Genomic DNA, 125,731 nt, shown 5'->3' on the forward strand with positions numbered 1-125,731 from the left:
TCAGGTACAATCTCAAAAATAGGGGTTCCAAAATCCAAACTTCCACTTCTCTTATATGCAACTCAGAAGAATAAACCCACTTTAATTAGGAAATGTCAAACGCCGTCGTTTTCAAGGCAAAAGATGAGATTGTACCTGTTTTGAAATTGCAAGAGATAGAAGAAAGAAGAGAACCTTGAGATGAGAAGCAGTGATGGTTCCGGTTTTCTCCGAGTCAGACTCACTCGAACCCAGTCCTTCAGAATTTCCGTGTTCTCCATTTTTACTTCAACAAGCTCTGCTTTGACTCGGTGAAGTGAAAAACGTGACACTTGCCAATTATAGACGGCGTCATTTTTTATTGTTAATATTTCTTTAGAAGTTTCAAGTTTTATCATTTATGGAGCTTACAAGCACCAGCTTGGTAGACAGTTGGTTTTCTTGGTTTAAAGTAAGTAAGGATATTTCAGGTGGAAAGGTGTTTGATCATTTTGAAATGAAGCAAGCTAAACTTTGTCAGAATGACCATAAACATGCTGAAGAAGATTCTGTTACTAATGTGGTGTAATGTTGTGTGGGATTTAGCGGTTCAAGTTTTTGGTAAGTAAGAAAGAATGGCATTGTTTCATTGTTTGGCTGTTGTAATCTCGAGTTTATTGGTCGTGTGGATTATGGAAAAAGTGGGCATGTCAATAATAGTTGTTTTGGAGAAATGTGGTGTCTCGTGTCTAAAGAAGGAATGTGATTTCAGAGAAGATATAGAAGAGACACTATACCGTGTGCAGAAAATGGTTCCGAGACATGAGATGGATTTGAGGATGATTAAATGAGCTGATTAAAATTAAATTTACATTTTTTATTTTACTCTAAGATTCCTAATCTTGATAAAGCATTATAGGATGATTTAATGAACTGATTAAGATTAGATTTTTCATTTGAGAATTTGTTGGTTATACTCTGAGATGTTTGATCTTGATAAAGCATTATGGTTATTCTAAACAAAAAATACTGAATCTCATGATGATGTGAATCAGTGACGGAGCCAGAAATTTTATCTAGGGGGGCAAGCTAAATAGTAAAATTTCAAGATCTCATTCTAAGAAAACAATGTCTATTTACTTAGGTTCATATCTTTGAGCCTCTATAAGGATTCACTATTTAAAACTATAGCATTTTTTTGGAATAGTGGGTTGAAGTGTAACTTGAATCTTGAACATTTTTTCCTTTAAAATATGCATGAAGTGAACTGTGAATGTTTTTTTTTCCATAAATTAATCACATTTTAAAACATTAATATTGAATTTTGTAAACTAGTTATTTAGTATGAGCAGTCAAGTATGAACAACTACATTCTCAAAAAAAAAAAAAAAAAAAGAAGAATAGTATGAACAACTAACAATTAACCAAATTTCAAAACCAAATATAATATATATTAACATACCATACGCAACACTATTATATTTTTTTATTATATAACATTCACTTTGCATAATATATACATTCACCCATTACTCAACACAATAATAATAAGTCATTGACACGGTAATCTATATGAAATGGGTTCAAGTTACACCTGGTGTAACTCTTTAAAGTTACACCTTTTCTAAACCATTAGATTTAAGTAGATCCAACGGTTAAAAAAGAAACTTATTAATGCTAATATTCTGATTAGGATCTCATTAATTATCCCTTATTTATTGTATTCCATACCTATCTCTAAACCTAAAAAAACACACCAAAAAAAAAAAAAAAATTACTTGGTACTGTTGTAGAATGTAGATCAGGAAACACAACATTTTGGAGTCCGTGAAGCTTCAAATTGCGAGTAACTACTGGTTACATTCCAAGTCTCTACCATAAACCAGAAAAATATATGTCATAAAGAAAGCAAAGCATATATCATCAAACCATATAATCTAATCTAAGTTCTTGATAACTTCATAATATTAGTTCCCAAAGAAAACAATATTCATATTAATTCTTCAAAACTTAAAAATATTAGTTCCCGAAAACAATATTCATATTAATTCTTCAACCAACATACTTGAAATCTATGTATTTCTAGTGAGAAAATTAAAAAAAAAAAAAAGATTGTATAATTATAAAAAATGATATATGCAAAATGAGTGACATATATAGGACACGTTTTTTGCGTTTGTGGCAAGTTTAGGGTTAGGATAATTTGTGAATTTTATTTTTTGGTTTAACTCTTTATAAACAAGTATAAAAATATAAAAATAAAAGAAGAAGAAGAAGACGGTTTTATTTTTAATTGATTAAGCTACTTGATATAGTTTGTTTTACCGAATTTGTTAAAAACTTCCCAAATTGAAGACTACTCCTTATAATTTTTTTTTTTTTGGGAGAAAAGTCAGCACTCAGCAGTAATTTCAATCACCAAGTAATCTTAGATTCATGGTAGAACTGTTGTAGTCGAACCATGCGTGTGGTTCCCAACTTTTAAAGGATTATATAATGAATTATTGCAGCACCAAGGTGGCCTTTTTTCTGCATCTTGCATGTGCCAATGGATTGTTAGCATACTTATTATTTTGGTATTTCATATATATATTATTTTGGACTTTTTTTTTTTTTTTTTTTGGGAGAAACGGTGGAAAAAAAATTTATAGAAAGACGTATACTTTTTTGTGTTTTTTTAAGTTTAGAGATATGTATGGAATGCAATAAATAAGAGATAATTAATGAGATCTTAATCAGAATATTTGCATTAATGAGTGTCTTTTTTGACCGTTAGATCTACATAAATCCAATGGTTTAAAAAAGGTGTAACTTGAACCCATCTCTCTATATATATATATAGATTGAGATGGGTTCAAGTTACACCTTTTTTAAACCATTGGATTTAAGTAGATCTAACGGTCAAAAAAAGACTCTCATTAATGCTAATATTTTGATTAGGATCTCATTAATTATCCCTCATTTATTATATTTTATATCTATCTCTAAACCCAAAAATATTTGACTCTCTCTCTACATTTCTCTCTCTACCTCTTTCTCCTCCACCATTGTTTCACTTCCATGGATAGATTGCACATATTTTGCACAGGATCTCAAGGGTGGCAGATACTTCAACGTTCAAATTTCCTACTTACATTCTAGAAAAAAATTCTACTATTACAAACTACTATTCAACATTTTTTTTACAACTTCAATGTTCAAATAATGCTCCCTTTTATTACATACCTTCACCATTCCTAGCACTTTAATATGGAATATCAATTTCATTTTTTTTTTTTTTTTTTACAATGCTATCACTTTTTCTTTTTTTTTTTTTTAAACTATCCCAATCATTCTTTCTCAAATTTTGGATGAGTACTTTTTTAGTTGCTCCTTGTTTTTTAAGAAACTTCAGTTGAACCTAAATGTATAACATTTGAGATGTCCTCAATCTCTACAGCAGAGCTTGATCAGTAATACCCTTGATTTCCTTCATTAAATATCAACTAAATATAAACTCAAATCACGTATAACCCCAATATTATTAGTATTTTACAATTCTCTGAATCTTAATCTGTATTCTATAAGTTCATTTTTGTCATTTTTGTTAGGTCACAACGACTGACAAGATATACTCTGATAAGTTCGAGTAAAATCACAGAGGAATCTTTTTTCATCAAATAAATAAAGGAATCTGATCAGAATTCTATAGAATGTAGACAGTTAAAAAAAAAAAGTTGTATAGTAGTTTGTAATAGTAGAATTTTTTTCTAGAATGTAAGCAGGAAATTTGAACGCTGAAGTATCAGCCACCCTTGAGATCCTGTGCAAAATTAGTGCAATCTATTTGTGGAGGTGGAACAACAGTAGAGGAGAAAGAGATAGAAAGAGAAACGTAGAGAGAGTCAAATATAACACTTTTTTTGGGTTTAGAGATAGATATAAAATATAATAAATGAAGGATAATTAATGAGATTCTAATCACACTATTAGCATTAATGAGGATTTTTTTTTTACCATTGGATCTACTTAAATCCAATGATTTAAAAAAGGTGTAATTCTAAAGAGTTACATTAGGTGTAACTTGAACCCAACTCATATATATAAAACCAAAACTTTTGAAACTCCCACAATTTTCCACGTAAGCACAATATTTAAATTAAATTTTCCACCTCATCACTGTTTTCTTTTTCCAATGCAAATTAGACTTATAGCCAAATAAGGACACTCTCCCACCGCCTCTACTCTCTCCTATTTAAGAATTGCGTAGAAAACCTAAGCCCCTGAATAACCTAACAAGTGAAGCCGTAGCAGGTGGTTCTCTTCGCAAGTAGGCAGCTGGAAGTGCAATCACAACAGACTTTAAAAAAATTATATGCACTTGTGCAGTGCACACCTGATTTGTCTGAGCAAGACTGCACTAATTGCTTACTTATCGCTATTGCGGTTTATATACCTAGGTAGGAGTGTACTTCTAACCAGTTGTAAAATCAGGTATGAGGACTACTCTTTTTATTATTTTTATTTTAAATTATTTTTATTTTAGATTTTATGATTAGATCTGCTATTATCTTCTTTTGCCGCAACACAATTTTCTCCTTAAAACTTATTTTTCTTCAAGATTTTTTTTGAGGGCGGCTCATGCTTCATAATTCACATATTCCACTTATGTATTGGACTCCTCTCCTTCTTCGGTCAATGCATCAAGGTTAGGGTTATTTGATGATGATGATAATAATAATAATATAGTTTAATAAATGTCTGAAACGTATAGCTGTTAACAAATGTTTTAGCTATATGATTTTATTTTACAAATTCAATTTTGCTATTGTAGTAAAATAAACAAAGATTAAATTATATATTGTACTCAATACATTTCCCGTGCATCGCACGGGTTAGCGACTAGTATATAAACAAATTGCAAAGAAATTACAGCCACAAGATTTACTTTTTTTTTTTTTTTTAAATTGAAAATCGCCAGAACCACAAATGCAACTTAGACAAGAGTACATCAAATCAGCAATACAGCTGTACAACACACAGTATAACAATACAACAAAAGCAGTAAACAAGCTACATAGTTTAGTATCTCTTTTAGAGCATCCACAGTCGGAAATGTCATTTCATCCTATTTTACCATCTCAAAAAACTACTTTATCAATTATACCATACCATTTTTCAATACACCCAACATCCCAAAACTCTATTTCTTTTCCCAGTTTATTTAAATATTCTTTTTTATTGTTTTTTTACTATTTCTCTCTCTCTCTCTCTCTTTTCCTTTTCGTCTCTGTCCCTCAACCAGCACAAGAACAGATAAGAAAAAGAAAAAAAACAACCAACAAGGTCTCTCATGGGCTTAACACCACCACCGTTCAACCACCGTCAAACCAAAACTAAATTAAACCACCATCAAACAGCGTCACCACCCTAAAGCAACGCCACCACCATCAAACCAAAACCAAAACTACATTAAAAAATAATAAAAAAACCCATCAAACCCAACGATCAACCCATTAAAAAAAATCAATATCGGAGCCATCGGAGCTCCGATTCAAACCCATCGGAGCCATCACTAGCAAACCCATTCAAAAAAAATCACCAGCAAACCCAGCCCTCACGCCGATCCAAACTCAGCCCTCACATCGATCCACGCCAATCCAACCCACCATCAACTGCTTCCAGCCCACCACCATGCCCAGATCAATCCATAACCCTCACGCCCAGATCAACACAGAAACCCACAAATCCATAGCAACCCCATCGGAATCCATAACAAACCCATCGAAATCCTAGCAAACTGATCTGAGATAGAGAGGACGGAAGTGCTGAGATTGTATGGGTTTCGCGTTTGAAGAGGAGAGAGCAGAACGAAGTAGAGAGAAATTGGAGAGAGAAAGTGAAATGAAATGAGAGAGAGAGAGAGGAGAGAGAAGAAGCATCAGACAAATAAAAAACTAATTTTTATTATACAATATTGCTACAGTACCATCTTATATGAAATGAAATGAGAGAGAGAGAGAGAGAGGAGAGAGAAGAAGCATCAGACAAATAAAAAACTAATTTTTATTATACAATATTGCTACAGTACCATCTTACATATAAGATGGTACTGTAGCAGTATTGTAATTTTTTTTGCAATAGGATGCTTTTGCAAGTCCGGCTGTTGGGGGCTTTTAAGGCTTAGATGCTAAATACTAGTGGCATATGACATTCACAAGTCCCACTGTTGATGCTCTTAGTGTTCACAGGTTAAACAAATAGAGATACTTGTCAGGTTAAACGGAGAGAAAGAGATGCAACGAAGCCTGGATTCGACGAACAACCACGGATTCGCGACAAAGCAACTAGCAGCGTGATGGGCTAAGTGCAAAGCACACGCACAGTAACTGAGATTTGTTTTGGGTTTTTTTTTTTTTTTTACAAAACTTAGAATCAATACCTTAGCAACTGTTCGTTATTCGCTAGGTTTTTTTTTTTTTTTTTTTGATGTGAAATACTACTAAACTTTATTAATCAAAAAAATTGACAAATACATCTTGGTTAAGAGCTTGTTCAAGGAAACAAGGGGTCTCTTCAACCCAAACAGACAAATATGCAATGCCTAAAGCATGCCTTGCAAGTAAGTGGGCTGGCCTATTGCCATTTCGACCAACATGGGCGAAGTCTACACACCAAAATCTATGGGCAGTAGCTACAGATCTATAGATTAGAGCAGTAACAGATAAAGGAGGAGAAGATAAGTCCCTTAAGGCATTGACCAACGACAAAGAATCACTCTCAAGCGTAAAGTCTTGGACAGACAAATCCTTGGCAAATTGGAGACCCAGCTCAACGGCCTTAGCTTCAGCTTCAATGGCGCCTAGAGGAGCATTAATCTTTTTACTACAAGCACCAATCACCTGGCCTGTGGCATCTCTGATTAAAATCCCCACCCCTGCCATTTTTTGCTCCTTGAACACGGCAACATCCACATTGATCTTGTAACGGGTTGGAGAGGTGGGCGTCCACACCACTGCCTCAGCTGACTGCCGCGGAGACACCATGACCTCCATACAGGCCTGATACTCACTCAAGTACTCCAACGCTCCTTGCAATAGAGAATGACGCAACTTCTTTGCATCGCCATTTCTGCACTCGTTCCGATTCGACCACAATGCCCAAGCTATCACAATCAGCTTTTCCACCCCATTGCGATCCCACTGAGCTATCATCACCACGTACCAAAGTATGTCCATGAATGATCCAAAATGATGAACCATAGAGCCCTAAAACAAATTAGAAGTGCGCCATATCTCACTAGCTCGTTGACGGTGCCAAAACAGGTGGGCTGAAGACTCTTCCTCCATATTACATTCATCATAAGCTCCATCCAACAGCACCTTACGTTTGACCAGGTTCTCCTTCATGGGCAAGACATCTTTGCAGGCCCTCCAAGCAAAATGGCGAATCTTGTGCAGAATATTGCAGCTCCATAGGTACTTCCAAAACCTCCTTAACTGACTATTATAAGACACTCCTCCCACCGGTACAGCTGAGCTCATCTCCATGGCCAACTTATATGCACTTCGAACATTAAAGATTCCATTATGCGTTAAAGCCCAGCCTTGATTATCCGCTAGCAAGTTAGCACTTAGAGCAATGCTACATATTAAGTCAGCTTCATGAGGTAGGAAGACTTGTCGCACCAGCTCATTTTTCCAGACACCATTCTTTTCATCAATAAGGGCTGCAACCTAAGAGTCCTCAGGTAGGTTTAAGATAGGAGATACAACCTTATAAGTTGAGGGAGAGGGCACCCATTTATCCTTCCAAATTGTGATGCTATGGCCATTACCCACTTGCCACCTTCTGCTGTTCCTAACAATTGCTTGAGTTGCTAAAATACTTTTCCAGGCAAATGAAGGATTTTTTCCAAGACTTGCATCAAAAAACTCACACCTTGGAAAATATTTAGCCTTAAAAACCTTATACAATAAGGAATCATTCCCAGACTGGAGCCACCATCCTTGTTTCGCCAACATTGCAAAATTAAATTGCTTCAATTGCTTAAAACCTTATACAATAAGGAATCATTCCAATCCATGCCATTTTCCGTTCCTCCTTACATTGCCCCCACCAAAAATTCGTAATAATACTTGTCATCTCATTACAAAGAGAATCAAGAATTTTAAAGTAGCTCATAGTATACTTTAGGATGGCTTGGGCCATGGCCTTTATCAGAACTTCTTTCCCAGCTTTAGACAATAGTTTTTCCTTCCACCCTGCCAACTTCTTAACCAATTTTGTCTTAACTTCCTTAAAATTATTCTTCTTATTTCTTCCCACTAGCGATGGAAGACCCAGGTACTTCGCATGCTGCTGAATCACTTGAGCACCAAACCTCACTTTTATCTCATCCTGGATCTCTTTAACTGTGTTAGGGTTGAAAAACAGAGAAGTTTTGGTACGGTTCAGCTATTGGCCAGAAGCTTGCTCATACGTACATAGTACTTTCTGAAGGGCTTCGCACTCTTCAACAGTGGCTTTACAGAAAATTAAACTATCATCTGCAAAAAATAAATGAGAAAGACAAGAGCCACCCTTACACATCGATACACCTTCCAACAAACCATCAGCTGTAGCCTTTTTAATTAAAGTAGAAAGACCTTCCGCACAAATCAAAAATAAATATGGGGAAAGTGGATCACCTTGGCGGAGCCCCTTGGAAGGAATAATATGGCCACTAGGTTTACCATTGACACGGACAACATAAGTGACTGAAGTAATGCACTGCATCATTAAGCTTCTCCATCTTGAGTGAAACCCCAACTTCTCCATTATCTTATCTAGGCATGCCCATTCCACCCTGTCATAGGTCTTGCTCATGTCAAGCTTGAGAGCCATCTCCCCTTTAGCCCTTGATTTCTTCAAATTAATCTGGTGCATTGCCTCAAAGGCTACTAAAACATTATCAGTAATCAACCTACCATTCACAAAAGCACTCTAAGTATCACTGATAACAGATGGGGGGATTTTTTTGAGTCTGTTGGCCAAAGTTTTAGATACCAGTTTGTAAAGACATTATAGAGACTTATTGGTCTATACTCAGTTACTCTTTTAGGTGAGTTAATTTTAGGAACCAAAACAATATGGGTTTCATTAAATTTTGGCGGGTGATGCCTAAATTTAAGAAATCCAATTCTGTCTTAGTCACTACACCACTTACAGTAGACCAAAATTTTTGGAAAAAAAGAGTGGGCATACCATCCGAACCTGGAGCTTTTAAAGGATACATCTGTTTCAGGGCTTTGTGCACTTCACCTACCTGAAATTCCTTCACCAGCTTGGAATTCATTGATTGTGTCACTTTAGGTTGAATGGCCTCCATAATTTCTGTGAAGTTTGACGGTTCTGAGGAAGTGAACAAATTAGAGTAGTACTCAATAAACACCTTCTCAATCTCACCTTGATCAACTTGCCACACATCTTCAACATCAAAAACCCCCTCAATTAAATTCTTCTAAAACCTTACTGAAGCCCGTGCATGAAAGAAACGGGTGTTTCGGTCTCCCTCCTGAAATCAATTCAGACGTGCCCTCTGTTTCCACATGGCATCTTCTTTATCAAGCCAACAATTCAACTCCACTCTAGTTTCTCTTAAGTCTCTGATAACCCCAGGAGATGAAGCTTGCATCTCCAGCCCTTCTAAACGTTTTTGTAAACAAGCAATCTTTTTTCTCACATGCCCATACTCATTCGCATTCCATACCTCCAATTTGTTTCTGCAATACTCCATACAAGCTAAAATAGGAAAATCCGAAGCCATACACATCCCTTCCTCCCATGCCTCTGTCACCACTTTCTCACATCTCTCATCCTTCAACCACATAGACTCAAACCTAAATATTTTCTTGTATTTCTGGTGTTTTTTCTTTGAGAATAGATGCAATAGAAGAGGATTATGATCAGAAGCGGAAGAGGACTTATGATGAAGCTTTGCAGTAGGGAATAGAGAATGCCAATCTGTAGAAGCTAGGGCCCTATCTAGCCGTTCCCTGATTTGAGTGCCATCCCGTCTTTGATACAGCCATGTGAACTTCAGACCTACAAAGCCAACCTCCTTCAGCCCAAAATAATTAATAGAAGCATTAAACCAAGCCATTTGCTAAACAGGCCTAGGTGCACCTCCCTCCTTCTCTGCTTGACATCTAATTTCATTGAAGTCCCCAATCACTAGCCACGGCAACTGGGAGTTGTCCCTTAAAGAATTAAGCAATCTCCACGACTCCACCCTTAATGCAGTCTCAGGATGACCATAGAAGCTTGACAAATGCCAGAACCCAATCCGATCACCCCCCTCAATCAAAGCATCAATAAAAGAGAGTGAAGAATTTAGCACATCCAAATCTTTTCCTCCATGAGAATCAAAGCAACATTGAAATTCTTGAAGATTCATCATGAATTGCAAAATATTTTCAAAAACAGTGATATTTGGCCATTTTGGCCATGTTAATATAGATAAAATAAATTTTGGAGAGTTAAAATGGCATTTGATTTAACACAACTAATGCTAATTCTATTAGGTGTTCCCAGACACAGTGACGTGATGCTTCCTCTTCTCACATTTATGGTGGATCCCGCAGGTTTTCTCCGTTCAATTCCTTTTACTTTCGAAATTCTTTGTACTTATTTCACAGAATACGCTAGAATCATAACCCTGATGGGGAGCTGCTTATCATTTCAAAACACAGCCAAAAACAAAAATTAATTCAACTAAGAGCACAAATGTCACACAGTATCAGGCGAAGGAAAATGTACCATATGCTATTCACAAAATGGAGAGAATAAAATGCCAAGTTCAGTTCAAATAAATACAATTCCAATCATTCATAAAGACTCATGGTTACTATAAAGTTTATTGTTGCCAGAACTCAATCCGACACCAGCTGAATGCAGCAAGAATAATTGCACCCCCCATCTTTATAATATCAATGTTACAGACATCGAACAAGATATATATGTCAAACCCCTAGTACAAAATCTGTGGAAATCAGACACAAACCCTATCCACTGAAAGTTAAAACTATGGAGAACTCTTAAAGCCCAAATAAATTGAAAAAGATAGGTAAAAAAATTATCAATCCAGAGCCTGATTGAGAAATATTTAGCATTTTTGTAAATACAAGACACCAAAAATGAACACACTATCTTGAAGCCTAGAAAGCTGCACCCACGCATTGTACACCATATCCATATCCAAACCCACAAATTGCATCATTTTCTAAAATTAAATGCTGTCCAGACACAATCAATCCATTTGAAGTTCGAAGAGGTGCAAATTAGCTCCAAGCTTCAAAGAATTAGGTCAACATACTGCTTTGCCCAAGAAAATAGGGCCGCACTTCATCTGTGGTTAACCCTGACTTCAATTAAATGTCAGACAGTGCACAGATGACTAACAGTACTGAGGCAGACACACCCTAACAAAATGGGGTAATTGAAAGAAAACTTCATACATTGACTAAGGTCCTAAATAATTCAAAGATTCAAGCATTATTTATTATCAAATAATACATGTTCTTAACATTATTATTACTCAACAAAGAGGTTTATAATATCTCATTGCATAACAAAAACCCAATTAATTTAGGATGAATAAGAGTTTAGCCTAAAAGGACCAAATTTTAATTATCAAATCAAGAAAAACAATTTATGATGAATCAAGTCAATAACTTAAATTGCACAACCAGCTTAGTATGACATCATTTTGGCCACTTCCTAATCATTGGGTTCAAATTTCTCATGATATCAAATCAAACAACCAAATTCTAATTTCATATTTTATGAGTAAAACTTTTTAAATAAAAAAAGACAAACAAAAAAGTTAATGTTTTGTTCACATATTAGCCGAAAATACTATATCAACCAGACCAGAAGTTAGTGAAACATACTGAAATTTAGGTCGAGGTGGATGGAGGGATGATTCATCCCAATAAATAACTTGAACAAAATGGAATTGATAATTTTGCTTCTGCATGGTCTTTTTGCTCTATTCAAACACAAAAAAGAAGGAAAATAGTGTAGGGAGTATCAGAAATACAACCTAGTTCGACTAATCCAACTAATTCAAAACTAATAAGTCCTTAAAAATTTTTAAATGAATTATTGGGAATGGCAATAGATTCTTACAGCAGGCAATTTTCTCCCTTTAAGGCGCATTAAAGATCAATTGCCCCAAGGTCTGGTTGATGCCTCTAATAAGTTCAAAGCAAATGATGGCAAAATTTGAGTCTGTTTATAGCTAGAAAGACATTAGAGAAAGAAGAAAGGAGAGTAGAAGAGGAAGGAGAACAGGAATATGCTAAGAGCACAGTTGAGTATTGATGAGGCTGTGTGAAATGCAGCAATAGAATTTGTTAGGAAGGTGGTTTAGATGGCTGCTTAGGATGATCAAGTTACTCATTGCTCTTGAAGATAATGATACTATCAAGTGGCTTGATTTCTTCTGCCGCTGTCACAACTTCAAGATGATAAAAAATGTAGCACTTGTCACTAAGGTTTCTTGAGTATTTTGTTTCACAAGCAGAACCAACAGCCCAAACGAAATATATTAATACAACAAACCTCAGGAGAATTTTTTTAATGAATAATTAATTTTTATTTATCAAAACACTAGAAGAAAAAATTTCAAACAAAGCTGGGCACAAGTAACAGCCCAGCAAAAACAACACTCAAACAACCCCTCCTCTCTGCTACCAAAGTACAAACAGCTACATTTGCAACCACGCTTTCCAAGCCCAAAAGGGCACTCAATCGTTACAACAATGCAACTTCATTTCATAAAGCAGACATTGCTCTAATCACAAACTGTTGAGTTAGTGGAAGCCGTTATGGCTATTTGTTGTGTCTAACAAACTAATACTACGTTATTTTATGCATATTTGTTGTAAGTAACAAAATAATAGTAATTTCACTAAGAAAATAGGAGATTACAAAATAGCACAAAAGCATGGGACAAGAGATTCTTTAATTTCTCTACACTGATGCCACGGCTTAACTCTATAAAACCAATTGAACAAAGCCACACATATATATATACACACACTGACACGCATACAGCAAAAAGGAACCCTCGGTTAATTCTTGACCAATTTAGCGAGTGCCCAGGTGGGTTTGAGAGGAGGGATCATCCGTGGCTAATTCTTCATCATCGCTCTTGTAACCTTCCTTCTTATCGCTCTTGTAACCTTCCCTCTTACCACTGCGATAGGTTTCAAGTTTCTTGGATTCCCTCCTTCCAATGTATAAAAGTGCCCCAACAAGTCAAGAAGAAAATTTTGTATTATTCAAAACTGATGAAAAACTTAAGAAAAAGCGATATGGAATGAATTTAATTTTTGAGTTTGTGGTGATTGGGATGTGAGTGCCAAAAGGTAATGTTAATTAGCACAATACTTTGAACTTTCTTTTTTCCCTCTCTCAATGCTAGTATATGTACAAAAACAGGGGTAAAAATCTAAACAGAAAAACTCTAATTTATACATATGACAAATTTAAATTTTTTATCATGCCAATTTAAACCTGACAATCAAAACCTACACTTTCATTTCATTGGATTCCCCTCCCCAAAAAATAAAGGAGAACATCAAAACTTGTAAACTGTAATAGAAAGAAGAAAGAGGATGACTTACAGGCAAAAAAGTCGAAACATTCCTTGTACAAAATTCTTTAGAATCAGCCATACATCCTCCAACTCTTTGGATGGGGTTCGTTACTAGAGTAGCCTTCTCCACTTGGTCCAGCCCCGCCATCCTCATCACAGCTTCGCTTATTTCTGCTACCTTCTAAGGTTGAATCATAAAGATCATGATGGCAATCACCCAGATTCTCATAGAGCACCCTGCTGTTGATGCTTAATTGTGTTATAGTTTGATTGGGATCTTCAATGTCTTCGTAACTATCCCTCTTCCCTCCGTGAATGGCTTCAAGCTTCTTGGACGTTTGATCCTCTCCTTCCACTAAATAAAAGCTCGCTAGCAAGACAACAAGAAAAATTTGTATCACTCCAACCTGATTATAAAAAGAATTAAAAAAAAAAAACCTAAAAACAGAAAATTGATATGGTATGATTTTAATTTTTGAGTTTGGGCTGATTTATTGCTGCGAGTGTTAACAGGTAATGCTAAGGTGCAACTAGCACAATACTTTGAAGTTAACATTTTTCTAAAAAAAAGATAGTATATGTCCCCAAAAAATAAAAAGATGATGACTTGTAAAGTATTAAGAAGAAAGATGTTCACTTACTGGCAAAGAAGTCGAAAATTTCCCTTTGACTAGAACCCTCATAATCAGCCATAAATTCTCCAACTCTATGAATCCACTTTAGCTCTGGTTCCTTATTAGAGTAGCCTTCTCCACTAGGTCCAGCCCCATCTTCCTCAGCACAGCTTCGCTTATTTCTGTTACCTTCTGCGGCTGAATCGTAAAGATCATGGTGGAGATCACCCAGATCCTCATAGAGCATCCCGCTGTTAATGCTTAACTGTGTCATAGTTTGATTGGGATCTTCAATGTCTTGGTAAATATACCTCTTCCCTCCTTGAATGGATTCAAGCTTCTTGGATATTTGATCCCCTCCTTCCACTAAATAAAAGTTCACCAACAAGACAACAAGAAAAATTTGTATTATACTAACCTGATTAAAAAAAAAAAAAAGATGATGACTTGTAAAGTTGTAAGAAAGATGTTCACTTACTGGCAAAGAAGTTGAAAATTTCCCTTTGAATCCACTTTGACTGTGGTTCCTCATTAGAGTAGCCTTCTCCACTAGGTCCAGCCCCGTCATCCACATCACAGCTTTGCTTATTTCTGCTACATTCTATAGCTGAATCATCAATATCGTGACGTACTACACCTAAATCCTCATACTGTGTGCTGTTGTTGTTGATGCACTGTGCCATGGTTTGATAGGGATCTTCCATGTCTTGCTTGTATACCAACTGAACCCCAATTTTCTCCACCACCTCAGCATATATTTTAATCTCGAGTTGACTGAATCTGTTGGCATCAATGTGACTACATATTTTGCTCCAATTGGAGACGGAGTGGTGGGTGGACAAGTATAGCAGCCAAATATGAGGTGATTCAACTCTACCATATTTTGTCGTAAAATAATAAGATTGTGCGAAATCTGCAATCTGAAATCCATTGAGCTGGAAAAAACATGTAAAATTCCAATTTCTATGATATTGATGTGACCCATTGGGTACAAAAACAACACACAATGCAATTCCTATGGTGAAGCATCCAGGAGAATAGGTCAGTCCAGTTCTGATAAGGCTGGTGTGGGATAAAGTTTATGCATTCAACTAATTGCCATACCTTCTTGGTGTCTGGGCAAGACCACAAAGCATGTAAACTGGTTTCAGGAACTTCATTACACTGCTCACAAGTAACTGAAGAGATGATGCATTTGGAAAATAGATAAGGCTTTGTTGGCAGGACAAACTGAAGAGTACGCCAATGAAATTTTTACTCTTGTTAGGAACCTGAGCCTTCCACGGTGCCTGCCACATAATTGTTGAGCTGTGATTGTTTGAAGCCTCTCCTAAACCAGCCATTGCCTCATGGTCCAACAAATCATATGCACCCCGAACTGAAAAATCTCCAATTTCTGCACCCACCCAAAAGATACTGTAATCAAAATGTTGAGTATTTCACGGAATGCTTTGAATGACAGCAGCTTCTTGTGACATGAACAACCTGTCGAGAACAATCTTTCTGCGAGTCTTTGTATTATCATCCAGCAAGTCACACACATAGTTTGCTGCAGATTTAGGATTTCTTAGTAAAACCACCCTAGATGTATTCAGTGTCGGCAGCTGCCTATCTTCCCAGATGTTAACCTCTCTTCCATCCCTATCTTCCAAGAGTAGCTCAACTGTGCAACCTTTCAAGCTTCCATTATACTTCTCCAACCAAATGAGGCTTTGGATGGTAACTTTGCGTTAACAAAAAGAGGTAGATGGGAAGGATTTATGTCTGTATGTCATTAGAAGTTTAACAGAACATCACATTTGCAGGACACCCAAAAAAAGAAGATTTAATCAATAATAAGAAGCCAATTGACAGTTAATTTTAAAGCTTGACCATTTAGAGTCCTTGACCACTTTCGCAAGAGCCCAAGGTGAGTGTGAGAGGAGAATAGCTACTTGGCTAATACTTCAACGTTGATGCTCTTGTAACTATCCACAGTGGCAAAGGCTTCAAGCTTCTCAGATGTCTGGTCCCATCTTACCATTAATTAAATAAAAGTTCACCAACAAGACATGAAGAAAATTTGTGTTATTCCCACCTAATAAAAAAAAAAAACTTAGGGGAAAAAAGAAGTGATACGGTGCGCATGATATTAATTTTTGAGTTTGGGTCAATTTGGATGTGATTGCCGAAAGCTGCCACTAAGGTACAAGTACCACAATATTTTGAAGTTTGTAGAAAGAAAAATGATGACTTACAAGTCATTTTCACTAAATTCTTGAAAATCAGCAATAAATACTTCAAGTTTGAATCCTCTTTGGCTGTGGATCCTCATTATAGTAGCACTCTCCACTAGCTCCAGCCCTGTCATCGTCATCATGGCTTTGCTTATTTCTGATTCTGCAGCTGAATCGTCAAGAAAATGATGTAGAACACCCAGGACCTCATAAATTGTACTGCTGTTGCTGCTGCACTGTGCCATAGTTTGATTGGGATCTTCCATGTCTTGCTGGTATACTAAGCAGATCCCAATTTTCTCCACCTCCAAGTTCCAGCTATCTATTTTAATATTAAGTTCACAAAATCCATTAGCATCAATTTGGTTTTAACTAAAAATTCTTCCCCCAGTGGAGCTGAAATGGCGAGACACATAGTAATTGGAAAAATAGGGCAGCCAAAGGTGATGTGATTCAATTAAACCATATTTTATCGTAAAAATAGAGAAAGCAAAAAGGAGAGTAGAGGAAGAGGAATGGAAATATGCTAAGAGAACAGTTGAGGATTTGATGAGGCTGTGTGAAATGTACCAATAGAACTTTTTGGGAAGGTGGTTTAGATGGCTGCTTCTACAAAATCATGGGTCGCCCTAAGCTGATCAAGTTACTTATTGCTCTTGAAGATACAGATACTATCAAGTGGCTTGATTTCTTCTGCTGCTGTCACAACTTCAAGATGTTAAAAAATGTAGTAACTTATCACTAAAGGTTCTCTTGCATTTTGTCACTAGAAGAGAAGCATGAATTGACCAACAGCCCAACAGAATCTATTATCTATTACTATATATAATAGCAGAAGCATAATCCTCAATTTCCTCCCATTAAGCCATCTGGCATATCTTGAGTAGCCGTACAATCTCAAACTAATGTAATTATTCAGTCCCAAATGCAACATCTATAACAACTGCTCCAAGACACCACCATTGCGCACCCTTGGTGCATGGTGTAACAATATAATAGCAGGTCATGTGATATAGAAATAGAAATGACAATTACGCATGGAACACAAATTTATGTGGTTTGGCCTTAGGCCTACATCCACAGACAATGTCTAATAAAAAATTTCACTAAGAAAATAGGAAATTACGAAATAGCAGAAAAGCATTGGGCAAGTGAATAAACTCTATAAAACCAATTGAACAAAGCCCCACACACAGCAAAAAGGAACACCCCCCCCCCCCCGGGTAATTCTTCTACATCGCTCTCATAACTATCCCTCTTACCACTTCGATAGGCTTCAAGTTTCTTGGATCCCCTCCTTCCATTATATGGAATTGCCCCAACAAGTTAAGAAGAAAAAAAAAATTATTATTCAAACCTGATGAAAAAACTTCAAAATAAATAAATAAAAGTGATATGGAATGATGTTAATTTTTGAGTTTAGGTGATTGGGATGTGAGTGCCAAACAATACTTTGAACTTTCTTTTTTCCCTCTCTCAATGCTAGCTTAAAAATCAAAAAAGAAAAACTCCAATTTATACCTATGACAAATTAAATTTTTTTATCATGCCAATTTAAACCTGAGAAACTAAACCCACAATTTCATTTCATTGGATTCCCCTCTCCATAAAATAAAAGAGAACATCAAGACTTGTATATTGTAATAGCAAGAAGAAAGATGATGACTTACAGGCAAAGAAGTCGAATCTTCCTCATACTAAATTCTTTTAGAATCAGCCATACATCCTCCAAGTCTTTGGATTTGGTTCATCACTAGAGTAGCCTTCTCCACTAGGTCCAGCCCCATCTTGCTCATCATGGCTTCGTTTATTTCTGCTACCTTCTGCAGCTGAATGGTAAAGATCATGGCAGAGATCACCCAGATTCTCATAGAGTGTCCTGCTGTTGATGCTCAACTCTGTTATAGTTTGATTGGGATCTTCAATGTGGTGGTAACAATTGCTCTTCCCTCCGTGAATGGAGTCAAGCTTCTTGGACGTTTGATCCTCTCCTTCCACTAAATAAAAGTTCACCAACAAGACAAAAAGAAAATTTTGTATTATTCCAACCTGATTAAAAAAATAAACCTAAAAATAGAAACGTGATATGGTATTATTTTAATTTTTGAGTTTGGGCTTATTTTTCGGCAAGTGTTACTAGATAATGCCGAGGTACTTTGAAGTTAACATTTGAAAATAAAAATGATAGTACTCGTCCCAAAATTTTTTTTAAAAAAAAATGATGTCTTATAAAGTAGTAAGATGACATTGCAATTAATAGCAAAAAACTAACCGTAGGGTGATTTGCTAACGGAACCAAACGTTAGGGTGTAAAATCAAAGTTCCGAAACATTGGGGTGTAGAATCCAATCACCCCTAAACATTAGGGTTGTACTTTGCAATTTACCCATTCTTTTATGATGTAATCCATTTTTGATCTTGACAACTCCATCATGCTTATCTTTTATTTTCAAATCCTTTTCCATCAAAATTTGATCAATAATTTTTTGCTGTATTGGAACAAAACCATATTTTTCAAAAATTTCCCGAACATCCTCAATAAAACTACAAGCTTCAAAATATTTAGAAACCATATGATAAACAACCCAAGCAAGAGTTGTCTTACCCATTTCCCCCATCGCCCAAATCCCTATAAAGCAAACATCATCTGACCCTACAGCTAAACGCGACTCCAATTCCACCACATGAGAGTCTATTCCTACTAGGCCCTTGGTAACTTCTGAGAATGCATCATTATTCAAGTTACGCCATATTAGCCTCACAATGCTTTTAATAACTTGTGAGAAAGGTCTGCAATAAGGAGAGATCATAGAAGATATTTGGTGTTCAATTCCGCTTACTGAAACAAAACCATGTAATGATGTAAAATGATAGGCTCAAGATAAAATTCATAGAAATGCAAACATGTATGTAGATCTGCTAAAGGTTCAAAATGAAGTCATAGATATGAAATGGGTCATCAGAATATTTAAAACAAATAAATATATCAATTAAAATTAAATTACCTATTCATTAAAGGCCATCCAGCGAGATTACCAACGTGAGTCAAAGCAACTCTCCACATCTTCACTTTCTCTATATTCTCCTTGAAACGATTTTCATGTTCAATAAAAGCCTGGGCAAAAGTTCCCAGTTGCTTCCGTACATCAGAGGGCTCCACGTCATAAAAAACTAGCAGAATTTTCATTCCCATGTGTTTCTCACAGTGGAAGATGCATAGTTTTTTAAGAAAATGACAACAGCAAATCGCGATTCTTCTATTGCTCTTGAAAGCTCACTCTGGCGAAATAGTTTTTCCTTTATCAAGTTTTTCATCGTCCTTAAAGGCGTTAATGCCCTTCTGATTGAAAGCATCATATAGAAGGTCCGCCAATGTGTTGCGGGTGTCCTCACCTTTGAAACTGAGGAACACATCATACTTCCATAGGGCGGCAGAAGAAGAAGAAGAGGAACTTGGGAAAGATGAGGAGTCCGCTTCCATGCCCATTAAATTAAAGCCATTAGAAAATATAGATCTGACATGCAAAATTTAAAAAAACAAAAAAAGATCAATTAGAATTAGTTTAGAACCAAAGAAAGAATAAAAAGAAACCATTTGATCCCCAACCTGAATTGCGTAGCTTTGAAAGAGATGGAATTGAATCTGAAATAGGAACTGATGAGACAGAGAAAGAGGAGATTGAAATTTGGAAGAGATGAAAGAGGACTGAAATTATTCTTTATTTTTCTAAGTACTTCCACTTCCTAGTTCGTAGTGAGGAGCGAAAGTTGCTCTCTTTTTCTGAGTACTTTCACTTCAAAAGTAGCGATGAAATTTCCTAGTGCGTTAATGTAATGGTAGTTAATGTAAGGGTAGTTAATGGTATCGGAGCCATGGTTGGTAGGTGTATGAGTTTTATTTCTTTGCAATTAAGAAGTTACTAGGAATTATATTACTACATAGCCACTACTTGCTCCTTGTTAGCGTTGGTCAGCCTAAAGACTTGTTGGCAAAACATAGTTTCGCGTTGGTCAGCCCCTTTGTTGTAGCCGACGGACAGGCGTGTGTTTGGGTGGTCCCGCAATGGAGTTTCCCGAGGAGGTGGTCCCGATAGCAAGGATACCAATGGTTAGTAATAATTCCACCAATAATTATTAATTGCTTAGAAAGAGAATAAATACATTTATCTGTTCATCATCTGTTTGCTTGTTCACACTTAGGTTAGGCACACACTAATTTGAAACATGGACTATGATGATATAGATTATGATGAAGGTTATAGCATGAAAGATATAGATTATAATTGGTCAAATAGTGATATGGAATATGAAATAGATTCTGATTCTGACAGTGAAATTGATGATTATAATTATAATGGTAACACAAATAGTTGGAGTAATTTCACAGATGATAAAATCAACCGATAGACTAATAAACACAATAATAGTTTTTTGAACAGAATTAATAGAAAATTAGAATCTTTAGAAAATATGGACAGATCCACTATATATACTAAAGTTGAAAAGAAAAATGATAGTTTTTTGGATCTCTATGAAAGAAAGAAAAATGATAGTTTTTTGGACCTCTATGAAAGAATGAAAGCTTTAAATTCACCTTTGAAAAAAGAAATAAAATTTGAACCCCATCAAAGATCATCTTTTACGGAAACTATGACAAATAATTGGTATATAAATAGTAATTCAAAAGAAGTTGTAGATAACAATTTATAGACATTAAAGGCAACTAACAGATTAGTTGGCGAAGAAACTAGCCTAATTAAGGAAAGAATAACACGTATAGAAGATAAAATAAAAGATTTCATAAAAGAAAGACGTACTATAGAAATGACAGACTAAAAGAAATGGTGGAAAGAATAGAAAGTCAACAAACCAATTCAAAAGATGGAACTCTACGTAAAGGATTAGATATAGGAAAAGACATAGTAAAACAAAGAAACATGACAAAGAAAGAGGAAAAAGATGATAGTCCTAGAAATAATGATGATAGTTTGAAAGAATTGTATGAAAGACAAAAGAATGAAATAATACGTAGGAAGTTAGATACAAAAGAGATAAATAGTGATAGTGTAGTAAAAGCAAAAAAGGAAATAGTGAAAGAAGTAGTCAATAGAAAAGACAAGAAGTGTAATAGTTTAAGGGAAAAAATTGATGAAAGACTAGAATTAATTGAAAGATCTATAATAGATACCCAAAATGATAGTTTGACAGAATTAACTAAAAAAATGAAAATTTTAAATACACCTTTACAAACAAATAGAAAAAGAGACATAACAGTTTTAAATACTACTGAGTTATCAAATAATGAGAAAACTGATAGACCTGTTAACAATACTATTTGTCATAAATGCAAAGGATAAGGACATACTAAGAAACAATGTGACAGACATAATAAAATTGTTAAACAAATTAGTAAATTAGAATCTGAGAAAGATATAATAAGTGAATTAATGGAAATATTTAATGTCAGTCAAAATGAAATGGATCAAGTAAAGAAAGAGTTAAAATCAACGAACCCACTTAAGATTAATAAAAGGAAAAAAAAAACAAAAAGACATAATAATAAAACTGATAGAAAATCTACCGAATCACCATAAAGACAAGAAAGAATATTTATTAAAATTGAAAGGTTCTATAGAAATACCTATTGCTTGTATTAGGTGTAGGAAATATGGACACCATGTTACAAAATGTCGAAAGAAAGAGAAAGCTAAAGATAAGAAAGAAAAAGACAAGAAAGATAAGGAAGAAATGAAAATAAAACAAGATGGTATAGAGATAAAACCTGTAGCTTTACAAGACTTAATGACAGAAGCAAAAATGGTAAAAAAGGAAATTGAAGAAATTAAAGAAGAAAATTGCACAGATATAAACGAGCAAAATATTGCAGAGAAAATAAATTTAAAAGAATTCTCTAACCCCATAGACAGAAGATCTGATGATGATGATGGTGATGATGGCAATAGACAGAATTTCTTAAGTTTAATTGACAAAGTAATTTTCAAAAAATGGCATACAAAAATTATTTTAGTATTTAACAAAGATTTTTCTTTGACAGATATTGCTTTAATAGATTCAGGTGCTTACATGAATAATATACAAAAAGGATTAATACCCTTAAAGTATTATAAAAAATCTTCTGAAAGTTTAATTCAGGCCAATGGAGAAAGACTAATAATTAATTATAAAATACCTAATGTTCATATATGCCATGATGGAATATATTTTGAAACAGCCTTTGTTTTAATTAAAGACCTTCCTTCTAAAATTATTTTAGGAACTCCTTTTATGGCTTTACTTTATCCCTTTTTAGTGATAGATGAAAGAATTAAAACTAATGTATTAGGAAAAGATATATTCTTTAGATTCATTGTACCACTTGCTTTGAAAGAAAAACACTTTTCCAAAAAAGTTACTATTTTAACAGATATCAACAAAAGAGGAATTAATAAAACTGAAACAAGTTTGTCATATTTAAAGACAGAAATATTACTTGTTAATCAATTGATAGAAAATGACAAAAAGAAAGATAAACAAGACAAAGCGATAGAGATATGTTCTCTCTTATTGCTTTTTTGCTTAAGTACCAACATAAAGTCCAATCTATAGGACTACTTGGTAGAAAAGGCATAACAGACAGAAATATGGATACAATCTTTTGTAATTAATATGCATGGACTGACAGTATGATAGAAGTACCAAACAAAATTATAATCAATGACATATTTACACCCTTTATAGTATCTTTAAATAGTCATATAACAGATATTTTAATAAAAGAAGCTTTGACAAACTCTCCTTTATTGATCATTAAAGAAAACATTAATTGTGCTAATTTCTTGAATAATGACAGATTTAATTTCCTAACAGACAGAATTAAATATAATCCCTTGATAGATTGTCCTATTAATGACAGACTTTACGAAGAAATTTTATTTCACATATTCTCACAAGATGAGATATATAGTAGTACATGTCTGGATAGAATCATAGTAGATTTAAGTAATATTTTGAATCTAACTTACCTTGACAGATCACATAAGTACTATTCTAATACTGTTACTACTCAGCAAGAGCACAAAAGTGAACAAAGAAAAGTTTGTTTTATAAATGTTGTTTGTTTTATAAATACTTTTCTTGTTTTTCTTACAAAAATTTCAAAAGAAGTTTTGACAAAAAATATTTTTTCCAAACATAATCCTTTTCTCAAAACCCAATTGCAGACTACTATGAATAAAAGATTCTCTCAGAAAGACAAGGGCAAGGCACCAGTGGTGCAACCCAGAGGTATCCGAAAGCCCTCAGTAAAAATTTCGGATATGCATGAAGGTGTGTCATTAGAGACAATATCCCTTCAAGATACATTGCTAGCAGAGGCAATGTATTCATGTGGTGATAAAAGTATAATTCTACAAAAAGTGCTCGACACTAATCTTATGTTTCAAGGTGGAGAATTTACAGACCTTCTTTTTCATATTAAACTACTTCTTGATAATTTACAGGCAGCCTTCACCCTCAGACAGAAACCCTTATTCCAAATGACCCTTCAGGCTTTGGAATTACTTCTTGTTAGCACCAGGGCATTTATTGAAGCACTCAATTGTCAACTCCCTGGCAAGGAGGATGGAGATTCAAGCTCCACAAAGACAGAACTACAGTCTCTAAAAAGCTATCTTATGGGAACAAGCTTTTCAAAGCTCCACCCTAAGATTCAGCAAAAAACGAGACTTGCTATTAGAACCTTACCCCCCGAAATCCAACAAAATATATTAACTCATAAAGCTATAACAAGTTCTTATGATAGATGGATGTATCTTTTTAAACTAATAGTCTCTACAGCATTTATCAAAACAGAAGACATGACAGGTGATATATGGTTATCTCATAAAGCTAAATGGTATGAGAGCTTTGGAAATTCATACAGAGTTTATGAAAGAACAGGAGATATATTTTATCCCTACCCAGGATTACTTATCAACACAGAGACTGAGGATCCAGTAATCTGTGATCATTTATGGTTATCTAAAATGCTAGAAGCAGGGTTTATTAGTAAATTAATTCTAACTTCTGCAATTCAGATTACTTTATTCCCCAAAGTCATCCAAGAAGCAATAGCACAGATTGGAGGACTTAATTATATGAAGATGGAAATCTGGAGTACTCTTCCAGTTTGGGACACTAGCTATTATATGGAAGCTCAACCAGCACACATTTTAATCCTTATCCATGATTGGGGTGGTATCCTTGAATATAACTAGTATACAGGAGATACTTATTTATCACTTGATGATCCAGGTGCTCTGGCTCAAGAATGGTCTAATTTCATGAGTAATAAGATTTATGAAGTACAGAAAGAATTAGACAAAGGTTTCCATTTATATGGCTACATCGACAGAATAGCTGTGTATGGCCTAAGACCTTCAGCAGGAAGGCTCATTGGGAAAGAAGGATTGTTAGAGATCCCAGATTGATGACAGCCAAGGATCATGTTCCTGTTTTCCTTCCTATTTCATACTGTGCCCTATGTAATGATTATGGAGTGCTCCACGAGCATGAGCAGTATGAGGATAACTCTGATCCGCTAGATTATGATAATTACGCGGATACAGATTGATAGTCAGATAGATAGAATGCACAGACAGACAGAATGCTCTCCTAAGCAGACAACGGTAATAGATCACTATTCACCGACGACAGATCACTATTCACCAACATACATGAATAGCTTCAAGACAGATCCATTACAGTCCAGACAAATACAAACAGATCCAGAAAGATATTTTGAAAGATATTTTGACAGAATATTAATTCGCACGCAGATTCTCGCAGATAGAAAGCTACTGTTCACTAGCATGCATATCCATACAGATTGCCAAATAGGCTACTTTCACTATTCAAGATTTTACCGACAGATTAACTTGAGTTCATTTTACTCAACTCAGGTTACTTTTGAAGACTTTTACTGTTCAAGATTCTACCGACAGAACTTTTACTATTCAAGATTCTACCGACAGATTAACTTGAGTTCACTTTAATTAACTCAGGTTACTTTTGAAGACTTACCATGGTTCACTTTATCTATAAAAGGACAAACTTCGAAGACAGAAGACACGTCCAAAATTAAGGTTCAAATTTTAGGTCCAATTCTAAGGTCCAAGCTTTAGAAAGACTTGATAGCTTTTCCTTTCCCTCTCTGAAAGACTTTTGTAGACTTTTGTACTTTACTTTCTTTTTGTAATCTTGTAACCTTACCCCTTCAAACAGATAAATCCTATAAATAATAGCTAAAGGTTCTGAGCCTTCTTTCATGTAATAACCATTTGTTTTTACATTTAAAGTTAAAGCATCCATAATATTTCTGTCAGATAGGCTTAAAGCAAAGTTAGGATAACAATTAAAATATATTGGTCCTTTATGTAAACTTGTTTCCATTAGAACCTTTAGCTATTATTTATAGGATTTATTATAAACTGATGAAAACCAATTTAGACCCTCAATCCATAGTTAATCCTTCTCCTAAAGGTCAAACTCTCCTTATGCAAGCCTCAACCCGGAATACTAGATTACGGGTACCTCAACAAATACAGTGGAAAGATATAACCCTTCCTAAAAGATGGCAATGAAGCTATTGCCCCCACACCAAATATAGAAAACACTGAACTAGACTTCATAGCCCAAAATATAGATGGTACAGTTATTATTTCTTTTAATAATAATGACAGACATACTGATAGTGTCATAAGACCTAGTAGTTCTACAGGCAGAAAGACCCCTATGATGTTTACCCCTAGAAGCTCCTTTTCCTCTAGGACACCTTTCTCTGATTCTAGACCTTTACCTCCTCAAAATCTTCCTCCAGTTATACACCTTCCCCCTATAAACACTAAGAAAACCCCTATCCAAACAGAATTAGCTTATTATCCGACAGATACCACACAACCTACCCCTAATGTTCACCAACCTCTTTATCAGCCCCAACCTCAACCTGATTCTCCTACCCACACAGATATATTAGGATTTACAGATTATAGACAAATTAATGTTTTATCTAAAGAATTTGTTTTAGATAAAGAACTACTAAAATATGATTACTTAAAACATGAAAATAATGACAGAAAGAACCAATTTTTTGAAGAATATAATGAACATGAAAGAAACAATTTAAGAACTAAGTATTTTGAAATGATGACAGACTTACAGACACACTTTAGTTTCTTTGACTTTTTGGACTATCATAACAAAAAGATAAGTGTAATAGAGAAAATATTATCATGGACAAAGACAGAAAATCATGAGAAAGTGTATCAGACTTATCCACCATTTGAATCAATTATATTGAGTCAAAATAGTGGAGTCCAAGTATTGGCTACACCTATCAAAAGACCCAGTCTAAGTGATGATAATAAGAATCTAGATAGTATAATTCAACAGAACAGTTACACCAATACTTATCTAAAAACTACTGGTCAAAAGCAACAAGATATAGAAGACAAAATAATACCCCCTTCCACTTCCATAAGAAAAAAAAACACGTCTAATACTCCTTTATTTATCCCTCATGAGACACCTCCTCACCTTAGAGCACCTTTAAAGAAACCCATGACAGAGAAAACTGATAATTTACTTAATGAAATTAGAATCATTAAAGGATATGGAGCCATTAAAAAATAAGAATATTATAACATTAAATACAACAGGAAGAACTGACTCTTCAGAGGATGAAGAATCAGAAGACAATCAATTGACAGATTTGACAGACATAAATAATTTGGAATCACAATTCATAGATAAATTACAAATTAGTAAATTAACTTTAGCATCTTCATCGCAAGATCGTAAAAAAGGAAGAATTGAAGATTTATACCCTAGAAAGAATTGGTATCCTAAACCTACTCCCCCTGATTTACAATTTGAAGAAAGACATACTTATGTTAATTCATCTTGTTCGCCAGATTTAATTTATGAATGGAATATTGATGGAATGTCAGAATATGAAATAATAAACCTTTTACATGAAATGAATTTGCTCACTAATGTTTATAAAAATCATGAAAAACAGAATCATCAGATAGCTCATTTAATCGTCACTGGTTTTACTGGCTAGTTGAAAGGCTGGTGGGATCATTATTTAAATAATGATGACAGAAATGGAACATTGACAGCTGTTAAAAGAGAAACAGATGGAAGTGTTATAATGACAGATAGACAGCCTTCACAAGATGCAGTTAATACTTTAATTTTTACTATAACTGAACATTTTGTTGGTGATCCCAATCAATATAAAGAAAGAGCTTCAGATGTTTTAATTAATTTAAGATGTCCACAACTTTCAGATTTTAGATGGTATAAAGATGTTTTTATTTCAAAAGTTTTAAGTAGGAATGATTGTCAACAGTCCTACTGGAAAGAAAAATTCATTCCTGGTTAACCCTATTTCTTTGCTTAGAAAGTTAGACTTGATATAGTTAATAATGACGGAACTATAGACTAACCTAGCTTAACATATGGAGACATAATATCTTCAATTAATAAAACAGGTTTATGGCTATGTAATGACTTAAGGCTAAAAAACCAGATAGAAAAAGAAAAAAGATTTTCTAAAAAAGAGCTAGGAACTTTTTGCGAGCAATATGGTTTTGATCCATTAATTGCTCCCTCTAGGAAAAGAAGAAAAGAAAAGAAAGATGACAAAAGTGATAAATATAAGAACAATAATAGAAGATATTATAAAAGTAAGTCTAAAGACAAGAAAGAAGAATCCAAAAGAAAGAAACATGATAGACGTAGGAAAAGTGACATTACTTGCTTCAAATGTGGGAAAAAGGGACACACTAGCAGATACTGTAACTTTCAAAGACAGATAAATAAACTTGATATATCAGGAAAATTAAAGGATAAATTAATGAGTATAATAGAACTGACAGATAGTGATGAAACAGATAATGAAATTCACCAAATAGACAATAGTAACAGCATTTCATCATCCTCTACAGAGGTTTCTTCACATGATGAAAATGTTAAATTATGTAACTGTAATAATCCTGATAATTGTTATTGCAAAAGAAAATTAAAAATATGTGTCTCAAGAAAACAAGAAGACATAATAATGGATTTAATAGATAAACTTCCAGATCTACAGTCCAAAAAAGATTATTTATCTAAATTAAAAGAATCTTTAACTGAAACTGATAGATTTGAAATAGATCTAAAAGATTATAAGTCAACTTATAATTTTACAAAAATTACTGATAGATTTAAACCCAATAAACCTATAACTGTGACAGACCTACAAATAGATACTAATAACCTAAAAAATGAATTGAAAAAATTAAAATCAGAAAATTTCATATTAAAAGGCATGGTTGAACAGATAATTGCACAGGTAATTAGCATAAAAGATAGCATTAAATATTGTAATGAACCTCTGACAGACTCCTCTCTTCTTGACAGACATAATTATATTGGTGAAAGTTCTCATAAAGAAAATGATAAAGATGAATTTTTAAATATATTTGATAGAATCATATTTCAAAAGTGGTACACAGAGATAACTTTGGTAGTTCATAAAGAATTTTCATTAACTGTTATTGCCCTTGTTGATTCAGGTGCTGATATGAATTGCATACAAGAAGGATTAATGCGCTCTAAGTATTATGAATCAACAACAGATAGATTAACTCAGGCTAATCGTGATAGACTTAAAATAAGTAATAAACTAACTAAGGCATACATATATAATAATGGAATCAAGTTCAGAACACCTTTCTTCTTAACAGATAAGTTGTCCTCTAAAGTTATATTAGGAAATCCTTTTTTGGCTTTAATCTACCCTTTCTTCACGACAAATAATGGAATATGTACTAATATTTTAAAGACTGAAGTTTTCTTTAAGTTCCGCCTACCCCCATTCCCCAAGGATATACACCTATTGAAAGAAATTTCCATCTCAAAGGATAAAAGTGATGATGAAATTCCTACAATGGCAGATTTAGTGATAGATGATGATGAGATTCCTACAATGGTAGATAATACTATTCTACCCAGTAGCAGTAGTACTTAAGTATATATATATACTTAAGTATGTATATATATATATATATATGTATATATATATTAAAAAAAAAAAAGATTTCCTACTTTTGTTGACTATTCTAGTCTTTCTTTTATTCCTACGTATCTTTCCATCATTTCTCCTATCCCTTTGCCAGGATCTTTGTCTTTACTATAGGTTCATGACTTTTAGTTTATTCTTGTCCTTTCTCATCATATATTTTACCATTTCATAATAACCTTTAATTAGTTAATTTTATAATTAACGGTCAATTGCCTGGCAAGAAAGATAGCCATTCTAAGGCTAAAATATCACACCAAATTCTGCCAAAAATAGAAATTTTTAATACAGATTTCAATTAAAGTATGAAGGCGTCTCAATAGAGACAATATCCCTTCAGAATACAAGGTAAAAAATGATAGTGTATTCAAGTGGTTAGACAAAATAACAGACAAGATAGACACTACGCCAGGTCACTGTCCCCTTGCGCCAGATTAGTTTCCAACAGATACAGACAGATGGAATCCTCCTCTATCCTCCTCCCCAAACTACAGGACTCACCCAGAAGACCCCTATGACATGTGACAGAAGGAGACAAAAAGAAGACAAGAGACAGATAGATACAAAAAGAAGACAAAAGATAAATTGACAGAATACAGATGGATCCAGAAAGATATTTTGACAGAATATTATTCGTACGCAGATTCTCACAGATAGAAAATTTACTGTTCACCAGCATGCGTACCTGGACAGACTGCCAGATAGACTACTTCTACTGTTCAAGATTCTACCGACAGATTAACTTGAGTTCACTTTATTTAACTGAGGTTACTTTTTGAAGACTTTTACTATTTAATATTCTACCAACAGATTAACTTGAGTTCACTTTACTTAATTTAGGTTACTTTTGAAGACTTACCATGGTTCACTTTATCTATAAAAGGACAGACTCCGAAGACAGAAGATAGGTCCAGTTTTTAGGTCCAGAATTAAAGTTCAAATTTTAGGTCCAATTCCAAGGTCCAAGCTTTAGAAAGACTTGATAGCTTTTCCTTTCCCTCTCCGAAAGACTTTTGTACTTTACTTTCTTTTTGTAATCTTGTAACCTTACCCTTTCAGACAGATAATCTTGTAACCCCTTTACAGATTTTACTTTGTAATCTTGTAACTCTTCAGACAGTGTTTATTTTCAAAGCTTGTAAGAAAGATAGAAGTTTTCAGTTTTAATCAAAGGCAGAAGTATTTTCAAGTAAGATTTTATTTGTTTCAGTTTTCATATTCCATACTCTATTTTAATTTATTTTGACTATATCTATTTTGCTATTTTCTTCCTTATCAACTATTTTATCATTGTTTATGCTTCTATATTACTGCTATGCTCTCTCCTGAGTAGTTGATACCATTAACTACCCAAGAGAGAGCACAGCAGTAATATTGAAGCATAAACAATGATAAAATAGTTGATAAGGAAGAAAATAGCAAAATAGATATAGTCAAAATAGATTAAAACAGGGTATGGAATATGAAAACTGAAACAAATAAAATCTTACTTGAAAATACTTCTGTCTTTAATTAAAACTGAAAACTTCTGTCTTTCTTACAAGCTTTGAAAATAAATACTGTCTGAAGAGTAACAAGATTACAAAGTAAAATTTGTAAAGGGTTACAAGATTATATCTGTCTAAAAGGGAAGGGTTACAAGATTATCTGTCTGAAGGGGTAAGGTTACAAGATTACAAAAGGAAAGTAAAGTACAAAAGTCTTTCGGAGAGGAAAGGGAAGTCTATTACAAAGTCTATCTAAAGCTTGGACCTTGGAATTGAACTGGAAATTTGGACCTTAAATTTGAACCTTAATTCTGGACCTCAAAACTGGACCTGTCTTCTGTCTTCGAAGTCTGTCCTTTTATAGATAAAGTGAACCATGGTAAGTCTTCAAAAGTAACCTGAGTTAATTAAAGTGAACTCAAGTTAATCTGTCGGTAGAATCTTGAATAGTAAAAGTTCTGTCGGTAGAACCTTGAACAGTAAAAGTCTTCAAAAGTAACCTAAGTTGAGTAAAGTGAACTCAAGTTAATCTGTCGATAAAATCTTGAACAGTGAAAGTAGTCTATCTGGCAATCTGTACGAATACGCATGCTAGTGAACAGTAGCTTTCTATTGCGAGAATCTGCGTGCGAATTAATATTCTGTCAAAATATCTTTCAAAATATCTTTCTGGATCTGTCTGTATTTGTCTGGATTGTAGTGGATCTGTCTTGAAGCTATTCATGTATGTTGGTGAATAGTGATTGTCGTCAGTGAATAGTGAGCAGTCGTTGGTGAATAGTGATCCGTTGCCGTTGTCTGTTTAGGAGAGCATTCTGTCTATCTGTGCATTCTGTCTATCTGTCTATCAATCTGTATCCGCGTAATTATCATAATCTAGCAGATCAGAGTTATCCTCATACTGCTCATGCTCGTGGAGCACTCCATAATCATTACATAAGGCACAGTATGAAACAGGAAGGAAAATAGGAACATGATCCTTAACAATCCTTCTTTTCCCAATGAGCCTTCCTGCTGAAGGTCTTGGGCCATACACAGCTATCCTGTCGGTGTAGCCATATAAATAGAAACCTCTGTCTAATTCTTTCTGTACTTCATAAATCTTATTACTCATGAAATTAGACCATTCTTGAGCCAGAGCACCTGGATCATCAAGTGATAAATAAGTATCTCCTGTATATCAGTTATATTCAGAGATACCACCCCAATCATGGATAAGGACTAAAATGTGTGCTGGCTCAGCTTCTATATAATAGCTAGTGTCCCAAAGTAGAAGAGTACTCTAGATTTCCATCTTCATATAATTAAGTCCTCCAATCTGTGCTGCTGCTTCTTGGATGACTCTAGGGAATAAACTAATCTGAAGTGCAGAAGTTAGAATTAATTTACTAATAAACCCTGCTTCTAGCATTTTAGATAACCATAAAGGATCACAGATTACTGGATCCTCTGTCTCTATGTTGATAAGTAATCCCGGGTAGGGATTAAATATATCTCTTGTTCTTTCATAAACTCTGTCTGAATTTCCAAAGCTTTCATACCATTTAGCTTTATGAGATAACCATATATCACCTGTCATGTCTTCTGTTCTGATAAATGTTGTAGAGACTATTAGTTTAAAAAGATACATCCATCTATCATAAGAACTTGTTATAGCTTTATGAGTTAATATATTCTGTTGGATTTCGGGGGGTAAGGTTCTAATAGCAAGTCTCGTTTTTTGCTGAATCTTAGGGTGGAGCTTTGAAAAGCTTGTTCCCATAAGATAGCTTTTTAGAGACTGTAGTTCTGTCTTTGTGGAGCTTGAATCTCCATCCTCCTTGCCAGGGAGTTGAAAACTGAGTGCTTCAATAAATGCCCGGTGCTAACAAGATGTAATTCCAAAGCCTGAAAGGTCATTTGGAATAAGGGTTTCTGTCTGAGGGTGAAGGCTGCCTGTAAATTATCAAGAAGTAGTTTAATATGAAGAGGAAGGTCTGTAAATTCTCCGTCTTGAAACATAAGATTAGTGTCGAGCACTTTTTGTAGAATTATACTTTTATCACCACATGAATACATTGCCTCTGCTAGCAACGTATCTTGAAGGGATATTGTCTCTAATGAGACGCCTTCATGCATATCCGAAATTTTTACTGAGGGCTTTCGAATACCTCTGGATTGCACCACTAGTGCCTTGCCCTTGTCTTTCTGAGAGAATCTTTTATTCATAGTAGTCTGCAATTGGGTTTTGGGAAAAGGATTATGTTTGGAACAAATATTTTCTGTCAAAACTTCTTTTGAAATATTTTGTAAGAAAAACAAGAAAAGTATTTATAAAACAAACAACATTTATAAAACAAACTTTTCTTTGTTCACTTTTGTGCTCTTGCTGAGTAGCAACAGTATTAGAATAGTACTTATTTGATCTGTCAAGGTAAGTGAGATTCAGAATATTACTTAATTCTACTATGATTCTATCCATACATGTACTACTATATATCTCATCCTGTGAGAATATGTGAAATAAAATTTCTTCGTAAAGCCTGTCATTAATAGGACAATCTATCAAGGGATTATAATTAATTCTGTCTGTTAAGAAATTAAATCTGTTATTATTCAAGAAATTAGCAAAATTAATGTTTTCTTTAATGATCAATAAAGGAGAGTCTGTCAAAGCTTCTTTTATTAAAATATCTGTTATATGACTATTTAAAGATACTATAAAGGGTGTAAATATGTCATTGAATATTGATTAAAAAAGGAGTCTGCTTCCATGCCCATTAAATTAAAGCCATTAGAAAATATAGATCTGACATGCAAAATTTAAAAAAACAAAAAAAGATCAATTAGAATTAGTTTAGAACCGAAGAAAGAATAAAAAGAAACCACTTGATCCCCAACCTGAATTGCGTAGCTTTGAAAGAGATGGAATTGAATCTGAAATAGGAACTAATGAGACAGAGAAAGAGGAGACTGAAATTTGGAAGAGATGAAAGAGGACTGAAATTATTCTTTATTTTTCTGAGTACTTCCACTTCCTAGTTCGTAGTGAGGAGCGAAAGTTGCTCTCTTTTTCTGAGTACTTTCACTTCAAAAGTAGCGATGAAATTTCCTAGTGCGTGAGCAGCGAAAGTTCTGCAACTGTATAAAGTTCTCTTTTTCATATTACTTTTTTACCAGGTTTATAGTTTTTTTTTTTTAAAAGTAAAAAAGACTTTCCATTGACTAGCGAATTACTGTTTATGTTTAGATTTCCTTTTCTTTAGTACAGGCTCCAAAGTTCTTTTTACACTACTTTTTGGGGGCCTTTTTTTTGTGCTAAATAATTCATTTTTTTGGATTATTTTATTAAAAATAATCTTTTTGAAAGTTATTTAGTTAAATAGTTTCATTTGTAATTTAATTTTGTGAAAATAAAGTTTCGAGTAAAATTTGACTTTCCAAAAGTTGAGTTTTAGCAACCACTTGCCAATGTAAAGCCAATAGCATGGCATTTAAAAAAAATTTCCGTTTATACTCCAAAAAAAAGAAAAAAAGGCATTTAAAAATAAAAATCATCCCACTTGGAACTAGAGTCCTATGCAATTTTTTTTTTTTTTTTTTTTAATGTTAAGTTTATAAAAATCAATTTCAATGCAAAAACAAAAAAATTGAGTTTGAAAAACTCTAATTCTATGTAACACACCTAGTTCCAAATTGTGCAATTTTCTTTTAAGAGTTTATATATATATATATATATATATATATATTTTTTTTTTCAAATAATTATTAAATCAGAGTAAGAAAAATTGTGCAATTGCCTTTTAAGAACTGAGATATTTAAAATTAAAAATTCACTTTTAATTCGAGCATTAGAATAATTAAACAATTTTTAAACCTTTTAACTTTTCTCTCTTATTAAAAGTGCAATTGCATAGTTCCAAATCCAACCAAAAAAAGAAAAAAGAAAAAAGAAAAATCTCTTATCAACTCTAATGGTACAGTGAAAAAGAATTTTGAAATTTAAAAAAAAAAAATCATTAATCAATATTTTCCATTCAGCTTGATCTAAGGCACCATATCTCTTATTTTAAGAGATATAATACTTCCTTAGGTGGGTATAGATTTGATTCTAAATAAAAATAAATAAAACCTAGGTATAGATTCATATTCATGTATTGAGACAGTTAAAGAGATGTAAAACATGTACTGTATATCCAAGAATTAGGCCCACCACGGTCAGTTTCTTTAAGATCTTCTTTCATCTCCCTGTGCATGTGTAAAAAATACTTAGTATTTAAATAAATAAATAAAAAACAATGTATTGAGACATAGGTAGTTAGGAAATCATTTTGATGTAATTTATTGAAATCTCTAGAGGACATCATCCAAGAAGAAGGTAGCCACCTATTTCTATGTTGATCTTTCATGGCATCTTCCTTTTTTTTTAGGCTAAGTAGGAATTTTAATTTACAAATATTTAGTCTCCAGAAATGAGTTTTACACATATATACACTTAGATTATCTTAGATTAGGATTCTATCTCAGACTAACCAAAAAAAAAAAAAAATTATAATTTACTTTATTATTTTTAAAAATATCATTTTATTTTTTATTTTCTTTTTATTGGATATCACATGATGAGAAGCTTTTGGTTTGTGAAACTTGATAGTTCTTTGACTCCATCTACATTGGCAAACTACCATAATGACCAATTTTTTTAAAGATTAATTTTAGGATACAAAGTTACAAGCTACTGTTAACATATTTTCAATTTGGAAGCTCTTGCGTGTTGATTCCCCTTTTTTTCCCTCTCAAGTTCCAGTAATCAAATTATGCATATAAAGGCTTTGTGAAGAATGCTGGAAAAAGGTTCAGTTTTAGGTATGAAAGCTTTTATGTTTTTTTGGGTATAAAATTAATAAAAAGTTGTGTAATTCGATCATAGTGTTTATGTGGTTTTTCTATGTTTGTTTATTTCTAGATTAAACGACAAGATTGGAGAAGAAACAAATTAGGCCCTTTTTATGTGAATGCATGAGTTTCTAAGGCTAAAATTTCTCTTCCTAATTCAACTACAAAAATTTTATCATGATTTTAGTTTTATTGATTTTTAGTACATGGGTTGAATGCCGTATAATGTTTTCTTATTTATTTATATATCATAAGTAATTTAAAGATCTTATTATTAAAGTTGTTTTCTAAGAGTTGTTTTAAAGAATTAGGAGATGTTTGGTATATGCACTTACAAACATGTATTTTATTATTTGAAAACATGTGTGGAAATACGTGTGGGTAACAAATATGTGAAAATATGTGTAATGTTGTTTAAAAACTAAAAATTATTGTCTGAAATGGTGTACCAAACATCCCCTTATTTTTGTGTGGCTATAACAATATTTGTATGACAATATTCACCTATATCGTTATTCATTTTCAATTTATGTTAAAATGAGTTGATATCGTTACATCACCACACAAAAAAAATAAATAAATAAAAAATAAAAAAAAATAAAATGACACCACCAATGAAATAAAGAGACAACTAATTATGGAGAGTGTTCAAAGCTTTTTATTTTCTTCTTTCTTATAAACATGATGACAAAGTGGTTAATATTGTACCGGCAAACATCATGAGTTTATTCATATGAGAATGCTTTATTGTCAATTTGTCATGCTGATCCAACTTTTCTCGATTGGGATCTCCAAGATTTGTTTCTTTGCTGAAGAATGATGTGTATCTTGAATTTATTAGTATGTTGTTGTTTTTAATTGTTCGATATAATCAGAGACGCATAACAAGCTAAAGTTTTTAGTCTCATCTTGGAGATTTCAAATGGGTATCTTTGTAAACCATTTTTTTAAATCCGTTTTGACTTCTAAAAACTCATATTTTTGTTGAACTGATTTTAACACCTCGATGCTCATCTTCTTCTTCATTTTTTCTCACAATTTTATGCGGTCTGTTTTCTTCTTCTTCACCATTCTTATTCATAGACGTAAATATTTAATGTCCTGTTAGTTCCTTTTTTTTTTTTTTTTTTTTTGAGAAACCTGTTAGTTCCAATTAATAATGATAAACAATAGAGATTTAAAATATAAAAAATAAAAATAAAACTATAAAGGTTGTAAACAAATTTTTTTTTTATAGGTTGTAAACAATTGATTGCAAAATAAAGGAGATCTAAAATACTCCTAAAAAGTCCCAAAGATTTTAGGCTAATATTGTCTTTGATAACATATCCCACGCGATGCCCGCGTTATCACCTATTCTAATATTAGGCTTACAAAACGCCCCCATAGAGGGAGAAAAACTCAACCCCTTTTTCTCTGTCCTTCACTTCTTAAAACTTCATTCTTTTTTCTTTTCTTTTTTTTTCAAAAAATAGAAGAGGATGAATAATTCTATATATTGCTGCATCAAAAACCAACATAAAATTGACTCAGTTAAAAAATTAAAATAATATTTAAAATGGAGGCTGGTATATTCTGAAGCCATATATATAGGAACTTCTAAAAACTGGGCTTGGGGGGGGGGGTGTGGGCGCCATAGAGAATGTGCACATCCATGTTTGCCTCCTTTATGGTATATTAATGTTAGAATTATATGATTTAATAATTAAATTTACCATATCTCAATAGATTAAACTTTTGGGATAATTAATAATTTAACATGATATCATAGCAAGAGATCTCAAGTTCAATCATCGTCCTCTACTCTATCCACCATTTAAATTCCCACCTAAACATGAGGGGGAGTGTTAGAATTATCTAGTTTAATGATTAAATTTACCATATACAAATAGTTTAAGTCTTAGAGATAATTGGTAATTTAACGATTAGAATTTGCATGCTCTCAAGTCTTTTGTAAACAATTTTGCATCTTCAATCATGTGCTCTGTTGGTGTTGTGCTTCCCACTTGGTTGCGTATTGCATTGACAACCATCAACTCGTCTCCTTCAAAGATCATAGTCCACCGTCCCGCTTCTATGGCAAAATAGATTGCCCATCACGTTACCATGGCCTTTATTGCTTCTGCATCACGAACAGTGAATTGATGGTTAGAGTTCTTGTATCTTTTTACATGATGCTTGACAGGAGTTGAATGGTTCGAATAATGACGCTTCAATATATATATATATATATATATGCCCTCAATGATAGCTTCATCAAGGCACACATGATATTATTCATTACTGTCATATGGCGTGGGGTTGATAAATTCATACCGAAAACCCTTTTTCAGTTAGCAAAAAAAAAAAAAACAAAAAACAAAAACAAAACAAACTTTAGCAAAACTACACCACAAAAATTAGTGTTTTTAGATTAAAAAGAGTATAAATTTTGTGGAAGAACAAAGAAATATTGAAGAAAAGAAAAGGTTAAATTAAATTATTTTATTTTATTAAATTTTAGAGATTTTTTATAAAAATAAATTTAAAGTTTTTTTTTGCCATTTAATTACATGGTCCATATGACATTATTTAATTGGATGAACTAGCTAATGTCTTTCTAAAAAAAAAAAAAAAAAAAAGCTAATGTGACAAGTTGAGGTATACTTAATGGCTTACTAATTTTTTTTTTTTTTTATATATTTAATTGAGGGGTTGCCAATCAAAATGATCCCCTAATGTTAGGGGAGAGGATCAAAATGTTGAAACTTTAGGAAGCAAAATCAATAACCTTAAACTTTAGAAATGTGTTTTACAACTTAGTCTTTACAATATTATCATAATATATTGTTACAATTTCAATCTCAACTTGGGTATAATATCGACTTTGTATGTGTTAGTTAACTAACTGGAATAACGAGGGCAATTTAGAAATTTTATAAAAGTAGATTTCAATTGGTGTTGTGGGCCCACGAGTAACGTGCAAATGTAACTATGCTTTTTTGTCTAATATAATCTCAATTTAGATGAAAGGGTGAACATTTTTTTTTTTTTTTTTTTTTGAGAATTAAAAGGGTGAACATTGTGGTAATAAAATGTGAAATATTTGATTAATTTTTCGGTATCTATAGGTTGATTGTAACTTGTAATTTAAAACCGATATAAAATATGGGTTAAAAAAAATGTAATTTACCATAAAAATTAAAAAAAAAAAAAAGTTTGCTATTTGCAAAGACCTGGCCAGCTTGTCAGGTACAATTTCAAAAGTGATGGTTCCAAAATCCAAACGTCCACTTCTCTTATGCAACTCAGTAGAACAAATAAACTATTCAGCAAAAAAATAAATAAATAAACTCACTTGAATAATTGAATTAGGAAATGTCAAACGTTGTCGTTTTAAGGGCAAAAGATATAGAAAAGAGGGCAGAAGATCTAGAAAAAAGAGAATCGAAAGAGACAGAAGAAAGAAGAGAACCTGGAGCTGAGGAGCTGTGATGGTTCCGGTTTTCTCCGAGTCAGACTCAGACTCGCTCGAACCCAGTCCTTTAGAATTGCCGTGTTCTCCATTTTTACTTCAATAAGCTCAACTCTGACTTAGTGAAGTGAAAAATGGTGGCAATTGCCAATTATAGACGGGGCCGTTATTTTATTGTTGGTATTTCTTTAGAGACAGCAAAAATATATAAGTTGGTGTTTAAAATATGATTAAGGTTTTTATTTTAGTTTGAAATATTTAATTTCCATTCCCTATGAAATTGGAAAGAGTGGGCATATCATATCAATAATAAGTTGTTTTGGAGAAATGTGGTACCTAAAGAAGGAATGTGGTTTCAAAGAGACACTATACTATACTGTGTGCAGAAAATGGTTACGAGAAATGAGAAGGATTTGAGGATTATTAAATGAGTTTATCAATAACCTTGCCCTTTGCTCCCAAAAGATGAACATGAGAAACAGATTCAATTTGCATTAGAGCAAGGAATTGGTGGAGTGGTCTCTGCTTTAGCCAGGAACAGATACCAGACCCCAGTAGAGCTTGAGATGGTTCACTGTTCAAGCTTGTTGTGTCGATTGGCATGAGAATGGTACCTAGCCACCCTGAAGATATTTATTTATATTGCATTTCTTGAATGGGAAATGGAAATCTTGAAGCAACTATAGGCATAAGAAACTAGTTTGCTGTAAGGTTTTTCATAGTATCTGGAGGAATTTAAATTGTCTGGTTTTGGAAAGAATTAATGAAGTGCTGCTTAATTAATTCCCAAGAATTTGTGTGGGAAGACATCATTGTATGAGAAAATCAGTGGATTTGAAAATCTCTAGGGTTGTGGTATGTAAGCAGGCCTCAGGTGCTGCTGTGTAGCCATATATGGCACCAAGTGAATGCCATTCTCCATCGCCAAGGGATAAGAACCGAGGAGGGATTATGTAGTCTTCATAAAGAGAGAGCTTAAACCAACGGTGGAGACTAGAAGTAAGCCATTTGTAGTAAATGGGGGATTAAATTAGCTCTATCGTTGGAGAGCACCCTGCATAGCTAATTTGGTGTGCAAATCACGGTCCAAAATCAACATCTGAACCAAGCGAAGTTTCCGTTTGAAATCTCTCAATATGAATAAGAGAGCCAAATACCGGGAAGGGGAAAAAAAACATTATATGTGGCCACTGTTGGAGAGAAAAAAAAACAAAAATTATTTAATATAATAAACCGTTACATTGGAAAGACAAATATCAATATGTGATTATGTATATATATATAAAATAAAAGCGGCAGGATTTATATTGCATTTCACAAAATTATCAAGTAGCCAAATCTCAGTGGCGCAATTTTTACATCCAAGATCTGCTAAAACTAGAGGAGCATTATTACAGCTTTTGTCCACAAAATTAAACTCGCAGTATCTAAAATTAGATATTGCTAGTTTCACTTTGTTGAACAGAGCATTTCAGGTAACTTGTTTTTGGGGAATCCATGTTAAAAGCAGCAATGGCAAATTGGCAATACTTAAGTGGCTCTCAAGTTGAACCTCCTGAAGTCCCCGTTTTTACCCAATTGTAGGGCATGCCAGAATCCTGCAAAATGAGCCTCCAGCCAGCATTGGCCCACAATCACCTCAACCTTAGCTGCAACCAAATTTTCATTGAAATCCCTAATCACTGCAACATTTACAGAAATATTTACCATGGTGTAAGGTAACTGAGGGGGCTTCCATATTAGGAAATGTACTTTCTGCAGTATCCCAGACGAAATTTTGCAGCCAAGTAGTGTTCATGCATCTCCATACCTATATATACCAAAGTGGTTGCCTGTATTCCTGGTTCCCCAAATCTTTCTCCGTTTCTGTGCAGCCATAATTGCCATGAGAGAGTGGGAAATAGTTTCAGTGAGAAAGTATTCTTGTGGTGCAGCATCCCAGAGAATAGATCAGTCCAGTTCTGATAAGGCTAGTGTGGGATAAACTTTATGCCTTCAAGTAATTGCCATACCTTCTTGGCGTGTGGGCATTGGGCAAGACCACAAAGCATGTAAACTGGTTTCAGGAACTTCATTACACTGCTCACAAGTTACTGAAGAGATGATGCATTTGGAGAATAGATGAGGCTTTGTTGGCAGGATAAACCGAAGAGCACGCCATGAAAAACTCTAATCTTGTTAGGAACCTGGGCCTTCCACAGTGCCTGCTACATAATTGTTGAGCAGAGATTGTTTGAAGCCTCTCCTAAACCTGACACTGCCTCGTGGTCTGACAAATCATATGCACTCCAAACTGAAAAATCTCCAAATTTTGCTCCCAACCAAAAGATACAAATGTTGAGAATTTCACAGAATGCTTTGAATGACAGCAGCTTCTTGTGGCATGAACAACCTGTCCAGAACAATCCTTCTGCAAGTCTTTGTATTATCATCCAGCAAGTCACACACAGTTTGCTGCAGATTGAGGATTTCTTAGTAAAACCACCCTGAATGTACTCAGTGTCAGCAGCTGCCTATCTTCCCAGATGTTAACCTGTCTTCCATCACTATTTTCCAACAGTAGCTCAACTGTGCAACCTTTCTAGCTTCCATTACACATCTCCAACCAAATGAGGTATTGGATGGTAACTTTGTGTTAACAAGAAGACGTTGATTGGAAGGATTTATATCTGTATGTCATTAGAAGTTTAACAGAGCATTACATTTGCAGGACACCCAAAAAAAAAAAAAAACAGATTTAATCAATAATAAGAGCCAATTGACAGTTAATTTAAATGCTTGACCATTTTGGGTCCTTGACCACTTTTGCAAGAGCCCAAGGTGAGTGTGAGAGGAGCATAGCTACTTGGCTAATACCTGTAACTATCCACTTTGGCAAAGGCTTCAAGCTTCTCAGACATTTGATCCCATCCTTCCATTAATTAAATAAAAGTTCACCAACAAGAAAAATTTGTGTTAGTTCCACCTGATAAAAAAAAAAGTGATACGGTAAGATATTAATTTTTGAGTTTGGGTCAATTTGGATGTGAGTGCCAAAAGGTGCCACTAAGGTACAAGTATCACCATATTTTGAAGTTAGTAGGAAGAAAAATGATAACTTACAGGTAATGAACAGCAAATGATTAGCCTTCCAGGTCATTTTCATTAGATTCTTCAAAATCAGCCATTAATCCTTCGAGTTTTGAATCCACTTTGGCTGTGGATCCTCATTATAGTAGCACTCTCCTTCCATTATATAAAAGTTCCCCAACAAGTCAAGAAAAATATTTGTATTATCAAACCTGATGAAAATTTTTTTTTAAAAAAAAAGGGATATGGAATGATTTTAATTTTTGAGTTTGTGGTGATTGGGGTGTGAATGCCAAAAGGTGATGTTAACTAGCAAAATACTTTGAACTTTCTTTTTTCCCTCTCTCAAAAAAGGGGTAAAAATCTAAAAAGAAGTACTCCAATTTATACCTATGACAAATTAAAATTTTTTATCATGCCAATTTAAACCTGACAATCAAAACCCACACTTTCATTTCATTGAATTCCTCTCCCCAAAAAATAAAAGAGAACATCAAGACTTGTTAACTGTAATAGCAAGAAGAAAGATGATGACTTACAGGCAAAGAAGTCAAAACATTCCTAATACTTCATTCTTTAGAGTCAGCCATACATCCTCCAAGTCTTTGGATGTGGTTCATTGTTAGAGTAGGCTTCTCCACTGGGTCCAGCCCCATCTTCCTCATCACGGCGTTGCTTATTTCTGCAACCTTCTGTGGCTGAATCGCAAAGATTATGGCGGAGATCACCCAGATCTTCATAGAGTGTCCTGCTGTTGATGCTTAACTGTGATTGGGATCTTCAATGTCTTGGTAACTATCCCTCTTCCCTCCATGAATGGATTCAAGTTTCTCGGACGTTTGATCCTCTCCTTTCACTAAACAAAAGTTCACAAACAAGACAACAAGAAAATTTTGTTTTATTACAACCTGATTGAAAAGAAAAAACTAAAAAAAATGATGATGACTTGTAAAGTAGTAAGAAGAAAGATTATCACATACTGGCAAAGAAGTTGAAAATTTCCCACCAACTAGAATCCTTAGAATCAGTCATAAATCCTCCGAGTCTTTAAATCCTCTTTAGTTGTGGTTTCCCACAATAGTAGTCACCCATGTCACTTTCACTAGATTCGCTGTTGTCTCTCCACAGTTGTCATTGTAGCCATCCATGTCACTTTCACTAGATTCATTGTTGTCTATCCACGGTTGATCGGGATCATCAACTACTTGCTCGAATACCAAACGAACCCCAATTTTCTTCACCTCGAAGTTCGGGGAAGATATTTCAATCCCAATTTGACAGATTCCGTTTGCATCACTTTGACTCCATACTTCTTTCCAATCGGAATCAAAGCCATTGGACAACCTGTAATGGGACAAATATTGCAGACCAAGTTGATGCGATTCAATTTTACCACAATTTTCCCAACATAAATGTGTACATTTCATTTGATATCCATTAACTTCAAATGAACATGTAATCACAAAATCTCCAGCGTATAGAGCACTGTTGGGTACCAAAACAATGCACAAAGCAATTCCCATCCGTTCATCCCTCCCATAACATGAAGGCACTTGTATGTTCACTTTATGACCTATTCTTTGATTGTTAAACCATTTCGGAATTTCACTTCCAAGAGCAAGAAAAACAGTGCCACTTTGAATATAGTACACCAGTTCGAACCAATTGAAAATCTCAAATGAGTTACAAAAGCTAGAATGTACAAAACCAGAGAACAGAAGTCCTAAGAATGATTGAAGCCTCTTGCAACCATTCAACCCGAGAATTTTTAGATGATGGAGTCCACTGATGTTGTTAGGAAGGGAATCAAAATTATTTCCACTTAGATCCAAGTCTTGCAAAGAGAATAACCCACCAATGCTATAAGGAAGGGAAACTAAATTATTTCCCCTTAAATCTAATGTTTCCAAAGAGGAAAACCAGGAGCCAAAATCACTCAGGATTGTCCAAAGATTGTAGTTCTGAAAACACAAACATATTAATGAAGCTGATAACCCACTGACATTAACAGGATCATGAATTGTTAGCATGGAATAAAATGAAGTTGATGTCCCATTAAATCCATGGATATGTAGTTTTTTTAGATTTTTTAGGAGAGCAATGGAGGAAGGCACCTCTTTTATAGCTGTTCCAATCAAATTAAGCACCTTCAAACCTTCGACATTCCCCAGGTTCTTTGGCAAGTTCTCAACTTTTGAGCATCCAAAAAGATCAAGACATTCAAGCAACTTCAAACTACAAATGGTGTTAGGAAGACACACAAGATTTTTACAATCCCTTAAGAGTCAATGATGTAAGGCTAGTCAAGTGTTTAATTGATGAAGGCAACTCTTTTATACATGTTTCATTCAAATTAATCACCTTCAAACCTTCAACATTCCCCAAGTTCTTTGGCAAGTTCTCAACTTTTGAGCATCCAAAAAGATCAAGACATTCAAGCAACTTCAAACTACAAATGGAGTTAGGAAGACACATAAGATTCTTGCAATCTCTTACCCTCAAAGAAATAAGGCCAATCAAACATTCAATTGATGAAGGCAATTCTTTTATAACTGTTCCATTCAAATTAAGCACCTTTAGACTTTTGGCATTCCCTAAGTCCTCTGGCAAGTGGTCAAATTTTGAGCATCCAGAAAGATCAAGTTCTGTAAGCAACTTCAAACTACAAATGGTCCTAGGAAGATGCTCAAGATTTTTGCAAGCTTTTAGAGTCAATGAAATAAGGCCAACCAAGCGTTCAACTGATAAAGGTAGCTTTGTAATAGCAGTGCAATTTAGAGAAAGATGCTGTAAGTATTCATGTTCCCCACAAATTCTAGAATTTTTTTTTTTTACGCTTATGCATCCAGAAAGTTCAAGAATCACAAGAGACTCCATTTCAAACTTGCTTGGAAGATAGATTAGTTTTTAGCATTGTCGTAGATTAAGAAGAATAAGCTTTTTAAGGACTCCGATGGATGGGTCAAGCTCCTGTAAATTCTTACATCTTTCAAGAACTAATTTTTCAAGATTTGGGACTCTAGTGAAGTTTGGAGTTATAATCAAGTTCAGTGAATTGGCCAAATCGATGAACTTCAACTTGTCAAAATTCTATTAGAAGAACACACCCAAAAAACAAAAAGGGTTAGAATAATTATCTTCCCAACCTCTATATTGAAATTTAAAAGTAGAGTTGTATGATTAACACATTTACCTTTATTCGTATCGGAAGTCGTTCAATTTTGCTATGTTGCAAACAAAGTGGCACAAGCTCATCCGGTTGGAAACTTGATGGTAAAGATTTTGAAAGTAAAAGATACTTTTGAATTCAGGTCTCAGAAGTTTATTCCACCTCAGAAGAATAAACCCACTTGAATTCAAGTCTCCAAATCGCTCTTCTCTCAGACTATTCTCAACTCTCTTACAAAACCCATCTCCACCCCCCAAAACCCAAACTCAAAACCCCACAGAAACCCTCACAAAACCCCAACTCAAAGCCTTAGTTCTCACTCAATACTCACATGGCACATCCTCTTATCTTGTCTCAAATGTCCTTGCTTTACCCAATGTCCTCCTCACTGCCTGCCAAAATCTCACCGCTCCACAACCCAAAAAGGGCCTCAAATCCCTTGACTCACAGTCCCTTCTCAACTCGGTCTCGAGGCGGTTTGATATCGAAGAAATGGGCCGCCAGCTCTGTGAGAATCGGTTTGATATTGAAGCTTGTTGTGTCACAATGATGCCCTCAAGAATGAAAGGTGAGTCCTTGGTCTTGCCCAACTTGAAATTAAAGGTTTTGATTGAAGCTATTAGGATGGTATTGGAAATTGTGTATGAGGAACGGTTTGTAACTTTTTCTTATGGTAGGCGTGTCGGTATGGGACGCCACACCGCCATTAGGTACCTTAAGAACTCAGTAGAGAATCCTAGTTGGTGGTTTAGTGTCACATTTGATAGAGAAAGGTTTGATGATAGGCATGCAAATAAGTTGTGTTTGTTTATTGAAGAGAAAATAAAAGATGGTTCTTTGATTGGTTTAATAAAGCGGTTGTTTGAGTGTGAGGTGGTCGGAATTGAATTGGGTGGTTGTTACTTAGGAAGGGGGTTTCCTCAAGAAAGCGGGTTGTGTTCGATTTTGATTAATATTTACTTTAATGGGTTTGATAAAGAAATTCAAGATATGCGTCTTCAAAAAAATCAGGAGAATCCAAAGTTTAAATCAGAGCAGCTTGTTTGGATGTCTGGCCTGTTTTATAAGCCAGTGAAGATGTATGTGGTCAGGTATTTGGATGAAATATTAGTGATAACGTCAGGGTCAAATATGTTGACCATGGACTTTAAGAATTGGGTTTTGAAATATTTAGAATGTAGGCTGGATTTGAGGGTGGATAAAATGAAGATGGCAATTCATAGTGCAGTATCTGAGAATATTAGTTTTCTAGGTATGGAACTACAGGCAGTTCCTCCTTCTGTTTTGCATCCTCCCATGACGGCGAAAGCAATTAGGGCACGGAAGAAGTACCTTAGGCAGAAGGAAGTTATAGCTTTAGAATTAAAAAATGCTAGAGAGAGGAATAGAAAGATACTGGGGATGAAGATATTGCAGCATGTTTTTAAGAAGTTGAAGCAAAGTGATGGGTTTAAATTTGACTTTCAAATTGAAAATGAGGTTCGAGAAATCTTCAGAACTTGGACTGATGAACTGGTCCATGATTTCCTTGGAAGAGCGTTGGGAATGGCATCGGATGCTTACAGCAGGCGACTTTCTCTCTTTAAGGCACATTAGAGATCAATTGCCCCAAGAGCTGGTTGATGCTTATGATAAGTTCCAAGAGCAAGTTGACAATTATTTGAGTCCGGTCCAAGCTAGAAAGGCATTAGAGAAAGAAGAAAATTCTTCTTCTTCATCTTCTTCTTCTTCTTTTCTCTTTTGTACAAAGTTCCTATTTTTTTCACACAACCTAGGGGGATCTAACCTGTGGTCTGGTACCATCACTATAAATGGAATGCCTGATAAGCTACAGCAGGCACCATCCAAAAGTTTGTTGGCAATTAACATGGTTCACTAATTTATATATTATATGGACTAAAAACAAGTAGTCACGGTGATTGAGGAAATAGGCAAATAGCTAAGGAAGAGAAACTTCAAAGCATTCAAGTGGAGGGAGATTTAAAAATTTTGCATAGAGAAATTGCAGTCCTGTCGTTGTAAAGGAGTGAGCAAGGTCTTTTGTAAGTTGTAATCTCTAATAGCTCACTGTCGCTGTAAATGGGCTGTAAAATTTACGGCTTTTGTGTTTTCCTTGGCTTGTCTTCCTTCTGCTGTTATTTTTGCTTGGAGGAAAGATTTTTTGTTCTTCTGATTCAGTTAAATAATATTCTGATCTATCTCTTTATATGTATCCAAAAATGAAACCCAAGTAGTCAATTAATTCATATACAGAGCATGAGATAAATAGATTTGCAGTAACTGAAACAACAAAATTCTAAAAATCAAGTAAACCATGGGGAGGAAGGTGTTATGAACTGGATTCCTTCTGAGACAGGTCAGTACACTTGTAGTTCAACTTGGAATGAGATTTTTACAAGAAAACCCTAGGATGAATGGCACAAAATGGCTTGGTTGCCTGATGATATTCCTAGCATTCATTTATCAGTATGTAGCCTGTTAATGATAGACTATCCACTATATACAGCATAGCAAACTAGGGATACGACGGAGATGCAGAAGCCAAATTAAGAGTAGAAACCATATGCTTTTAAGTGTTTTCAGTAGGACATAATGGCATCGAGTTTTCAAATTGTGTTCTTTCACTAGGAGATTAAGGGAAAGAAGGTTCCAAAGGAATCTATGTAAGATTGCTTGGGCTGCTACAATCTACCATATATGACTGCAAAGAATGACGAGGATTTGTGGTGGCACTATCAAGATAGAAGGCATTTTCAAGCCATTAGAGAAGATGTTAGAAGGATGGTTGGTTTTTGTTAACAAGAAGAAAAAATTACATCTGCTTTAGTCCAGAGTTTCATGTTCAAGCAAGAAAGCAAATCAATCCAACAGCTTGTTGGCAATTAGCAAGCTACACTAATTTGCTACTCTTTAATGGTTCTCTTTGAATAATTTACTGATCAACATCATCTAAACTGCATTTTCAGATTTTGTTTCAAATCCAGAACATAAGATAAATAGGGTCACAGTTGCTTAAATTCACAGCATCACAACCATTAACATTCTAGAAATTAGTTTAAGACTGTCTTTGCTTACAAACCAGAATGCCCAATTGTATTTGGCCACCATAGAAGTCAGGGACTTCAATTAAGCCAATGGTATTAGAGAAATCAAAGTACAATGGTACCTAGAAGAAAAGAAGGCTTGAAAAGTTGTACATAAGTAGATAAGCTAATAAACTAACGGACATAAAGCTCATCTAAAGCATGGTAGGTGTAACCCAAATTGGTCGAGAATAAAAAAGAGGGTTGTTCTTACCGTATGGAAGGCGTTGGACAACCCTCTGTGCCATGTTAAAGTAATCCTCATAATGGCCTCCATATGCCACTCCTGTGTACCCTTGCCACTCCCAATTGTCATCTGTGAAGTAGATGCAATTACTTCTGCAAAGGATAGTGCTTGTAGGAATGCACCAGGAGTTGCCATCACCAACAAAAACAGCAAGATCTTCCAAGTCTATCACTTCCTTCCAAGCCGATACTCTAAAGTTGAACTTGTAAACCGAAAAAGATGTAGTCCCGTGCCTCAACTCCAGAGGATTACGATCTCCATAACGAAAAATCCCAAACTAATTCTCCGATGTCATTTGTACTCCTTCAATAACGTGCAGAAGGTGGGTTTCATAATCAAGACTCAAGGTTACAACCAAACCAAGTGGAGATCCCCAACAGTGTTTTCCACGGTCAAATAATCGTAATTGATAACGATCGTTGTTGAGGAGATTGAAGTGATCTCGCATGTCTGTGGAAAGTGTTTCAGAAAGCGTCAGCGTCAGCGAAGGAAGCTGAGGCCTTCTACTGTTGCTCAGACAAATAGAACGCCATGTTTGGGAAACCCATGCACCGATGTTGTCATGAAGGGAATCCAAATTACTTCCACTTTGATCCAAGTATGTCAAAGAGGATAACCTACCGATGATGTCAGGAAGGGAAAGAAAATTACTTCCACTTAGATCCACGTATGTCAAAGAGGATAACCTGCCGATGATGTTAGGAAGGGAATAAAATGAGGTTGATGTCTCATTAAATCTATGGATATTTAATTTTTTTAGATTTTTTAGGAGAGCAATGGAGGAAGGCACCTCTTTTATAGCTGTTCCAATCAAATTAAGCACCTTCAAACCTTCGACATTCCCCAAGTTCTTTGGCAAGTTCTCAACTTTTGAGCATCCAAAAAGATCAAGACATTCAAGCAACTTCAAACTACAAATAGTGTTAGGAAGACACACAAGATTTTTACAATCCCTTAGAGTCAATGATGTAAGGCTAGTCAAGTGTTCAATTGATGAAGGCAACTCTTTTATACATGTTTCACTCAAATTAAGCACCTTCAAACCTTCGACATTCCCCAAGTTCTTTGGCAAGTTCTCAACTTTTGAGCATCCAAAAAGATCAAGACATTCAAGCAACTTCAAACTACAAATGGAGTTAGGAAGACACACGAGATTCTTGCAATCTATTAGCCTCAATGAAATAAGGCCAATCAAACGTCCAATTGATGAAGGCAATTCTTTTATAGCTGTTCCATTCAAATTAAGCACCTTTAGACTTTTGGCATTCCCTAAGTCCTCTGGCAAGTTATCAAATTTTGAGCATCCAGAAAGATCAAGTTCTATAAGCAACTTCAAACTACAAATGGTGATAGGAAGACGCTCAAGATTTTTGCAAGCTTTTAGAGTCAATGAAGTAAGGCCAACCAAGTGTTCAACTGATGAAGGTAGTTCTCTAATAGCAGTGCAATTTAGAGAAAGATGCTGTAAGTATTTCATGTTCCCCACAAATTTTGGAATTTTTTTTACATTTAAGCATCCAGAAAGATCAAGAATCACAAGAGACTCCATTTCAAACTCGTCTGGAAGATAATGTAGTTTTTCGCATTGTCGTAGATTTAGAAGAATAAGCTTTTTAAGGACTCCGATGGATGGGTCAAGCTTCTCTAAATTCTTACATCTTTCAAGAACTAATTTTTCAAGATTTGGGACTCTAGTAAAGTTTGGAGTTTTAGTCAGGTTCAATGAGTTGGCCAAATCGATGATCTTCAACTTGTCAAAACTCTATTAGAAGAACACACCAAAAAAAAAAAAAAAAAAGCTCAAATAATTATCTTCTAAACCTCTACATTGAACTTTAAAAGGAGAGTTGTATGATTAACACATTTACCTTTATTCGTATCGAAAGTTGTTCAATTTTGCTATGTTGCAAACAAAGTTGCACAAGCTCATCCGCTTGGAAACTTGATGGCAAAGATTTTGAAGGATAATTACTCCAATCAAGAATTCTTAAATCATTAGGAAGACGTTTTGGGCCATGTTGAAGGCAAACATTACGAATCCTAAGAAATCTAAGATTGTCCATCTTCGAAAAGGCATCAAGGTTCCAACGTGCCTCTTTTGCAGCTTGATGAATACCTGAAATATCGATGGCTTGAATTGCACCTGTTCCCTGATAATTGAGAAGGAATTGGTGAATTGCAAAATATATTATTAGCATAACAATTCAAATTTCAAATTTGTTGGACAAGAAGATAGGCAATGAGCTCAAATTCTCTTAAAAAAACCTCTTACCTTATTTCTTTTCAACACCTTGTCAATGTCCTCGTAATGCCATAGTCTACTATGCCTCCCAGGATCATTAGGGTACTCACGAAAAACTATGTGTCTACCCATTTTTACAAGTAAATCATGCATCCACACTATATCCTCATCCATAATTTTCAAGAGAGATTTATCAATGAGTTCGTTCAATCCAATACCAGCGTGAAGGCCAAGAACATTAAGTATTTGTACCACATCATCTTTTTTCTCATGGTTAAAGATGCATGCAATATATAAGAATGTTTCCTTCTCTAAATCATGGAGTCCATCAAAACTTATTTGAAGTACTTCGCTAATTTTTTCATTTGGAAATTCTTTCAACCTCTCTATCGCATTTTTCCAGTCAACAATACTTTTTCCATACAAAAAGGAACCAAAAACCTTAAGAGCTAAAGGAAGACCACCAGCATAATTTAAAAAATCTTTGGATAGTTTTAAATAATCGTCTGGGACATGCTTACTTTTAAAAGCTTTCAAACAAAAAAGATGAAGTGCATGTTCACCATTCAATCCTTTAACTTCATATATTTGATTTACTTCGTGTTCCTTCAACACATGCTCATCTCTTGTTGTTATGATAATTCTACTGCCAGGACCAAACCAATCGTGCTTCCTAGCTAACATATCTAACTGGTCTGATTCATGTACGTCATCAAGAACAAGTAGAATCTTTTTATGACGAAATCTATTTTTGATCACACAAATTCCATCTAAAGTATCTTTTACTTTCAAATCTGTTTCCTTCAAAATGTCAGAAACAAGTTTCTGTTGTAGGAAAACTAAACCATGTTTTTCAGAAAGTTCCCTAACATCTGCAATAAAACTACAAGCTTCAAATTCTTTAGAAACCATATGATAAACAACCGAAGCAAGAGTTGTCTTACCCATTCCCCCCATCGCCCAAATCCCTATAAAGCGAACATCGTTTGACCCTACATTTAAACATGACTCCAACTCCAGCACTCGAGAATCTAATCCTATTAGACCCTCATCAATATCTGAGAATGTATCATCATTCAATTTATGCGATATTACTCTAACAATGCTTCTGATAACCTGTGACCAGGGCCTGCAATGAAGAGAGAACATGGTACATATTTGGTTTTCAATTCCGTTTATTGAAACAAAACCGTGTAAACTAATTGACTCAAGATAAAACTTATAGAAATACAAACATGAATGCCGATCTGCTTAAGATTCAAAATGACGCTACATATATGAAGTGGGTCATCTGAATATTAAAAAGAAAAAAATGCAGCAAATAAAAATTACCTATTTATTACAGGCCATCCAACGATTTCGCCAACTTGACTCAAAGCAACTCTCCACATTTTCACCCAGTCCTCGTTGAAATTTTGTTCATGTTTGATAAAGTCATGTTCGAAGGTTCCTTTTTGTTTCCGTACATCGGATGACTCCACATCATAAAAAACAGGCCAAACTTTCTCTTTCTCGCACTGAACAATCTTTACAAGTTCATTTAAGCACCAAGTCAAAGATGCATAGTTTTTTGAGAAGATGACAACAGCATATCTCGATTTTTCTATTGCATTTGAAAGCTCTGGCGAAATAGTTTTTCCTTTCTCAAGTTTCTCATTGTCCTTAAAGGCGATAATGCCTTCCCTTTTGAAGGCATCATATAGAAGGTCTGCAAATGTGTTGCGGTTGTCCTCGCCTCTGAAACTGATGAAGACATCATACTTCCATCTGCCAGTAGAAGATGAAGAATAAGAAGAAGAACTTGGGAAAGATAACAAAGCAGTTTCCATGTCAATTAAAGCCATTAGAAACAATGGATCTGCATGCAAATTTTAAAAAAATCAAAAACAAAAATTAATCAATTAGAATTAGTTTAGAACTGAAGAAAGATTAAAAAGAAAATAAATTAAAGGAAGAAGAAAATACTTGAATTGGCGTAGTTTTGAATATGCGTCGAATTGGAAAGAGATGGAATTGAATCTGAAATTTGAAACTGATGAGAGACAGAGAGACGACTAAGAAGTGGACTTTTGAAATTTGGAACTAGTAAGAGAGTACTCAAATTTCAGAGCTCCTTTTGAGAAAATTACAAGAAACTTCCAGTGCTTTTTTGTTGTTATTATTATTATTTTATTTGTTTCTGAGTGCTTACACTCCAAACTTCCTAGTGAGGAGCGAAACTCGCCCTTTTTTTCTTATTCTTTTTTAAATTTTTTGGCCGCATTTTCAAAAGTAACGTTAAAAGTTGTGCGTGGGCAATGAAAGTTCTGTTTTTATTATTTATTTTTATCACCTACTATAAATTTCTTTTCATATTACTTTTTCACCCATTGGATGGGTTTTTTTTTTGGGTAAATTTCACTAACTACCTCTGAGGTTTGGGGAAATACCAAAGAGGTCCAGAAGTTTTCAAAACTAACCCTTTCAGTCCTTAAGTCCAAACGGACCTAACGCCATTATTTAACTTTTACACTCACTCAAACCTTTCTTCTCTCATCCCTTTTTCTTCTCACCCTCTCTGAATCCTTCGTCCCTCTTCCACTCTTAAACCTTTCTTCCCAATCTTTCTAACTGCCTTAACCTTCTTCCACTCTCATACCTTTCTTTGACTCTCTTGTCCCTTTCTTCTCTCTCGTGGTCTTTGCGATGGCGCTGTGGTGTGGGTCAACAGCGTTCATGGGTTTCGGTGTGGATCGGTGTTGGTTCTCGTGGTCTTTGGCAACGTCGAGCTATGGGTAAACAGTGTTTGCGAGTTTCGGCGTGGATTGGTAATGGTTCTCGTGGTCTTTCGGTGGTGTCGTGCTGTGGGTTAGCAGTGGTTCATAGGTTTTGGTGTGGAAGCGGTGAAGGTTGTTTTTGGATTTTGGTTTGGGTTATTTGTGGGTCAGTGATGGAGGTTGTTTGTGGATTTTGGTTTGGGTTATTTGTGGGTTAGCAGCAGAGGTATGGATTTTGGTTTGGATCGGCGGTGGGTCGGCAGTGGAGGTTTGTGTATTTTGGTTTGGATCGGCAAGGTGGGTTTGCTTTGGTTTGAGCAAAGGTTTTGTGGGTTTGTTGTGGTTTGAGCAAAGATTTTCTCTTTGTTGATGAAGATGCTGAGCTTGAGAGCCATTGGTAAAGGGGTTTTGGTGATGGAGTGAGCAGTGTTTGTGAATTTGAGAAGATGTTTTGGGTTTTTGGTTAAAGAGAGGTTTTGATTTATTGGGTTTGGTTTTGGGATTAGGATTTTGAGTTGAGAGGCTGATTTTTTTTTTTGGTCACAATTCTTGATGGATTTGTGATTTTTGTTGTGTGTTTTCTGTTTTGATTGTTGGATTCATTCAAGCATTTTCTTTCCCTGTTTGTTTACTGAGAAAATTACAGGGGAGTTTCTATTTTTATCACTCAAGAAAGAGGAGAGATAGATAGAGAAAGGGATGAGAGGAGAGGTTAAAGGTCCGTTTGGACATAAAGGATTGAAAGGGTTGGTTTTGAAAACTTCTGGACCTCTTTGGTATTTGCCCAAACCTCAGGGGTAGTTAGTGAAATTTACCCTTTTTCTTTTTATTAAAAATTCAAGCATTGCAACGAGGAACACAAGGAAGTCCTAAAACTTTCCATTGACCAGTGAAGTCCTGTTTATATTGCTTTATTTTTTCACCAACTACAAAGATCATTTTACACTGCTTTTTAACCCAAGTAAAGAGTTTATTTACATATTTATTAAAAAATTAATTGTTAAAGTAAAATAAGAAAAATCATGCAAATATGAGATTTAGTTTTGAAATTTCATTTTTAACTGGATTTATTCTTATGCATTGCATGGTTTTGGCTATAAACTTTTAAACTAATTTTATTGAAAAATAATAAATTAATACTCACTTGAGTCTCATCTAAATTGTATATTAAGTAATCTAAATTATATATAAAGTATTGTTCTTTGGATTCAAGCAATCACACAACATATTTATATAAAAAGAAATTCCTAAATTTAATAATTAAAAATCTAAGGAAACTTAACCAGAGATTTTTCATTTGCTAGAATATTTGTAGTTAGATCTAAAATGTGTTATGCACTTGAAGAGTATAGACTACATGGTATTTTGTTTTTTAAACCTTTATTTAGATTTATGTTTTGATACACTAATGGCCTCTTTTATCTAAATAGGATCTCCTTACGAATGAGTGGAGAGTCATGAAAATTTAATATTAAAGGAGTCCTAATGAATAAAAATGATATAGGCAATTTGTTAGAAAAAATTATTAGTTCAAGCAAAGTTGCATGATCATATTGAGATGTGAATTCCTTTTCATGATGTAGATTTAATATTACTTGCTAATAGCAATCTTGTGAAGAAATATGTTGTTGATATTCATAACATGCTATGTTAAAAAAAAAAAAACAAAATCATGGATACTATTCAAATGTGTTGTGAGTGATAAATATAGGTATGGATATTACTATTAGTAAAAACCAAAAATAAGGACTAATTGCGGAGAATTTTTTTTTTTTTAATTTACATGCTCATAATGTTGAACAATTTCTTTCGCACATATATAATATCATTAACAACAAAATTAAAAATGAGAAATAGTATCATAAAAATTTTACTACTCAAGAAAATCAATTTAATCTAATAACGCACATTCAAACATTACACAAATACAAATTAAACCTTTGTTGTAGGAGTGAATACAAAATTTGATAATTCTTAAATAATAAATAGGTAAAGAGTATCTATACTATTATTTAAGAGGCTTTCTCTGTTTGGATTCCTTATTCTTTTTAGTTCAAAAAAGCTCCTACACCCCTATGTTTAAGTAGAGACAAAACTAAAGGACAATTTGGTAAAAACTATACTATTATTTAAGGGGCTTTCCCTATTTAGATTCCTCATTTTTTAGGTCAAAAAAGCCCCTACACTCCTATGTTTAAGTAGAGACAAAACTAAAGAATAATTCGGTAAAAATGTGACTATAACTCCCACTATAACATAATACTATTATTTAAGAGGCTTCCCCTATTTGGATTTCTCATTTTTTAGTTCAAAATAGTCTATACACCCCTATATTTAAGTAGAGACAAAACTAAATGACAATTTGGTAAAAATGTAACTATAACTCCCACTATAACATAATAAAGATTTCTCTATTTGGATTCCTCATTTTTTAGTTCAAAAAAGTCCCTACACCCCTATGTTTAAATAGAGACAAAACTAAAGAACAATTCGGTAAAAATGTAACTATAACTCCCAATATAACATAATAAAAATACATCTTTAACTCTCACCTATAACATTGCCTACTAATAGGCAATATTTAACTCCCACGTTTAACTCCAAGCATTACTCTTTTCTCAACAAAAAAAACTCCAAGCATTACTCCACGTTTTCACTTTTCTTTCTTTAGTTTTTTTTTTTTTTTTTTCCCTCAATCTCATCTCACGTTTGGTTTTTCTTTTTTTTTCCCTAAATCTTTTTTTTTTTTCAGAAAAAAATACTAAAAAGTAGAAATCAATCATATCCAAAAGAAATCCAAAAATTTTCAAATACCACATTGAAATTTCAAACCCACGTTCAACTTCTATCCAAAAAAAAACCCATGTTCAACTTTTCCCTGAAAAATTCTCAAAAAAAAAAAAAATTCCCTAAAAAAAAAAGACCCACATTCAAATTTATCCAAAAAAAAACCCTACTTTCAAATATTTAACAAAACTTTTAGATAACTACGACTAAAAAAACTGAAGTTAAAAACATCATAAAATTTCAAGAGAAATAATATGTCCACAATATTTTCACAACATTTTTACAACAAATCCTAAGTGGAAGATTATTATTGGTTGTTATTGTTGGTGTAAAAAAGTAATCTTAGTGTTAGGTTCAAATTTGAACCAATAACAACTAACCACCTATGATTTGTTGTGAAAATGTTGTAAAAATGTTGTGGATGTAACATCTCTCAAATTTTAAATACCACGTTTAGATCTTTAACAAGAATATCGAATCTACTTACTAAAAAAACTGAAAGAAGTTAAAAATCTATCCCAACTTAAACCATTATCAAAATATATAGCTCTCCACCCTTTCAAGTTTCAAACATTCAATTCATTCTCAAAAAAAAAAAAAAAAAAATAGTTTCAAACAGTTAATTGAATAGAGAGGTTGACCGTGGTTTGTGGGCTATGGAGGATTCTTGGTTAGTGTTCATAGTGGCTAATTTGATATGGTCATAAGCCCGTAATGGAGGCTGCTTTAGGATTTCATCATTGCACAAATATGGGAACAGAATTTGAGTTCCAGCCAAGGGGTTTAATTGGTGGGGTGGGTGTTTAGAGGTTACAGATTTTGTGAGTGTGTGTGTGTGTTTTCAAACCTTCATTTTTTTGCTATTGGAATTCAAGTATATATATATAAATATATATATATATATATATATTTTATTTTATGTTATGTCATATGTGTGTCATGTATTACATATTACAAAATCAAAAAGTTTGTGTTCAAGAGAAAATGAATTTGAGATAGAGAGTTTTGGTGATTTTTCTATATACAAGTTTTAGTTTGTAGATCGAAAAATCCGATTGGTGTTAATTTGGCTCAATGTGAACACTTACCGTTACTTTGGTTTTATACACATTTATAAACTTTATGATATATATTCTTATTTGAAGGACTTGCCCAAGGGGTGCATTGGTTGACTAAGATTATGACTTCAGAGGGATTAAAGAAGAAGAAGAAGAAGAATTACATAAGAACCTCCAATCTTTTCTACCATCTTCAAATGCATTCTTTTTTATGAGAAAAGCTGAAGATCCCACCGGATATATATTTTACAGCCTTGAGGTAAGTGAATATGAAGAATTGTCATTTTGTTAGGTTTTTTTTGCTTAGTATATTTTTTAATTGATGTTGTATGTGATATTGAGTTTGCAATTTGGTATTCTTTAGTGAAAATATACAAGTAGTCAATTTAATGGAATGATGTAGCTAAGTTTTGGATTTCAAGCATTCAGAATTTGAGACAACCCTAATGAAGAGGAAGAGTGCCTTAGAGAGTTTAAGGATCCATGACTTTGAGCTAAAGTGATATATTAGCATGTACTCCGTATTTGGTATTTTTTACTATGATCCTATGGATCTTGGCTGTGGTATTTGTAAAACTATCTTAATTTTGTAGAAAATACTAAGTTGTAGTGGTTGAAGGCTACTACAACCTGTGCAATGTTTTTCATGTCTAATACTTATGTGTAGATGCTCCAGAAGTGTAGTGCTTTTCTTTTTTTCTTTTTAATGTTGAAAATTTCATTAATTTTAATTTGCGGTTTATGCGTACTTCAAATGAAGTTTATGTGTGTATCTTTAAATTTATTGTGATAAAGATAACTGAACTGAAGAAAAACATTTGGGCTTGGGTTCAAAAAAACAATATGCTTTTGAACAAATCCATAACTTTTGGGATTGGGTTAAAAAAAATAATAGATGCACCAAATAAAAAATTACATCGCTTGATATTAATCTTAGATAATATGTGGACTTCTCAATAAGTATTCTTGGTGTTGTAAGAAATTAATACTATTTAAATTTTCTTTTATATCAACCGAGTGTTGTATATAACTGTTATACTGGACTAGCCTTTGAGCATGCACTCACGCACGTGCTTAGAGATTCTTCTATTTTTTGAGTAAGGGTTAATTTAGAGCATTTATTATAATTTGGGATTACTACATTTTCCAATAAAAAAAAATCTAGAGCTGTAATGAAAAATTATTTCTCCACACATGATACTCATCACACCCCTAGGTTTTTTTTGTGATTGAAAAATGTAGTAATCCCAAATTATAATAAATGCTTTAAATTAACCCTTATCTAAAAAATAAAAAAGCCTCTGGCGCGTGCTCAGAGGCTAGTATATTTATAAAGATTTATATAATAAATTTAATGGATTTAAAATTGCATTTATGACTCATAAACAAAACCTTAAATTAAAAAAAAAAAAAAAAAAAAAAAAAAAAACACACACACACACACACACACAGACACACACACAAAAACCACAAAGAAGAGAAACACATACCTATAATAGTTTGGATGGGAGATTTGATAAAGACTTCTACTATGGATTTCACGAACATCAAATTGCTTAAGTGATAAGAAATAAAATAAAATAAAAGAGAGTTATAGATTTCTAAACAACATAGAAATTGTAAGAGAATGAGAATTATTGATAATAGGGGAGAGAAAAGAAGAAGAAGAACTTGTTGTGCCTAACAATGGATCTGCATGCAAAATTTAAAAAAACCAAAAACAAAAATTATTAATCAATTAGAATTAGTTTAGAACTGAAGAAAGATTCAAAAGAAAATACGTTAAAGGAAGAAGAAAATACTTGATTCCCAACCTGAATTGCGTAGTTTTGAATATGCGTCGAATTAGAAAGAGATGGGATTGAATCTGAAATTTGAAGTTGACGAGAGATGGAGAGAAGACTGAGTAGGGGACTGTTATAATTTGGAACTGATAAAAGAGCACTAAATTTCAAAGCTCCTGTTGGAAAAATTACAAGAAACTTCCAATGCTTTTATTATTATTACTAGTATGTAACCCGTGCGGTATATTATAAATCATGAGTCTATTTATGTTTAAAATGCTCAGTTAAGTTTAAATTCATATTATTAACCAGAAAATTTCATTCACAAAACTTAGCAATACGTTTTTATGATACTTCCAATGTATTCAATAATTTTTCTTCTTTTATGACACGAAAAAGAAAAGAATCATTAAAATTTTCTTATTAAATTAGAGCAATGTTACACTATAAATATTTTTTATAATTATTGAGTTAGTAAATTGTTATTGATTTTTGGAGTCATCGTTAGGACAGTAACATTACTTCCTTGACTACCGTTAATAACTTATCATATGAATAAGGTAATTATGAAGTATGTTGTTAACAATATTGTGACTTTAATTTATCTTATTAATTTAATTTGCTTCGATGGGGAGGTGGGCTTGTTTTAAGGCCGAATCCGACAGACCCTTAGACCAGTGGGTTGACCCGAAGCCTCTGATCAGTTGGATTTGGTTTGTTTTCTTAGTAAACCTGAATATTCTGTTTGGATAGTGGGTTAAGGGTTTGAAAATCCGTATAACCTGATCCGACCGAAAGTTTAAGAGTAAAGGGAAAAAAAAAGATATATATCTCTCGATTCTTGAGGTGAGCACGTGAAACTGAGTTTGCAAAAGCAAAAATCAAATCAGCAAAAGCAAAGATCAAATCACCAGAAGACAGAAGCTCAGAACGGCCAAGATCGAAAGGGAAATCCCATCTCAAACACTGTTCCACCGAATCCACACGCAAACCTAAGTCTTCAAGGAGTTCAATCCCATCTCAGATCTGTTTTCACTTCTCAATATTAAATCAAAATCTCACTCTCAATCTTAGAAGTCTCCGTTCTCTCTACTCCCAATCTCAAGTCTCTCTACTACCAGTACTCTGAAAATGTACTACCAGTACTTCTGCGTTTCATTGAGAAACTCTCAAAATCTACTACCAGTACTTATGCATTTCATTGCAACTTCTTTTCGTAGGTTTCCAACCATGCAAACAAAGATAACAGGTTGTTCTTTTCATTAAGAGCATGAAAGAAAGTAGTTTTAGAAAGAAAAGAACAAAAAAATTTATGCATTCTATTATTTCAATTACCTAAATATGATGAGTTATTTATTTATTTATTTTAGGAAATTGAAATAATATAAGGCATAAATTTAGCATTTAATAAATTAGATAGACAAGTGGCATGTTTTTATTTGTGGAGTATATAGTGGAGCAGGAAGAGTGGGATAGAAGATTTGGACTCAGAAAGAGTCTAAATCTTCTGTCTCATTCTTCCTGCTCCACTATATACTCTACAAATAAAAATAAGCCACATGTCCATCTAATTTATTAAATGCTAAATTTATGCATTCTATTATTTCAATTACCTAAATATGATGAGTTATTTATTTATTTATTTTAGGAAATTGAAATAATATAAGGCATAAATTTAGCATTTAATAAATTAGATAGACAAGTGGCATGTTTTTATTTGTGGAGTATATAGTGGAGCAGGAAGAGTGGGATAGAAGATTTGGACTCTTTGAGAAATGGTTCATACATTTACTACTTATTAGTATTACTGTACTTATTGTGACCAAGTCTATTATTGTGCAGAGCTCTAGAGCTCTTCAGGGTTTCTTTTAATTGTGAGCAATTTGATTGGTTTTGAGTCCTAATAATAATCAATTTCCTCATGAGTCATTTGCTTGTACCTCTCTTAGAGGGACCCACTAATCCTGTTATTTATATCGAACAGTAATGCCATACTCTTCTTTCATGTACACCTTGTCTCAATTCTGGAAGTTCTCTGTCTCATTTTCTCACCTTTCATGCACAATCACAATCATCCTACTTTCTCCACATTATAGCTTCCTTTCATTCATCTTTCTTCCCCTCTTCATGGCTTTCTTTTTTTTCCTACTTTTGATCTTTTTTGTCCCTTCAAGCAATGCTCAGTGGCCACCTTCACCTGGCTACTGGCGAAGCTGTAGGTTCAACTCCATGAGGTTTTACAAAGGATATAAAAACCTCTGGGGTCCTTCGCATCAAAACTTTGGCCAAAATGCATTAACCATCTGGGTTGATCGTACCTCAGGTCTTACTCAGTCTCATTATGTATACTTAATATATAGCTCTTAAATTTCTTTGTACACATCCTGATTTTTTATTAACTATTCTCCATTTTATTGCTTGGTTTTTCATAACATGAAGTGGGTTCAAGTTTGTACGTCCATTTCGATCTGGCTACTTTGGTGGCTCCATTAAGTTTCAACTTGGTTACACTGCAGGAGTCATTACAGCTTTCTGTGTCAGAATTTGGACCAAATAATAAGTGGTATTAATTTTACTATTCTTAAGAAAGACTCAATTTTTTAAAAGTAATTAAAATTTATGTGTATTGACAAGTATAATAATTTTTTAAAGGAACTAGATTTTTTAATTATAATTTGATTAGTGTAATTGTATACTAAATTGGGCAATGGCAGATCTCCAACAATGAAGCTCATCCAGGTTTCCATGATGAAGTAGACACTGAATTCCTTGGGACAACATTTGGGAAGCCTTATACTTTACAGACCAATGTTTACATCAGAGGGAGTGGGGATGGGAGAATTATAGGCAGAGAGATGAAGTTTCAATGAGATGTAACGACAAATTTTTGATAATCAGAAGGATAAGGTTCATCACACTTTGAATTTTCCACAATCGATAAGCATTCCTTTTTACAAACCGTTAAGGAAATCATAATTTTAAAACTTTTTCCAAGCTTAACATACAATTAATAAAAAAAAAACAGAATATTGCATCTTATAATTTAAGTGATGCTACAATGAGAGGGAAAAAATAAAATAAAAGAGAATTAAAGAAGCCTATGCACCAACTTAAACATTTCAAGGTCGACTGAGCATCTTTTGCATGTAACCACAAATTCTTCGTAACCGTAAGGATAAGGTTCATCTCGGTTCCAATGTCCCATTCCAATTTTGTGGCATGCTTGAAAGTTTGGAATTTTATACAGGGTGGTTCCCGCAGCAAGTAGTCGAAGCATTTTACGGCATTTTAGAAGCTAGTGCTTCCCATGTTCATCATTTAAAATTTCCAAAAGGTTATCAACGCCTTCAGTATTTGACTCCCAAAGTAGCATGATTCCATGAATATAAGCTGCAATAAAATTGGGAAATGGAAGAGTTTTTTCAATTAACTTTTTTCCTTCATCGACTTGTTCATTCAAAAGTATTTGTAGCTTCCCACTATCAGTAGCGCATCAGGATTTTCAGCTTCGTAACATGAAAAAATTAGGATTTTTTCTTTGTCATGTAGTAGAGCTGGGTGGTTGAAATAATGTGTTAGTTTAATTTGTTGGAGAACTAACTTGTTTTCCGTTAACTTGTTGAAGCGTTTGCAACTAATTAAGAAAAAGGGAAAAATTAAGTTAATAGACTACATAATTAAATAGAGGGAAATAAATAAGTAGATACAAATTGGGAAAAAAGTTTTTTATACCTTAATGTTTCCCAGGAGTGTTGCGGATTCTTTGCCCACTTTCGAAAAGATTTCAACAAATATGTCATTAGGAAGATTTTTTAAAGTATTCATTTTTTTTTTTTTGGTTTGAAATAGTGTGTTAACATTTGATATACTATTTATAAGCAAATAATTTTTTTAAGGTTCATAGTATCATATTTAATAACAATACATAATAATAATGTGTTTAAGAATTTTGAGATGATTATACATGAATTTGATGGTGAAGTTGTTAAATTCATATAGAATTTTGTATTGCAATTGGTTCTTAATGAATTTAATTGTTTCCATCTGTTAATATTAATAGTTCACAGTTAATGTTAGTGGTTAATTAAGTCCATTGAACTCCTGTTTCAGTCCCCTAATAATTGACAGTAGTAGAAAGTGCTCAACCATTCGGATCCCAAGAATGTAAGACAAACCAGTTCAATGAATTAACCAAAACGAAAATAAATGTAAAGCATGGAATCTTAATTGAACCTCATGTTGAAAAGCTATATGAGACATCATGCGTTGAAAAGCTAGGGCTTTTCATTTGTATATTTCCTGTATCCTCATAGCTTTTGCCATGACTATAAACACATATTACAAAATGATTATTACATGACAATCATTTCAGATTCTACACAGAAAGTGCAAGCACAGCCTAGTTGGAAGTGCATTTTTGAAGTATTTAAAGGCTTTTTCTTATACGAAGTAATATTTATAATATACAATCAAAATTACTTTGAAAATTTAAAATAGTAATATGTAGGCTATTAGATCAAATCATTGGAGTGGTGCAATTGCACAAAGGTTGTCACTTCAAATTTTAAATCAAACAATGGCTATTTCAATTTCTTATATTTTATATATAGTAAATTTGAAAAAAAATAATCAACGGAGAACATGATAATCAATTAATCATATACAATTTAAAGGCAACATTTTAGGAAATTGTCTCTGTTTTACAAAATTTGGACAGCTATAATAGCAATGATCGAAATGAAGTACATGGCTTTACCAAAATATGACCAAAAGTCAGAGATCATGAAGCACTAAAATACGAAAATGTAGTGACTAATTGAAAGGGTTTATGGGAAAAATATGAAAGAAAGAAATAGAAGCACACTTTATGGCCTTTGGGATTTTCCAAAAAGGGTCAAAAGTGCACACTTGATGTGCGGTTCATTGAATGCTCCTTGGCTTTGGGGTTTTGCAGTTCATGCTGTAGGAGTGATAGGCGCAATTATAACAGCATTACTAACTTATAGTATAGTAGTATATAACTATATATGTAATATCTGGTATATGAGGGGTGGCTTGATATTTTCGAATTTAAAATATCCCTTTTAGGATATGAGAGGAAATGAAGTCATCAATATCTTAATGCAAAATATTTGATGTAGCTCTTGGTAGCATATGTAAGCACACCCTGTTATGAAGGCCTGGAATTTGACAAAGAGATAGCTGTGAAGGATTCAAAGGCTGTTTTTAAAGCAGGGGAAAAGAAATTGGGAACTGATGAGAAGACCTTTATCCACATATTCAGTGAACGAAGCAGGGCACAATTGGCTGCTATTATTTCTGCTTACCATGACATGTATGGAAATTCACTTAAAAAGGTATATATATATATATATATATATTTTTTTTTTTTGAGTAATTTTATATTTTTGTTTTTGTATTTTTTAATTTATATAAAAAAAAAAAAAAAAAATCTTTTGCCCGAAGAAAAGAAGTGCTTATTCAATGTTGAAATTTAGGCCGTGAAGGGCGAGTCATCGGGGCTTTTTGAATATGCTCTCTTGACAATTTTAAGCTGCTCAGAAAATCCAGTGAGATACTTTGGTAAGGTATCATCCCACATTCTGGGTTTAATTGTTGTTTCTCTTTGGTGAATTTGATTACAATGTATAAGTTTTTCATAATAGTAATTTCACAAACTGGTAGTTTCATGCTAAGTAGTTAACGTAAATAGTACTTTTTGCTATTCAGGTTTTATCATTGATCATTTTGTGGAAAATAAAAGAGGCAATAGTAGAGTTATCTGGTACACGTGTATCCCTTTATGTTGGATGATTTTAGTACTGTTAACTACTTTAAGTTTGAAGAATAGTAGTCCGGAATGATTTCCTTAATTGAAAAAAAAAAAAAAAAATTCATTCTAATGTAAAAACCAATGGGAATTAGTTTGGTTTTTGAAGGCATTTCAGCACCCTAAAATAATGAGGTATGCCAAAGCTTACACATATTTTCTGTTCCCTGTGTGGATAAGGCCCATGTTATTGTACATAAACATGGATCAATTTGTAGTTGGACAGCATCATGATAATTCTATAAAGCTTTTGCATAATTTCCTTTTATTATGAGCTGCTAAATATCCCTCACATTATTCCAATAAATTATAAGTTCTTCCATTGTAACGATTAGAAACCAACAGAACAAAAGTGGACTTAACTCATTGATTTATGACTATATTCACTATTTTTATACTAACATTAGATAGGAATGAAATTATGCTTTGTCAAACTATTCTGTCCGTTTCCATATGGACCATATCTCTAGTTTTAGCTTGGGGACTGATGACACTACCCTTATAAGGGTAATTGTGACAAGTACTGAGATTGATATGCAGTACATAAAAGCTGAATATCTGAAGAAATAGAAGAAGACATTGAATGATGCCCCTGCAATTACATATATGTACTTACATATTTGTATTGTAAGAATTCCAATTAAAACAAAGTAGAGATTAATTATAGTAAAAAGTTTCTTGTATATGTGATATAAAATCAACTGAAATGTAAACAATCATAATATATCATGAAATGGTACAGCTGAAATTGTGTGGAGTTCAAACAATTTATAAGAAGCTGTCCAATACATAGCAAACACAAACACATTCAGTGCCAAACAACCAGTGCACCATTCCAAGTCTTTCCAAATCATAATCAAAACAAAATCCACCACCATTGTTAAGTTGCAGTAACTCAGTTTATACAAATGCACAACTTAATACGCAAGTTTAATTTTTCCATGTATTACATAGTAGAAGTAAAATTATTAGGACATGTGATATGCAATCACTTCTTCTTATTCTGGGAGCTGCCTGTGTTGTTTGAAGTTTGTTTGGAGGTTCTTTTTTTTGTAAGATCTTTCTGCACAGTAAGGGGAGAATACATTTTTCAGATTCATTGTTCATTGTGCATAAATATTTAAATTTCTAATAAGGTTAACAAAAAAACATTATTAGTAAGAAAGGTTATGATGAAGCAATTAATAATGAGTTTTTGTCTTCTTACCAATTGTGTATTTCCAAAGACGTCATCTATTAGGTTGTCATCGGTTACATCCTTCAAGCTTGTAAGTAATTTAATATCTGAAGTAGCAATAGAATTGTTTGCAATAGTTTGGTCATGGCTGAACAGTGTTTCTGATGGTTTAATCTGAATGTTGTCAGCAACAACATTTCCTGAGTGTTTGTTAGACTCAAATTTAAAGACACTTGTGACAGTGTAAACTTCCCATCCCTCTTTGACATTGTAATCATCAACTTTTATTTGGAATGTATAAGATTTTCCAAGCAAGCTTTGAATTTCTTGAGGTAATTTATTTTTCCAAGCAAGCTTTGAATTTCTTGAGGTAATTTATTTGGCTCTTGATTCTGCACAACATGATGTAAGGCCCATAAATTGTTAGTATAATAAAAACATAATGTTTAAGCATAAAATTGGAAGTGGTTAAGAATTTAGATTAGATACTTTTGAAGAAAGTTCCATAGCAGTTTTTTGAATTATTTTTTCTGCATCTTTATCAAAAAGAACAAAAGAAGCTATCCCAGTATGATCCTTCACTTGGATTTGTAGTTTGTAACTGTATATAGTAATGAGAGAAGTTAGAAAGTGTGCTTCATTTTGTTTTCCTATGCAGTCATTTGAACAGTTATATAGTATAAACAATGTAGAATTTAGTCACCTAGGCATAGGGAACTGAGATTCAGAATTGAAACTGTTGCACCAAAACATATTATTTTATTGTTTTACTTTTCGCTTGCAAAGTTGACATGAGATATAATTCCACCCAAATTTTGTTTCTATGTTTACAATATCCGCATGACAGGTAAAAAATCTTTCCTGCAAAATTAGTCATTCTAGTTAGTTTTGTTTGAATAATAAAGATTTAGATTTGAAATAGTTCAAGATAAAGAAAACCTTGACTCCTTCCACCCATTCCAGTGCTTTAATTTCTGCCAATGACATCGTAGTTTGCAATATCAATTCTGATTCAAATTTGGGTTTTTTGTCATGTGCTGGAATAGATCGAACAACATTATCGTATTCATCCTCAGCAACTTTATATCTGAAGAAAGGAAGAGATAAAATTTTTAATTAAAAAAATCCATTCATAATCCATCATAGAGAATTAGTAAAGTAAATGTTTATGAACCTGTCAATGAGCTCAGAAACCTCTGCAATGTCCAAATTGACGTAAATTTTAGTTGCACTTGTGGTGTTAAGATTCAGTTTCCCTTATTAAAAAAACCATAAAACACATTGAAGAATTTGTTATACACATTTTTTTTTTTATTATATAAAAAGTGTTATATATACATATACTACCTATCTTTCAGTACCTTGGAATGCTTTTACAGTTGTTGAAGTAACAATAATTATATAAGGACCTTCATCTTCTTTGAAGTCATTTTCAGTAATTGTTTCAGCACTTTCATCCCACAATGATATTTTTAGCTCTTTGTCCCTAATGGTACATTATAGCATTCAAAAGACATTAAAATGTGAGATTTGCTACCATTCATGATTAAATACAGTAGTAAAAACAATCCTAGTGTTAATAATTGAAAGAGTGGAAAACTTGAATAAGCAATTCACCTCTATATTTACACAACCATGTAAAGTAAAAGGGAACACATAGGAAGCCTACAAATTTAATTGAATAATAGAACCATAGTAAACTCATACTTAACAGATAAACGTGTTGAATAAGTGATCACATAAAGGAATTGGGAACATTATTAAATAATTTTCAAAGTTTTGATACTTAATAGCATGGTTTCATGGCAGGCCTGCCAAAATCACATGCCATAACCAATACCTATTGTAGCATTGAGTCCAATATTACTGAAACCATCTCCATTAAATAGTCTGAAACATTTCAAAATATGCAATTTGAAATTCAAGTATAACTTTTATGATGGGTGCAATGTGCATCTCATGTTCAATTTTTAAATAGAATTATATTCAGTGCAACCCTCTCTAAACTCCATTTAGAAATGGTACCTAGTCAACTTAATAGTGTGTGCAAGACTAGACCAACCCGGCTTCCCATCCATACTATAAAATTAATAATAATTATTGAATGTTACTGAAATAAAACTTAACATTTATATTTGATTAATTATAATAGAGTTGAACTCTATAACCATAAATGTGCAACACAGCTAGGTTCAAAAGTCCAATCTGGTCATTAGTGTTCAAACTGAGATAGAAGTACTTTTCAAGTAGATATTTATAGTTCAAATATTAAAAAAGGATAGTTTTTCATATAAATAGGGTGGTGGGCTCAAACCCAGTTGGAAGGAAGATGAATAGAAATAAAAGTGCATGGGTTCAGAGACATTCATATATTTCTTTTATCATTTAATTTTGTCAGAATGGCAAACAGAGTCACATGAAGAAACAAAAGAATTATTTTGAGGTAAATGGGAGTAAAATGAAATGTTCATTACTCAGGTAGTAGAATTTGGAGATTTCTTATATTTGTAGAGCCGTTGTGAAAGTGAACTTGTTCAATGGGTCCAACAGCAGTAAGTTTGCCAATCATATCTGCAAGTTTGTACACGTAAAAAATAATGTTTGAAGGATGAATTTTGATTAATTAAAATGGGGAAGAGGTGAAGTAAAACATAATTTACCTGTTAGGTAAGAATTGTCATTCAAACGATTGTTGATACAATCATATGTTGCAAATTCAAAGGCATGCATAGGTATGAGTTCACTTTCTTCATTGCACTCCTTAACCGAAGTTGTTAAGAGGAAAATGATGTTCAGGTCATTTGAAACCAGTCTATAACCTTTATTTGTCACGATTACTTTAAAGTTTGAAGTGATAAAGGTTCCTCATTCACGTAGGATGGTACTAAATTTCTGAAACACATTCTTTCTTACAATTGCATGCATTAAGCTTTTCTGTAAAAAGGGAAATGGAAGTCAAAAGTTAGTTTATATATTATATTACAAATACAACTAATAGTTGAAAGATTCAAACATTTTATTGTTGTCAAGTATGATAACCTTTTCATCGATAAAGATCATGTCAAGACTGATGAAGTTATTTCCACTTCTCTTATTCACTGCTTTCCACATTCTGCATATTCTCACTCTAATTCTCCATGTCTCCTTAGCATCAGATATTTGATCAAGAAAGCTGTATCCTTTGGACATTGTTATACCGCACAGCTGCAATAAAATGTAAATGTATTAGAGATACTATTAAAAATGATAATGGAAGTTTTACTTTAAAAACAATGTAAACAATGCACAAAATGTTTATATGAGGATTTAAGCTCATTTTACATTTTACATTTTACCTGCAGGTTTTTGTGACTCCCATGCCAACACCTCGTGAATTTACACCTTGTGAATTTATATAGTCTAAAAAGCGGCATCCATTGCCAGGAAGCATGGTGCATAATGAGAATTACTTCGGTGGAAGATTGATTTCTGTTGAAATCACATGGTATGGTGGTGGCAATGTAGTATCTGTGGTGGGATCGTGGAACAACTGGCAGACTAAGTAACATAACTTTTCATTTTCCAAGTTTCAACTTAATTTATTTTTCTCTAACTTCATAATTTGATATTGATGAACTCCCCCCTTTCTTTCTTTCTTTCTTCAACAGGGAGGACTTGCAGAATATAGGAAAAATTGCTTCTGTTACTATGATGCTTCCATTAGGAATACACTACTTTTGCTTCATTGTTGATGGAGAGTTGAAATGTGCTCTCAACTTGCAACGGGTCAATAATAGCGGAGGAGATCACTATAACATAATCAAAAGGCCAATCTTAGGAGCAAAAGCACCAACATGAAGTACCACTATATATATATTTTGTTGCAGGACAAAATAAAATAAAAACCCTTCAATTTCACAAACCCTCACAAACCCAGAAATCGTTTCACATGCAAACCTCAAAGAATGGAGAAAAAAAAAAAGACCACCCAATTAGATATCAAATAAAGATATTAACTTGTTCTCAAGCCAATAAAGATTAAAAAAAAAAGATGCTATCTTGTTATCAAATAGAAAACAAACATGCAACATTAATCATAGAAAAAATAATATTAAAATTATTCAAAAAAAGAAAATTCACTAAAAGAAAGGAAAAAGAATTTACTTACATTTCCTTAGGAGTATGTGCTCTTTGCTTCCTCAATCTTCATTGTATCACCTTTAGAAAAACAAAATCACAAGATTGCAATTATATTTAAGCTCCTTGGTGGGCTAAGAAATTACATAAAGAAATAATTAGGTGGAAACAAATTAATAGACTCTTGTAATCCAAATTGAATTTCAAAACCAACAACACTCAAACTAAAGCAATTATCAACATTAACGGATCAGTAAAACTAAATAAAGTTAAAACGATTCATAAATGTCTAATGCATTGAAGGTTAAGAAACCATAATACTCCATTTCTTCGTACTAAAATGGATTCAGTCAAAGAGTTAGAGAAAGAGCAACCTTTTTGTACGGACTCGTCGCTCTGGGTCTGGGTTAATACTGTTGCCGAGGAAGAGAACGGCTCCAATGGGAGTTTGGGCCTTGTTCCAAGGACAAAGACCTCTTTCTTTCATTTAATAGTTGTGGCTCTTTGATTTTTTAGGGTAACTAATTCAAAACTAATAAGCCCTTAAAAATTTTAAAATAAATTATTGGGAAAGGCAATAGATTCGTACAGCAGGCAATTTTCTCTCTTTAAGGCGCATTAAAGAGACATTAGAGAAAGATTCTGTTTCTAGCTAGAAAGACATTAGAGAAAGAAGAAATGAGAGTTGAGGAGGAAGAGGAATATGAATATGCTAAGAGCACAGTTGAGTAATTGACAAGGTTGTGTGAAAAGCAGCAATAAAGCTTGTTAGGAAGGTGGTTTAGATGGCTGCTTAAGATGATCAAGTTACTCATTGCTTTTGAAGATAATGATACTGTCAAGTGGCTTGATTTCTTCTGCTGATGTCACAACTTCAAGATGATAAAAAATGTAGCAACTTATCACTAGGGTTCTTGGGTAATTTTGTTTGTCACTAGCTGAACCAACATCCCAAGAGAAATATATTAATACAACAAACCTCAGGAGAATTTTTTTAATGAATAAATAATTTTTATTTATCAAAACACTAGAAGAAAAAACTTCAAACAAAGCTGGACACAAATAACAGCCCAGCAAAAACAAAACTCAAACAACCCCACCTCTCTGCTACCAAAGTACAAACAGCTACATTTGCAACCACACTTTCCAAGCCCAACAGGGCACTCAATCGTTACAACAATGCAACTTCATCTCATAAGCAGACATTGCTCTAATCACAAACTATTGAGTTGGTGGAAGCTTTTATGCTTATTTGTTGCGTAACAAACTAACAGTAGGTTATTTTATGCTTATTTGTTGTGTGAACAAAATAATAGTATGTTATGCCAAATAGAAATAGAACAGACAATCACACATGGAACACAAAGATTTACGTGGTTCGGCTTTAGGCCTACATCCACAAACAGTGTCCGACAGAAAATTTCACTAGTAGGAGATTACAAAATAGCACAAAAGCATGGGACAAGAGAACTTTAATTTCTCTACACTGATTCCACTACCTAAACTCTATAAAACCAATTAAACAAAGCCACACATATATATACACACATTGACATACATACATGAAAAAGGAACCCTCGGTTAATTCTTGACCAGTTTAGTGAGTGCCAAGGTGGGTTTGAGCTAATTCTTCAACGTCGCTCTTGTAACTTTCCCTCTTACCACTGCGATAGGCTTCAAGTTTCTTGGATCCCCTCCTACCATTATATAAAAAGTGCCCCAACAAGAAGAAAATTTTGTATTATTCAAACCTGATGAAAAAAAGTTTAAAGAAACAAGTGATATGGATTCATGGAATGAATTTAATTTTTGAGTTTGGGGTGATTAGGATGTGAGTGCCAAAAGTAATGTTAACCAGCACAATACTTTGAACTTTCTTTTTTTCCCTCTCTCAATGATAGTATATGTACAAAAACAGGGGTAAAAATCTAAAAAGAAAAACTCCAATTTAGACATATGACAAATTTAAATTTTTTATCATGCCAATTTAAACCTGACAATCAAAACCCACACTTTCATTTCATTGGATTCCCCACCTCAAAAAAATAAAAGAGAACATCAAGACTTGTAAACTGTAATACAAGAAGAAAGATGATGACTTACAGGAAAAGAAGTCGAAACATTCCTTGCACTAAATTCTTTAGAATCAGCCATACATCCTCCAAGTCTTTGGATGGGGTTCGTCTCTAGAGTAGCCTTCTCCACTTGGTCCAGTCCCGCCATCCTCATCACGGCTTCACTTATTTCTGCTACCTTCTATGGTTGAATCACAAAGATCATGGCGGAGATCACCCAGATCCTCAGAGTGTTCTGTTGTTGATGCTTAACTCTGCCATAGTTTAATTGAGATCTTCAATGTCTTGGTAACTATCCCTCTTCCCTCCGTGAATGGATTCAAGCGTCTAGGACATTTCATACTATCCTTGTACTAAATCAAAGTTCACCAACAAGACATCAAAAAAATTTGTATAACTCCAACCAGATTATTAAAAAAAATTAAAAAAAGAAAAGCAATACGGTATGATTTTAATTTTTGAGTTTAGGTTGATTTTGCTGTGAGTGTTAACAGGTAATTCTAAGGTACAACTAGCTCAATACTTTGAAGTTAACAATTTAAAAAAAAAAAAATAGTATATGTCCCAAAAAAAAAAATGATGACGACTTGTAAAGTAGTAAGAAGAAAGATGATCACTTACTGGCAACGAAGTCGAAAATTTCCCTTTTGACTAGAATCCTCAGAATCAGCAATAAATTCTCCGACTTGATAAATTCATTTTGGCTGTGGTTCCTCATTAGAGTAGCCTTCTCCACTAGGTGTCCAGCCCCATCATCCTCATCATGCCTTCGCTTAGTTCTGCTACCTTCTGAGGCTGAATCATCAGGATCATGATCCTTAGAGAGCATGCTGCAGTAGATGCCTTGGTATATTTCTGAGCTCTGCAACTTTGTGTTCTTCTGGTTGTTATTGTTGTAATTTAAACTTGCAGGTATTTCTACATTTACAAACAAGGTTGTTCTTATTGAAATGCCACTTTTGATCCTTAGAATTGGGATGAGTGTGTGCCCATTGACATTCAACGAGTTACTTCCAGCCCGTGATATTTCTTATGTAAAGAATTTGCTGTTCTTGGATGTTTCTAGAAGAGAAGACCTAGAGAGACATTTCCCTCCACCACCAGAAGATTCCACCAACCTGTTGCTAAAGATTTGTCAACATATAGTAAAGGACTAGCTAGAAAGCTTGTTGTCATGCTAACTTATTAACTTCTTACTACTACCTATGTACATACATACATACATGTATTTGTGATGTGTGTGTGCATGACATCTAAATTTTGTGTCAGGATCAATACTTGTTTTTGGTCATACTTTTAACATACTAAATTTTGTTGTACATTCAAGTTAGGGAATATGACTAAAAGTGAGACCAAAGTGACCTGCATGCTGCAGGGGTAGTTCAGGTTTTGGAAGTTTGTTGTCTGGTTGCCGCCTTCTCTACTTACCTACTCCCCTTGGATATACAAATAATGTCCTTTGCTCCCAAAGATGGGCATGAGAAACAGATTCAATTTGCATTAAGAGCAAGGATTTGGTGCAATGATCTCTGCTTTAGCCACAAAACAGCTGCCATACCCCAGTAGATCCTTTGAGATGGTTCACTGTTCAAGGTTGTGTCAACTGGCACGAGAATGGTACCTTTCCACCCTAAAGATATTTGTTTATGTTGCATTGATTGGATGGGAAATGTAAATCCAGAAGCACCCGTAAACATAAGCTCCTAGTTTGCAGTATGTTTTTCATAGTATCTGGGGGAGTTTAGGAAATATGTCTGGTGTGGCTGCTAACTCTCAAAAGATTAAGGTTTTCTGTGCTGCTGCTCCTGACGGAATGAAGAAGTGAATATTTGAGCTCTTGCAATTCAAAAAGGCTCACCACTTGTAAGATAGCTCAGGGTTTCTCTAATTTCTCGAAGACCTGGTGCAAAAGTATGTTTGCTCCTTCTCGATAAGATAACAAGCAGAATTGAATCCTGGACAGCAAGGAACCTTTCCTTCGCAGGATGGCTCCAGTTCTTTATAGCCTTTAGGTTTAACTAGTCCAGCATCTTCATATTGCCAAAGAATTTTATCAAGGCTATTGCACAGATATTGAGCAGTTACCTATGGAAAGGAAAGGAGCTTTAGAGGGCTACAGTATCTTGGGATGTTGTATGCAAGCTAAAGAGAAGGTGGATTAGGTTTGAAAGAGGTGCAAGAATGGAACTAAGAAACCATAATGAGACATATATGGAATCTCTTTGCTAAGGCAGGCTCAATTTAGGTAGCTTGTGTTAAATAAAACCTTTTGAAATACAAGAGTTTCTGGTTTGTTAACATTCCTCAAGTAGCACTCAGGGATAGGCGGAAATTCTTACTCTTTGGCTGTGTTTGTTTTAGGTATAAATGATTTCCGAAAAATATTTTACACTCGGGTCCATGTTTGGCATCACCTGAAAATAAAGTCAAACTGAAAATAGAATTCAGTTTGACCGAAAAAATCCTTGCCAACCCATAAAATCATTTCCGTTCCCAATTTACCTTCAAATGCCTTCCGGAATTACTCATTCCTCACACACTCCTCTCACACACGCACCAACCTCATTTCAGCTCCAACCCACACACTACCTCAACTCCACACACAGTCCAACACAAGACGGCCGCACAGCCAAGCCAAGGCCAGCACAGATCATGTTGCCCCCGCCGCCGCCCCCTCCGCCCAGATCACTCCACCTGAAGCACATCCTCACCAGACTCACACCCAAAGAAAGAAGACCCATCCCTCAAGCCGAGCAAAGAGAGGGTACTTCGTCAACCCATCCCTTGTCCTCGTCCTCGTCCTCTGCCGATCCATCCCTCGTTCTCAGGGTAGCCACCGGAAAATAGATCGGACCACCGTGAGTCCATGACCCCAGTGAACGACCCACCCCTGAGCCAATCGGACCACCATGAGCAACCCACCCCTAAGCCAATTTGTCCACCATGTGCGCAACCCACTCCTAGATCGAACCACCCAGTGGGTGACCCAGTCCTAGATCGAGCCGCCGCCTTTAGATCGACCCACCGTGTCCATGTCACCACTACCGTTGCCACCACCAAGTCAACCACGAACCGATCTCTCTCTGTCACTTAATCTCTCTCTCTCTGTCCCTCTCTCACGATTGGTCTTGTGATTTTAATTTTTGATTGTTTATATATTTTGATTCTCTGTAATAATATTTGTTTGGATCCTAAGAAAATGTGAGAATTTTTCTGTTATAAAATTTGTTTAGGATCTGAGAAAATGGCTGAGAAAATGTGAAAAATTTATAGGAAAATAGCATTTTCAGAATGTTACCAAACACCGAAAATCGTTTTCTGGACTATTTTCCATTGCAGAACCAAACACCCGGATTTCATTTTCTTTACGGGAATTCACTTTCCTCTGCATTCATTTTACACTCGGAATTCGATTTACATTGAACCAAACGCAACCTTAGTTGCATTGTCAGGACATTACTGAAGTTTGAAGTGGGATCAGGTTGTATCATTTTCCTATGGCATGATTGGTAACATCCAGATGGAATCCTAATTCAGAAGTATGGTACTCAAGTCATACATAATGCTGCCAGCAAAAAAAAAAAAAAAAAAACTAACAAGGAACAAATTAAGCACTCAGGACAAAATGCTACATTGGGGTTATACCAGTGATCTAAAATGTGTACTGTGCAGGAAGATCTTGGAATGTAGAGCACACTTGTTCCTTGAGCGCTTTTTCACTAGGAATCTGGAAATAATTAGATTTCAATATATATTTGTATAGGAATAGAAGTTCAACAGAACATTTGCAGGACAAAAAAAAATATTTAATCAATAATAAGAGCCATTTGACAGTTAATTTAAATAGCTGACCATTTTGAGTGAAAGGAGAGATCCTACTTGGCTAATTCTTCAACGTGGCTCTGCTAACTATCCCTCTTACCGCCGCAATAGGCTTCAAGCTTCTTGGACGTTTGATCCCTTCCTTCCATTATATAAAAGTGCCCCAACAAGACAACAAGAAAAATTTGTATTATTCAACCTGATTTTAAAAAAAATGTGGCTATATGAGTGCCAAAGGTAATGCTAAGGTACAACTTGCAGAATACTTTGCTTTTTTTTTTTATATAATAATTTATTTAATTATTAATACTAGTATGGGAAATCCAAAAAGAAAGGCTCTCTAATTCTTTGTTATCAATCAAAAGCCACACTTTCATTGGATTCCCCTCCCCAAAAATAAAAGACAACAGTAAAACTTGTAAATTGTAATAGCAAAGAGAAAGATGATGACTTACAGGCGAAGAATTCCCTTTTACTAGATTCTTCCGAATCAGACATAAATACTCCAAGTCTTTGGATCTGGTCCTTCATTAAAGTGGCCTTTTCCACTAGATTCTTCCAAATCAGACATTCTACCTTCGGCGGCTGAATCGTTCAATATCACAATAGATTCACCCAGACCCTCATAAAGCGTGCTGCTGTTGTTGCTGTTCTGTGCCAGGGTTTGATTGATATCTTCGATGTCTTGGTAACTACTACATTCGTGAATGGCTTCAAGCTTCATGGACATTTGATCCTCTGCATCCACTAAATAAAAGAGCACCAACAAGTAGTTGTAGACAATGACTTATAGATGTTAAAAGTTAAAACTTGAAAGTAAGAACAAAGATAGACTTACTCGCAAAGAAATTGGAAAATTCCCTTTGACTAGGATCCTCAGAATCCTCCATAAATCCTCCAAGCCGTTGAATCCTCTTTGGCGGTGGTTCCACAATAGGGTAGCATTCTCCACTAGATCCTGCCCCATCATCCTCATCATGGCTTCGCTTATTTCCGCTACCATCTGCAATTGAATCAGCAATATCATGATGGATTATGATGCTGCTGTTGTTGATGCACTGTGCCATAGTTTTACTGGGATTTTTGATGTCTTGCCGGTATATGAATCGGACCCCAATTTTCTCCACCTCCAAGTTCCGAGAAGATGCTCTAATCTTAAGAGGATGAAATCCATTCCAATAGGAATAATAGGTCAGCCAAAGGTGATGTGATTCAATTGTACCATATTCTTTCCTAGAACCAGAAATTTCTCCCTCATTCAATGGAAATCCATCGATTCTAAATGAAAGCTCCCAATCACAAGGGCATTCACGCCACTTGTTGGGAACAAAAACAACACAAAATGCAATTCCAATTGATGCATTAGACAAATTAGAAGGCACTTGTACTTTCAATTCATGACCTGTACATTCATGGTTAAAATATTTCAGAATTTCACTTCCTGGAATAATAATTTTTAACTTCTTTGGTAGTGTAATACTTTGTCCTTGAAATATACAAAGCATAACATTTAGAACTTGGAGAGAGAGAAAGAGAGAGAGACAGACCTGAAGCATGTAATTAATGCCCTGAAGCATGCTATTGTCAACCAATTTGAAGCAGTTGAAAAACAGGAATTGCAAGTAGGTGCGATCTGACCTAGAAAGATAAAACTGCAGTTCTGGCAATCTCTCCAGTGAGGTACAATCGTCTGCAATTATAGAATCAATAGTTGGCGGAACATTTTCCAATGATTGAAGACTTTCGCAACCCTCCAAACAGAGTCTTCCAAGATTTAGAGAGTTGAGACATGCTTTCAGGAAGGGAAACAAAATTATTTCCACTTAGATCTAAGTATTCTAAAGAGGACAAGCAGCCAATGTCATTGGGGATTGACCAAAGATCGCGGTGACTAAGATTCAAATCTGTAAAAGATTGTAGACCTGACAAGGAAGGCAATGATAAGCCCACCAGAACCGGACTTGTTTGCAGGGAATAATATATAAATGAAGGCAAAAATATTCTTTCCGTGGTAGGACTTGTTGGCAAGTAAGATAATGAAATCCATAAAGGTTCTATCGACATAGGACTTGCTGGCTGGGAATAAAATTCAGATAACTTCCATCCACAGATATGAAGCTGTTTGAGATTTTTAAGGAAAACAATGGAAGAAGGAACCTCTTATATGGCTGTCCAACACAAATTAAGTAGCTCCTAACCTTCCATATTTCCAATGTTCTCTGGCAAGTTGTCAAATTTTAAGCATCCAAAAAGATCAAGAGAATTAAGCAACTTCAAATTACAAATGGTGCTAGGTAGGCACACAAGATTTCTGCAACATCTTAGAGTTGTCAAACCATCAATTGATGAAGGCAACTCCTATATAGCTGTTCCACTCAAATAAAGCTCCTTGAGACCTTTGAGATTCCCCAAGTTCTCTGGCAAGTTGTCAAAATTTGAGCACCCACGAAGAACAAGCCATACAAGTGAATTCAAACTACAAATGGTGCTAGGAAGACACAAGATTCTTACAATCGTTAAGAGTCAATGAAGTAAGGGTTGTCAAACCATCAATTGATGAAGGCAGCTCATTTATAGTTGTTCCACTCAAGCGAAGGTTCTTGAGACCTTTGAGATTCCTTAGGTTCTCCGGCAAGTTATCAAAATTTGAGCACCCACAAAGATCGAGCACTTCAAGTGAATTCAAATTACAAATGGTGCTAGGAAGACACACAAGATTCTTACAATCGCTAAGAATCAATGAAGTAAGGGTTGTCAAACCATCAATTGATGAAGGCACCTCTTTTATCGCTGTTCCACTCAAAACAAGCTCCTTGAGACCTTTGAGATTCCCTAGGTTCTCCGGCAAGTGGTCAAAATTTGAGCACCCACAAAGACCTAGGTATTCAAGCGAAGTCAAACTACAAGTGCTGCTAGGAAGACACACAAGATTCTTACAATCGTTAAGAGCCAATGAAGTAAGGGTTGTCAAACCATCAATTGATGAAGGCAGCTCTTTTATAGCTGTTCCACTCAAATCAAGCACCTCGAGACCTTGAGATTCCCAAGGTTCTCTGGCAAGTTGTCAAAATTAGAGCTCCCACAAAGACCGAGGCATTCAAGCGAATTCAAACTATAAATGGTGCTAGGAAGACACACAAGATTCTTACAATCGTTAAGAATCAATGAAGTAAGGGTTGTCAAACCATCAATTGATGAAGGCAGCTCATTTATAGCTGTTCCACTCAAATCAAGCACCTTGAGACCTTTGAGATTCCCTAGGTTCTTCGGCAAGTTGTCAAAATTTGAGCACCCACGAAGAACAAGCCACACAAGTGAATTCAAATTACAAATGGTGCTAGGAAGACACACAAGATTCTTACAATCGTTAAGAATCAATGAAGTAAGGGTTGTCAAACCATCAATTGATGAAGGCAGCTCATTTATAGCTGTTCCACTCAAATCAAGCACCTTGAGACCTTTGAGATTCCCTAGGTTCTTCGGCAAGTTGTCAAAATTTGAGCACCCACGAAGAACAAGCCATACAAGTGAATTCAAACTACAAATGGTGCAAGGAAGACACACAAGATTCTTACAATCGTTAAGAGCCAATGAAGAAAGGGTTGTCAAACCATCAATTGATGAAGACAGCTCTTTTATAGCTGTTCCACTCAAGCGAAGGTTCTTGAGACCTTTGAGATTCCATAGGTTCTCCGGCAAGTTATCAAAATTTGAGCACCCACAAAGATCGAGCCCTTCAAGTGATTTCAAATTACAAATGGTGCTAGGCAGACACACAAGATTCTTACAATCGTTAAGAATCAATAAAATAAGGGTTGTCAAACCATCAATTGATGAAGGCAGCTCATTTATAGCTGTTCCACTCAAATCAAGCACCTTGAGACCTTTGAGATTCCCTAGGTTCTTCGGCAAGTTGTCAAAATTTAAGCACCCACGAAGTACAAGCCATACAAGTGAATTCAAACTACAAATGGTGCTAGGAAGACACATAAGATTCTTACAATCATTAAGAGTCAACGAAGTAAGGGTTGTCAAACCATCAGTTGATGAAGGCAGCGCTTTTATAGATGTTCCACTCAAATCAAGACGATTGAGACCGTTGAGATTCCCAAGGTTCTCTGGCAAGTTGTCAAAATTAGAGCTCCCACAAAGACCGAGGCATTCAAGCGAATTCAAACTATAAATGGTGCTAGGAAGACACACAAGATTCTTACAATCGTTAAGAATCAATGAAGTAAGGGTTGTCAAACCATCAATTGATGAAGGCAGCTCATTTATAGCTGTTCCACTCAAATCAAGCACCTTGAGACCTTTGAGATTCCCTAGGTTCTTCGGCAAGTTGTCAAAATTTGAGCACCCACGAAGAACAAGCCACACAAGTGAATTCAAATTACAAATGGTGCTAGGAAGACACACAAGATTCTTACAATCGTTAAGAATCAATGAAGTAAGGGTTGTCAAACCATCAATTGATGAAGGCAGCTCATTTATAGCTGTTCCCCTCAAATCAAGCACCTTGAGACCTTTGAGATTCCCTAGGTTCTTCGGCAAGTTGTCAAAATTTGAGCACCCACGAAGAACAAGCCATACAAGTGAATTCAAACTACAAATGGTCCTAGGAAGACACACAAGATTCTTACAATCATTAAGAGTCAATGAAGTAAGGGTTGTCAAACCATCAGTTGATGAAGGCAGCTCTTTTATAGATGTTCCCCTCAAATCAAGACGATTGAGACTGTTGAGATTCCCAAGGTTCTTCGGCAAGTTGTCAAAATTTGAGCTCCCACAAAGACCGAGGCATTCAAGTGAATTCAAACTACAAATGGTGCTAGGAAGACACACAAGATTCTTACAATCGTTAAGAATCAATGAAGTAAGGGTTGTCAAACCATCAATTGATGAAGGCAGCTCATTTATAGCTGTTCCACTTAATCAAGCACCTTGAGACCTTTGAGATTCCCTAGGTTTTCCGGCAAGTGGTCAAAATTTGAGCACCCACAAAGACCAAGCTGAAAAAGCGAATTCAAACTACAAATGGTGCTAGGAAGACTCACAAGATTCTTAAAATCGTTAAGAGTCAATGAAGTAAGGGTTGTCAAACCATCAATTGATGAAGGCAGCTCTTTTATAGATGTTCCCCTCAAATCAAGACGATTGAGACCTTTGAGATTCCCAAGGTTCTCTGGCAAGTTATCAAAATTTGAGCACCCACAAAGATTGAGCCTTCCAAGTGAATTCAAATTACAAATGGAGCTAGGAAGACACACAAGATTCTTACAATCATTAAGAATCAATGAAGTAAGGGTTGTCAAACCATCAGTTGATGAAGGCAGCTCATTTATAGCTGTTCCAGTCAAATCAAGCACCTTTAGACCTTTGAGATTCCCTAGGTTCTCTGACAAGTTATCAAAATTTGAGCACCCACAAAGACCAAGCCAAAAAAGCGAATTCAAACTACAAATGGTGCTAGGAAGACACACAAGATTCTTACAATCATTAAGAGTCAATGAAGTAAGGGTTGTCAAACCATCAATTGATGAAGGCAACTCTTTTATAGCTGTTCCATTCAAGTGAAGGTTCTTGAGACCTTTGAAATTCCCTAGGTTCTCCGGCAAGTTGTCAAAATTTGAGCACCCACAAAGATCAAGCCCTTCAAGTGAATTCAAATTACAAATGGTGCTAGGAAGAGACACAAGATTCTTACAATCTTTAAGAGTCAATGAAGTAAGGGTTGTCAAACCATCAATTGATGAAGGCAGATCTTTTATAGATGTTCCACTCAAATCAAGACGATAGAGATCTTTGAGATTCCCTAGGTTCTCCGGCAAGTTTTCAAAATTTGGGCACCCACGAAGATTAGGGAATTGAAGCGAATTCAAACTACAAATGGTGCTAGGAAGACACACAAGACTCTTACAATCGTTAAGAATCAATGAAGTAAGGGTTATCAAACCATCAATTGATGAAAGCAGCTCTTTTATAGATGTTCCCCTCAAATCAAGACAATTGAGACCTTTGAGATTCCCAAGGTTCTCCGGCAAGTTATCAAAATTTGAGCACCCACAAAGATCAAGCCTTCCAAGTGAATTCAAATTACAAATGGTGCTAGGAAGAGATACAAGATTCTTACAATCTTTAAGAGTCAATGAAGTAAGGGTTGTCAAACCATCAGTTGATGAAGGCAGCTCTTTTATCCCTGTTCCACTCAAATCAAGACGATTGAGACCTTTGAGATTCCCTAGGTTCTCCGGCAAGTTGTCAAAATTTGAGCACCCACAAAGAACAAGGCATTCAAGCGAATTCAAACTACAAATGGTGCTAGGAAGACACACAAGATTCTTACAATCTTTAAGAATCAATGAAGTAAGGGTTGTCAAACCATCAGTTGATGAAGGCAGCTCTTTTATCCCTGTTCCACTCAAATCAAGACGATTGAGACCTTTGAGATTCCCTAGGTTCTCCGACAAGTTGTCAAAATTTGAGCACCCACAAAGATCAAGGCATTCAAGCGAATTCAAACTACAAATGATGCTAGGAAGACACACAAGATTCTTACAATCTTTAAGAGACAATGAAGTAAGGGTTGTCAAACCATCAGTTGATGAAGGCAGTTCTTTTATCCCTGTTCCACTCAAATCAAGACGATTGAGACCTTTGAGATTCCCTAGGTTCTCCGGCAAGTTGTCAAAATTTGAGCACCCACAAAGAACAAGGCATTGAAGCGAATTCAAACTACAAATGGTGCTAGGAAGACACACAAGATTCTTACAATCTATAAGAGTCAATGAAATAAGGGTTGTCAAACCATCAATTGATGAAGGCAGATCTTTTATAGATGTTCCACTCAAATCAAGCTCCTTGAGACCTTTGAGATTCCCTAGGCTCTCTGGCAAGTTTTCAAAATTTGAGCACCCACAAAGAACAGGCATTTGAATTCAAACTACAAATGAGGAAGACACACAAGATTCTTACAATCTTCAAGAGTCAATGAAGTAAGGGTTGTCAAACCATCAATTGATGAAGGCAGATCTTTTATAGATGTTCCACTCAAATCAAGATGATAGAGATCTTTGAGATTCCCTAGGTTCTCCGGCAAGTTTTCAAAATTTGGGCACCCATAAAGATCAGGGAATTCAAGCGAATTCAAACTACAAATGGTGCTAGGAAGACACACAAGATTCTTACAATTTGTGAGAGTCAATGAAGTAAGGGTTGTTAAACCATCAATTGATGAAGGCAGCTCTTTTATTGATGTTCCACTCAAATCAAGATGATAGAGATCTTTAAGATTCCCCAGATTCTCCGGCAAGTTGTCAAAATTTGAGCACCCACAAAGACCAAGCCATTCAAGCGAATTCAAACTACAAATGGTGCTAGGAAGACACACAAGATTCTTACAATTTGTGAGAGTCAATGAATTAAGGGTTGTTAAACCATCAATTGATGAAGGCAGCTCTTTTATCCCTGTTCCACTCAAATCAAGATGATAGAGATCTTTGAGATTCCCCAGATTCTTCGGCAAGTTGTCAAAATTTGAGCACCCACAAAGGCCAAGGCATTCAAGCGAATTCAAACTACAAATGGTGCTAGGAAGACACACAAGATTCTTACAATTTGTGAGAGTCAATGAATTAAGGGTTGTTAAACCATCAATTGATGAAGGCAGCTCTTTTATCCCTGTTCCACTCAAATCAAGATGATAGAGATCTTTGAGATTCCCCAGATTCTTCGGCAAGTTGTCAAAATTTGAGCACCCACAAAGGCCAAGGCATTCAAGCGAATTCAAACTACAAATGGTGCTAGGAAGACACACAAGATTCTTACAATTTGTGAGAGTCAATGAATTAAGGGTTGTTAAACCATCAATTGATGAAGGCAGCTCTTTTATCCCTGTTCCACTCAAATCAAGATGATAGAGATCTTTGAGATTCCCCAGATTCTTCGGCAAGTTGTCAAAATTTGAGCACCCACAAAGGCCAAGGCATTCAAGCGAATTCAAACTACAAATGGTGCTAGGAAGGCACACAAGATTCTTACAATCGTTAAGAATCAATGAAAGTTGTCAAAATTTGAGCACCCACAAAGTTGCGAATTCAAACAAATGGTGCTAGGAAGGCACACAAGATTCTTACAATCGTTAAGATCAATGAAGTAAGGGTTGTCAAACCATCAATTGATGAAGGCAACTCTTTTATAGCTGTTTCACTCAAATCAAGCTTCTTGAGACCTTTGAGATTCCCTAGGTTCTCCGGCAAGTTGTCCAAATTTGAGCACCCACAAAGATCAAGACTTTCAAGTGATTTTAAACTGCAAATGGTGTTAGGAAGGCATACAAGATTGTTGCAACCCTTCATAATTAATGAAGTCACGAGAGAATCGATTTCAAACTTGCTTGGAAGACAACTTAGTTTTGAGCAATATTTTAGATCAAGAAGAACAAGCCTTTTAAGAATTCCAACGGATGGGTGAAGCTCGCGTAAATTTTGACAATGTGCAAAAATCAATTTCTCAAGATTTGGGACTCCAGTGAAGTCTGGGGATATAATCAGGTTTGAGGAGCATGTCAAGTTGATGAACTTCAACTTGTCAAAATTCTGTTAGAAGAAAAAAAATAGTTAAAAAAGAAGTCAAGTCGATGAGCTTCCTAGTGTCCGATTTATTGAAATTTAATTGCAAAGTTGTGAGGATACTTAATAACAAAATTACCTTTCTTCCTATCCACAGTTCTTCAATTCTGCTATATTGTAAACAAAGCCAAACAAGCTCATCTGGCTGGAAAGTTGAAGGCAAAGATTTTGAAGGATAACCTCTCCAATCAAGAAATCGTAAAGAATTTGGAAGATGTTGAACGTCGTGGAAAAAAGCATTATTGTGAAGAAAATTATGATTGTACATCTTTGAAAAGGCCTCGAGAGTACCCATAGATTGCATGTGTTGTACTTCAAAATGATTCATAATTTGCATGGCTTGAACTGCTTCCATCCCCTAATAATCAAGAAGGAATTGGTGAATTGCAAAATATATTATTAGTATAACAATTTAAATTTGAAAATTGTTGAACAAGAAGGTAGGGAACAAGCTTAAATTCTCTAAATAACCTCTTACCTTATTTTTTCTTAGAACTTTGTCAATGTCCTTATAATGCCACAATCTACTACGCTTCCCAGGATCATCAAGGCACTCGTGACGAACTATGTTCCTACCCATTTCTTCTAGTAAATCATGCATCCACACTATACCCGTATCCATAATTTTCAAGAGGGATTTATCAATGAGTTCCTTCAATCCAATGTCAGGGTAAAGGTCAAGAGTATCCAGTACTTCTACTACATTATCTTTATGCTTATGGTTAAAGAAGCATGCAATATGTAGGAATATTTCCTTCTCTGTGACATGGAGTCCATCAAAACTTATTTTAAGTGCTTGGAGAATGGTATTCTCAGGAAATTCTTTGAGCATCTCTAGTGCACTTTTCCATTCAGCAATACTTTTTCCAATCAAAAATGAACCTAAAACCTCAAGAGCTAAAGGAAGGCATTTAGCATAATTCAAAAAATGGTTAGTTAGCTCTAAATAATCATCTAGGACATGCTTTTCTTTAAAAGCTTTTGAGGAAAATAGTTGAAGAGCATCTTTATTATTCAATCCTTTAACTTCATATATTCCGTCTACTCCATGTGCCTCCAACACATGAGCATTTCTTGTTGTTATGATAATTTTACTGCCCGGACCAAACCAATCACGTTCCCCAACCAACATTTTTAATTGGTTTAATTCATTTACGTCATCAAGAACAAGAAGAATCCTTTTATGACATAATCTCTTCTCCATCATGATAGCTCCATGATACTCCTCTTTTATTTTCAAATTCGTTACCATCGAAATTTCATCAATAATTTTCTGTTGTAGTGGAACTAAACCATGTTTTTCAACATTTTCCCTAACATCCTTAATAAAACTACAAGCTTCAAATTTTTTAGAAACCATATAATAAACAACTCTAGCAAGAGTTGTCTTACCAATTCCTCCCATCCCCCAAATCCCTATAAAGCGAACATCGTTTGACCGTAAAGCTAAACACGACTCCAATTCCTCCAATTCCATCACTCGAGAGTATATTCCTACTAGGTCCTTGGCAATGTATCGTAATGCATCATATTTCAAGTGAAGCGATATCCATCCCACAATGTCTTTGATGTCTTCTATCTCAGACCTACAACGAATAAAGTACAATATGTGTTGACATTGAGTTACCAATCGGTCACACAAAATATATGGTACATATTTGATGTTCAATTCGAGTGATTGAAACAAAAATGTGTAAATTGATTCACTCAGGACAAAATTAAAAGAAGTAGAATAAACATATATGTATATAGATTTGCTCAAGGTTCCAAATAAAAAGTTACATGTATGAAGTGGGTCATCTGAATATTTAAAGAAATAAATAAGTTAAATTACCAATAATGCTTTAAATGCCATCCGCGGAGGTTGCCCACTTGGGTCAAAGCATCTCTCCATTTCTCCACCCTCTCCTTGTTCTCCTTTTCTTCATGTTTAACAAATGCCTGCTCAAAAGTTCCCATTTGTTTTCGTACATCGGATGGTTCCACATAGTGAAAAACAGGTAAAATTATCATTCCTGTCTCATTTTTGCAGCAAATGATCTTTGCAAGTTCATCTAAGCACCAAGTTGAAGATGCATAGTTTTCTGAGAGAATGACTACAGCAAATTCTGATTCTTCTATCGCTTTCAATAGCTCTGGTGAAATGGATTTTCCTCTCTCAAGTTTTTCATCATCCTTAAAGGTGACAATGCCTTTCTGGATCAAAGCTTGGTATAGATGACCCATAAACTTGTAGCGGGTGTCCTCGCCTCTAAAACTGAGAAAGACATCATACTTCCGTCGGGTAGCAGAAGAAGAACTTGGGAAAGCTGATGTGTCCGTTTTCATGTCCATTAAAGCCATTAGAAAAATAGATCTGCATCAAAATTTAAAAAAACCAAAAAAATAATAATAATAATCAATTAGAAATTTAGAACCGAAAAACGATTAAAAAGAAAATAAATTAGGGAAGAAGAAATAACTTGATCCCCAACCAGGCTTGCGTAGTTTTGAAAATGTGTCCAATCCAATCTGAAATTTGCAAATGAAGAGACAAAAGACTGAGAAGAGAATTTGGAGAGGACCTAGAAATTTGAAATATTACAAGAAACTTCCACTGCTCTCTTTTATTATATTTTTCTGAGTACTTCCACTTCCTAGAAATTTCAGTGCTCCTGAGAGAAAACGAAGAACTAAAAGCATGAGTTTTTTTTTTGAGAAGAGCTAAACGATGAGTAGATCCTGAGAGGTTGTGAGGGTACAATGAGAATGGAAGAAAGTGAGAGAGGGAAGAAAAAGGTCTGGTCTGGTCTGGTCAGGTCAGGGAAGAAGGTAAAGAGATGAGAACGAGAAACAATAATATCTGAAAAGTTGAAAAGTACTAAAGACATCAAAAACCATGAAAGGTCACGTGAAATGTGAAAGTACAGAAAATGAATTAAAGAAATGGAGTAGGATTTCATAGTTTACTTTACCCAATACCTACAAGTACAATCTTCTTTATTTGATTATTTTTAACTAAACAATCTCATCTCAGCTGTAATAAGACATTGGCTTAAAAAATCAGTTTTTTTTTTTTTTTTACTATTTATCATATTTTTGCTACTATAAGTCACATAATACTTTTTAGTACTATTTATAGATCTCATTGTATTATTTCAGCTACCTTTTAGTTTTATCTACAATACTTTCAACAAAAAATTTTCAATTTCAACTAAATAAACTTTTTCCAAACGGATTTTAAGTAATATCAAGTTTGAATTTTTTTAACAATCAATCTCATAATTATATCATTTTATAAGGAATTTATTTTATACTCATAAAATAAGTAATTTAAATAATTTATGTGTGTGTGTGTGTATATATATATATATTCAGTGCGTAATTTCAAAACAGTACACTAACACACACCGATACTAGAATATTTCGTTCTCACGGCCAATCCAATAAGACCTCTTAAACAGTATTCAAAACTTTGGTTTATATTGCTTTTTTGCTTTTTACGTTGCTTCCAAGTTAATAGTTTGTTTATATATTTATTGAAAAATTAATTATTAAAGTAAAGTAAAAAAAAAAATCATACAATTGTCTTTTAAGAATTGAGATTTTTAAACTTCAAAAAAATTCATTTTTAATTTTAACATTAGAACAAATGAATAATTTTAAACCTTTTAACTTCTCTCTCTTACACTAAAAAAGTGCAATTGCATAGTTTAGGTGCTCATTTATATATATTAAGAGGATTCAAAAAGTTAGTTATGGTTTCAAAAAATGTCAAAAATACTCCTAATCTAATTAAATAATCTTTATTCTTAAAAATAAAAAATTGGGTTAAAATTGTAATTCAACAAAATTCAAAAAAAAAAAAAAAAAAACTACTAGGAAAACTTTTTTCCTAAAAATTAGCACACTTTCTATAGGTGCTACATTCATAACATTTTCACAATAAATCATAGGTGGTTAGTTGTTATTAGTTCAAATTTGAACCTAACACTAAGATTACTTTTTTGTCCTAACAATAATAACCAGTAACAACTTGCCATTTGGGATTTGTTTTAAAAATATTATAAAAAAGTTTGATACATTTTTTCCTAAAAACTAGCGCACACTAAACCCAGCAGTTTACTCCATTTCAAATCCTAAATTTTATCTTCTCAAAAAAAAAAAACCTAAATTTTAGTTTCTTAAAAATTATTTGCTATATAAAATTACGTTAAACTCAAAATAAAAAAAGAATCTCATCACATGTTTTAAAATCCTAAATTTTAGTTTCTTAAAAATTCCTTTCGGTACAATATTACAATAAGCTCAAAAAAAAAAAAAAAAAAAATCTCATCGCATGTGCGGACGTCTGATGGGGCTAGTATATATTGTGCATATGCCTAGTATTAGTTATACGACAGCATCTTTGCATGACTAAAATAATAAATCAAGTCAACTCAAAAAAAACAAAAACATAAATATTATTAGTTTTATGTATTAATTACTTAAATCCACTCTAAAAGTATAAATTATAAATTCTTTGCACTTTGCATTGCAAACCATTAAAACTTTAAAATTTAAACTATCTTCTTAAATTTAATGGAGATTGTGCTTTTTTAGCCTCACTTTATTTTTAACATTTTTTTATTTATTTTATGTGAATCTATTTTTAATTGTCAATAAGACACAATTTGCAAGCATTGTTGAAAACATAAAGTTAAGATGGCTATTACAACTCTTAGGTCTAAAGTCTTATAACTTTGATAGTGGGGATGTTGAGCCAATTCTACGTGTTCCCCTAACTTGTTATCAGACAAATGATGCTATGTTTTGGACACATTCCAACAATGAGTTCTACATAATCAAATCTAGTTATTATGTGGCTAAGAACATCAAAATAAAAGAAAATTTAATTTAGAGCTCAAATGGGGCATAAGCAAGTGAGATCAAAGATTTGGAAGTTTACAGTGTTCGGTTCTCAACATGCCCATATCTCAATTTTCATAACTTAGTTCTCATAAGTCACAATTCTTAACTCATTCTCATAATTCATAATTTTTTTTTTTTTTTTTAATCTCAGTCAAATTCCTATTTGGAACCAAAACTTGAACTCAGTTTTTGGTTTGTAAAAAACAAAATAACACTTAGACAGTGGGGCCTATATCAGAATAGCTACCCACGTTTCTTCCACACACTGAACCCAACCTGAAAATAAAAGAAGAATGCTAATGTAAAAAAAAAAAAAAAAAACTTTGATCTCATAAAATAAATCCAGAAAATGAAGCCAAAAGATCTCAGTTTTAAGGGTTTGGTGTTGATATTTGAAGTTCTGATCCCATATCATAAACCTAGTAAATAACACAAACATCATAAACCTAAAAAATACCCAAAAAACTAAAATAATCTAGTCCGAAAATCAGAGCCAAAAAATACTGTAACGACCCATCAAACTCCACAAAATTTTAACATTAGATGAGATTGAGAGAATCAAGGAGACGCACCTAAGATTGGGGCTAGAACAGGTGGATCTGAAATTAGGGAAGAAGAAATGACTTGATCCCAACCTAATCACTTGCGAAGTTTTGAAAATGCGTCGAATCGGAGTGAGTAGAAATCCAATCTGAAATTTGCAAATGAAGAGAGAAAAATGACTAAGGAGTGAGGAGAGCTAGAATTTTGGAAGTAATCAAACAGATTGAAGTTTCAATGCTCCTTTTAGGAAAAACTAAGCGTGGGCTCAAAGGCTCTTCTATTTTTTTGGGAAAAAATTAATAATTTTTATCTATTATAATTTTGGATTACCACATTTTCTAATCACCAAAAAAAAAAAAAAAAAAAAAAAAACCTAGTAGTGTGATGAAAAATTATTTCACCTGCAAACGCATAATACTCATCACACTCTTAAGTTTTTTTGTTATTCGAAAATGTAGTAATCCCATATTATATGGAAGGCTAATATTCATTATTCATATCATGACATGGTCTTCCTTTGGAACCGGAACCAGTAATACAATACCATCGCTTCTATAACAGTTCTATGCTATAAATTCTACTTTCTATTTGACATGTAGATTCATAGTCACACACACCTAGTGTCCGTTTAGCAAAAATTATTTTTGCTAACTTATTTTACTATTCAGTTTATTTTTGCTATTATTTATGGGTCTCTTGCACTTTTTGGTACTATTCACGAATCTCACTGTACTATTTCAACTAACTTTTACCTTTATTTACAGTACTTTCAGCAAAAAGTTTTCAGTTTTAGCAAAATAAACGGAATCCAAATGGACCCCTAGAGTAGAATTTTATCTTGTATCAACCATAAAAAAATAAAATAAAAAATAAAAAAAAGAGCATCTTGTTATTTTAAGTTATTTTTCAGGTGAGAAAAAAAGGGCATGTTATTAATATTTCCAACAATGTCTGCCACGTGTTAGTTCTGATCAGAATTGACCCGCTTCTTATATACCAATTCAAATGTATTGATTCTGGATTTATTAGTGCAAAGGTCATCACCATAAAATATAAATGCATCTAATTTGACAAAAGATTCGAGAAGCTAATCAATCACCAAATAAAATTATTCCTGCCAATCATAACCATTTGAGCTAAAACTATCCCATGTTCTATCAAAAAAAAAAAAACCTACCCGGCCACTTTTTTTTTTTTTTTTTCAAATTCAAAGTTTAAAAACAGTACAAATTTATAGATAACTACACGTTAAAAAGTTTATCAGAAAAAAAAAAAAAAAAAAAAAAAAAAAAAAAAAAAACTACACGTTTAAAAATTTTAGATTAAACTATTTTTTTTTAAAAATCCCATGTTCTATAAAAAAAAAAACACTACCTGGCCACCCTTTTTTTTTTCAAATTCAAAGTTTAAAAACAGCACACATTTGTGGATAACTACACGGTTAAAAATTTCAGATAAAACTACCAATCTCCCACGTTTGCTTAATGTATGATTTATACATGTGGGTTGACATAACACTCCCCACATTAAGAACTTCTCATTTAATCCTAAAATATTGTGTTTTAATCCTAAAATTTAGTCATGTAATACACATCCATAACAAAAAGTTAGAACAGCTTATGTTTAAAATTTAGTAACTACCATTTTTTTTTTCATTTTACGGTAAAAGGCTCAATTTTAATCCTAAAATGTAGTGTTTTAATCCTAAAAGTTAGCCACTTGCTACACATCCATAACAAAAGTTAAAAAGAGTTTAAATTTCAAATATATTTCTTTTACAACAAAAGGATCAATTTTAATCCTAAAATGTAGTTTTTTAATCTTAAAAGTTAGCCACTTACTACACACCCATAACAAAAGTTAAAAAGATTTTAAATTTCAAATATATCAACAACCTTTAAAACTGAGAAAATGTAAGTAACATTTTTTATGGAGTAGTAAATTAATAATTATAAAAAAAATGTAAATTGAATTTCACATATAATTATATAAATGATAAATATAGTTTCTGTTATAAAAAAAAAAATTTTACAACAATTTCTTAGATAACAACCATTTTATGTGAGGTTTGAATCATACAATAATTCTTGTAAAAGATCTCACCCGAACTTATCTAATAATATTCCATTCCAATGACTCCTCAATGCAGTCCAATAAATTTGGGCATACGTCAACTTAAGATAGATAAAAGAGTTAGGGTTAAATATAAGATTATCATTATTTTGAATAAACCAAGTATTATAAATTAAATTTGAATTAATCAACAATAATGGGAAAGTAGATGAGAGATGGGGTTATTGGGTTAAATAGGAAAACCAATTGCCAATACATTTTGAATGAGAAGTTAATTTTTTTTTTTTTTTTTTTTTTTGGATATTGGGAAACAAAGCAGCGTGTAATACCCTCTAAAAAAAATAGTGTAAATTAATGAAAAAAGGTAAGTAACATTTTTTATAGAGTAGTAAATTAATAATTAAAAAAAAATGTAAATTGAATTTCACATATAATTATATAAATGATAAATATAGTTTTTGTTATAAAAGAAATTTTTTTACAACAATTTCTTAGATAACAATCATTTTATGTGAGGTTTGAATCATACAATAATTCTTGTAAAGGATCTCACCCAAACTTATCTAATAATATTCCATTCTAATGCCTCCTCAATGCAATCCAATAAATTTGTGCATGTGTCAACTTAAGAGAGATAAAAGCGTTAGGGTTAAATATAAGATTATCATTATTTTGAATAAACCAAGTATTATAAATTAAATTTGAATTAATCAACAATGATGGGAAAGTAGATGAGAGATGGGGTTATTGGGTTAAATAGGAAAACCAATTACCGATACATTTTGAATGATAAGTTAATTTTTATTTTTTTGGATATTGGGAAACAAAGTAGCGTGTAATACCCTCTAAAAAAATAGCTTATATTACATTAAAAAAAAAAAAAAAAAAAAAACCCAAAAAGAGAGTTTGTTTTTGTTTTAAATTGGGTAACGATTAACATGATACATTAAATATATAATAATTTTTTAAATAATAATAGTAACAAACGCTGAAAGAAACATAGAATCTCATATCATATTACCTTTTTTTTTTCCTTTCAGATTTTGGTAAAGTTCATCCCTGATTTCGTCTGCCTCTGTCGATGCTAGTAATGGTTTGTCACCCTGCGATAAAACATAGATTCCAAGAACATAAACGTCGAAGTTTTTAGTGGAATAAAAAGAACTGTTATAAGAAGTGAGAGTAGTGTAAAAAGACCAAACCAAGTGGCAAACGAGTTACATTCTCAAAAAAAAAAAAAAAAAAAGTAGCAGGCGTGTTCATTCTCAAAACTAGTCGCTAACCCGTACGATGCATGGGAAATGTATTGAGTACAATATATAATTTAATATTTGCTTATTTTACTACAACACCAAAATTGAATTTGTAAAATAAAATCATATAACTAAAACATTTGTTAATAGCTATACGTTTCAGACATTTATTAAACTATATTATTATTATTATTATTATTATTATTATTATCAACTTAACAGTATTTTACTATATGATACCAACATGCTTCAAGAAAATGTCCAACACTGAAAACAATTTCGAAAACAAACTCAACTAAACAATTTGATGAATAAATATATTACAATCTATAATATAAGCCAAGAAATAAACTTTGAAACCAATATGAACAAAATCCACGTCAAACAAAACCATTTCGATCATTAAGAATATGACTCACTAAAGTCATGAAAAATACAGGATTCATTACAAAAAAAGAAAAAAAGAAAAAAAAAAAGAAGCATCTTTAGTCTTTATAGATTTTGCCTAAGTACCCAGATACGATGACATATACTCACACAAAAATCATTAAAGAAAGAATCAAAGAACATACACAACATGTACATACGCTATGAAAGTAAAAATAAGAAAAACAAAAGAGACGTAAATACGGATAATTAAAGAAAAAATATAGGAAAAAAAAGTTAGGAATAGAAATATAAGATAAAGATGGGTTACCCTCAAAAAGAATAATCCATGGATATTCATTGAAATCTTCTAAATAATTTCTGATAATAGAAAAAATAAAACCCAAAAGTTATGATGTTAAAACTTCCAAAAGGCCAAAATTTTTTTTTAAAAAAAAAATCAGAAGATTCAAAACTTCAAAAGTATTGAAATAAAACAATATATATATATATATAATTACGCAATAGAGAAATACAATAGAAAGAAGGGAATCCATAATTATAGCTTTTCTACTATTGAAATTGGCCAGACAATTAAATGTATTGCAAAAAATGAACTTAAAAATTCATATGTAAACCAAACAATTAGAAGATTTTGAGCCAAGAATTTATTAAAACAAAACAAAAATTATGCGACTACACAATGGAGAAATATAATAAACAAAAAAAATGTCTACACAACATAGAAATATTAGAGAAATATGAGTTACCTTTTAAATGTTAAAATTCAAAATATTAAAACTTTTAAATGGTTAAAAAAATTTAAAGATTTAATTAAAAAATTCAGGCCCAGCAATTAAATAAACAAAAGAACAATTGACAAACTTATAAGAAAAAGCAACAAATCTATAATTTTTATTGAACAAATCAAATAACCCTAACCTTGATGCATTGACCGAAGAAGGAGAGGAGTCCAATACATAAGTGGAATATGTGAAGCATGAGCTGCCCTCAAAAAAAATCTTGAAGAAAAATAAGTTTTAAGGAGAAAATTGTATTGCGGCAAAAGAAGATAATAGCAGATCTAATCATAAAATCTAAAATAAAAAGAATTTAAAATAAAAATAATAAAAAAAATAGTGGTGACCAACAGCCATACATATAAATATAAGATATTGACCAACCTTTATAAAAAGATGTCAGTTTCAATATTCACTTTGTGGCGAGGGTCCTTAAACATCATCTTCTCTGCAAATAGTTTTTGGGGCTTAGGTTTTCTACGCAAGCAATTCTTAAATAGGAGAGAGTAGAGGCGGTGGGTGAGTGTCCTTATTTGGCTAGAAGTCTAATTTGCATTGGAAAAAGAAAACAGTGATGAGGTGGAAAATTTAATTTAATTTAAATTTAATTTAAATATTGTGCTGACGTGGAAAATTGTAGAAACTTCAAAAACTTCGGTTTTATATATATATATAGATAAATAAAAAGTAGTAAGCGTGTTATTAAAGGTAATAGTATAGGTTTGTTACCACAAAAGCGTAATTCCTATAAATAAATAAAAAATCGTAAATTCCTATAAATAAAAAAAACCAAACCAAGTAAGTAGCATAATTCCCTTAATAAAAATACCGTAAATTCCAAAAAAAAAAAAAAAACCAAAAAAGGGTTTGTGTTTAATTCTAGGCCAAAACAAAAAGAAAGAGCCCCTACTAATATCCTTTTTCAAGCAGCTAGTTCAAGCACAAATCCTTCTATTTGAATTTTCAAAGTCAACCACGGGTAATAAGCCACCATCAAACAACCTTGTATCCCTAATCACATTTACCCACAGATAAGTATTTGGCAGTCATAGTAGGTAAGAACTCAAAGAAAGCCAATGATAAACAAAAGAAAACAAAGAGTAACTTGTAAAAGATAGAACCTGAAAAGTTGTTAGAGCCTCTGACAGTAAAAACCAAATCCAAAAGTAGAAGAAAAAGAAAGGAGGATGTAGAGCAAAACTAAATGTTTTCAATTTAAAGAAGAATAAGAGATAGAAACTAGTAAAGCGTACGTGAGTTTGTGGGTCTTAAAGTATAGGAGTTTTAATTTACATATTTATCCCCGTTAGTTAAAAACTTGTAATAAGTGAGTATGATAAGGGTATTTTAGGCACCAAACAGGGGAGTGTAGTGTAAAAACACCAAACAAAGTAGCAGGCATGTTACACTCTCCCAAAAAAAAAAAAAAGTAGTAAGCATGTTCATTCTCAAAAAGAAAAAGAAAAAGTAGTAGGTGTGTTATTAAAGGTAATAGTATAGGTTTGTTACCACAGAAGCGTAATTCCTATAAATGAATTAAAAATCGTAAATTCCTATAAATTAAAAAAACCAAACCAAGTAGCATAATTCCCTTTAAAAAATACCGCAAATTCCAAAAAAAAAAAACAACAAAAAAGAGTTTGTGTTTAATTCTAGGCCAAAACAAAAAGAAAGAGTCCTTACTAATATCCTTTTTCAAGCAGCCAGTTCAAGCAAAAATCCTTCTATTTGAAATTTCAAAGTCAACCACGGGTAATAAGCCACCGTCAAACACTCTTGAATCCCTAATCACATTTACCTATAGGTAAGTACTTGGCAGCCATGGTATGTAAGAACTCAAAGAAAGTCAATGACAAACAAAACAAAACAAAACAAAGAAGAACTTGCAAAAGATAGAATCTGAAAAGTTGTTGGAGTCTCTGACAGTAGAAACCAAATCCGAAAGTAGAAGAAAAAGAAAGGAGGATGTAGAGCTAAACTAAATGTCTTCAATCTGAAGAAGAATAAAAGATAGAAAGTGAGATAGAAACTAGCAAAGCGTACGTGAGTTTGTGGGTCTTAAAGTGTAGGAGTTTTAATTTACATATTTATTCCCGTTAGTTAAAAACTTGTAACAAGTGGGTATGATGAGGGTATTTTAGGCATCAAAATTGAGGAATCCAAACAGGGAAGAGTAGTGTAAAAACACCAAACCAAGCAGCAGGCATGTTACATTCTCAAAAAAAAAAAGTAGCAGGCGTGTTATTAAAGGTAATAGTATAGGTTTGTTACCACAAAAGTGTAATTCCTATAAATAAATAAAAAAGTGTAAATTCCTATAAATAAATAAAAAACCAAACCAAGTAGCGTAATTCCCTTAAAAAAAAATACCATAAATTCCAAAAAATAAAAACCAAAAAAGAGTTTGTGTTTAATTCTAGGCCAGAACAAAAAGAAAGGGCCCTTACCAATATCCTTTTTCAAGCAGCCAGGTCAAACACAAATCCTTCTATTTGAAATTTTAAAGTCAACCATGGGTAATAAGCCCTATCAAACACCCTTGAATCCCTAATCACATTTACCCACAGGTAAGTACTCCTCAAACTATGAATACTTGGCAGCCATGACAGGTAAGAACTCAAAGAAAGTCAATGATAAGCAAAAGAAAACAAAAAGAAAACAAAGAGGAACTTGCAAAAGATAGAAGCTGAAAAGTTGTTGGAGCCTCTGACAGTAGAAACGAAATCCGAAAGTAGAAGAAAAAGAAAGGAGGATGTAGAGCTAAACTAAATGTCTTCAATCTGAAGAAGAATAAGAAATAGAAAATGAGATAGAAACTGGCAAAACTTACGTGAGTTTGTGGTTTTTAAAGTGTCGGAGTTTTAATGGCTACTATAAACTTCTTTTCATATTTTCTGCTTAAAAATAAAGTTCTTTTTGTATTGCTTTTTCACTAGGTGTATAGCTTTTTCTTTATAGTAAAAATACTAAAAAATTCATGCACTACAACAAGGAAGACAGGCTGTAACTTCCCATTGCCCAGAGAAGTCCTATTTATATTGCTATTTTTTTTCCAGCTATAAAGTTCTTTTTACATTTGCTTTTTGACCCAAGTTAAGAGTTTGTTTATATATTTATTAAAAAATTAATTATTTAAGTGAAGTAAGAAAAATCATGCAATTGTCTTTTAAGAACTGAGATTTAAGATTAAAAAATTTAATCAACATTAGAACAAATAAATAATTTTAAACCTTTTAACTTCTCTCTCTTACATTAAAAGTGCATTTGCATAGTTCCAGGTGCTCATATATATTGTGCATGTGCCTAGTATTAGTATACGACGGCGTCTTTGCATGACTAATATAATAAATAATGTCAGCTCAAAAAATCAAAAACGTAAATATTGTTAGTTTTATGTATTAATTACTTCAATTCACTCTAAATTCACTCAAAAAAAATTTACTTAAATTCAGTTAATTCACTCTAAAAGTCTAAATTATAAATTCTTTGCATTGTGCATTGCAAACTATTAATTGTGCATTGCAAACTATTAAAACTTTAAAGTTTAAACTATCTTTTTTAGATTTAATGGAGAATATACTTTATTAGCCTCACTTTATTTTTAACAGTTTTATTTTATTTTATTTTATAAGAATCTATTTTTAATTGTGAATAAGACATAATTTGCAAGTATTGTTAAAAACATAAAATTAAGATAGCTATTATAAGTCTTAAGTCTTAAAGTCTTTATTTCTATCATCACATACTCTTGGTGCAATGGACGTCACTCCACAAGTATAACTTGTGGAGTGTGAGGATAAGGGCAGAGTTAAAAAAAAAAAAAAAAAAGTCTTTTAAGTCTTTATACTTTGATAGTGGGGATGTTGAGGCAATTTTACGTGTTCCCCTAACTTGATCGGACAATTGAAGCTATGTTTTGGTCACATTCGAGGAATGTGTTCTACATAGTCAGATCTAATTATTATGTAGCCAGGATCATCGCAATAAAAGAAACTTTAATTTAGAGCTCAAATGGAGCATATGCAAGTGTGGTCAAAGATTTGGAAGTTTATATAATGTTTGGTTCTCAATACATCCATGTGTCAATTTTCATAACTTAGTTCTCATTCTCATAACTCACAACTCATAATTCTTAACTCAATTCATAATTCCCCTTTTTTTTTAAATCTCACTCAAATTCTTGTTTGAAACCCAAACTTGAACTTAGTTTTTGGTTTGTAAAAAGCAAAATAACACTCAAACAATGGGAACTATGTCAGAACGGCTACCTGCATTTCTTCCACACACGAACCCAAACTTAAAAGAAAAGAAGAATGCAAAGGTGAAAAAAGAAAGAAAAAGAGCTTTGATCTCATAAAATAAACCCAAAAAATGAAGCCAAAAGATCTCAGTTTTAAGGGTTTGGTGTTGATATTTGAAGTTCCGATCTCATATCATAAGCCTAGTAAATAGCACAAACATCGTAAACCCAAAAAACTAAAATAATGTAGTCCGAAAATCAGAGCCAAAAATGACTGTAACAACACATCAAACCACAAAATTTTAACAATAGATGAGACTGAAAGAATCAAGGAGACGCACCTGAAATTGGGGCTAGAACAGGTGGATCTGAAATTAGGGAAGAAGAAACAACTTGATCCCAAACCTGACTTGCATAGTTTTGAAAATGAGTCGAATCGGAGTGAGTAGAAATCCAATCTGAAATTTGCAAATGAAGAGAGAGAAAAGACTGAGCTAGAATTTTTGAAGTAATGAAAGAGGACTGAAATTTCAGTGCTCCTTTTAGGAAAAATTACAAGAAACTTCCGCTGCTCTTTTTTATTAATATTATATGTTTTCTGAGTAGTTCCACTTCCTAGTGAGGTGCGAAAGTTGCTCCTTTTTTTACGCTTTTTCTGTAGTGGCGCTGAAAGTTGTAGTGCGTGAGTAGCGAAAGTTCTTTTTTTATTATTTTAATTTTAATGGCTTCTATAAAATTCTTTTCATATTTTCTTCTTATAAAAAAAAAAAAATTCTTTTCATATTGCTTTTTCACCGGGGTGCATCGCTTTTTCTTTATAGTAAAAAACTAAAAAATTCAAGCACAATAGCGAGGAAGACAGGCTGTAAGTTCTCATTGACCAGAGAAGTCCTGTTTATATTGCTAATTTTTGCCAGTTATAAAGTTCTTTATACATTGCTTTTGACCCAAGTTAAGAGTTTGTTTATATATTTATTAAAAAATTATTTATTTAAGTGAAGTAAGAAAAATCATGCAATTATCTTTTAAGAACTAAGATTTAACCCATAGGATTGGCCGAGTTGGTTAGGCTCTCGATCTCAAGGTGCTTGTACTGGGCTCGATTGAGTGTGCTCTCCAGTTCGAATCCTGCTACATACACCTTGAAAAGAATTTTCTGGGTCAGCGCTTTATCCCTTCGTGGACCCACTTAACGCGAACAGTGATTAGTCTCTGGTTGAAAGCTTTGAGGATATACAATGTGAAAGCAACAACAAAAAAAAAAAGATTTAAAATTTTAAAAAATTTATTTTTTTATTTCAACATTAGAAGAAATGAATAGTATAAAACCTTTTAACTTCTCTGTCTTACATTAAAAGTGCATTTGCATAGCTCTAGGTGCTCATATATATTGTGCATGCGCCTATTATTAGTAATAAGATGGCGTCTTTACATTACTAATATAATAAATAATGTCAGCTCAAAAAAAAAAAACATAAATATTGTTAGTTTTATGTATTAATTACTTAAATTCACTCAAAAAAAATTACTTAAATTCAGTTAATTCACTCTAAAATCTACATTATAAATTCTTTGCACTTTGCATTGCAAACTATTAAAACTTTAAAGTTTAATTGAACTATCTTTATTTTTAAAATTTTAATGGAGAGTATACTTTATTAGCCTCTTTTTATTTATAACACTTTTTTATTTTATTTTATAAGAATCTATTTTTAATTGTGAATAAGACATAATTTGCAAGTATTGCTAAAAACATAAAATTAAGATAGCTATTACAACTCTTTTAAGTCTTAAAGTCTTTATTTTTACCACCACACATTGTTGATATGATGGATGTCACTTGTGGGCCATAGTTTTTTTTTTTTTTTAAATCTTTTTAAGTCTTTATACTTTTATAGCGGAAATGTTGAGGCAATTTTTTACGTGTTCCCCTAACTTGTTATCGGAGAAATGATGCTATGTTTTGGTCACATTCCAATAATGGGTTTTACACAGTCAGATCTAATTATTATGTGGCTAGGATCATCGCAATAAAAGAAACTTTAATTTAGAGCTCAAATGGGGTATATGCTAGTGTGGTCAAAGATTTGGAAGTTTATACGGTGTTTGGTTCTCAACACATCCATGTCTCAATTTACATAACTTAGTTCTCATTCTCATAACTCATAACTCACAATTCTTAACTCAATTCATAATTCCCTTTCTCTTTTTTTTTTTTTTTTTCCTCCACTCAAGTTCTTGTTTGGAACCCAAACTTAAACTCAGTTTTTGGTTTGTAAAAAGCAAAATAAAACTCAAACAATGGGAACTATAGGTGTGTTTGGATAGAACTTATTTTGCTGAAACTGAAAACTGAAAACACTGTAGCAAAATAATTTTTAAATGTGTGAATATTGCTGTGGGACCTATTTTTAATGAAAAAATTGATAAAAAATGAAATTTGTGGGTCCATAAACAGTGCATATATACACTGTTCACTGCAGAAAGTAACCGCAAAGTCAACATTTGCGGTTACTGTTTATTGAACAGTAACCGCAAAACTCCAACACGCGTGAAAATGAGGAGAGAATTTGCATAGTTTCTATCAAAGCTTCATCTTGCTCCTTTTTTAGACGCTTTTTCAAAAGTGGCGCAGAAAGTTGTAGTGCGAAATTTCTCTTTTTTATTATTTTATTTTTATTAGCTACTCTAAACTGCTTTTTATATTTTCTTCTTAAAAATAACAAAGTTCTTTTCATATTGCTTTTTCACCAGGTGTATACTGTATAAGCAGTGACGTTGGAAATTTTCCAAGAAGGAAATTTCCTTCTTCGAGAGTTTCGAAAAAGTTGTGTTGTTTAAACAACAATTTTTATTATTTAAATAACACAATACATATTTTCATAATATTTTTTCACCCACACGTATTTTTACAACACGTAATAACGTTACTAAAACAACATTACTAAACGAGTCTTAAGTTAATGGTAGAGTCATTATATGAGTCCAGTGACGACTCCAGGAATATTTTTCAGGGTATTCCTGGGTGGGCTTGCTCTGTTACAATTTTTTTTCTTTAGATTCTCTATTACAATTTTTCTTTTTTAGATTTTAGTTTTTTTTTTTTTTAGCTTTTTCTTTTTGCTTGAAAGCAATGTTATGAATACTGTTTTGGACACTATTTCGATTTGTTTAGTGGAACGAAATATTTCAGTACTGATCTATTTCGACGTACTATTCCAAGGTATTTCGGGGTTTCTAAAAAAAATTAAAAATAATATATGTTTATATTTATATTTTCTTATACAACATAAAATTATTGATCCAAATAAGTAAACCTCAAATAAAACAAATTGTTTAGTTTTTCTTTTTTGACACTCAGATCATTTAGTTATTACATAACAATTACTATTTTATAATATTAAAACATAAATATGTAATTAAATAATAAAAAACAACAACCAAAAATAGTACAATAAGAAGAAGAATAAAAGGAAGAAGAAGAAGTAGGGGCGACCTTTGCGATAGCTGGATTTGTTTTTTAGGCATTCGACATAGGTAATAACATGCTGTGCTGATGAGTTTATTTGTTTAGGGATTTTTCTTTTTTTCTTCTAAAAACTGGTACCGGCCAAAATGTAACAAATAATCCACCAAAATTTAATTTTGAGAAATGATATGTCCATGGCATTTTCACAACATTTTTACAACAAATCCTAAGTGGTAGGTTATTACTGGTTATTATTGTTGTCATAAAAAAATAATCTTAGTGCTAGGTTCAAATTTGAACTAATAATAACTAACCACCTGTGATTTGTTATGAAAATATTGTAAAAATGTTGTGGATATAGCATCTCTCTTTAATTTCATTGACATAAAAAAATTTTGAGAGTGTTCCTAATTTTTTTTGAGGGTGTTCCTATTTTTTTTTTAAGGGTAGATAAATAAAAAATATTTAATTATTACATATAATTTTTTTCTTTTTTTTTCAGGTCAGGGTGGTCCCACCCTGACCTCTATGTGGCGCCGTCACTGTATGAGTCAACTTTACTGTACACATCCCGCGTGTTCAAAAATGAGGACAAATCGTAAATTCATGGTGAAGAGCAAAAGATGATGATAACTTGATTGTTACACAAATGGTGGGGGCATTGAATAAGTGTCATAACTCATAAGGGTAAATGTTGTGGGGGGAAAAGTTGTATCTGGCTAATTTGTATTTGTTAGACTTTGTGCTAATTAAACCAATTCTAAGTTTAGGCCCATCATTTTGTCGTTAATTACTGGAGCTTTACCATTTGATTTCTGCTCCTTCGCTACCGTGTCTGTGATTGATTCTACCGGTGCTTTCCGTTGTATAGAGTTAATTAAGTCTCATTATTAAAAAAATAAAAAATAAAATTAGTATTGGTATCCTTCGATAGTGACCTTTTTTTTTTTTTTTTTTGAGATAATATACAAAAATATGTAGGGGATGGAGAAGGAGAGAGTGGAAACACAAGACTTATAATACTAGCATTTACAAAAAGGCCTAACCTTTGTAGTGGCATCATAGTCCTAAAAAAATTCCATAGTTAATTGCATCCATGAAGTTAGATCAGGCAAATTGAATTTTAGAATCATCTAATTCTCTTATACTCCAGTTGTGTAAGGAGACTAAACCAAATCCGGCCAGCCCGTTATGTTAGCTGTAGCGGTTGAATCCATTAAGGTTAACCATTTTTCTTTGATGGGGAATGGATTTATGAGAATTTGTATATAATGTTTTATTTAGTATTATAAACAAATTTGGTAAATTGTTAAAATGTATTGTTTGGGATATTTATTTTGATTTAACAATTTGTATTGTCTAGATTGTGTTAGAACTTCTTTCCCACTTTCTTTTGCGCATGTTTGTTTCTAAAAATAAAAATTCATGTTTGGATTTTAAAAAAAAAGGAAATGTTTGAATATAATAAGAAGAGTAGTGATGTCGATTTTAAATAATAATTAAAAAAAAAAAAAACACCAGATCCTCGTTATATTTCCTTCCATGATATGATTAACACCTTTTCATTGAAAATTTATTCAATAAATAATATTTTTTATTTGAGCCTGAATAGTATATTACTATGTAAGGACGCGATTCGTGGCGGACCGTAACAGTATCGGGTTCGCACGTGAAAAGGCCCCTAACAATATCATTTGTAGAGCGTGGGTTTGGAGGGCTAGGCCTTGATCGATAGGCGGTGGGTTTTTCGCGGTGTTCGGACAAGTTTAAGTTTTCCTACACCCCTGGAGTCTTTCTCCTGGAGGTGGGCTGGGAAGCTCTGGTTTCTGGCCATTTTTCCCAACCCCCTCTTTTAGGTTACTTCTTTTTCCTTTTATATTCGCCTGCGTTCATTGTCCTTCGTCCACGTATCGGGTCAACCTTTCCAAAATTGATACTTGTCCCATCAGCCCATATTCAAAGTCGTTGGGGGTGGTTGTAAAAGCCAAAGACTGAGGCTCTGTCAGGTTCAGAGCATTGAATGGCAGTGAGAGCAGCTTTCCCTGGATATTTTAGATCTTTTTTCCTGATTTCGGTCCTATACCGTTTTTACCCTTCCTTCAGGGGGGGACTTTGGGTCTGCCGAGGACTGAGCCGTCCTCGGCGATATCCACAGGCTATTTTGTCGGGCTTGGGCCATAGCCCTCCTCGGCTTGGGCCTTTAGAATTTCCCCAGGTGAATGGGCCTGGCCCATAAATCATTTGGGCCCCACAATAGCCCCTCAAAACCCAGCTGTCCAACCTCTTGGTTGGAAAGGGGGGTTTTGGTGATGCCAAACCTCTCCCTACGACCCAATCAATTTGGCCTTTTGATAATGCTGGCGGCTCCTCATCTGTCCAAGAAACGCGCCGGTCTATGAGGCAGCCTTTTGATTTCGCGCTTGATGCGCTCTTATCGTTTGGGCATCCCAAAACGTGCTTTTAATGACCACTATTTACGAGACTACTTTAATTCGGCGGTTTGTTTTGATGGGGTGGAGAAACGGAACCGGCATGTGCGTGTTGGCAGATTCCTTTGGATATCTGAACCTATTAAATGTCTCCCGCTCCACCCTCAGTATAAGAAGGAAGGGCGGAGGTTATTGTTTTTGTAAATAATTCCTTCTCATCTTTCTGAGATTTGAAATGTTTGGCCTCCCCTAGGGTTCATTTTACCCACTGGTTCACAAACTAAATCATGATACACTTTATCATAACAACGAGTGATGCAGGAGCCAAACCCCTCCCATAAGCGCCATGTTCCAATAAAGCTCATTATGGCTCGATCGGGACAGGGATGGCGAAAACTCAAAATCAACCTCACCCTCCTTTCAGTCAAAATCCGAAGCAGGGACTCATCACGTCAAACTTTCGGCGTGACTGAGTCGAGAACACCCATCATCAGTACCAACCGCTCTCCTATGAGTATACCTAGTACGGCTCCAGTGTGTTGGGAGTCAGGATCGAGGCAGGGACTAAGTGTCTCTACTTCTTCCTCTCTTCCTTCACTGGGGCTATTCTCCGTCTCCCTTTCTTAGTCTTCCCAGCACCAGTTCCATCCTGGTGCTTTCACTTCTCCCTCTTTTGCTCCTTTTTCTTTCTTTTCATCTCTTCTCTCTTCTTCTCCTCCTTCTTTACTCATGTCCTCCATCCTCTTCATTCATCTCCTCCATCTTCTTCATTGATTTCTTCCTTACTATTTCCTTCTCCGCCACTTCTTCCCAAAGAAGGTTCTTATCATAATATGAGCAGTATCGAGGCAAAGATTGGAAGGACTTTGAAGACGAGTTTAGAAGACGCCTAGGAGTTTAATTATCTGTACTACGGATATAATTATCGCTTAGGCAGTTTACATTTTGTATAGGCTCGTTCGAGCCCTTCTTTGTACATTGTAATAATTTTTCGTATTAATAAAATCGGTGTCATTTTATTTCGCATGTAAACGCTGCTCGGCACATTAATATAGCATCTAAATCAATGACGGCTAAGGCCAAAAGATTTGATAATAAATAGACGTCGCCATAACTTTAACAGAAATGCTTGGCATAATAAGGCCGATCAGTGAAGAGTAATACTTACCCCATGCTAGCCGAGGAGAAAAACGAAGGCTTGATGTCATGTAAGGAATAACCATTTGAAGATATAGCACCCACCAAATGAATAGCCTTCTTATATGACTAAGTGCTGGGGCGTTCCACCACCTTCCTTACCCCTTTATTGGCCTTAACCTTTTATGGTGTTTAAGCCGTGGATGAAGTGACCTGACATTTCTATCAAGTAACCCATCTTACGAGATTCAAACCTTTTCTTATCCAAATATTTGGTTTCCCCATTGGCTTGGGTCCGAGGACCATACAAGGCCTTGGTTCTGTCCAAAACTTGTAATTTTTATAATTTTTTGTACTTGGTTTCCCCATAGGCTTGAGTCCAAGAACCATACAAGGCCTTGGTTCTGTCCAAAACTTGTAATTTTTATAATTTTTTTGTACTTGGTTTCCCCATAGGCTTGAGTCCGAGGACCATACAAGGCCTTGGTTCTGTCCAAAACTTGTAATTTTTATAATTTTTTGTACTTGGTTTCCCTATAGGCTTGAGTCCGAGGACCATACAAGGCCTTGGTTCTGTCCCTGGGCCCATATGCTGAACGAGCCTGGGCCGCGATTTTACTGGGCCCACAAATTAAGAGGTGTTTCCATATCCTTTGATCACGCGGTACCTTTTGGCGTCCCAGTGTTCGAGGTGCACCTTCTCGAGACTCCTTTACCCTCAGGGTTGTAGACGACGTTGGAAATCGAGCCAGAGACGTTTTGTCTGTAGCGTTCCTTGGGACGCTGCGCGAATTAAATGCCACCGGTTTACTTCTGGGTATAAATGGGATAGGGGATCACTTCACTTGCACATGAACTCTCCCGTTCCCTTCAGAACTATATTTCTTCCATATCCGCGATCTCTCTTTCTAGTGCCACTGCCCCAAAGCAAGATGTTTGAGGCTTGGATAGGGATGAAAGGTCTCCGCACGCTTCAGAGGCACCGAATCCTCAAGGTGATATGGTATGGACAAGGATGGCACAGATTTAAGCCAGTCCTCCATCTTGACAGGAGGAAGATGGTATTCCTCCTTCTTTTAGTCAAAATCCGAAGCAGGTTCTGGTCATGCCAGATTTTCGGTATGTCAGAAAAAGGAATTTCCGCCATCAGCGCCGTCTGCCTTGTAGCAGGTAAATTTTTGCGGGGGCTTCCCAACTTCCGGCTCCCTGCACCTTTTCTGTAGATGGTGTTAGCCTGAGGTCAGGTTTCCTGCACCTTTTCTGTACCGGTGCAGGCCCCAAGTTGGGTTCTTTTGCTGCCTGAGTTACGGGCGTGCAAAAGCATGGAGGAGGAATAAGGTCTCGAGGCAGAAGCCAACCTCTCCTCTGAACTGCCTCCTCGGCTTTATCTTCACTCTCTTGTATTCTTCGTTACTTACGTAGTTAGCTTCGATGTAGGTTTTGTTTCAGCTTTCCATTGTACACTGTACTGTTCCTTTGTCTTAATAAAATATGGGTCTATTTCTCTATACATATCTTTCTTCTCCGTAACCACTACTTTATGCATGAATATTAAATATGAGCTTGCCCTTAATGATATTCTAGGCAGAGAAACGCCTTAACACAGATTCCTACTAGTTTAGACTTACAAATATTATCAAGCATAACAAGATTAATCATCAATAAATTAAACTCCTGGAACTAACCGGGATAACGGCTAAGTGCTGCGCGATGCGTGCTAGAGCGATGTCCGAGTACGATAAACTCTAAGTAATTCGTCCGAGAGGGTAGCCGAGTAGCGAGGGGCTTTGGTTGTGCTTTTGGATAATACGTTGCGCCGTATCGCATCAACCCCTTTGATATTGGGGGATCAGGGGGTAGACCGAGGAATCCACGCAATCAAGGTATTAACCCATCTGTTAACGCGGAGCTCTCTTCGGATGGATTTTGAGGTTTATGTGCCATAGTTTTTTTTTAAAATAGTTGGTTCCCCATCCAGGTAGTTGGTTTCCCCAGAGGCTTGAGTCCGAGGACTATGCACTGCCTTGGTTCTGTCCAAAACCTAGTTTTCCACATCCAGGTAGTTGGTTTCCCCAGAGGCTTGAGTCCGAGGACTATGCAATGCCTTGGTTCTGTCCAAAAACCTAGTTTTTCCAAACATCCAGGTAGTCGGTTTCCCCAGAGGCTTGAGTCCGTGGACTATGCAATGCTTGGTTCTGTCCAGTTTTTTCCACATCCAGGTAGTCGGTTTCCCCAGAGGCTTGAGTCCGTGGACTATGCAATGCCTTGGTTCTGTCCAAAACCTAGTTTTCCACATCCAGGTAGTTGGTTTCCCCAGAGGCTTGAGTCCGTGGACTATGCAATGCCTTGGTTCTGTCCAAAACCTAGTTTTCTCTTTGTGTGGGATCTTGGCTTTAGGGGAGTTAACTCCTCAGCCAAGCCCCTAGAGTTTATCCATACGGTTAACGTTACCAAGTGCCTAGTTTGCTCTTTACGGGGGACCTTGGCTTTAAAGGAGTTAGCTCCTCAACCAAGCCCCTAGTCAAGAAACGCAGTCCCTAACAGAACTTTATACTAGAACTCTATAACCAACGGTTAGATATATCGAAGAAACTCTATCGACCCACTTCCTATACCAACACACAAGCCTTTCCCACAGACGGCGCCAATTGTAAGGACGCGATTCGTGGCGGACCGTAACAGTGTCGGGTTCGCACGTGAAAAGGCCCCTAACAATATCATTTGTAGAGCGTGGGTTTCGAAGGCTAGGCCTTGGTCGACAGGCGGTGGGCTTTTTGTGGTATTCATACAAGTTTCGGTTTTCCTTCACCCCTGGAGTCTTTCTCCTGGAGGTGGGCTGGGAGGCTCTGGTTTTTGGCCATTTTTCCCAACCCCTTTCTTTAGGTTACCCCTTTGTCCTTTTATATTCGCCTGCGTTCATTGTCCTTCGTCCACGTATAAGGTCAACCTTTCCAAAATTGATACTTGTCCCATCAGCCCATATTCAAAATCATTGGGGGTGGTTGTAAAAGCCAAAGACTGCGGCTCTGTCAGGTTCAGAGCATTGAATGGCAGTAAGAGCAGTTTTCCCTGGATATTTTAGATCTTTCGTCCTGGTTTCGGTCCTATACCGTTTTTACCCTTCCTTCAGGGGGGGGGACTTTGGGTCTGCCGAGGACTGAGCCGTCCTCGGCAATATCCACAGGCTATTTTGTCGAGCTTGGGCCATAGCCCTCCTCGGCTTGGGCCTTCGGATTTTCCCCAAGTAGATGGGCCCGGCCCGTAAATCATTTGGGCCCCACATATATAATTTAAATACTATTGATAGTCATTTTTATATTTTATTAACTCTTTAAAAAATTTTGTAAGAATATTATTAGATATAAAATGTAAATTGTCCATTTTTTTTATAATTATTGTGAAGCACTTTTTGTTTTTTTTTTTTTTTTTTTTTTTTTTTTTTTTTTTTTTTTTTTTTTTTTACGATTCATTTATTCTAGACTCTTTGGCTTTTGTACTTAATAGCTCACTTTGATGAATATTTATGATATTGTCCCACATTTATTCTAAAATTAAGAAATAAAACTCTTTAAGAATAAATAATTTAGGACAAATTGCGCGAAATTAGATCTCTAATTTGGAATTCTAATTTGAGTTTCTCTCAGGTTTACCTATTATTATATATATAGATTTGTCAAAAGGATACAATATTATATACATATGCATAAAAGTGTATAATATTATACATATTTGCTTAGTTTATAATGTAAATTTTACATTAATAATACAAAATATATATATATATATATATACCACATACTGTAAATGCGAACAAAGAGCGTTCACACTTCACACTAAATTGTACTACTTAACTACTAATACAATACTAAAAGACGTTCACACTTCACACTAGCCTCCCCAAATTTCTAGATAAATTGTAGTTAAATATATATATATATATTTTTTTTTTTTGAATTTTAGTTAACCCAAATTTCTCTATTTCTATTCAAGAAATATTAATTTGACACAAATTTCTCTATAGAGTATAGACACACACATATACACACACCTATTGGTATAAATATCATCCACTTGCATGTTTTATCATCCGATTAGCAGGCCATTGACCAATGTTAAGACACTTATACCACAATTTTAAGACCACTTTACCAAAATCGTAGACAGACAAAAATTACGAATAAATCTTGTTAATTGTCATCGTGCTCTAAACCTATTTTTAGTTCAAAATATTGTTACATTTTTTTTCTATAATTCCTATACATGATCTGTCTTCGAGGAACATTAATTAGTTTAGCAAAAAAAAAAAAAAGAGGAACATTAATTAGTTCTGTGGTCTGCCTTGTGCTGTCAGAAATCAGAACAGGTAGGATTGAGATCAGGTGCAACACTTAGAGTATTGCACCGGATGCAATTGTAATTAATGGTTGAAATTAAAAGTTGAAAAAATAATTTTCAATCTCAACCATTAAATAAAATATATTAAAAGAAAGTTAAAAAGTAAAAATTGTAAAAAAAAAAAATTGTGAGAGAAAGTGAGTGAATTGCATCAGGTGCAATCCCCTATCCAGGAGATTGCACCTGATCTTAATTTAGAATATGTTAATCTGTTCAGAAATCAAATTTACGAAGTCAGATCATACATGATAGATGATACATATGCATGCCTCGTCTAACTCAAGTACTCCTCACCTTAAAAAGAGAACCTTCCTTTAATGAAACCAAATATGTAACTGTAGGGTTAAAGCAAGTGTCTCCATGAGGGAATTAAACAATCGTGTTGAAAATTTCTGATCATCTAGAAACACCCTGTAAGAAGATCAGGAAACAATTTGAGAGATTCTTAGACTACCTTTATTCATGATTTCCCACCTGCACCATGCTAATGGAAGTATGTAATTTGACTCTCTCCCTCGCTGTGTCTTAGTCAAGGCTGACGGGCTAGCAGCTCTTCAAACTACAGAAGCAAGTATGACACATAAGTGAAAAATAGCAATGGTTAGAGCATGTATATACATATAAGCTGCAGGAGCAACAAACTAAAATGAAATCCACTTGAATATATGCTCAGCGTTCTTAGCAGAAATGGAAAATAAAAATAAATGAAGAATACTTAATCGATTTCGCTTACTCCACAATTTTACAGCTATAATAATAACTACCCATGCTTCTTTTCTTTTCTTTTTTTAACATCAATAGTTCGGGTGTAGAGATTTGAACTTTAAAAATCTCACCTGAAAACAGCTAAAGGTGTCAGTTGAGCTAAAAGGCTTAGGGCACCATTTTTTTGTTATGTACACTAGCTTGCTAGTTAGCAAATAGATAGTAATCATCCATATAGATATAGTTAAGAAAAAGTAATGCTAGAGATACAATATTTTTTTTTTAAACTTTTTCATAATCATTGGCATGATTTGTTGTGATTGAAGCAACATCATTTTTACTTAGATCAATCACTTTTATATCTCTAATCACAATAGGTTATGTCAATAGTTATAAAAAATGTTGTTTCCCTAAACTTATTAGTTAAGAAATCACCCCTAAAGAAGAGTTCATATATATCATGCCTTGCGTTAGTCGTTCCATTTTGTTTTGAACGGCAAAAGAAACTGCTTAAAACGGTGCTTAAACCAAATTTCTTGCTAAAGTGCTGCACACTTATTTTAAAAAATATTGTTGGGTTATAGATTGACTCTAGTTAATTAATTCAATTACCTAAGTTGATTAATTATGTTAAATTACATGCAATATTGTGGAGACACAAACAAATTACCAAATAATCTAAAGTGCAGTCGAAAATAATTGACACAGTGATTTGTTGACTAATAGGGAAAATCTCTCACAAGGCAAAAACCCCACCAGAAAATTTTCAGGTCACCACTCTCAAGAATCACTAATCAAAATCAAGAGATTACAAATACAAAGAATCTTACCCCAAACCTAGTCTATTCCAAAGTATTTACCTAAAGTAGAATCCTTACGTCAATACCCAATTGGTCTTGATTTTTTAGAGACTTCTTCTCTTTGCACGAATCCCAGTACATGACTAACTCCTAGTAACTTGAAGCTTTTTGTTAGATGCAAAGTTCTTCAATACACTTGTAGAGAAGGAAGCATTTAGTCACAAAACCCTAAGGCATATAAGAACGCAATAGCTTCACAATATATAAATTCTCTAATTGAGTTTCTGTGTATGATGACGACTATAAAATAAACCTTTTATATCCCCTAGAAGTTTAGTGAACAAAACCTTGAAAGTCCAAGTCATCATAGGCCGATTTGGAATTTCTGGATATGCAAAACTCGATAGATCAAGTAGTGTCGAGCTTGTATCGAGGTCCACTATTTTCAGCTTTTCTTACTTGTTTCTTTGTGCAGTCTTCATCATGTCTTCAATAATACCACTTGTTTTCCTTAAGAGACATACTTCATGATATTCTAGAATGCACTTAGAACTACCCAAATACAAGTAAAGTGCATTTTGTCAAAGGATATGTCAACTATATTAAAATATGACCCTAACACATGTCATGTAAGCATGACAATAGTTGATTGCTTTGCTTATGATGCTCTATGATTAAAGGTTATTGGGTTAAAATGAATTGACCCCGCGCAAATTAATTAATTACCCAAGTTAATTAATTAGATTCAATTACATGCAATAGTGTGGCAGCATAAACAAATCACCAAATTATCTAAATGCAGTGGAAAATAAATTTGATAGGGTGATTTGTTTACTAATGGAGAAAACCACCAAGGCAAAACTCCACCGGGTGAATTTCAGGTCACCACTCCCAAGAATCCACTATTATCAATTACAAGCAATTACAAGTATAAAGAATCTTACCAAACCCTTTCTGCATGTGTTCTCTTGTGTGACGGCCTTTAAAAATAATCCTTAAGTATGTCTAGGATTGTAAGAAAAGAAACCCTCTACAAATATACAAGTATGAGCTAAAAATCAGATCTAGAATTTATGATTTCGTAATTCTCGACAGAAGCAGCTTCTGTCGAGCTTCAACATTAAATCTCGATAGAAAGGATTCTATCGAGACTTCTGGCGAGCTTTAATGAACAACTTTTCTTCACTTGTTTCTTGGTTAGATTTTCATGGCTTTAACACTTAACTTGAACAACATGTTTCTTGAAGTCTTAAACTCATCCTAGATCTACCCATTTACAAGTAAAGTGCATTTTGTCAAAGAATTAGCCAATTATATAAAATATGTCCCTAACAATCTCCCCCTTTGGCAATGCGTGAAAAAACCACAACAAACAAATAATCATGAGAGAAGTCTTAAATTACTAAACTCATAACCACTTGTTGTATTACAAAATAAATCTATCTCTACTACAAACTCTTGAAAAACTTTGCAAGAAGAGAGTTCATGGTATGAAAGACTTTCACAACCTATCTTTCTAAAACACTTAAACAAAATTCATCAAGGCATCATGTGTGAAACAGAAATAAGGATTGTATACATAAAGAAAAATGTGTATAAAGAGAGAAAAGAAGCAACACATGTAGAGGTAGGTGAAGAAAATAAACATACATCATCATCATATATAAGAAAATAAAGTACAATGTATGTCATAATAATAATGGTCACAAGACCGGTGTACAAGAGGCTAATGTAACTAAAGAGAAAGAAAAAGTACATATAAACCTCACTACATCCCTCAAAACTATATACACTCTCCCATCAAAACTACTCCCCTTTTTTGTCACGAATGACAAAGGGTAAGTCATTAAGAGGTCATCATCACCAGAAGAGATAGCACCATCCTCATCATCATCATCAGGCGAGGCCTCTAGAGAAGGAGAGGGAGAAGGAGCAAGCCCAGCCATGTGAGCCTATCTGCAGGCAATGCAATAGACTCAGGTGTTCATCTGACACATCTCATTAGTGAGATAGTCAAGACGACCACTAAAGTCAGCCTTCATCTGCTGAAGCTACGCCATGATGGCCTCAAGGGTCACACCACCAGCTGCAAAGGTAGAAGGAGCCGAGGAAAAGGGTGGAACAGCAAAAGCTGCAGGATCGGTCGTCTCCACTCATGGCCACTTCGATCGAAACTGAACCTCACTCCGCCGGATAGAACCAGCGTTGATGGCACCTATGATAGTGAAAAGAGGAGAGAAAGGAATGGGAATGTGAAAGTGTGTGAGGATACGTGTGATAGCCGAAGAGAAGATGAGCTTATCACGTGTAGCAATGTCTTGATACACATCTATTATAGATGTGATGAAGTAAGAGGGAAATTCAATGAAAAGATCCTCCATCAAGGAAAGAAGAAAATGAGCACGAGGCTTAGTGATGGAGTTATAGTGAGACAATGGTGTGAGAGTGAATGTCATCATCATGTTAAGGAACCTCGGGCCTTTGGCAAAACCCGAGCATGGAGTGTTTAGCTTTCCACCCCATATGAAAGGAGTCTCATAAAAGTGAGAGATGAGGTCGTCTCTAGACACGGTCCAGAGACGCGTATAGCCAAGGTAGTTAGGATGCGCTACCCTAGGGACATGTAATACCTCGGATATAAGATTCGGAGTAACTACGATACGTGTACCTCTAAATGTAGAAACATACTGAGGCACAGAGGTATTGATGCCATGTATGTTGGAGTAAAACTCCTGAATAAACACGACAGGAAAAGGCATGGGTTTCTCACAGAAAGATTCCTCTCCTCGAGTCCGAATGACATCGGGTAGCGTAGTGTTAGAGAAATCCGACAGAATGACCTGGCATTCTGGATGAATGCCACGATTCTGGAAGTTCTCAAAGAAGTCCATCTTGGCCTTCTCATCACCAAATCGAATATGCGATGGAATAGAAGGATCAGAAGAGGATGACTCGGAACAACGAAGAGGGTTCCGAGCCGGAGTGGATTTTCTCTATTTGGGTGCCCTAAAAAGGTTCTATTTGAGAGAGAGAGAGAGAGAGAGAGAGAGAGAGAGAGAGAAGAGAACAAAAGGAAACACAACACAAGTTCAGAATAGAAAAGAAAAGGAAAGAACGTATGCATAAAAAATGCATGACCATGTGACGTGCAAAAATTAAAAAACATCATGGGTAAAACCCAATCCAAACTTAACAACACTCAAAAGTCTAATCAAGCACACATTTAACAAATGCGTGAAACATTGTTATAGTGTATAGAAGATGCAATGCATAAACATATAACAACAATTTCACAAAGCCCAACCCAAAAATTTCATGAAAAACTCAAAAACCCTAAAAATTTTGAAAAACCCCCCAAAACCTAGGTCTAAAATGCATGAATCCATGAAAAGAGAAAAGATGAGAAAACTTACCAGGTGTTTAGAGCTTGAAAGAGAGAGTTTTCTATCGAGAGAGAAGTGAGAAAATGAAAACCGGATCACACCTCAACTATATATAGAAAAATGCAGCTCGATGGATCGAGGATTTGTCAAGAAACTATTGAGCACTAAATCTCGACAGAAGAGAATCTATCGAGGTGCTGTCGAATGCAGAAGAGAATCTATCGAGGTGCTGTCGAATTGCTGTCGACAGCAAAAACATGATCTCGATGGATCAAAACATCTGTCAAGAAGGTGTCGAGGAGATAGAAGCTCAAGGAAATCGTCTCGAAGGATCGAGAAGAAACCCAAAAATCTCGATGGATCGAGAATGTATCGAGGATCTGTCAAGCAGACAAAGAGATCAGAAGAAAAACTCGATGGATCAGCCTGCTTTTGAAAATCTATCGAAAGCAAAGCAAAGAAGCTTGATAGAAGAGGATGTGTCGAGGTATCTGTTGAGAAACTGTCGAGCTTGAAGAAAAAGAGTTTTTCAAGGGAGGAAAAATATATAAAGATGAATGCAACAAGCAAGCTACTAAAAAAAAGATCCACTCAACATGTTAAGCTCTCAAAACATCTCTCAACATATAAGCAAAGCATCCATAGATCCAAAACACACACACTAAACAAGTTTAACCAATTTTATATTTCAAAAACGAGTTAAGACAATTTAGTGAGCATATATTAACACATTTATTCCTTGTGATGGTCAAATCACATTGTACCTACACATGTATCAAAAGTAGCAAAGAGTGTGCATGTTGTGTATGAAAACATAGCAAGAGTGCACAAGTTTCTCATATTATGAAGATTCAAGATATGAGGTGATCTAATACACTTCACACACAATCATAACCGTTTGATGGGGACTATCACCTTTGAGGTACATCATATAACTCTCACATCTCTTAGAAACACACTTACAACCATTTTTAAAAGCATTTTGATCTTTTTGCTTTTCATGTTCTTTGCATATTTTTCTTTTTTGAACATTCCATGCATGGGCATATATAGAGAAAAAAAAATACCCAATTATGTAAGCCAAAAACATCACAATTTTGTTATGTCAGAGCATACAGATGTTATAAATTATTGGCAGGCTTTAGTGGTGAGATGGTTATTTATATCTTTCTCTTAGGATTTTATAGTCCTTCCCATCAAAAAGAGTGATTAGAGTATAAAGAGTGAAAGATCACTTGATCGTACTCATCACAAACACGAGCTACAAAGCTCACTTGCTTAATTGTGCATAGAGATACTCATCTAAGCTACAAGAGATACAAAGTTTAGAAAACTTTATTTCAATGGCCATCCAGGGTACACAAGTACCAATATACATAGATACACACTGTGTTTTGTATTTTTCTAATATTTCAATTTTTTTCTTTTTTATTTTTATATTAAATAAAACTAAAAACAAACAAACAAAAACATATTAAACAAAACACACAAATCATAAAGACTAGACTAACTCAAAAACAACTAGAAAGCAAAACAAACAAGTTATGCAAGAACAAAAAGGGAGAGAGAGAAAAAAAAAAAGTGACTGAATCACTTTAAGCTTTTTTCTTTCCAAACTTTGGTTTTGGAGGAAGATCATTTCCTAGAGTTGAACCTTTGTTCCAAAGGTGAGGGGAAAGAATTGAAACCGTTCAAGTTCGAAATGAACATGAGGGCCTTGAGAAGATCTCAAAGAGGACCTAAAGATGGTGGAATCTGACCTTGACCACCAGATGATAACACACTATTGCTTTGTTGAGTGGCTAACCACTTATAGCAATTTGGACGAGTGTGTCCTAAAACTCCACAGTGATGACAAAAATGCAGCTTCTTTGGTTTAGAGTTCTTATTTTTAACATTATTGCTCTTAGGGTTTCTAGACTCTTTCTTTTCTATCTTAGGAGGTGCTTCTAGAATAGATTTTCCTTTGTCTAGATTGTTCTCATTAGATATCTCAATTTTAGTTTCATTTTTCTTAACATTTTCATTATTAGCAGGTGAGACAAAAACGGTATTACTAGAAGAGGCAATATGAGAAGAGTTTTCATACCCCAAACTGGTTTTGTTAGAAGCAGCTTTCTGAAAGCTTAGCATCTCATTGAGCTTTGCATTAGAAGTCCTCTCCAATTGAGCTCTGACTTGAAATAGCTCCGCTTCAAGCTTCTGGTCCTTTCAGCCAAGAAATTGTTCTCAAATCGCAGTGCTCTAATGGTTTGATTGGCTTCATCAACCTTGGTAGAGAGATCCTCTCAATCTAGCTTCACATCGCTCAGCTTCTTGGTGGACAGCCTATACAGTTTCTCATGCTTTTCAGAAATCTTGTACAATTTTGCATAAGCAGTGTAGATGTCATCTTGTTCATTCATTTTTTCAAACTTAGATTCCACCAAGTCCTCTTTTTCATCCACTACTTCTACAATCCCCTTAGTAGCATCCATTATGGCAATGAAAGCACTCAAGATTCCCTTGTCATCACTGTCATCTGACTCAGTCTTAGGCTCGGTATCACTCAAGGTAGCAGCAAGAGCCTTACTTTTCCCAATCGACTTGAGATATGTTAAACATTCTTGTTTCATGTGTCCAAAATCTTGACATTCGAAGCACTTTAGTCTGAATGGAATAGTATACTGACTTCCGTCCTTAGCATCCTTCTTCCCTCTGTCTTGACTTTTGAATTGAGAGGAATTGGATTGCTTATGGTCCTTGTCAAAACCTTTTACATTGGCATTCTTCATGAACTTCTTGAACTGCCTAGTGATGTAGGAGTTCATCTTGGAATCTTTATAATCTAAAGGCTCATTAGTCTCATTACTTTTGGCTTTCAGTGCCATATTCTTACTTTTGGTTCCTTTCCCAAGTCTAGTCAAACTCAATTCATAAGTTTATAAGTTGCCAATCAGCTCCGTCAAAAGAATGGTGTCAATGTCCTTTGATTCTTAAATCGCTGCTATCTTTGCATAAAATATCTCAGGGAGAGATCTGAGCGCCTTTCTCACAATCTTGGGCTCGGGAATATGATCACCAAGATTGAATGTTGAATTCACTATGTCCTTCAACTTGGCATAGAACTCATCGAACTTCTCATCCTCCTCCATCTTTATCTCCTCAAAGCTAGTTGTGAGCCTTTGGAGCTTTGAATCCTTGACAGCCTTAGTCCTTTCATAGGTTGTCTGGAGAATGGTCCATGCTTCCTTTGTAGTTTCAGTTAAGGATATTTTCTTGAACTCCTCATTGGTCATCGCACTGCTGTTAAAGTTTGCCACTTTGATCTTGGCCTCATCCCAATCAACTGGCACTTCCTTTGGCTTCATCCAGCCAATTTTCATAGTGTGCCAAACCTTCGCATCTAAAGACTGCAAGAAAACTCTCATGCATACTTTCCAGTATGCATAGTTAGTGCCATCAAATAAATGAGATATAATAAGAGACTGTCCTCTATCCATGACAAACAGGAGTCAATGGATCACACAGCAAAGATTAAAACCTAATCAAAATATGCCCACTCTGATCTACTTGTTAGGTTAAAATGAATTGACCTTTTACAAATTAATTAATTACCCAAATTAATTAGTTAGGTTCAATTACATGCAATAATGTGGCAGCACAAACAAATCACCAAATTATCTAAATCTAGTAGAAAATAAATTTGACAATGTGATTTGTTTACAAATGGGGAAAACTATCAAGGCAAAATGCCACCGGATGAATTTCAGGTCACCACTCCCAAGAATCCACTATTATCAATCACAAGCAATTACAAGTATAAGGAATCTTACTAAACCTTTTGGCCTATCTCAAAATACCAACCTACAATTAAACCCTTACCCCAATACCCAATTGTACTTATATTGTAGTGGCAATCTTCCAATTCAATGCATAAATCTCAGTACGTGACTAACCAATGATGCACAAATCCAAGTACGTGACCAACACCAGTAACTTTAAAGAAGATGTCGGCTGCAAAGTTCTTCAGTTCATCAATGATGAAGATTAAGAAACTCGGTTACAAAACCCTATGGCATAAAGATGCAATAGCTTCTTCAAAGAGAATAATGAACTAGGTCACTTTCTACATATGTTCTCTTGTGTGATGGCCTTTAAAAATAATCCTTATATATGTCTAGGGTTGTGAGAAAAGAAACCCTCTAAAAATATACAAGCATGGGCCGAAAATCATATCTGAAATTTTTGATTTCGTAAGTCTCAATAGAAACAACTTATGTCAAGTTTCAACATTAAATCTCGATAGAAAGGATTCTGTCAAGACTTCTGTCGAGACTTCTGTCGAGCTTTAATGAACAACTCTTCTTCATTTGTTTCTTAGTCAAATCTTCAGGGCTTTAACACTTAACTTGAACAACATGTTTCTTGAAGTGTTAAACCCATCCTAGATCTACCCAATTACAAGTAAAGTGAATTTTGTCAAAGGATTAGCCAATTACATAAAATATGTCCCTAACAAAGGTCAAAGGCATTAAGATGTCTTACATGTTATTGAAAATATTTTTATTTTTATTTTGAAAATTTTTGAATTTTTTATTAGGATCTTTTAAAAAAAATTAAGAGTTTTTATGTTAAATTAGATTTATTTTTTTAGTATACTAATTTGAATCTTTTGAGATTATTCTTCCACGGAAATTAAGTTTTCTTAAGGAGTTAAATTCAATCCTATGTTGCAAAACGAAATTTGGAGGTTTATTATCCATAAAATTTTGGTTATTTCATTTTCTTTTATTTGTTGAATTTCTTAAAGTTCTTAATCTTTTTTTAGTTAGCTAAATCAGATAAAATCACCCACAAAATGAAGTAGCCACACCTCACTGTAGGTGAAGGTGAAAAAACCGCATTGTACCATGTGGTGTGGTTTGTGGTTCAATGTTAAGAAAAATGTACAAAACTGCAGCACACCACACACACACACACACCCCTATCTAGGGCAAAATGGATAAATACCCTTAATTTTAAAACTATGAAGCAAGATATCTCTTTTTCCAAACTATTTAGCAAAATGTCTCTATTTTAAAACTCGATTTAATTGAGTTATGTGTAAAGCTCGACATCCTCAAAATTGAGTTCTATGTGTATTTTTAAGTAGAACTCGACATTAGTTCCACTTAAATATTTTTTAAAAATTAAATGGAAAAATATGCATAAAATTTTAAATTATTAATGTCGAGTTCCACTTATAACTCGATTTTGTTAAAATCAAGTTCAAAAAATATGGGCATTTTGTTAATTAGTTTGGAAAGTGGGTTATTTTGCTACACTGTTTTAAAATTAAAGGCATTTACCCATTTTGCCTCACATATCTATATATGTTTTATTTTATATTAAATACATATTATCTAAACTATGCGTTTTAGACTAATTAAATATTTATCTATATATATATATAAAACTGAAACCTCTGAAACTCCCACAAATTTCCACATCATCATTTTAATTTATAAAAAAAATTTAATTTTTTAAACTAAATAGTGAGAGAGTCCTAACAGGAGTCTCTTATATATATATATATATATATATATATATATATAATATCTCACTCCCCTCTCATCCACTTCTCTCAAACCCTAAAACATCTCACGTAGCCTCTTTCATTCGCTTCTCTCAAACCCTGAGAAAACACACAAAGGCTGAAACTAAGCACTTATTAGAGGATGTAATCTGCTATTCAAAATCATATTTTGCCTGGCAGATTCACCAATTTTGTCACTATCTCTTTGTAATTCTCTCTCTCTAATGATTTTGCTGGTGTAACGTTTGAAGAACGAATTTAAAAGTGGTATCTTTTGTTTCTCTATTTTTTTGAAGGTAACCTATATTTCTCTATTTGGTAGTAAATATATTTTGTTTTGTTTCAATAATTTCTAGGCAGTGTCAGTGAATTTTCTGATTTTTTTATTCCTTTCGGAAGTTTTAACATTAGAATTTTTTAGTTATTTTTTTGCAATATCTAAATTTGTTAGCTAGATGTTTTGCAACCCCTTGCATAATCAAGCAATGGTTTATTCATCAAATTGTAACTCAAAAAGATAGTATAGTTTCATAATCAATTTAAAATTTTATAAAATTATTTTAGTCTATTATAAATAGGTAAGTTCCCGTGCATTGCACGGATTTCCGACTAGTTATATTTTAAAACCAAATCGTATCATGCCGTTCTAAGATTTTCAGAAAACCGTAAAAAAATAAATAAATAAAAAATGGCCCCACAAAGCATCTATTAATATATAAGTATTATTTTATATTTAATATAGATTTTATAAATATTTAACATATATTAAATATATTTAGTATATATTTGTAATATATATGAAAATCGATCAAACCACACTACACCGCATGGTCTAAAACTGAACCGCATTGCATGGTGACCAATTTATAAAGTAAGGTGTGATGAGGGCTTTGGAAACCACACAGTATAGTGAACACTCCTACCCATAATAGATTCTATTGATTTGTTAAAGACCAATGTAACACAATTAATCTATTGATTTTCTAGAAATTGAAAATTTGTAGTTTTATGTTTAATCCTTTATTTGTTAATATTGTAAATTAATTGAAGAGTGAAAAGAGGAAATATTGGGCTATGCAATTGTGGAAAATTATTTCAAACCGGTTTTTAAATTTGTCAAATTAATATTCTAATTATCTCTTTATTTGGAGTATAAGATTCCACTATCTAGAAAAATACTTCAGCGTTGACTATTTCCAAGTGAAACCATATACATTATTGAAATTGGCCCTGTATACTCACTGGTAGAATTGAAAATAGCTATAATTATATAGATATATGTGTGTGAAACTTGTATTCCATCATAGTTCCCCCCCTCCACACACACACCCCCCCCCCCCAAAAAAAAATTCATAGTATATATAGAAACATAATAAATTTGAATTAAGTCTTTTTATATTTCATAAGTTTAGATTTATGAATTTGCACGTAAATATAGACACAAAATTATAATATAATTAGAATTGCACCTGGTATGAAATTAGAATATATATATATATAGTGAGAAATTTAAAGACACTTGACATAAAATTATAGATCAACTAGACAGACACTTGACATCAAATTATACTTCAATCAATAACCACCACAATTAGATACATACATATTTATATGTTTTTGCCTAATAAGTAACAAACTATAAACATTCACAATATTACCTAAAAGACTAATAAATTTTGAATTCAATATTTTAATATTTTATAAGTTTAGATACATGAATTTACATGTAAATATGACTTACACAAAATTAAAGAATAATTGAAATGTCACTTGATGTCAAATTAGTCTTTGTATATTTCATACCTTCCCATAATATAGTTCTAGACTTCTAGTATCTTGTTTTCAAGTTTTTTTTTTTTTTTTTTAATATGTTGATCATAATACTTTTCAAAATATTCTTCATGCTTGAGATTGTTTGGGGATGTGGGGAAATAATGTATAAAAAATTAGAAATATCGATTTTAACATTTTTTTTTTTTTTTTGGGTACATTTTCTGTGTGGGGGCATGTTCTACTATGGGTTAGAGAGTTGGATCTGGCCCACTATTCTAGCAAGACCTTGCTAAAGGGCTAGTCTTTGCACAAACCCAGCGTCCAAGAAACAAAGACAACAACCATTAACGAATGCGTACATATTAATTCACCAATGTTAGCTCATGTTCATTGATTCGAGAACAAATATCTTGTGGTGGGAAGATAAGTTACAACGGGAAAAGTAACCAATGACATGACTAACATAAACAATATAGCAAAATGTTAAATGATATAGCAAAACGTAAAAATAATACAGTAGAATGTAAGAATGACACAACAGAATGTCAATACAGCAGAATGTAAGAACGACACAGTAGGATATAAAATGGTAAATCTTTTTGTAAGAAGCGAACCACAAAGAACCTGAACCCCAACTTGGACAACCTTATTATTGGGCTAAGCCATCAAAGTTATGCATTCTAGGTAATGGGCTTAGATGGCTACTTGTTACTGCTTTTGGGATTTTAAAGAGTGAGTTTACTGTAAAAGGGAGGGAAAAGATGGCTACTTGTTGCTGCTATTGATGCATGCATTTCTGCCGTGTCTACTCTCTTTTCTTTCTACTTCACCCTTTCTCTTTTCTTTGTTATTTCTCTCTCAATTCTCTCTGTTTCTTGCCTTAGTTGCTATCCCCCTTCCATTTATGGTTACTGTTCCTATTTATATTGGTTCAAGCCTATGGGATTTCTCTATTTTACCCCTATGGTTCACCAACCAATTTTTGTCTTGGTCTCTCTGCCTCCACTACATCTGGGCATGCCCAATACCCTCTCTCTCTTCCACTACCCATTCCTTAACAGATCTCAATTCATTTGATTATGTCATGAGCCTTTTCCCCCTTGAACGGATAAGGCTTTGGGTCTCTCTTTACTTACCTCTCTAGCATGCATCAAGTAGTTCCAACCGTCTACTACCCATTTTGGGTAAAGATGTCATCCTAGCAAAGCATCTCCCAAAAGAGGCTTTAGCTAAAAACCGGAATTAGGCCCTTCCCCCCCCCCCTCCCCACCTCCACCAGACCACACCCTCTGTAAATCCATTGACCATGGGCTCACCTCCTTTGTGTTGGCTAGGTATAGGCTGGTGGTGTTCCAGCCCTAATGTGGTTGTTCCACTACTTTCTGTTTATGTTTTCTTTCTTTTCCCATGTTGTTTCTGCCATTGTTGTTCAACTTTGTCTTGTTCTATTCCTGCGTCCTTTCTACATGTGCTTATCTTATATGGAGGATAGCATGGGCTTGTTGGGTTTGCCCCATTTTTACCCTTTCTTGGGCCCTCGAGGTTGCTTATTGCTACTTTCTGCCAAGCTGGCCTGTTGGGCCTTTCTTCTTTCTCCTCTTTTACTTGGGTCTTTTCAACCCTTACTTTATGTCGTTACTTACTATTCTTATTGTTGGGTTAAGATAACTTGACCCTGGTTAATTAATTCAATTACTCAAGTTAATTAATTATGTCAAATTACATACAAATTGTGGAGGCACCAATAAATCACCAAATAGACACGATAACTTGTTGACAAATGGGGAAAACCTTTTACAAAGCAAAAACCTCACCGGGTCAATTTAAGGTCACTATTCCTAAGAATCCACTAATCAATAATCAAGCGGTTACAAGTATGAGGAATCTTATCACTACCCTCGCCTATCCCAAAATATCAACCTACAGTTGATCCTTCACTCCAATACCCCATTGGACTTGATGCCTTCTTACCTTTAATGCACAAATGCACAAATCTCCAATCTGTGACTAACTCATTTGCACAAATCCCAGTATGTGACTAACTCCAGCAACTTAAATGATTGTTTTGGCTGCAAAGTTTTTCACTTCATCAACAATGAAGATCAGGAAGCAATTGGTTACAAAACCTTATAGCGTACAAACGCAATAGCTTCTCACTGAGAAAATTAAACTCTTGGTCTCTATATCCGTGTATGACAGCTCTTAAAATAAGCCTTATATATATAAATATATCAGCTTGGGCCAAATTTCATATTTGGAATTCTGAAATCGTACTTCTCAATAGATCAAGCTTCTGTCAAGCTTTCCATTTAGTCTCGATAGCAACTATCTGTCGAGCTTTAATAAAACAGTTTTTCTTCACTTGTTTCTTGGATCAATCTTCATGTCTTTAATACTCACACTTGATATTTTTGAACAACATATTTCTTGATGTATTAAACCCAACTTAGATCTATCCAATTACAAGTAAAGTGCATTTTATCAAAAGATTAGTCAATTACATATAAAATATGACCCTAACACTTATTACATTCCCTTTTTCACTTGTGATTGGGCTTTCTTGCTGTTAGGTCTTTTTTTTATCAAAAATGGGCATCAATAGTCCATATATAATATAACACTCATTTTATGTTTTAAATATGATCATCGACAAAAAATAAGTTGGCAAAGATTATTTTTTGCCGACTTATTTTATTATTCAACTTATTTTTGCTATTATTCATGGGTCTCACTGCACTTTTTG

At 34.1% G+C, this 125,731-nt stretch overlaps 9 protein-coding genes and 2 pseudogenes across 24 annotated transcripts; 3 read left to right on the forward strand and 8 right to left on the reverse strand.

Moving 5' to 3' along the window:
* Positions 1 to 7,205: 7,205 nt before the first annotated feature.
* On the reverse strand, positions 7,206 to 10,081 carry LOC115951461. Its single transcript, XM_031068665.1, has 7 exons — positions 9,511 to 10,081; positions 9,184 to 9,405; positions 8,628 to 8,876; positions 8,424 to 8,486; positions 8,129 to 8,351; positions 7,779 to 7,878; positions 7,206 to 7,673 (listed from the first exon to the last, which is right to left on the reverse strand). Exons 1-7 carry the CDS (start codon positions 10,079 to 10,081, stop codon positions 7,206 to 7,208), a joined length of 1,896 nt encoding a protein of 631 aa, XP_030924525.1.
* Positions 10,082 to 12,882: 2,801 nt separating this feature from the next.
* LOC115952930 lies at positions 12,883 to 20,203 on the reverse strand. 5 transcript variants are annotated; one of them, XM_031070299.1, is made up of 9 exons: positions 20,020 to 20,203; positions 19,418 to 19,927; positions 19,018 to 19,202; positions 18,083 to 18,409; positions 16,434 to 16,734; positions 14,675 to 16,211; positions 14,224 to 14,562; positions 13,611 to 13,952; positions 12,883 to 13,213 (listed from the first exon to the last, which is right to left on the reverse strand). In XM_031070299.1, the coding sequence occupies exons 6-8, from the start codon at positions 14,898 to 14,900 to the stop codon at positions 13,654 to 13,656; spliced, it is 864 nt and encodes a 287-aa protein (XP_030926159.1). In that variant the 5' UTR covers positions 14,901 to 16,211; positions 16,434 to 16,734; positions 18,083 to 18,409; positions 19,018 to 19,202; positions 19,418 to 19,927; positions 20,020 to 20,203; the 3' UTR covers positions 12,883 to 13,213; positions 13,611 to 13,653. The 5 variants fall into 5 exon arrangements, with proteins under 5 accessions (XP_030926159.1, XP_030926158.1, XP_030926160.1 ...); XM_031070298.1 differs by lacking the exon at positions 19,018 to 19,202 and having other exon boundaries at positions 20,020 to 20,202; XM_031070300.1 differs by lacking the exons at positions 18,083 to 18,409; positions 19,018 to 19,202; positions 19,418 to 19,927; positions 20,020 to 20,203 and adding an exon at positions 16,983 to 17,368.
* A 23,257-nt stretch (positions 20,204 to 43,460) lies between these two features.
* Positions 43,461 to 45,279, reverse strand: LOC115951462 (disease resistance-like protein CSA1). The gene is made up of 2 exons (XM_031068666.1): positions 44,764 to 45,279; positions 43,461 to 44,630 (listed from the first exon to the last, which is right to left on the reverse strand). The coding sequence occupies exons 1-2, from the start codon at positions 45,277 to 45,279 to the stop codon at positions 43,461 to 43,463; spliced, it is 1,686 nt and encodes a 561-aa protein (XP_030924526.1).
* Positions 45,280 to 45,355: 76 nt separating this feature from the next.
* Positions 45,356 to 47,273, forward strand: LOC115951464 (annotated as a pseudogene).
* Positions 47,274 to 49,178: 1,905 nt separating this feature from the next.
* LOC115951465 (protein SUPPRESSOR OF npr1-1, CONSTITUTIVE 1-like) lies at positions 49,179 to 53,179 on the reverse strand. The gene is made up of 5 exons (XM_031068667.1): positions 53,109 to 53,179; positions 52,476 to 53,001; positions 51,174 to 52,272; positions 50,770 to 51,051; positions 49,179 to 50,663 (listed from the first exon to the last, which is right to left on the reverse strand). Exons 2-5 carry the CDS (start codon positions 52,985 to 52,987, stop codon positions 49,179 to 49,181), a joined length of 3,378 nt encoding a protein of 1,125 aa, XP_030924527.1. The 5' UTR covers positions 52,988 to 53,001; positions 53,109 to 53,179.
* Positions 53,180 to 61,395: 8,216 nt separating this feature from the next.
* On the forward strand, positions 61,396 to 62,398 carry LOC115952933 (probable xyloglucan endotransglucosylase/hydrolase protein 32). Its single transcript, XM_031070306.1, has 3 exons — positions 61,396 to 61,861; positions 61,968 to 62,064; positions 62,243 to 62,398. Exons 1-3 carry the CDS (start codon positions 61,515 to 61,517, stop codon positions 62,396 to 62,398), a joined length of 600 nt encoding a protein of 199 aa, XP_030926166.1. The 5' UTR covers positions 61,396 to 61,514.
* A 1,486-nt stretch (positions 62,399 to 63,884) lies between these two features.
* On the forward strand, positions 63,885 to 66,012 carry LOC115951466 (annotated as a pseudogene).
* Positions 66,013 to 66,050: 38 nt separating this feature from the next.
* On the reverse strand, positions 66,051 to 69,731 carry LOC115952932. Of its 4 annotated transcripts, XM_031070304.1 has the most exons (10): positions 69,575 to 69,731; positions 69,196 to 69,469; positions 69,010 to 69,106; positions 67,897 to 68,021; positions 67,710 to 67,791; positions 67,475 to 67,622; positions 67,239 to 67,396; positions 67,025 to 67,136; positions 66,566 to 66,927; positions 66,051 to 66,421 (listed from the first exon to the last, which is right to left on the reverse strand). In XM_031070304.1, the coding sequence occupies exons 2-7, from the start codon at positions 69,263 to 69,265 to the stop codon at positions 67,295 to 67,297; spliced, it is 624 nt and encodes a 207-aa protein (XP_030926164.1). In that variant the 5' UTR covers positions 69,266 to 69,469; positions 69,575 to 69,731; the 3' UTR covers positions 66,051 to 66,421; positions 66,566 to 66,927; positions 67,025 to 67,136; positions 67,239 to 67,294. The 4 variants fall into 4 exon arrangements, 3 of the variants coding, with proteins under 3 accessions (XP_030926164.1, XP_030926165.1, XP_030926163.1); XM_031070305.1 differs by lacking the exon at positions 67,025 to 67,136; XR_004083597.1 differs by lacking the exons at positions 67,710 to 67,791; positions 67,897 to 68,021.
* Positions 69,732 to 70,249: 518 nt separating this feature from the next.
* Positions 70,250 to 79,587, reverse strand: LOC115952929. 9 transcript variants are annotated; one of them, XR_004083595.1, is made up of 10 exons: positions 78,096 to 79,587; positions 77,387 to 77,950; positions 77,004 to 77,295; positions 76,579 to 76,690; positions 76,372 to 76,453; positions 73,348 to 73,844; positions 72,755 to 73,079; positions 72,214 to 72,348; positions 70,683 to 70,732; positions 70,250 to 70,323 (listed from the first exon to the last, which is right to left on the reverse strand). XR_004083595.1 is itself a non-coding variant. In XM_031070292.1 (9 exons), the coding sequence occupies exons 1-2, from the start codon at positions 78,051 to 78,053 to the stop codon at positions 77,039 to 77,041; spliced, it is 924 nt and encodes a 307-aa protein (XP_030926152.1). In that variant the 5' UTR covers positions 78,054 to 78,089; the 3' UTR covers positions 70,250 to 70,323; positions 70,683 to 70,732; positions 72,214 to 72,348; positions 72,755 to 73,079; positions 73,348 to 73,844; positions 76,372 to 76,453; positions 76,579 to 76,686; positions 77,004 to 77,038. The 9 variants fall into 9 exon arrangements, 7 of the variants coding, with proteins under 7 accessions (XP_030926152.1, XP_030926154.1, XP_030926151.1 ...); XR_004083596.1 differs by having other exon boundaries at positions 70,257 to 70,323; positions 77,387 to 77,551; XM_031070292.1 differs by lacking the exon at positions 78,096 to 79,587 and having other exon boundaries at positions 76,579 to 76,686; positions 77,387 to 78,089.
* A 68-nt stretch (positions 79,588 to 79,655) lies between these two features.
* LOC115951467 (protein SUPPRESSOR OF npr1-1, CONSTITUTIVE 1-like) lies at positions 79,656 to 83,477 on the reverse strand. The gene is made up of 3 exons (XM_031068669.1): positions 81,489 to 83,477; positions 79,734 to 81,396; positions 79,656 to 79,672 (listed from the first exon to the last, which is right to left on the reverse strand). The coding sequence occupies exons 1-3, from the start codon at positions 83,475 to 83,477 to the stop codon at positions 79,656 to 79,658; spliced, it is 3,669 nt and encodes a 1,222-aa protein (XP_030924529.1).
* Positions 83,478 to 83,488: 11 nt separating this feature from the next.
* On the reverse strand, positions 83,489 to 95,266 carry LOC115951468 (TMV resistance protein N-like). Its single transcript, XM_031068670.1, has 8 exons — positions 95,243 to 95,266; positions 93,703 to 93,784; positions 87,638 to 87,686; positions 87,010 to 87,531; positions 85,654 to 86,761; positions 85,255 to 85,533; positions 84,681 to 85,142; positions 83,489 to 84,580 (listed from the first exon to the last, which is right to left on the reverse strand). The coding sequence occupies exons 4-8, from the start codon at positions 87,516 to 87,518 to the stop codon at positions 83,489 to 83,491; spliced, it is 3,450 nt and encodes a 1,149-aa protein (XP_030924530.1). The 5' UTR covers positions 87,519 to 87,531; positions 87,638 to 87,686; positions 93,703 to 93,784; positions 95,243 to 95,266.
* Positions 95,267 to 125,731: the final 30,465 nt, after the last annotated feature.

Source organism: Quercus lobata, chromosome 7 (assembly GCF_001633185.2).
Source record: "Quercus lobata isolate SW786 chromosome 7, ValleyOak3.0 Primary Assembly, whole genome shotgun sequence".
Lineage (NCBI taxonomy): Eukaryota > Viridiplantae > Streptophyta > Magnoliopsida > Fagales > Fagaceae > Quercus > Quercus lobata.

What these genes read in the sequence shown, in the direction of transcription:
- LOC115951468 (XM_031068670.1), bottom strand. Translation starts at nt 87,518, where the DNA reads ATGGCTTTAATGGACATGAAAACGGACACATCAGCTTTCCCAAGTTCT. An exon ending in TGGCATTTAAAGCATTATTG is followed by an intron (nt 86,762 to 87,009) that starts GTAATTTAACTT and finishes TATTCGTTGTAG; the next exon opens with GTCTGAGATAGAAGACATCA. An exon ending in AAGTTCTAAGAAAAAATAAG is followed by an intron (nt 85,534 to 85,653) that starts GTAAGAGGTTAT and finishes CTTGATTATTAG; the next exon opens with GGGATGGAAGCAGTTCAAGC.
- LOC115952930 (XM_031070299.1), bottom strand. Translation starts at nt 14,900, where the DNA reads ATGGAAGATCCCTATCAAACCATGGCACAGTGCATCAACAACAACAGC. An exon ending in AATTTTCAACTTCTTTGCCA is followed by an intron (nt 14,563 to 14,674) that starts GTAAGTGAACAT and finishes ACTTTTATTTAG; the next exon opens with TGGAAGGAGGGGATCAAATA. An exon ending in AATTTTCGACTTCTTTGCCA is followed by an intron (nt 13,953 to 14,223) that starts GTAAGTGAACAT and finishes TTGTCTTGCTAG; the next exon opens with CGAGCTTTTATTTAGTGGAA.
- LOC115951461 (XM_031068665.1), bottom strand. Translation starts at nt 10,081, where the DNA reads ATGGCTTGGTTTAATGCTTCTATTAATTATTTTGGGCTGAAGGAGGTT. An exon ending in CATGTGGAAACAGAGGGCAC is followed by an intron (nt 9,406 to 9,510) that starts GTCTGAATTGAT and finishes TTGATGTTGAAG; the next exon opens with ATGTGTGGCAAGTTGATCAA. An exon ending in ATGGCCCAAGCCATCCTAAA is followed by an intron (nt 7,879 to 8,128) that starts GTATACTATGAG and finishes ATATTTTCCAAG; the next exon opens with GTGTGAGTTTTTTGATGCAA.
- LOC115951462 (XM_031068666.1), bottom strand. Translation starts at nt 45,279, where the DNA reads ATGGAGTCTCTTGTGATTCTTGAACTTTCTGGATGCATAAGCGTAAAA. An exon ending in GGAATGTTGAAGGTTTGAAG is followed by an intron (nt 44,631 to 44,763) that starts GTGATTAATTTG and finishes TGTAGTTTGAAG; the next exon opens with TTGCTTGAATGTCTTGATCT.
- LOC115952933 (XM_031070306.1), top strand. Translation starts at nt 61,515, where the DNA reads ATGCCATACTCTTCTTTCATGTACACCTTGTCTCAATTCTGGAAGTTC. An exon ending in CGTACCTCAGGTCTTACTCA is followed by an intron (nt 61,862 to 61,967) that starts GTCTCATTATGT and finishes CATAACATGAAG; the next exon opens with TGGGTTCAAGTTTGTACGTC. An exon ending in GAGTCATTACAGCTTTCTGT is followed by an intron (nt 62,065 to 62,242) that starts GTCAGAATTTGG and finishes GGGCAATGGCAG; the next exon opens with ATCTCCAACAATGAAGCTCA.
- LOC115951465 (XM_031068667.1), bottom strand. Translation starts at nt 52,987, where the DNA reads ATGGCTTTAATTGACATGGAAACTGCTTTGTTATCTTTCCCAAGTTCT. An exon ending in AGGTGTTGAAAAGAAATAAG is followed by an intron (nt 51,052 to 51,173) that starts GTAAGAGGTTTT and finishes CTCAATTATCAG; the next exon opens with GGAACAGGTGCAATTCAAGC. An exon ending in AACTTTCGATACGAATAAAG is followed by an intron (nt 50,664 to 50,769) that starts GTAAATGTGTTA and finishes TTCTTCTAATAG; the next exon opens with AGTTTTGACAAGTTGAAGAT.
- LOC115952929 (XM_031070292.1), bottom strand. Translation starts at nt 78,053, where the DNA reads ATGCTTTGTATATTTCAAGGACAAAGTATTACACTACCAAAGAAGTTA. An exon ending in ATTTTCCAATTTCTTTGCGA is followed by an intron (nt 77,296 to 77,386) that starts GTAAGTCTATCT and finishes TCTTTTATTTAG; the next exon opens with TGGATGCAGAGGATCAAATG.
- LOC115951467 (XM_031068669.1), bottom strand. Translation starts at nt 83,477, where the DNA reads ATGCCTGTTCTTTGTGGGTGCTCAAATTTTGAAAACTTGCCAGAGAGC. An exon ending in GGAATCTCAAAGGTCTCAAG is followed by an intron (nt 81,397 to 81,488) that starts GTGCTTGATTAA and finishes AACGATTGTAAG; the next exon opens with AATCTTGTGTGTCTTCCTAG.
- LOC115952932 (XM_031070303.1), bottom strand. Translation starts at nt 69,265, where the DNA reads ATGCATGCCTTTGAATTTGCAACATATGATTGTATCAACAATCGTTTG. An exon ending in TGACAATTCTTACCTAACAG is followed by an intron (nt 69,107 to 69,195) that starts GTAAATTATGTT and finishes ACAAACTTGCAG; the next exon opens with ATATGATTGGCAAACTTACT. An exon ending in GTTTCTGAGCTCATTGACAG is followed by an intron (nt 67,623 to 67,709) that starts GTTCATAAACAT and finishes TCCTTTCTTCAG; the next exon opens with ATATAAAGTTGCTGAGGATG.